The sequence below is a fragment of the Castor canadensis genome, chromosome X, assembly GCF_047511655.1.
Source record: "Castor canadensis chromosome X, mCasCan1.hap1v2, whole genome shotgun sequence".
Taxonomy (NCBI): Eukaryota; Metazoa; Chordata; class Mammalia; order Rodentia; family Castoridae; genus Castor; species Castor canadensis.
Genome location: NC_133405.1, coordinates 65,781,810 through 65,925,988, shown reverse-complemented (window position 1 = coordinate 65,925,988; position 144,179 = coordinate 65,781,810). Strand labels below are relative to the sequence as shown.

The window sequence follows — 144,179 nt, the reverse complement described above, 5'->3', positions numbered from 1 at the left end:
TAATATTTTTATTATGTATTCATTGTGTTCCCTAAGTTATTTTGTGATTATGATATCTGTTCTGAAGACTGGAGCAATATACTTCTATTGGAATATGTGGAATATGTCTGTGAATTTCCTTAAGAAAATGATAGACGGGAATGTTTTGAATCATGTCAATAGCAGAAAATATTCATAAAAATCAATTATATGTTAATGACAGGTTTGAGTAATAAAAATAAAATTCTCAAAATACTTCCATTATTAAGTGGAATGATGATTACATAACTGAAACAATTTTAATGAGGTGACCTAGAATGTTTCTGAGGTTATATTTTGCATTATTTTTAGGTTGTCTCATAATTATAAAACATGATGCAACTATAAGGATCATATTCTTTACAACTGACTGTCGTGTACATGTGGGGATTTAAGATGATATGCAAATGGAAGCAGTGCCACCATTTAATGTAAACTGGTCCAAAGACCAATCAATGATATATTAAGTATCTATTATGTGTATGGGGCTTGACTTTGTGTTGTGGAGTCTGAAAAAAAAGGAATATAGATAAGTAATGTATGTTCAGTTAAAATGATGAGAATTTTATACTTGAAGAGAAAATTAGCAGTGAAAGATCACAACTGTACTAAAGAGAACCTTTTAGATAGTGATTCTTGACCATTTTAGCTGGTTTACAACTTTGAAAATGACAAAAAAGTTATGGAATTTCTCCTCATAATAATTAAGGAAACATTTTAGATAACCCAAGAACATCATAAAAATCATTCATGAATCTTATAATGATTAAGGAATTCTGATATAACAAGAACTAGATGTGTCACTGAAAATGGAGCAGGTAGTATTTGTGGTAGAATTTGAAAGATAAAAAAGACAGCACAAAGCCAAGGCAATACTGAGCAAAAGGAGCAACACTGGAGGCAGCACAATACTCAACTTCAGATGGCACTACAGAACCTTAGCAATAGAAACAACTATGGTACTGGCACAAAAATGTATATGAAGACCAGTGGAACAGTATAGAGGACCCAGATATGAATCCACACAACTATGCCAACCTTATTTTTGACAAAGATGCCAAAAGCATACAATGGAAAAAAGACAGCCTCTTTAACAAATGGTGCTTGGAAAAGTGCTTATCTGCCTGCAGAAAACTGAACCTAGATCCATCCCTGCCACCCTGTACTAGTATCAACTCAAAGTGGATTAAGGACCTTAATATCAGACCCAAAACTTTGATGTTACTACAGGAAAGAGCAGGGAATACACTGGAAACAATAGGTATAGGCAGTTACTTCCTCAGTAGAACTGAATTGGCTCAGCAACTAAGACGATTGACAAATGGGAGCACATGAAATTAAAAATTTTCTGCACAACAAAAGAAATGGTCTCTAAATTGAAGAGACCACCCACCCACAGAATGGGTGATAATCTTTGCTGGTTATACAGCAGACAAGGGACTGATAACCAGAATACACAGGGAGCTCAAAAGACTAAACTCCCCACAAATCAATGAACCAATAAAGAAGTGGGCAACTGAACAGAACTTTTTCAAAGGAAGAAGTCCATTATAGCCAAAAAATACATCTAAAAATGCTCACCATCTCTGGCCATAAAGGAAATGCAAATCAAAACCACACTGAGATTTCACTTCACTCCTGTTAGAATTGTTACCTTCAAGAACACCACCACCAAGAAATGTTGGCGAGGATGCAGGAAAAAGGAACCCTCATACACTGTTGGAGGAAATGTAAGCTTGTACAACCACTTTGGAAAACATTATGGAAGAGTTTTAAAAAACTAAACATGGATCTGCCATATGATCTAGCAATTCCTCGAGATATACCCGAAGGAATGTGACTCAGGTTATTACAAAGGCACCTGCACACTCATGTTTATTGCAGCATTGTTCAAAATAGCCAAGCTATGAAACAGCTAAGATGCCCCATTACCAACAAATGAAGAAAATGTGGTATTTATACATAATGGAATTTTACTCAGCCACAAAGAAGAATGAAATTTTGCCATTTGCAAACAAATGGATGGAACTGGAGAACATCATCTTAAGCAAAGTTAGTCAGGCACAGAAGGCCAGATATTGCATATTCTTTTTCATATGCAGATTACAGACCTAAAACAAATGCAGTAATATTATTGGGCATGGGTCTCACACACTAAGGGGAGACTGCACATGGGAGGAATATGGAAAGGGAAGGAAACCTAAAACTTGAATGTGATTATTATGGTCACTGTATAGAAGCAAAAATTGTAATCTTAAACTGGCAGAGGCCACTATGGGAAGGGGACTAGGAAGTAGTGAAGAGGTCTGGTAGAGATGAACCAATATGGGTTGTAATACACATATGCATTGTAACAACACTAGGACTCTCTCTGTATAACTATCTTTATCTCAAACTAGCAAAAACGCTATGTTTTTCTTATTATCTCTTAAGTTTTCTGTTCAACAAATTTGGAGACCAAGAGGTCAGAACACATTCTGCCTGGAAGTGGTGGAGGGTGGTCCAAATAATGTATACACATGTAGGTAAATGTAAAAATGACAAAACTAAAAATAAAAAAGTAAAATTAGAAAAAAAAGATTTAAAGGGAAGTTGTAGTTTTTCAAATCAGAATAGTGTATGAACAATGAATTGTTCAACAATTTTGCTGGGAAAGAGTCTTATTTGGGAAATCACAAAGAATATAGGTGAATAGCTAAGTTTAGAATATAGGTAGCCAGTACATCAAGAAGTGAGAGGACCAAAATAATTTTCAACTCTATCCATACAGTTTGTTCACATACTTTCTCCATCAATTTTATTGTTGATCAGTGTCATTTTAAAAGTACAGCTAGTGCCATAAACATTAGGAAGTGAGGTAGAACAATCTCTTCAAGGTGCTGTTTCCAGTTCTAATACAAAAGAAGTTTCTTGTTCCACATTTTCAACTTAGTTCAGGTCTAGTCTTTTAAAAGCAGGACTTTTGACATTATACTTCTTCTCATACTGTGCTGCAAAAGATACGTGTAATAATAGACCTCACATTTACAGGAATGACTCAGAAGCACAGCTTATTGCTCAGGGATTTTATTCATGTTGGACTTTAATTTCCTGTTTTGAATTGATACTCAAAGTCACATTTTAGTGTGTGTACAAATGGACAAATTTTTTCTCTGGGAGAAATGACAACTGTACATAGGCTGAGTAACTAATACACAAATTATATTGATATTCATTACACTGCATCAAATAATTTTGTACTGATGTAATTATGTAATTTAGTACAACTAAATGACAATTTCTTACATTAATGGAGCAGAGAGGAAGGGAGCCTCTAAATTTGATAATCTTAGAAGAAATCACTTTGATTTTATTTTGGGCTACAGTCAGACATGTATACAGGTTGATTGAGAGTCTTTATAGATTTCCTCTCTTCCTCAGTCTCAAACGCACAAGGTATAAGTGAGGGGATTTGAGGACTTAGATGAATTAGTCTTATGAATTATTTTTACTCCACTTGCAGCAATATCTGTCCTACTTTGATTTCCTTCCCCCAATTCCAGCCTTGGCTTTTCAGATCACTCCTGTAGTATCAAGATTATGTTGCAGGACTTCTTTTCAAACCTAGATACCTATCTCTAGTATGGCATTTGGTGAACATTTTATATGTAGCATCCTGCTCTCATGCTGTTCTAGGGTCACCCAGATGGGTACTCTTTAGACTAAATCTTCTCACTCTTCCTATGCACTGTACTTGAAGCCTGCATTAACCTGAGCACAGCTAGTTTTGTTATTCCAAAGAGTATTTGCATCTGTATAGAGGATAAAGATGAAACATGACATATTCTCAATGTTTTGACATTTTAACGATTCTATTCTTTTAGTACATTAGTTGAGGTATGCTTAAGGCAGAGTTTGTTCGTGATGATAGACTATATAAATTTGTAATTAAAACAGCCTTCATAATTTAGAATTGTGGCTGATTTCTTGTCATATACAATTAGATAACCATGTTTTTGTGCTTTGAACTTTAACTTTCTAATCTGGTTGACCAACAGTATTTTCAGTTCTAGTTTCATGTCATTCATTTGCTTTCCTTTGCATTAATAGTATCATTTTCAATCGGACATTTTTTTGCAGGATGTGCACACACAATTGATTTTCCTTATTTGAAGTGGTATAATTTACAAAGTCACTGTGAAGTCTAAATTAGCAAATGCTAAAGCATGGCTTCTAGGTGAAATTCAGGTGGAGGGACCAGTGAGCCTTTGTCATAACATTGTCATCAACTGATAGATAAATTTCTTAAATGTACATGTCTTTTTAGAGACACTTGACTTAATATCTATTTTTGATTTATTAACATTGAACTCATAACTGATAACACTGTACCTCATGCCCAAAGTAAGTTTATCTAACACTTATTTTACTGTAATGCAAATCACAACTTCCTTGTAAGTAGCAAAGCTACACAGTGCTTCAGCACAATGCTTGGGAGACATTTTAAATAGTAAAATACCAATCAAAAGCACAAAGTGCAATAAATATGATGCTAAATAGATGAAAAAAGATATTCATTTATGGTATGAAAATCAAAACAAAGCACAGCTAAAACTTGTTTGACTTCAGCTGAAATATGCATATGGATCAATCAACTCAATTTATTTTTCCATTCTGTGCATAAGTATAAACAACCTATATGCAGTAGTATACTATGTTATTAAGTTCAATAAGTTAGTTGTAGTAACTACTTTCTCAACTCATGATAATTTCAACCTTTAATGGGTTAATTGGGACATAACCTAAATATAACTCAGGGAGTGTCTATACTTTGAGTGATTGAAAAATTAGTTTAGTACATTTGTTTCTGAAAACTCTTGATTTTCTACTAAATCAGTGATTGCAACATTGTTGGAGTTATACCTTAGCTTTAATCACTTAGTGCTCTCTGTCTCTTCCTAAGAAGAGCTATACAATGCATGCGATATTTTTAGATGAAAGGAAATGCAACTTTACTTTATTTTGAGAACTTCAATATATTCCTTTAGAAAAATCAGAAACAAGATTGCTTCAAATGAAATCGTGTGTGTCTATGTTTAGGATGAGGGGAGCAGGTATACTTAAATAAACTAGTACCTCAGGAAATGATAGGTACACAATAATTATTTGCAAAAATAAAATGTTTGATAGAATATTGGTTTCAGATGTTTTCTTTAACTTCACGTAAAAGTAAAAATTAGGTTATGTGATTATTTCTACACAAAATGACAAAATTAAATTGTTTTCCTTCATAAAACAGTTCATCTTTGAACAATACTTCATCATATTTGAATGATGCTTGTTCAGGGTTTGATAATGTCTCAAAAATACTCATATACAATGTATATTTTATTTTGCAATGTCATAAAAATATTTTAAATTAAAATTCCTTATCAAAGGAAGATTGACACAAACTTTCCAATGAAAAAACAATGCCACAAAAGAGTAAAGAATAAACGGAAGATAGAACTAAACGATAAACATATACACTAAAAGAAGCATGATCATATACAAACTCAGATGTAGAACATATTTGTAATAGTGGAACTACTTTATGAAACTTGGAGAAAGAGGGAAAGGAATGGAAAATGATAGAGCATCAGTAATATCACATAACATAATATGTGAAGGTAGAGGGTATAAGAATGTGTATTGAAAGCTGTTGAAAAATGGGAGATAGGAGGTAAAGGGGTAAGGGAGAGTGATGGCAGGGATTGAAAGGATGAAAGTAAAATATACCCACGGTGGACATACATTGAGACAACCCTTTGAACCCTTTGAACTTAAATATTAATAATGAAAACAGGACTGTAAAATAGGTACAGTGTGTTGGGGGGAGTACTAGTGGGAAGGGGGAGGTTGAATGAAGGAGATTAAGGTGACAGTATGTGGTAGGTGGACTTCATATGAAATAGAACAAAGAAATCTCTTGCAATTGCTTTAAGTGTGGAGGGGAGGGGATGGAGGGGAAGAGACAATGGGGGCAATGTAACTGTTGTACAATATAAGTCTAATCAGAATTGTCACTATGAATCTCCCCAGTATAATAAATATATATTAGTAAAAAATTATTTTAAAAATAGTAAAAAGAATGCCTAATTTTAACCCATTCCCTTGTGCAAGAATAGCAAACAAAGTAAGGATCACTTTAAGGCTATTTGTGGGCCATATAATAGACAAGCAAGTATAAACAAGTAATGGTCTGTACTGAGCACTATGTACAGTAGATACTACTTCTGGAAAGTTATTACAAAAATGTTTATTACATGCTGGTATCCAAAAAGTAATATTATAGTTCTTCTCATGTACACTTTAAGTATTCCCATGAGAGTTTTAGCTTTAAACTCAGGGCTTTCACCTTGAGCCACTCCACCACCCCTATTTTCGTTATGGATTTTTTCGAGATAGGGTTTCCCATACTGTTTGCCCAGGCTGGCTTTGAACCACGATCCTCCTGATCTCTGCCTCCTGAGTAGCTAGGATTATAGGCGTGACCACTGGCACCCAGCTATTTTGTACTTTTGAGAATGTCTTTATAGAGAGTTTTAAAGAAATGTTGGTGATGGAAATGGTTCAGATTACCAAATACATTGACGAATAATAAACGTTTCTTTAAAACTATGGAAGGGAATGCCTCCAAATAAGTCAGAATACAGGAAATTGTGGAATATAGTTTGAATGATGGCGTTTGGCTAAGTGTAGAACTGTGACATATATTGTGGAAAAGAGCTCCCAACACTAGAATAAATGCTACTACTTAGTGAAAAATGTACTTGGTAACATGCACTTAATTCCACTCCCCACTTATGACAAATAGAATTTGCTCAGTTCAATATTTTTCAATTAATTACTATGCCAGGAGAATTGCTTAGTATGGGGAGAGATTATTTTGAAATAATAAGAATACCTGAATCTTTTAAATTAAAACTATATGTGTATATATCTATGTCTGTGTATCTCTTTGTTCAACTATATCAGGAAGTATGTCAGAAAGACACACTTCTTCATGCCATATTTTTTTCTCTTGCCTCGGAAAGATAAATTTAATTACTGATATGATCTTGACACTTAGGTCATATTATATGAGGAAATATTATGAGTGTACTGGATATACCAGTTGTGTCTTTTGTTATTCAAAATCAATATTGAAAACTTAGGCAGGTTGAAAATTTTATATTGATGAGAATAAGAGATTGAGAAATAGAGAAATAGAAAATTTATAAATAAATTCATTCATTGTCATTTTTAATGAAAATTGTGGTTGACTGTACTTAAAAATGCTTGTAATCCATAAGGAAAAAAATATGAAATATTCCTAGTTGGATTTTTTTTTTTGGTGGCCCTGGGGTTTGAAATCAGGACCTCACACTTGCTAGGCAGGAGCTTTACCTCTTGAGGCTCTATGCCACTACCTAGTTGCATGTTTTAAAATATTGTTTGAATTCTCTCACCCAGCAGCTACAACCAGAAGTGCTTCAGGATTTCTACAAAAGAAAGGCGTGAAGGAGACCTCTGTAGGAGTAAAGCAAAGAAAGTATTTGACTAACTATGGTTATATGGTTGCTTTATACATTTGTAAAGTCCCTAGTTATATAGCATAAGTTTATTGGCTTCTTCTGATTGTTTGAGCAGAAGTTATGTTTTTCTTTAATATAGGCATTCACAAGAAATACTTCAAGTTAAGTTTTATTTAAATTTGCAAATAAAGAAATGTTTAGATCACTTACAAGGACTAAATGACTTTGTGTAAGGATTCTTCAGAGCTGGCTTGTACTGTAATTTACTTTTAAGTACAAAATTATATTACTATTTTTGAACTTCAATTGCTCCTATCTTCTTTTGTTTTAAATGGATTTATTTTTTGAAAATCATTTATATATCTTTTAGCTTTTTAACTAATTATTAATTAGCTTTTGCATCATTTTCAGTTGTTTCCTTAGGCATTAAAGTCCAGAATTAATATTTTACCACCTATCTGATGTTACTATTGTTACCTCAAGTCAAATGTAAGAACCTTACAGATGTATACATCAATTTACCAGCTCTGTAGTATACGCACTGATTGACATGTTTTACAACTACATACATTATAAATCCTACAGTAATTTTTGCTTTAACCATTCATATGTAATATATAGTATAATAGAATGTATACATGTACATATGTAATATATACAGATATAATAACATGTAGACATATAAAACTTATATAATACTTGATATATAAGATATATGTGTGTATATATATATATATATATATATATGTATATATATATATATATATATATATACATATATGTATATATATATATATATATATATATATATATATATAAAGTACACACACAGCTGGCTCAATTGCTTTGGGCCTGAGATAATGCAGAATATCATGGTGAAAGACAGCATGTGGCAGATTTACTCACCTCATGGTGGCCAGGTATCAGAGAGACATAATGAGAAAGGAAGGGTCTAGGACCAAATATATCTTTTTAGCGATTCCCTGAGTGAGCTACTTCTTCCATCTTGGCCCCACATCCCTGTAATGCTGTCATATTAAGAATCCCTTGATTAGTTCAGAGCATTGAGGATTGAATCACCTCTCAGCGACTGCACACACCACATAGAGACTATGCATTCAACACACGAATGTTTTTGTGGGATAATTCATATCCAGACAATAACATATATTAAATTTGTATTGGTCCTTTTATTTACCATTTCTAGAGTAATTCCTACTTTCTAGTGTAATTCCTAATATTTCAGATCCTACCTTTTATCATTTCCCTTTATCCTGAAAGTATTTTTTTTAATATTTTGTTTTTGGCAACTCATTTCTACTGCTGGTGAATCATTTGTTTTTATTATTATTAAAATTTATTAGTTGCATTCGTTTTAGTGAGACATTTTCTTTGGATATCTATCTATTGACCCATCTATCAATCTATCTGTCTTTCTATCTATCATCTGTCTCTCTATTTTGATTTTTCTTTTTCCATTAAGGATTTTTATTCTACTTTCCAACTGTGCATTATTTTTTCATAATGAGAATTTAGTGTTCAGGATTTTTTCTCTGTTTCTGTCTCTGACTATGTGTCTTTCTTTCCCCCATCTCTCATCTATTTTTGACAATTAAATTATGATATGCCTTAGCATGCTTTTCTTTGTATTTACTGTGCTTGAAGTTCACTAAGCTTTTTTAATTTATAACTGTCTTTCATGAAATTTAAGAAATATTTGACTATCATTTCTTTAAATATTTTTGTTGGTCCAACCATTTTATTCTATCCTCTGGTATTCAAATTACACATCTGTTAGACATTTTCAAAATTTAAAAATTTTTCAAATTGTAGTTCCTTTAAAATTCTTATTTCTGTCTGTTCTTCACATTTAATTTCCTAGGTTTTTTTCTTGAAAATCTGTCTCTGTTATCCCTTAATAAGCCCATTTCAAGGTATTGTTTTAATTTCAGGTAGTGTAGTTTTTGACTCCAGATTATTTACTTGGTTCTATACTATTGCTCCTATTTTTTCTGAGTTTCCCTTATTTACTAATACCCTCAAAATTAGTTGTAATTCTTGCTTTAAAATCTTGATCTGCTAATTCAAACGTGTTTCATGTCTCAATTTGTATTCATAAGTTGTCTTTTCTCATAAATATGGGTCACTTCTTTTTTTAATTTTTTTATTTGTAAATCATTTATCTGGTAAGGAATTAATATCAACAATACTAAAATCAAGCTAACTGAATTCAGAAATAGACAAAGGACTTAAAGTAGATATTTCCCCAAAGCAGGTATATGAATGGCCAATAAACAGAGGAGGGTAAATATCATTAGTCAGTAGAGAAATGCAGAACAATATCATAGTGGAATGCCACTTCATGTATAGTAGGATGGCTATAAACTTTATGTATACACTCCATATATATACCCAAATATGAAAATGTACTCAATAGACATTTGAGCACCAATATTGACAATAATGTTTTTTGCAATAGCTAAAAGATGAAAACAACTCAAGTACCCATCAACAGATGAATGGATAAATAAAATATAGCCTGTGCATTTAATTGAATACATATTTAACTATGAAAGAAATCAAAATTTGTTTACATGTTGCAGCATGGGTGGACTTCGAAAATATTGTGCCAGCTGGAATAAGCCAGGCTCAGAAAAACAAATATTGTATGACTCTGCTTATACGAAATACTTAGAATACATGAAGTCATAAGAACAGAAAGAAGAATAGAGTTTGCTAAGGACAGGGGGTAGGGAATGGGGAGTTCTCATTTAATGGCTACAGACTTTATATTGAAAATGATGAAAATGTTTTCTATGTAAATGGTGATGATGGTTACACAAAATGTGCATGTGTTTAATGCCATTGACTTGTACATTTATGTGTTGATAAATACATATTTTTACTACAATGAAAAAGAAAAATAGATTAAAAGAACAGAATACAGAGTCCAGAGGTAGAAGTGAACATATATGGATAACTGATATTTTACAAAGTTGCAAAGGCAGTCAGTGGGAAAAATGATCTTTTCAACTAAAAGTGCTAGAGCAATATAAGTTGACATGCATATGCAAATAAACTCCAATCTATATCTCATTTTCTATACAAAATTGAATATGAATCACAGGCCCAAATGTAAAACCTATATAAAACTCGTAGTATAAAGTATATGGAAAAATCTTTGTAATTTTGGGTTAGGCAAATACTTCTTTTTTATTTTTTAAAAATTTTTATTATTATTGTACTGGGGGTACATTGTGATGTTTGCAGAAATTCTTACAATACATCATACTTGAATTCACCCCCTCCATCAGTCTCCTTTATCTTTCCTTCTCCCCATTCCTGTAATAGTTTCAACATGTCTCATTTTTCCATTTCCATACATGAGTACATAATATTATCACTACCTTCAGCCTCCTTCACACTTTCCTTATATCTTTCCCCCAATACACACACACTGGTACCAATCCTCAGACAGGACCTGTTTTATCTTCCTGTTCACTGTTTTTGAAAAAAAGAAATAAGGCATTTTTGTTTGTTTAAGATAGCTCTATAGGGAGTTTCTTTGTGACATTTCTGTGTGCGTATGTATATATATGTTTATATATATATGTTTACATATATATATAAAATAACTAAAATTGGTTCATGCCCTCTATATTTCTCCTTTCTACCTTAGTCCCCTTCACAGGTTGATTTCAACAGTTTTAAAAATTCATGCTTTTTTAGACATGTTTTGTTTTTCATATTTCTAGTAAATTGCAGTTTATCTTGGGCTCTTACTATACATTGGGTTACATTCTGAATTCTGTTATATTCTTTCAAACTGGTGATTTATCCATGTGTTTTTGAAGTCAGTTACTTGACTGAAATCAACCTTTAAAATTGTCTAACATGTACTAATGAACAGCTTAAATCTTTATGCCTTAGCTGGGGTGCTAGAATCAATACCACATATACATAGTTGCACACAAAGTTGGGGTGAGTAATTTATATGAAGTATTAGTGACACCATCTTTAATGCCTCTCTTTGGAAGGTTCTCTCTTTTCCTAGTCATCTCACATAATTAACCACTGACCTAGTCCATGTTGTTGAGGACAAAACTATAGGTTTATATCCAAGTTGTAGCTGGCTCACAGATGTGTAAAATTGCCTGCCCTCAGAATCAAAACCGTAAAATGAGAAACTTAGTCAGTGTTATTGCTATTCTAATTTTACAAGTGTAGGCTTCTCTCTAGATTCTGCCCAATTTTTGTTATTCAAAATATTCTAAATTTTTTGTCTAGAGTTCAAAGTTATTATTTATGGGAGTGTTGATCCAGTATGGGCTGTTACACCATTATTAGGAGTGAGACTACTGCCACACATTAGATGATGTACTTCCTGTATAGTGTTTACAAAAGTGAAGCTTTCAAAATTAAATTTCAATAAATGATCTCATTTTGTTCAATGTGAAATAAATCTAAGTATTGTCCACTTGGAATAATTATTCTGACTTCCAAGCCGTTGAGTTCAGGTCATCTCTCACATTACAAGTAGTTGTCTAGCAACAAAACACACAATATATACTTGGTCCAAAATGAAACTTTTCAAGTAGAAAGTGAGGAATATGCACAGAATATTTTATTTTATTGCAGTGAAGCCAAACTAGTAAAATAATTCAGAAAATTACTTAATTTGGTTTCTCATATACTTTTATTTTTTAATTTTTTTCTGTTCTTTATATTATTTATTTTATCTTTGTACTTTTGCACACGTTTTCATAAAATGTATGAAAATTTATGCATATGAGTACCATTGCAATTGAATTTTTTTTTTCACAACTGAGAATTTATTTTTTTTATTTATTTTTTATTCATTTATTCATATTTGTGTACATTGTTTGAACCATTTCTCCCCCCTAACCCCTACTCTCTCCCTCTCCCTCCACCCCCACCTTGCTTCCAGGCAGAATCTGTTCTGCCCTTATCTCTAATTTTGTTGAAAAGAAAGTATAAGCAATAATAAGAAAGACAAAGCGTGCTTGCTAGTTGAGATAAGGATAGCTATACAGAGAGATTCCTAGCATTGCTTCCATGTACAAATGTGTTACATCCCAAGTTGATTCATCTCAAACTGACCTTTTCACTAGTTCCTAATCCCCTTCTCATATTGACCTTTGTTGATTAAAAGTTTCTGTATTAGTTCCTCTGCAGTGAGAACATCAAATACTGTCATGTTTTGGGTTTCTTACCTATCCCCATACATCTCCTCTGTGCTCTTCCCTTACCATGTGACCCACGTCCAACCACATTGCTGCATTTGCCCTAGATCTAAAGTCTGCATATGAAGGAGAACATACTATCTTTGGTCTTCTAAGCCTGGCTAACCTTGCTCAGGATGATGTTCTCCAGTTCCATCCATTTAATGGTGAATGATAAGATTTTATTGTTCCTGGCTGAATAAAATTCCATTGTGTATAAATACCAGATTTTCTTAATCCATTCATCAGTAGTGGGGCATCTTGGCTGCTTCCATAATTTGGCTGTTGTGAATAGTGCTGCAATAAACATGGGTGTGCAGGTGGCTCTGGAGTAACCTGTGTCGCATTCCTTTGAGTGTATCCCCAGGAGTGGGATTGCTGGATCATATGACAGATCTATGTTTAGATTTTTAAGAAGCCTCCAAATTTTTTTTCCAGAGTGGTTGCACTAGTTTGCATTCCAACCAGCAGTGTACGAGGGTTCCTTTTTCCCCACATCTTTGCCAACACCTGCTGTTAGTGGTGTTTCTAATGTTGGGTGTTCTAACAGGGGTGAGGTGGAATCTTAGTGTGGTTTTGATTTGCATTTCCTTTATGGCTAGAGATGATGAGCATTTTTTCATGTGTTTTTTGGTCATTTGAACTCTTCTTTTGAGAAAGTTCTGTTTAGTTCAGTTGCCCAATTTTTTATTGGTTCATTGATTTTGGGAGAATTTAGTTTTTTTAGTTCTCTGTATATTCTGGTTATCATTCCTTTGATGTATAACTGGCAAATATTTTCTCCCACTCTGTGGGTGGTCTCTTCAGTTTAGAGACCATTTCTTTTGTTGTGCAGAAGCTTTTTAGTTTTATAAAGTCCCATTTGTCGATACTTTCTCTTAGTTGCTGAGCTGTTGGGTTCTATTGAGGAAGTCCTTGCCTATACCTACTACTTCCAGAGTGTTTCCTGCACTTTCCTTAACCAACTTCAGAGTTTGGGTTCTGATATTAAGGTCTCTGATCTGTTTTGAGTTGATACTTGTACAGGTTGATAAACATAGATCTAGTTTCAATTTTTGAAAATGGATAACCACTTTTCCAAGCAACATTTGTTGACGAGGCTATCTTTTCTCCATCAAAAATTTTCAGGGCCTTTGTCAAAAATAAGATGGGCATAGTTGTGTGGATTCATATCCGGGTCCTCAATTTTGTTCGTCTGGTCTTCATGTCTGTTTTTGTGCCAGTACCATGCTGTTTTTTTGCTATTGCTTGGTAATATAGTTTGAAGTTGGGTATTGGGATACCTCCAGCATTGCTCTTTTTGCTGAGTTATTCATGGTCTCTTGTGTTTGCAAACGAATTTTAAGGTAGATTTTTCAATCTCTGTGATGAATGTCATTAGGATTTTGATGGGAATTTCATTAAACCTGTAGATTGCTTTTGGTAGTATAGCCATTTTTACTATGTTGATTCTACCAATCCATGAGCACAGAGGATCTCTCCAACCTTCTGTAGTCTTCCTCAATATCTTTCTTCAGGGGTTTGTAGTTCTCCTTGTAGAGGCCATTCACATCCTTTGTGAAGTTTACTCCTAGGTATTTGATTTTTTTGAGGCTCTTGTAAATGGAATTGTTTTCATATATTCTTTTTCAGTTTGTTCATTATTGGTTTATAGAGAAGCTAATGATTTTTATAAGTTGATTTTTTTATCCCGCCACCTTTTTGTAGCTGTTTATATTGTCTACTAGGGATATTTTGACAGTTTCTTTACCTATTTGTATTCTTTTTATTTATTCTTCTTGCCTAATTGCTCTGTCTAAGAATTCCAGTACTATGTTGAATAGGAATGGGGATAGTGGGCACACTTGTCTCATTCTTGATTTTAGGGGAAATGGTTTCAGTTTTTCACCATTAAGTATGATTTGGCTGTAGGTTTGTCATATATGGCCTTTATGATGTTGAGGTATTTTCCTTCTATTCCTAGTTTTCTTAGAGCTTTTATCATGAAGTGGTGTGGGATATTGTCGAAGGCTTTTTCTGCATCTACTGTGATGATCAAGTGGTTTTTGTTTTTGCTTCTATTAATGTGGTGTATTATATGTATAGATTTACATATGTTGAATCACCCCTGGATTCCTGGGATGAAGCTGACTTGGTCGTGGTGCATGATATTTCTGATGTGTTGTTGGATTTGGTTTGCCATCATTTTATTGAGGATTTTTGCATAAAATGTTCATTAAGGAGATTGGCCTATAGTTCTCTTTCTTGGAGGTGTCTTTGTCTGGTTTTGGGATGAATGTAATACTGGCTTCATAAATTGAGTTAGGCAGCTTTCCTTCCCTTTCTTTTTCTTGGAACAGTTTGGTATTAGTTCTTCTTTAAAGGTCTGATAGAATTAAGCAGAAAATCCATTAGGTCCTGGACTTTTCTTTTTTGGGAGACTCTTAATTGCTGCTTCAATTTCATTTTGTATTATATATCTATTCAGGTGGTTAATATCCTCTTTGTTCAGTTTTGGATGATCATAAGTATCTAGAAATCTGTTCATATCTTCAAAATTTTCAATTTCATTAGAATATAGAATATAGGTTCTCAAAGTAATCTCTGACAATTTCCTGGATTTCCATGGTGTTTGTTGTTTTCTCCCCTTTTGCATTTCTGATTTTACCGATTTGGGTTTTTCTCTCCTCATTTTAGTCAGGTTTGACAGGGGTCTGTAAATCTTTTTTACTTTTTCAAAGAACCATCTTTTTGCTTCATTTATTCTTTGTATCTTTTCTTTGTTTCTATTTCAATGATTTCAGCTCTTATTTTTATTATTTCTCTCCTTCTGGTTGTTTTGGGTTTTGCTTGTTCTTGTTTTTCTAGGAGTTTGAGATGTAGCATTATGTCATTGATTTGAGATCTTTCTGTCCTTTTAATATATGCACTCATGGCTATAAACTTTCCTCTCAGGACTGCCTTTGCTGTGTCCCATAGGTTCCAGTAGGTCATGTTTTCATTTTCTTTAACTTCCAAGAATCTCTTAATTTCCTCTTTTATTTCATTAGTGACCCTTTAATCATTGAGCAATGTGTTCTTCCACTTCCAACTGTCTTTTACTATTTTTATTGTTGAGTTCTAGTTTTAATACATTGTGATCAGATAGAACACATGATATTATTTCTGTTTTCTTATATTTGTTGAGGCTTTCTTTGTGCCCTAAGATATGATCAATTTTGGAGAAGGTTCCATGGGCTGCTGAGAAGAATGTGTATTGTGCAGAAGTTGGATGAAATATTCTGTAGACATCGGATAGGTCCATTTGATCTATAGTGTGATTTAGATCTAGGATTTCTTTATTGATTTTTTTGTTTGGATGGTCTACCTGTTGGTGATAGGGGGGTATTAAAGTCCCCCAGTCCCACTGTGTTCAAGTTTATATATGTTTTTAGGTCCTTCACAGTATGTTTGATGAAATTAGTTGCATTGATGTTGCATGCATATAGGTTGATAATTGCTATTTCCTTTTGGTGTATTTCCCCTTTTATTAGTATGGAATGTCCTTTATCTCATTTGATCAATGTAGGTTTGAAGTCTACTTTGTCCAAGATAAGTATTGCTACTCCTGGCTGTTTTAGGGACCCTTTGGCTTGGTAAATCTTCTTTCAGCTTTTCACCCTAAGCCAGTGCTTATTTCTGCCGATGAGATGGGTCTCCTGTAAACAACAGATTGTTGAAGCTTCCTTTTTAATCCAGTTTGTCAAAAGGTGTCTTTTGATGGGAGAATTAAGCCTGTTAACATTCAGTGTTAATATTGATAGGTATGTTGTGATTCCTGTCATTTAGTTGTTTTTGTTGTTTCAGAATTTGATTGTGTGCAGCTAAATCAATGTTACTCTACTTTTTTTCCTTTTCTTCTCCTGTGGTTTGGTACTGCCTTTCATTTCATGGCTTTGTATGCTTTCATTTTCTGTGTGCATGATTCTTTGAGGAATCTTTTGTAGTGGTGGATGGTCATATATTGTTTTAGCTTCTGCTTATTATGGACAACTTTTATTGCTCCATCTATTTTGAATGATAGTTTTGCTGGGTATTGTATCCTAGGGTTGAAGTTATTTTTATTCAGTGCCCAGAATACCTCACTCCATGCTCTTCTTGCTTTTAATGTTTCTGTTGAGAAATCTGCTGTGTTTGATGGATTTACCTTTGTATGTTATTTGTTCTTTCTCTCTGACAGCCTTTGATATTGTTTCTCTCTTCTCTGTGCTTGTTTTTTTTAATGAGAATATGTTGTGGGGTAGTTCTACTTTGGTCAGGTGTGTTTGGTGTTCTGGAGGCTTCCTGTACCTGAATGGGCATAGTTCTCTCGAGATTTTTGAAATTTTCTGTTATTATTTTGTCTAATATATTACAATTCCTTTTGCTTGAATCTCTTCTCCTTCTTCAATACCCATCATTCTCTGATTTGGTCTTTTGATAGAGTTGGTGAGTTCTTGCATGTTCCTTTCACAGGTTTTGAGTTGTTTGAATAATAGTTCTTTGGTTTTTCCTTTAATTTTCATTTCATCTCAAGTTTTGAGATTATGTCTCTTGCTTGTTCTAGTGTGCTAGAGTGGCCTTCCATTGTGTTTTGTATTTCTGTTTTTTTTTTATTTGAGGTTTTCCATATCATGGGTCCCTTCCTCTTTAATATTGTCAGTTTTCATCCTTAATTCACTTATTCTCTATTTATTGTGTTCTTTGTTTAACTTTGGTATTTATTTAGAGTTCCTATGAGTTCACTTATTTTTTTTTGTCTTCTTATATTCTTTAATTTTATTGTCTTGGAATTTCTTGAGTGCTTCCTATACATTTGGTTGACCTTGTCTAGTAACATCTCCATGATATTCTCAGTGATTTCTTGCATGATTTCTTCTTTCAGGTAGTTCTTGTGGGCTTCGTGGGTTCCTTAGGATAGTCTGTCTTTGTTTTGTTATGGTCTGGAACTGGGTATCCATTTTCTTCATTTCCTTTTGAATACTATACTAATTTGTTTTTTGGGGGAAAATGGTTTGCTTCCCTTTTTCAACTTCCCATCATTCCACTTGGTGTTGTTTCTGTCCCTGTTCTGTGTGTAATTTAGTATTAGCTAACTCACAATGGTAAAAGTAATGAGACCAAGAAAGAAAGGATATGATGGTAAAGAAAGGAAAGAAAGAAAATAGAATAAAATAGAGAACCAAAGAAATCAACAGGGAGAGATGGTGTACTAACCAACAGTGAACAAAACAAGCACTTAGAGAGAAAGAGAAAAAGAAAAAAGAAAAAAAAATTCCATTTTCAGGAACATTGAAGTTTTGGTCTTGGTAGTTCTGGTGTTACTCCTTTAGCATCCAGTCCTGGTGTTGGTATTTAAGTAGTAGTTCTGCTGCTGTCTTCCCAAGTGGTTAGGTCAGAAGACAGCTTTGTGAACTGCTATCTGCCCTATTTCAGGCAGTGACTCATCTGCCACCTACTGTCAGCTGTCTACTTTTGCAGACTTTGTTTACTGAAAGTTCACATGGAGAGCTGGCCTTCTCCCTTTCTTTGGTGGAGGGGGTTGCCTGCTGGCTACTTTTGCAGGGTTTGTTTACTGAAAGTTCACATGGAGAGCAGCTCCTTGCCTCTTTCCCCCTTCTCTGATGTGCTCAGAGCACCCCAACCCCTCTGCTGTGTGTCTTTTTCAGTTCTTTGTTTATTATTCAGGTTTTTTTTTTGCAGGGTGGGGGTCAGTCCAAGGGACTATGCTGGTTTATCCCAGAGGTGGCTCTGGGAGTACTGCATTCTGCGTATTTGCTCACCTGTTGGTCTGCATCTCCCAAGCAGATTTGGAGCCAGCATCTGGCAGCGTGGGAGCCCTCCTGATTTTTCAATGTAACATGGTATGGAAAAGCTTTGTGTGGGCTGGGGTTTCGGGGTGTTGGAGTTTTGCTTATTCTTGGTGGTTTTTTTTTCTGCCAAGTGTAGCTCCAGTGTCTCAGCAAGATTTTCTATTTACAGATCTCATGCTGTCTGCTTCCTTCCTCTAGTCACCATCTTGGATCTCCTATCATATACTTTTAAAAAGAAACAATAAAATGCCTAGTGTAGTTATACTTTCTAAGTACTTTCTCCATGCAGAAAAGACTTCATTAGTATTCTACACAATGACCATATTATTCCATAAATTTTGAAAATTAGACCTTTTACTTTGTAGATTCACATGCAGTTGTAATAAATAATGTAGAGTAATCCTTTATATTCTTACCCAGTTTCCCAGTGATAACATTTTGGGAAACTACAGTAGGTATGGTATCACAATACCTACTGGTATATATTCATACCTACTGGTCTGAATATAGACAGGATGCAGAACAGTTTTCTAACCACGTGGATCCATTGTGACAGCCTTTTGTAGAGAAATCTATATCCATATTTGTCCCTAACCCCTGTCAATCACCAATTGTTCTCTACCTCTATAACTTCATATTTTCAATAATATTATAGAAGTCAAATCATACAATATATACCCATTTGGGACAGCACAGTTCCTTGGAGATTCAGTCAAATTGTTATTGTGTATAAATAGTTCATTATTTGTAATACTGTATAATATCCCATGGGATAGACATGACTGTTTGTTTAGGTAAACACTTCTTGAAAAACATCTTGACTCTTTCCACCTTTCAGGTATTATAAATCTGCTATGAATACTCATGTATCAGTTTTTGTATGGTAGTTTAAATTGTTCTGAGAAATGTCCAACAGTGGAATTTCTGGGTGGTATGATATTTAATTTTATAAGAAACTATTGAGTTTGGTATGGTGGTATATGTCTGTAATCCCAGCTACTCAGGAGGCAGAGTTTAGAGGATCAGAGGCCAGCCCAGGCACAAGCATGAGATCCTATGCAAAAAAACAAACTAAATTATCTGAAAGGACTGTGGCATGACACAAGTGGTAGCACATTTGCCTAGCATGTTTGAGGCCCTGAATTCAAACTCTACTAAAAAAAAAAATTTATCAAACTCTTTTCCAGAATGGCAGAATCATTTTACATTACTACTTTGCAATATATGAGTGATCTACTTTTTCCATATTCATACTAATGTACGTTATATTTCTTCAGCCATTTTCATAGGCATGTAAATGTCTTAAGTATACTCTAAATATTTTTCTAAAATAAAATATTTAAGAGAAGATTATTTAATAAGAAAAGAGGCTTATTGTGGCTCACAATTTAGAAGGCAGGAAAGTCAAAGAGCATTGTGTTTGCCTGTGTGACTGCTTACCTTCCACTATTTACTCACATGTCTGCATGTTGTTTGGGCCACCACCCCTCACCCACCCCTGGCTGCCAGGCAAAACCTGTTCTGCCCTCTTCTATCCCATTTGTTGAAGAGAAAACATAAAAGATAATAAGAGAAACATAACATTTTTACTAGTCTGAGAGACTATATACTCTTACATCTTTTTAACTTTATCCCTACATATTTGATTTTTTTTGAGGCTATTGTAAATGGAATTGTTTTCCTATACTCTTTCTCAATTTGTTCTCTGTTGGTATATAGAAAGGCTACTGATTTTTGTAAGTTGATTTTGTATCCTGCTACATTGTTGAAGCTGTTTATGGTGTCTAGGAGTTTTTGGGTGGAGTTTCTTTGGACTTTGAGGTACAGGATCATGTCTTCTGCAAATAGTGATACTTTGATTATTTTTTTACATATTTGTATTCCTTTTATTTCTTCTTCCTGCCCGGTTAGGAATTCTAGGACTATTTTGAATGGGAGTGGGGAGACTGGGCACCCTTGTCTCATTGCTGACTTTTGGGGAAATGGTTTGAGATTTTTCCCATTAAGTATGTTGTTGGCTATAGGTTTGTCATATATAGCCTTTATAATGTTGAGGTACATTCCTTCTATTCCTAGTTAAGGAGATTGGCCTGTAGTTTGCCTTTTTGGATGTGTCCTTGTCCAGTTTTGGGATGAGGTAATGCTAGCTTCATAGAATGAGTTAGGCAGTGTCCTTCCCTTTCTATTTCATGGAAAAGTTTAAGGATTGTTGGTGTTCGTTCTTATTTAAAGGTTTGTGAATTCAGCAGGGAATCCATAGGTCCTGGGCTTTTCTTTTCTGGGAGACTCTTTATTGCTGCTTCAATTCTTTATTTGTTATGGATCTGCTTAGGTGATTAATATCCTCTTGGTTCAGTTTTGGATGGTCATATGTATCTAGAAATTTGTCTGTTTCTTCAAGATTTTCCAATTTATGCTTTCAAAGTAGTCTCATAATTTCCTGGATTTCCTTTGTGTTTGTTGTTACCTCCTTTTTTTTTTTTAATTTTACTAATTTGGGTCTTTTCCCTTCTCCATTTAGTCACATTTGCTAGGGGCTTGTCAATCTTATTTATTTTTTCAAATAACCAGCTTTTTGTTATGTTGATTTTTTGTATGGATTTCTTGGTCTCTATTTCATTAATTTTGGCCCTTATTTTTATTATTTCTTTCCTGCTTCCTTTGAGTTTTTCTTGTTCTTTTTTTTCTAAGAGTTTGAGATGTACCATTAGGTCATTGATTTGAGATCTTTCTATCTTTTTAACATATGCTGTCATGGTTATAAACTTTCCTCTTAAGACTACTTTTATGGTGTCCCATAGGTTCTGGTTGGTGGGGTTTTCATTATCATTAACTTCCAGGTACCTTTTGATTTCCTCTCTTATTTTTTCTATGACCCGCAGATCATGGAACAATGTGTTATTCAGCCTTCAATTATTTGTGTATTTTCTGCTGTTGTTTTTGTTGTTGAGTTCTAGTTTTATTGCTTTGTTATCAGATAGGATGCAGGGGGTTATTTCTATTTTCTTGTATTTACTGAGACTTGCTTTGTGCCCTAACATGTGGTGTATTTTAAAGAAAGTTCCATGGGCGGCTGAGAAGAATGTATATTGTGCTGTTGTTGGATGAACTACTCTGTAGACATCAGTTAGATCTATTTGATCTATGGTGTCATTTAGTTCTAGGATTTGTTTGTTGATTTTTTGTTTGGATGACCTATTTAGTGGTGATAGAGGCATATTAAAGTCTCCCACTACCACTGTTTTGGTGTCTATATGTGCTTTTAAGTCCTTTAGTGTATGCTTGATGAAAATGGGTACACTGTCATTGGGTCCATATAGGTTGATAATTGTTATTTCCTTTGGCTGTATTGACCCTTTTATTAGTACGAAGTGTCATTCTTTGTTCCTTTTGACCAGTGTAAGTTTGAAGTCTACCTTGTTTGATAGAAGTATTGCTACTCCTGCCTGTTTTCAGGGGCCGTTGGCCAGATAAATCTTCTTCCCATCCTTTCAACCTAAGCCAGTGTTTATTTCTGTCAATAAGATAGGTCTCTTGTAAACAACAGACTGTTGGATCTTCCTTTTTAATCTAGTTTGCCAAACGGTTTCTTTTAAGGGGGAATTGAGTTCATTGACTTTCAGTGTTAATATTGATCAGTATGTGGTGATTCCTGACATTTTGTTGTTTTTGTTTTTTGAAGATTTGATTGTGTGTACCCGAATCAATGCTACTCTCTCTTAACTTGTCTTTTCTTCTCCTGTGGTTTGAAACTTTCTGTTCTCTTGTGTTTTTGTTTGCTTTCATCTTCTGTGTGCAGAATTCCTTGTAGAATCTTCTATAGTTGTGGCTTTTTGGTCATAATTCATAAAGGTGGCTCTAAAACAAGGGGCAGGAATAGGGGGTGCATGGGTGGGGGAAGAGTTATGGGGGCTTCTGGGTTTTGTGTCCCTTATGTGTGTTTGGGTGTATTTCTGTTGTTGTAGTGGAGGATGTTTTTGTCAGGGATTTCAGGGGCCTGTGGTTAGTACAGTAGGCTAGTCAGTCAGCAGGTGGTAAGTTTGTAAGACGGAGGAGTAGTTTGGTGACACATTGGTGTAGGATACAAGGGAGAGGTGAAGACAAGGGTAGAGAGTGGATGAGAAGGGGCAGAAAGAGTAGTTGGGATGGAGAACAATGGATTTTAGCATAGGAAAAGGGGGACAATGAAAAGGTAAATATATGGATAAGAAAATAGTGATGGTGAAGTTCATAACACAGAAAAAAACACAAAAGAAAACACCATGTACATGAACCACAAAAAGTTCAGTCTTTTGGTAAATTTTTAGAGTTATTCTTTATGCATTCAATTCTGGTTTTGGTCTACAAGCAGGAGCTCTGATGTAGTCCCATCAGGCTTGTGAGTAAAATTGGGTTTCTTCTTTCTACAAGGTTAGTTGCAAATGGTAGGTGAGGTAAGCATGCCAGTTCATGCAGGATGGTCAGAGCTGTTGTTTTCCCGGGTGGCAGCTGCATTGTCCTTCAGCTGCAACTCTGGTCAGCTCTTCCAACGGCATGGTGGGACAGTTCAGTTTTGAAGAGTGTGGTTTCTATCCCTTCTTCTTTTTCCCATCGCTCCACTTGGTGCTGTGCAACTATGTTCTTGATAGGCTAGTTGGTGGTTTTAATTGCCTGTTTTCTTTCCCTTGGTTTAAATTTTGTATTGTGACTAACTTGGGAATTAACTAGGTTAACGTGTTCTTTCTGTCCCTGGCCAGGTGGTGTAATTTAGCAATAACAAATTCCTAAGTTCAGTGCCAGATCAGTTGTTTATGTATTATATAGAAAACCCTTTGGTGATAATATGTATAAACAGTGGGAGTTGGGGGGATGGTAATGGTTATTAGGCTAGATACAGAAATGTGAATACTGCTTTTTGTCCCATGAGATCAGCTCAGGGATTTACCACCTGCCCTGCTTTGGGAGGTTGGCTTGTCACCCCATCCCCGCTCTCAGCCTTTGTGCTTCTGTAGACCTCTGCTGGGTGCTAGTGGCTCCTCTGGAAGGTTTGCTTGTCACCACACCCCTGATCTCAGCCTTTGATGCTTTATTTGCATTTGTTCATTGAGAATTTGATACTGAGAGTATAGCTCTTGCCATACCCCCATTCTCTGGGGCAGGTTCAGTGTTCTACCCCCACCTCCACTGTTACTGTTAGAGTACAGTTCCCTGTTTATCCTGTTCAGTTTTTTGGGGGGAGTTCAGTCTTCCCAGGGGCTGTGCTGGATTATGTTCCTGGGGGGTGGGTAGGGGAGTCACATGTGGTGCATGCTTCTCACCTGTTTGTTCTGCATATTCACACAAGCAGCTTTGAAACCAGTTGGCAGGGAGAAATGGCATGGTGTAGGGGGCTTTCCATGGGTTAGGGGTCCAGTATGTCTCCGAATTTGATTCTGATTAATGCTCTGCTTTCTGCTTGTTGGGAGAAAAAGAGAGGAAAAAAAAGAGAGAGAAACAGCCAGGGGGCTTTTTTTCCCAGGGCCAGATATGCCTTTCTGGCTGTGCTGCATGGGATTTTCACAGCTGTTAGTTACAATTAAAGGCTGATTTAAAAGGTCAGCCTTTGAATTTTATGTGCACCTAATATGATGGTGGCTATTATTTTGGCTGGAAGAAATCAGAATTATTCAACTGTAGCTCTGATGTTTCAAGGTGGTTTCTGGACTCACAGAACTTAGGATTTCTGATTTCCTGCCCTAACCACCTTCTTGGATACTCCTCAAGATTTATTTACAGCCACCTGATCCTGTAAGAACCAATTTATTCCAATAAAAATTAACTCAGTCCTTCCAGAAAATAAATTATCTATTTTTGAAAGCAGATACCTCCACAACCTATTTCCCTAAAGTTTCTAATACCTCTTCACACTGTTAGATTAGGAAGCAAAGTTCACCATGAGTTTTGGTTAGAATAAAACCTACTCAATTTATGGTCTTCTGCACCCATTATCCCAACTCCCATCATCTCTCCTACAAAATACAATCATTTCATCTCCAAAGTCTCAGTTTGTTTCAGCATCAGTTCAAAAGCCAATGTTACAAAGTCATATCTGAGATTCTAGGCAAACTTCTTCCAGCTATGAGCTTATAAACTAAAAAACAAATTGTCTTTGTCCAAGACACAATGGTGAAACAGGCACAGGGTAAACATTCTTGTTCCAAAAAGGTAGAAATAAGCCAAAGGAAAGGAGGAACTGGCACAACACAAGCCCATCTAGCAAAGAAAATATTATATCAGAAAGCTGGAGGAGAATCTTTCTGTGTCCTATCTCTTATACATCTTGGACAGGGAATGGGTCCCCAAGGCCTTGAGGAGAACTGCCCCTCACAACTTTGCCAGATTCAGTTTTTATTTGGTTGATTTCTGTGGAGTTGCATTCTGGTGCTTGTGGCTTTTTAAGGCTGGGGTCTCATGCTGCTGGTGGTTCAACAGTTCTCAGATCTTGGAAACTTCATTTCTTCTCTCAAAATTCTGCAAATATTTCCCCAGTAGGGAATCTATGTTGTAGCTCAGTTACTGATTTTACAGGCATTTGGTTATATGCTGTGCAGTTTAGTTGGAGGCTATTACAACTTCACAGCTTTGTAAGCTCTTCATGTCTGCAGAATTTCTGCTATGCATTGGCAGACACTGCCAAGGCTCACTGATTGTGTCACTTGGATCAGTGGATTAAGTTGCACCTGAGCCACTTGAGGAATGACTCATGTGGTTAAGGAGCACTCTACTAGGATTTGTGGAACAGAGGCCTTAAACAAATGTTTGCATCACTCCTATTCTGCCATTAAGGCTCTAATATCCCTAGTCTGTTGGAAGAGGCAAACTGAAGGATTCTGAAATGTATTCAAGAATTTTTTGTCCCACTGACTTGTTAGCACCTTCTACTCCTGCTAATATCTTTAGTAATCAGTCAATTGTCCATATCCTTGCTTTGTCCTTCCAAATAAGCATTTTCACTCTTTAAATGGCTTAGCTATGGTTATTCCAAATTTTCATGTTCTATTGTCTTTTAAATTATAAATTCTACCTATAAAGCATTCCTGTGTTCTTGAATCTCAGCTTAATTGGTGAGAAGTAACCATACACATCCTTCTAAGTTTTGCTTAAAGGTTTCTTTTGCCAGAAATTGTAGCTAATCCTTCTATTTTTTAAATCTTGCATGGTATTTGTTTCATGGACACATAAATTTAATTATCTCTTGATACATGCATTTGGTATAATGTTCACATCATAACAAAAATAGCTGTCTCTTCAAATAGTTTTTTGTTTGAGGAGAAAAACCTTCAAAATCTTTACTTCTAGCTGTTTTTTGAGATATGCAGCAATTATCATTATTTGCATTCACCCCATGTGCAATGTAATACCAGAGCTTATTTCTTTTATCTTAGTGAAACTTGGGGTTGGGAAAAGTTTGGTCAACTGTACTGTTAGCTGATTACTCTTAATTTTAGCTTTCCAAATAGCCTTTGAGCATGGACACAGTATGGCCAAGTTCTTAGGCTTATAGCAATATGCAATCCACTTCACTGTCCAAGAGGCTGTTCATTTCCTTTGGAGACATCATTAGAATGGTTTTCACTGTTTACATTTCTGTAAGCTGGTAATGACCACTTAAATAATCTCTAAGAAGTTGCGGACTTTCCCTATTCATTTTACCTTCTTTGTCCTAAGTAAAACTACCCTTAATCCTCTATTTTTGATATTCTAGGCTCTTTGTAGCCTATTCCTTCAAACTCTTTCTCTATCCATTACTCAGTTCTGTAAATGCTTCCATATCACTTCCAGTTCTTGATACCAATTTTAGTCTTAGTTCATTTTTGTTGCTATAATACAATGCATGAGAATGGGTAAATTCATAAGAAAAGAAGTTTATTTTAGCTTAGCTTTCTGAAAGCGATGAAGTCCAAGAAGTTGACACCAGCAGTTGCTTGAATTTTGATGAGAGCCTCAATCTTCCTCATGCATGGTGGAAAAGTGGAAGGCATATGAGTGCATGCATAAGAGAGGAGCATGTGAGAGAAGTAGAGAAGAGATACCCAATCTGCTTTATAAAAACTTGCTCTTGCAAGCACTAATCTTTTCCCTTGAGAACTAATCTAGGCACTTGAATTATGAGTTTTTGAGGAAAGTACCCCCACAACCTAATTATCTCTTGAAAGTCAAACTACTCCTGTATACCATTTCATTGGGAACCATATTTTGACATCAGTTTTTGTGGGACATAATCCATATTCACACCATATTCCTGGGTTGAGTTTTCATTTCCCCAGTAGGTAATGATGATAAACATCTTTTTACATGCTCAGATGACATCTTTATATTCATTTCATTGTAAAGTCTGTTTGGGTCTTTTGACCCTTTCCATGTTAGATTATTTCTTTTATTATTGAGTTCTTATGTACTCTGTATCCTAGTCTTTTTTTTTTTTACATATGTGGGTTCTAAATACTTTCTCTAGCCAGGTTCTTCCCCATGTTTTTATTTTTTAACCAAGTCAAATTAATTAGGTTTTCATTTTTTGCAGTGTGCTTTTGTTGTAAAGTCTGTGAACTGTTTATAGTAGATACTAAATATTTTCTATTGTTTTCTGAAACTTCTGCATTTCTGTATTTTATATGTTAGTCTATGACCCTTTTTGAGATACTTTGGTTATAATGCATAAAACTTAATTCAAGGCTCACTTTTTACTATGGATAACTGGTTGCTCTGGTATTATTAGGTAAAAAGACTGTACTTTCTTCATTATAATGCTTTTGTGGCTTTGTCAAAAATCATTTGAAGTTGGGATCAGAGTGATTGCAAACACATGTAGTCCCAGCTACTCAGGAGGCTGAGATGGGAGTATCACTAGAGTACAGAAGTTTGATAAACTGCCTGGGTAACATAATGAGGCACCATCTCAAAATCATCAGTTGAGCATGCTTGTAAAGGTCAATTTCTGAGTTCTACATTTTTCCACTGCCTAATCTATGTGTATCTCTGTTAGTATTACCATGCCCTGATTACTGTAGCTATATAAAGCCTTATTATAAGATATAAATATAGATATAACATTATATTCTTGCTTTGCAACATTATTTTACCTATTCTAGGACCTGTGTGTTTCTCATAAATTTTAGAAGAATCTTGGCTATGTCTACAAAAATCTTACTGGTGTTGACAATACTTTAATTTAAACTATGTATCTTTTATATATGCGTGTATATTCCAAACATATTCGTATCTCAAATATATACACCCTAAATGTGCATATGTCTCAGAATATGTATGTATATGCATATATACTAAATACATCCTTATATGTGCACACAGAGGTATTTATATAAATTTGTCTTGCTCAATGCAGCTACATAGTAAATCTTAATATATTACTCTCCTGTCTCACTGTGCAATATTGTTCTCTCCCATACTCTTAGCTGTCTTTCTCTACTATAGACACTGGGCTATTACGAAGGACAAAATGCCTTTCATAGTATTCTTTTGTGTATACATTCTCTTGAGACAAAACAAATATTTTAGTATTAAGGTTTTTGATTGAGCCTCATGTTGATTAACTCATTTATTAAATTTAATTTTTGATTTATTTTAGTGCTATTATTTTATAGTTATCTAAAATATTTTTCTATTTTGATATATAAAATAATTTTCTTTTTATTGCTGTTCATTCTATTTTAAACAGTCCCACAATAAACATTTTTGTATATGTATATTTATGAAAATTTGTAATGGTCATATATGTTTGTCAGTTGAATACCTAATCATTGGGTATGTGCAATTTCAATTTTCTCAAGTGATGAAAAATTTGTTTTACTAATGTATAACTCAACTATCAGCAGGATAAACTTCCTTTTGCTTACATGATTTTATATTCTCTCTAGTCATGCTTAATAGTTTAAAGCATTTCATTTTGTACCAACTCGAAATGGAGATGAAATTAAATTTATTTGTTATTTTTATTTACTTTTTTATTACTCATTTCTAATCTTTTCACATATTTGTTGAGTATTCACTTTTTCTCTTTTGTGAATTGTCTGTTCACATATCTTACTCCCCTTTGGTTCTTTGGCTAAATTCATATATTTTTTGCAAAGCAGATACAAGTAGTACAATTTCCAAATAGAGGAAACAGTGTTTGTGTGCAGAGAAAGGGAAGTGGGAAAAGAGAGAGGGAGAGACAGACAGACAGACATAAAGAAATAGCAGTTTTATTAATATAGTTATTAAAGTCTAATAAAATGTTTTGACAAATAAAAGAAATGCAAATCAAAATCACACTAAGGTTCCACCTCACCCCTGTTAGAATAGCCATCATCAGAAGCACCACCAACAACATGTGTTGGCAAGGATGTGGGGAAAAAGGAACCCTCGTACACTGCTAGTGGGAATGCAAGCTGGTGCAACCACTCTGGAAAAAAATTTGGTGACTTCTTAAAAATCTAAACATAGACCTGCCGTATGATCCAGCAATCCCACTCCTGGGTATCTACCCAAAGGAATGCAACACAGGTAACTCCAGAGGCACTTGCATGCCCATGTTTATTGCAGCGCCATTCACAATAGCCAAGTTATGGAAACAGCCAAGATGCCCCACTATTGATGAATGGATCAAGAAAATGTGGTACTTGTACACAGTGGAATACTACTTAGCCACGAAGAAAAATGAAGTCTTATCATTTGCAGGTAAATGGATGGAACTAAGAACATCATTCTGAGTGAGGTCAACCAGGCTCAGAAAACCAAAAATCATATGTTCTCCCTCATATGCAGACTTTATATCTAGGGCAAATACAGCAATGTGGCTGGACTTGGATCACATGATAAGGGGAGAGCACATATGGGAGATACAGGAATAGGTAGAAAACCCAAAACATGAAAGCATTTGATGTCCCCACTCCAGAGGAACTAATACAGAAACCTTAAAGTGACAAAGGTTAACATGAGAAGAGGATCAGGAACTAGTGTAAAGATCAGTTAGAGATGAATCAACATGGGTTGTAAAACATGTACACAAAAGCAATGCTAGGAATATTTCTGTATAGCTATCCTTAACTCAACTAGCAAAAACGCTTTGTTTTCCTTATTATGCTTATGTCTTTTCTTCAACAAAATAGTGATAAGGGCAGAACAGGACCTGCCTGGAACTAAGGGGGTAGGGGGGAGAAGGTGGGGGAGGGGGCAAGGGAGAGAAATGACCCAAACAATGTATGCACATATGAATAAAAGAATAATTAAAAAAAAGAATAACAGCAGCAGTACACTTGGCCCTGTGGTGAACTGATTAGATTTTGTGTATTTTTTACTTTTATTGAATTGGTAACCTGTACTGTTTGTGCAAAAAAAATGTTTTGGCAAAATAAAACGTTTTCTATTCTAAAAATTATAAGCCCTGATGAATGTCTCCAAAATCTGGAGCATATCTCATATTTCTGACTGTAAACAACAAATTTTTTTTCTTGTCAGCATGAAATAATGGTTCACTTTTCTCCATTTTCTTGTTACTTTGATCATTCTAAACTGACACCCATGCCTATGAGCTTACTTAGAAGAGATAAATGGCACTGTTTAGGTGAACTGTCACCTCTAGGAAGAATTATTGTTCAACTTTTTAAAATAAAAGAACTGTAACCTCTTTTAATTATTACAGTTTTAACCACCTTTCCAATCCCCTGCATATCTGCCCATTCTATTACATAGCAGTGTACTAAGCATTGAGGACTATGAATTTTCTTGATTTTTATAGCTATCTAAGATACATCCAAACATATCTTTCTAACAATAAAAATATTTGGAAATAATAATTTTGAAGTGAGAAATTGCATTTTTTACATTGCCTATTTCTAGACAGCTGCAAAAGCTGTAAATTAATATGCCTTTCTTCACAACATCTCATAATCTGGAGAAAGGGCATCTTGCTGTTTACTTTCTTTTATAAAAAGAAAACCTGAGGCACAAGATAACTTTTATGATTTTCTTCACACAAGAAGTCAGTAAGGAAACTGAGAATCAGATCAATTTAAATATTTCCCTTTGTGTGTCATTGTTTATTCCAGAAATGCCTCTGAAGCCCGGTGTTCTCATAAACCCATGCTGTCTTCTGTGGTATAATTTTGCTCAGAATATCTCAACTACAAACTATAAGTCTTTCACGGAGATCATCATTTCTTCATGATCAAGTGGTTTGTAATCAGATTTGAAAGAAATAAAATTATAAATTTGGTTTTAAAATTATTAATAACTTCATTAAACTTGTTCACTAAGCCTTTTTTTTCAATTTTTATTTTATTCATATGTGCATGCAATGTTTGAGTCATTTCTCCCCCCTTTCCCTTGCCCCCTCCTTTACCCGCCCCCCTGCTCCCTCCCTTACCCCACCTTACCCCTCGCTACCCGCTACCCGGCAGAAACTATTCTGACCTTATATCTAATTTTGTTGAAGAGATAGTATAAGCAATAATAGGAAGGACCAAGGGATTTTGCTAGTTGAGGTAAGGATAGCTATACAGGGAGTTGACTCACATTGATTTCCTGTACATGTGTGTTATCTTCTATGTTAATTCTCCTCGAACTAACCTTTTCTCTTGTTCCTGGTCCCCTTCTCCTATTGGCCTTGATATTACTTGGGGTTTCCAGTTAACTGTAGAAAGTTTCAGGTAGACGTTGACAGTTGAGGCCACAGTTTTACCTGTTGTCACAATTCATATTTTCAAGACAGCTTAAAAATAGTAATTATGTAATGTTCATCTTGTAGATATCTTCAGCTTGCACCTGACTATTTTAATAGGTATTTAGTATAAAAATGACTCATAAAATACTCTCTTCTTGTTACAGTTTAGGTGAAGCAATGAGGTAACTAAGCAGATAGTAAACAGAATTATTCTTGAGGCCACTGCTGTTAGTAACGATGAGTTCAGTGTTCTGTTTCATATAGCAGTATAATTATAAATAGTGTTGAAATTGTATTGCATAAGTTATATAAATTATTATTTTTATTATGCCCTATTTGTCTAGATTTTGGTAAAAAATTTTAATATGCTGTTTTCTTAATTCTGTTTTCCTTTAACTTTATTTTCAGTGAGGTCGAAAATCATAGTTTCTCATTAATAGCATCCTTTTTTCTTTCCCTATATCTCAGGGTTTTTTCTCCTCCTCCTCCGATAAGCCATCTCTGGAATATCTCATCCACTCATAACCATTTTTTGTTCTTTATTCATTTATTCATATGTGCATACATTGTTTGGGCCATTTCTCCCCTGTGCTTCCCCACCCCCTCCCTTTCCTTCCTATCCCCCTTGCTTGTAGGCAGAACCTGTTCTGCCCTTTTCTCCAATTTTGTTGAAGAGAAGACATAAGCCATAATAAGAAAGACATAGCGTTTTTGCTAATTGAGATAAGGATAGCTATACAGAGAGATTCCTAGCATTGCTTCCATGTACAAATGTGTTACAACCCAAGTTGATTGATCTCTACCTGACCTTTTCACTAGCTCCTGATCCCCTTCCGATATTGACCTCTGTTGCTTTAAGGTTTCTGTATTAGATCCTCTGCAGTGGGGACATCAAACACTTTCATGTTTTGGGCTTTCTACCTATCACCGTACCTCCAGTATGTGCTCTCACCTTATCATGTGACCCAAGTCCTACAATATTGCTGTATTTGCCATAATCTCAAGTCCTCATATAAGGGAGAACATATGATTTTTGATCTTCTGAGCCTGGCTAACGTGGCTCAGATTGATGTTCTTCAGTTCCATCCATTTATTTGAGAATAATAAGATTTCATTCTTCTTCATGGCTGAGTAAAACTCCATTGTGTACAAGTACATTTTCTTAATCCATTCGTCAGTAGTGGGGCATCTTGGCTGTTTCCATAACTTGGCTATTGTGAATAGTGCTGCAATAAACATGAGTGTGCAGGTGCTTCTGGAGTAACCTGTGTCACATTCCTTTGGGTATATCCCCAGGAGTGGGATTACTGGATCATATGGCAGATCTATGCTTAGATTTTTAAGAAGTGGTTGCACCAGTTTGCATTCCCAATAGCAGTGTACAAGGGTTCCTTTTTCTCCACATACTCACCAACACCTGTTGTTGGTTGTGATTTTTTTATTTATTTTATTCATATGGCCATACAATGTTTGGGTCATTTCTCCATTCTTCCCCATGCCCCCTCCCTCCACCCCCTCACCTACCCCCTCACTACCAGGCAGAAACTATTTTGCCCTTATCTCTAATTTTGTTGAAAAGAGAGTATAAGCAATAATAGGAAGGACCAAGGGTTTTTGCTAGTTGAGGTAAGGATAGCTATACAGGGAGTTTACTCACATTGCTTTCCTATACATATGTGTTACATTCTAAATTAATTCTTCTCCATCTAACCTTTTCTCTAGTTCCTGGTCCCATTCTCCTATTTGCCTCTGTCACTTTAAAGTTTCTGCATTAGTTCATTTGCATTGAGGACATCAAATGCTATCTTGTTTTTTGGGGGTTTCTTGCCTATGCTCATACTTCCCTTGTGTGCTCTCACCTCACCATGTGATCAAAGTCCAATCCCCTTGTTGTGTTCGCCCTTGATCTAAAGTCCACATATGAGGGAGAACATATGATTTTTGGTCCTTTGGGCCTGGCTAACCTCACTCAGGATGATGTTCTCCAATTCCATCCATTTACCAGCAAATGATAAGATTTCGTTCTTCTTCATGGCTGCATAAAATTCCATTGTGTATAGATACCACATTTTCTTAATCCATTCATCAATATGGGACATCTTGGCTGTTTCCGTAACTTGGCTATTGTGAATAGGGCTGCAATAAACGTGGGTGTGCAAGTGCCTTTGGAGTAACCTGTGACGCTTTCTTTTGGTTATATCCCTAAGAGTGGTATTGCTGGATTATAAGGCAGATCTATGTTTAGATTTTTAAGAAGCCTCCAAATATTTTTCCAGAGTGGTTGTACTAGTTTGCATTCCCACCAGCAGTGTATAAGTGTTCATTTTTCCCCACATCATCGCCAATGCCTGTTGGTGGTGGTGTTTCTAATGATGGCTATTCTAATAGGGGTGAGGTGGAATCTTAGCGTGGTTTTGATTTGCATTTCCTTAATGGTTGGAGATGGTGAGCAGTTTTTCATGTATTTTTTGGTCATTCGAATTTCTTCTTTTGACAAAGTTCTGTTTAGTTCACTTCCTCATTTCTTCATTGGTTCATTGATTTGAAGAGACTTTAGCTTCTATAAAGAAAAACATTTATTTTATTTTTAATTGAAAGTCATTTATATTTAAAAGGGTACAATGTGATATTTCAATATATGTATCATCAAATAAGGCTACTTAACATATCATGACCTGAAATATTTATCATTTCTTTGTGGGGAGAAATATGTAAGGCATTATTATTAACTACAGATACCATAGTGTGCCATACAGACTTTATGCCTCTTAGCTAACTAAAATTTTGTATCCCTTGACCAGTATTGCCTCTTTCCTGATATGAGTTCTACTTTTTAAAATTCCACATGTAAGTGAGCTCATACTGTTTTTTTCTCTCTGTACCTGGTTTATTCCACTTAAGAAAATGTTTTCTGGGTTCATTCATGTTTACACAAATGATGGAATTTCCATTTTTAAGACCAGATAGTATTCCACTTTGTATATATATCACATTTTAAATCCATTCATCCACTGATGGACACAGGTTGTTTCCATTTGTGGCTATTACAGATAATTTTGCAATGAACAGGGGAGTTCAGATGTCTCTTCAACATACTGATTTCAGTACCTTTGTGTATATAGCCAGTAGTGGGAGTGCTGGTTCACATGATAGTTCTATTTTTAGTTTGTCAAGAAACTTTCATACTGTTTTCTGAGGTGACTGCACTTATTTACACTCCCACCAACAGTATATAGAGGTTCATTTATCTTAACTTGCTCACTCACATGGGTCATTTTTTTTCTTTTTGATAGTAGCTAACAGATGTGAAGTAATATCTAATTGTGGATTTAATTTTCATTTCTCTTATGATTAAAGATGTTTAGCATTTTATCGCATATCCTCTTGCAACTCTGGTTGTAAATTTACAAATGTTTATCTCCACGTTTTATCTCTTTATTCAGTTCCAGTCCAGACTTCCTAAAAATTGGGAAAACTTGTTCATGCCAATATCTCACTAACATACTGAAGTTACTTTAAATTGCACTCATCACTTCACAATCTATACTCTATCATTCCACATGACAATATGCTCCTACTTTTGTATTTCCCACTTCCTCATGAACATCTACTATCAAGGTAAAATATCAGTTAATAATTTGTGATTCACGTCCTCATATGAGAATTCATGTTTAACCAATTATCAGATGCTGATGATACCTCATGATTTTGTCCTGTCTTTATAGTAAACATATATTAAGAACTTAATTTTGACAAATAGGTTATTAAAATGCAATGGCACATTAATATAAATTTCTATATGTAATGACTGATAATTTACATGCATGTACTAAAAAGGTACACATATGTACATATATATGTAAGCATTGTTTAAATAGATTTCTTAATTAGGATCATAGTGTGATGGTAAACATATAACTGTGATTTTATAGACCTGACCTATATGCTCATGCAAATGAAATAGACTTTAGTAGAGATGGTAGTATTTTTCTTTCTTAAATTTCTGACTATTTGAAATCAGTGTGCACATTATCATATGTGTATACATGTGTGCTCATCAGCATACAGATATGCTAAAGTGTTCAGGATTTGTGTGATTATTAGTGAATTTTTGTAGGACTGAGAAATGAATAAATTAACTTACTATTTTATACAGAATTTAATACTTAGTGTCTTTTTATTTATTTATTTCATCTATGAAGCATTATTTGGTTCATGTTAATACCCATGCATGTCAGGCTCTCAGCATTTATACAAACAGATGCATACTATCTGCAGTACAAAATTCATATTTATGAAACATTATAGTATATCTATACTCAGAAATTTGGGTTGAATTTTTTGTTATATTGAAATTTCTAAAGTCTCATATTTCTCCAAAAATACTTAAAAATTAAATTTAATTAAATCCTCGTGGAACTTAGACTTGGGTTTATCTGTAACTCAGATATTTTAATCCAAATATTATAGGTAATTCAAACCAAATCTCTTTGCTTGCTTCTGTTAGATCATATGTTGTTCCTTCAACACATAAGAAGTGTCAGATAATCAAAAGTAAGCTTCTCAACAGGGCGAGACCAGTCTCTAAAGCAAAGTATTCTGTTGAAAACACCACATACCCCCATAAACTGTTCCGTAATTGTATACTATATCCTTTTTTCAAGTTGCCATTGTAAAATAAGGAAATAGACATGTTTAAAAGAATAAAAATTATCCTACTCTTGTTACTTAAGATAAAACATAATAGGTATAAGTAGATTTTTTTTTAATTCAGTCACTCATTTTGCATAATTTGGGCATTCATTTCTCCAGTGTACATTTGCGAAGTCTAATACTTGTATATAACATCCTTAATTTCAGTGCCCTTTAATCTTGGATCTTAAGTAATTTAAAGTGAATTTTTGTATAAAAAATAAAAGTTTTTATATTTTACTTCTTTGTTACTCAAGATAAAAGTTGGGGCTAGAAGTATGGCTCAAGCAGTAGAGCATGTGTCTAGCAAGCACAAAGTCTTGAGTTCAAATCAATGTACATGTAGTTTATATTTTCACAAAAAACTTAACTAAATTTTTACTGTAAATTAATTAAATTAAGTAAAATTCATTGGTAATGCATCAATTGTGAGATAAATGGGAATTGCTTTTGTACTCTGTTCAAAAACCAACAATTTGTATACTTACTACTAGAATTTGTAACATACTGCCTAATAAAGACCATACCACATGTGGAAAAGAAAAATTTATTGCAAATCCAGACCACAGGGCTGCCCCCCTCGAGGTCAGGGAGCAGTGGCTTGGCTGAAATGAGTGGTGTGTTTTATAGGAGGGAGGGACCAAGCCATGGGGGAGGGAGAGAGTCTCTGGTCTCTGATTATCTGTGATCACCATATGGAACAGGTCAACATGCCTGTCTAGTTGAGTAACTGGAAGTTCCTGAGTTGTTTTGCTAGCAGAGAAACATGCAGGAAAACAGGCAGGGGAGAAAGAAGCAGTCATAAATCACAGGGTCTGGTTTTGGTGTTAGCCTCGGGACCTTCCACCTGCCCCAAGAATGCCAGGGAACTAACATTCCAGCCTTTTGTAGGCATTGTGGGCACCAATTGATCTAGCTGCTTTGTGCTTAGTTGGGGGCACTGTTAAGAGGGAGTTCAGGTGGAATTTGGAAATTTGTGAGGTTCCCAGGAGTGGAGACTGTTTTTCCCAGGCTTCATTTGCAGACAAGGCCAATTGTTGGTAAGTTTACCTACGGCAGAAAATTGAGAGCCAGATGAGGACTAAGAACTTTTGTAGGAGAGGAAGAGGGAAAGAGTTTGCAGGAGAGGTGTAGCTGCGTGGAGCCCAGCAGCACGCAAGAGTACTCATCCTTTGCTGTAGTGGAAGAATCTGAGGATGGTGGGCAATGTTTTATCCTTGAAAGGTGCTGCCACTGTGGCATTCCATTGTGCTTGACAGTGGTGGGTGTTGTGAGGACGAGCAGATGAGGGCCGGTGCACCGAGGTTCCAGCAGAGAATGTCAAAGATCCTTGAGGAGAACAAGATACCCTGGTTTAACAGAAATTGTTATAGGGTGGGGCAGGATCTGGTCTGCATGCTCTCTGATGAGTTTCCTGAGAAGATTAAGGTAAGGCAGATAGTCAGAGAAGCAGAGTCTGTTGGAGGCAAGTTTTTTAAGAGAAATAGGTGACCACACATTATTTAAGACCCAAATAGGAATATTTGGAGGAGCATAAAATGTGTCTACTAAGGGTTGCATATCTAGGGATCCAGATTTTGTGAAATGCTATAACTCCCAAGAAAGCTCTAAGCTGCTTTATGGTATGGGGGAGTGGGAAACGGAGGATTGGGTTGATTCCCTAATGACTCAGGGAGTGAGTCTGTCTCTTTAAGACCACACCTAGGTAGGTGACCTGAGGGAGACATAATTGAGCCTTCTCCTTAGAGGCTTTGTATCCCTGGAGGCCAGAAAGTTTTAAAAAGGACTCAGTCGCCCTGCAGATGAGGGGCTCTGTGGCTCTGCACTGAAGTAAGTCATATTGAAGAAGGGTGGCCTCTGGGTAGTGCCAATCTAATAAGTCTCTGGTTAGGGTCTGTTCAAAAAGATGAAGGCTGTCTTTAAACTCTTGTGGCAAAACTATCTGTGTTAGTTGTTATGAAGTGTTTGTGGGACCTTTAAAGGCAAACAGAGGCTGACTATCAGAATGCAGGTTAAATGTAGCACTTTTGGATAAAAGAAAGCTTTAGCTTATTATTTTATATAAATTTACATTTTTAACTTTGTAAATGTTTGTACCATATTTAGAGAAAGTATAGACACAAGGTGGTCATTTAAGACATGAGTAAATATGTAAATGAACTCTGATTTAGTATACTTAAATCTTGACAAGATCATCAGAAAACAGAAATAATTTCTATGATAAAATCTTTCCCTACATCAGTCTTTTTATAGATGTTACTCAGAGTAGAACAGTATTAAGATAACCTTATTATTTTATAGACATAGAGAATTTGATTTTAGTTTAATGTGATCTTAAAAATCTTTTAGTCAGCTCTTAGCTTATAGTCAACTTTAACTTTGTTACACAATGAAGATTACCTATCTAGATCCTTTTCAGTAGTTTACTTTGTAGCTTGTATTTTAAAATTAACTTTTATAAGAATTTTAATTTAAATAAAACAGTCTTTCTTTTTTAGCTGGTGGAAGAGACCGTCCACCCCCACCATGGAGACCTTGAATGGGGCTGAGGTCCCAGGGCCACTTCAGTCTTCTGCTGCCAGGTCCAAGAGGTCCATGAGGCCTTCAGTCTGTTGAGAGTGAGAATGGGAGACTGACCTACTTTGCAGAGACAAAGAGGGCCAGTTGTCCTTCCAGTGTCCATTCTAGCCACATTGTGGATAGGGTCCTGGCAGCAGGCGAGGTGAAGAGCAGGATTTTTTTTTTCCCAATGTCTTGTCTGGTTGCACTTGAAGCAGGCCCCTGGAGGTGTGCATTGTTGTCCAGCCATCTCAAAGTTGAAGGATGTGACCTCAAGGCAGCCATCAGGAGCTGTGTCTTTTATTGGTCTCAAGCATCATCTCGGTTATTAAATACCTTAAATGCCATTTTCACTAGATCTCACTGGGGGGTTTGAGGGCCACCCTCTGCCTGTTTAAGTTTTTTTTTCTTTTTTTTTTTTAGAATATCATGAAAGGATTGGGAAATAAAATGAGAGTTGAGAATAATTGGGTTAGGTATTTAAATTCTTTAATATAGAAGGCTGAGTCATTAAAGAGGGAGCCAAGTCTCTTTTCAGTTTGAGAGAGAGATCAATCATGGAAAAGGGCACATGAACTCTGATAAGGCCATTAGCTCCTGTCACCTCCCAGAGTTAAGATAAATGAGAGTTAAGATAAAGTATAGCGGGTTAGGGTTTCTGTCAGGCATCCCAAAAAGTCGGCAGGGTTTTCATTTGGATGATGGATAATTTCTCTAAGTTTGTCAAAATTGACTGCCCTATGGGAAGCAGTCTGTAGCCCTCCAAAGAGGCAGGTGAGCATATGGATGGGCTGGGCATGCTTGTGAGGAAGTATGGGAGGAGGTATGGGAGTGCGTATGGGGCGCAGGTGGGGAAGAGAAGGGTGAGGGTATAACAGGGGCTGAGGGCAAGGCTGGCAGTGTTGGTTCCTGAGGAGCCGATCACTCATGGTCAATTGTAACTATTTGAGAAGGGGAATAGGGTGGTGGATGTTTGGGAGAGCCAGCAGAGGTAGAAGAAGGGGAATCTGAATCATGGAAGGATGAGGTGGGAGAAGAGATTGATGTAGCAGACTGGCAGGAGGAGTTGGGAGGTGGGCAGACAGAGCCTGTGAGGTCACAAGTAAGAGAGTTCAGTGGGAGTGAGAGACACAGACTTTGAGGGGGGGAGTTGTTGCTGGCAAGGAGGATTTGAACAGTGTTACAAGATTGGAGCAGGGAGGGTCAAGAGCAGAGAGAAAGGAAAGCTTGGATGAATGGAATTTCGGATCACTTGCCATCGTGACGGCAGAAATTGTCAAGACCTAGAAATGTGTGAAAATTAGTCGCTTAGGTTATATATCGTTTTAGAGACCAAGGGGGAGGGTGCGGAGAAGGCATCACAGTGGATGCATCTAATGTAGAGTAGGAGGTCTCCATAATGTAGAAGGAGAGAGAGACAGAGAGGGAGAGCGAGAGAGAGCGAGGCAGGTGCCTTGGTGAATTTACTCTTCAGGCCAATATAGACCTAGGTCAAGATCTAGCCTCCCTTACGTGACTCAGGCAAGGAGAGCAGAATCATCTGGTTGCCGTTTGGTCACAGTAAGCTGGAGGGGCTGTCAAGCTCTCACCCTAGGTGGAGGAAAGGAAAACAGAGAGGGAGAGCAAGAGAGAGAGAGAGAGAGAGGCAAGTGTCACTCAAATGGGTTCCCAAGGGCGGGTGTCCCCAGCCTGGGTTGCTGTCCAACAGAAAATGCTCAACCGGTTAGCCAGGCATCCCCTTGCTAAGTGGTGGGTGCCCCAAGCAGGGGTAGGAGATGTGCCTGGCATGGCTCCTGTGACTTCCAAGACCAGAGAGAGAGAGAGAGCAGGCAGCCCTGAGGAGAGTGACATTTACCGAGTCTGAGGAGAGAAGTAGGTCAGGTGGAAGAGAAAGGCTAACAATGGATGGGAAAGCCAGCAAGGCAGTAAGGTCCGAAATCTACAGTCTGGAGGCATGTGGGTCAATTCAGCAGTCTGGGTTCAGGAGAGGGCAGGACACGAAGGCCAGATTGTCCTGTTAACCTCTCCAGGATTTCAGCACCAGATGTAAGGTACTGCTGAATAAAGACCACGTGTGGAAAAGAAAGATTTATTGGGAATCCAGGGAGGTCAGGGAGCAGTGGCTTGGCTGAACTGTATGGTGTGTTTTATAGGAGGGTCCAAGCCATGGAGGAGGGAGAGCATTTCTGGTCTGATTTTCTGTGACCACTAGATGGAACAGGTCAACATGCCTGGCTAGTTGAGTAACAGGAAGTTCCTGAGTTGTTTTGCAAGCAGAGAAACATGCAGAAGAACAGGCAGGAGAGAAACAAGCAGTCATAAATCAGGGGGTCTGGATTTGGTGTTAGCCTTGGGACCTCCTGCCTGCCCCAAGAATGTCAGGGACCTAACAGAATGAAACAGAGTCAGCATCAATTAATTCATTTCTGTCTGGTTGTTTATATAGTCAGAAGCACTGAAAAAATGTTTAAATGCATGGGAATGAAAAGAGTTCTATTATAACAGTCAGTCAATTTCTTAATCTCTTTTATCAGGTATTAGGACAGTGACTGTGGCCATTTTTTCAAAAACATTTCTTAAGTCTTTCAACATTTTGTAGTGATTTTGGGGGCATTAATTTAGGACAAGGTTGTTTTATACTTGTGCAGTTACCATACATGCTTTTGAAATCAGACATTGCTTTTTCTTTGCTTTAATTGTTTTAGTGCAGTCTAATTATGGCTCCTAATAATGAATAGTTCCATCTCAGGACCATGATAAGCTGTTGATGTAAAGCATTAAATATATGGAAGTTTGTGACTATGTTATTTTTTCATTACATTATGTAATGAGAAATTATGGAAAAGAGATAAAGTATTTCCAAATATGTTTGAATAATGTAAAGTGCTGTAATGTCCTAAGAGCTGGCTAATTTAATTTGTTTGCCAGGTTAGTGTTCAGAGTATGATGAGAGAGAGAGAGAGAGAGAGAGAGAGAGAGAGATAGCTGATGACTTAAATTACCCAGCATATTTAACTGATTTAAGTCTTTATTCTCTCATCTTCATCATCAGTTATTATTTAAACTGGCATTTTAGCTCTATAGCTATTTTGCATTTTTCTTTCATTGAAAATGTAGCATTCATTGAGAAAGCAAATTCATGTGATAATAAATTCAATTAAAATCTGTCATTAATTTTACATGGATTAAGTATTGTTAAGTGCAAAGTGAATAGTAAAGTAAGGGAAAAAGTAAATGATGAATACCTCCATCAGATCCAGAAACTTGCTCCAGTATGCAAATAAAGAGACAAGTAATGGTGAAAAGCAAAGAAAGGAAGCTTGTTATGGAGCATGGGCATGCCACAGAAAGAAGAAAATTATGTATTCAACTCACCTTCCCAGTGCAGACATTTGCTTTTTGTTTAGAAGAGGAAGAATTGGGGGTAGGGGAAAAGTATGCATAAATTATTAAGCAATCTCAATCAGAGATGTGTTCTGGTGGTCATAGTTGGTTGCCACAGGTGGTCTAGTAGCTTATTGTCTCAGTATTGGTAAGGCTAAGCCTTGTTACCAGGAAGAGTCCTTGCTGCCTGGCAGGTGGTCTTTGTCTCCTGTCTTGTTCTTTCTGGATGGCCGTAAAGACACTTCAGGAGAAAATGGCTTAGTGAAAGGACAGAGACACAAAATGGAGGGTAGGATGCCTAGCTTTTATCTTACTTTCAGGTAATTTGTGGGCCCAAGTAAAAAGTGAGTGCTTTTCAGCAAAAGCAGCTTTTAAGTACCTGTTACATCTCTATATTACGAGATCTAAAGAAGTAAAGTGAGGCCAGACATGGTGGCTCTTGTCTGTAATCCCAGCTACTCACAAAGTGGAGATCAGGAGGATCACATTTGAGGCCAGCCTAAGCAAAAAAGTTATACCCCTATCTCAACCAAGAAGCCTGGCTTGTTGTATCCCAGATATGAGGGAAGTATAGGTAGGAGGACTCATCTAAGGCTAGCCCCAGGCAAAAAGCACAGCACCCTTTCTTAGAAATAACTGAACCAAAAATGGGGTGGGGCATAGCTAAGTGGTAGAGCATCTGCCTGACGTAAAGCACTGAGTTCAAACCCAAGTACTGCAAAAAAATAAAATAAAATGAAAAACCACAAAAAAGTAAAGTGATCTGTATAGGTTAACACAACTTTTAAGCCAGAACTAAACCTAAAACCTTACAAATTCAATACTCTTTGCAAGGAAAGGCTACTACATGTTTTCTCTTGTCAACTCATATACATGGCATGAGTTGGATATAATTCAAACTAAATTTCAAAATGCCATTTTTAAATATACTCCTTGAAACATGAAGGTATATTATAGAAACATTTACCTCTGCACAAGGTAGTGATTTTGATTCGGAGATCAAAGTACTTTGGGTATACTGTTGAGCAGAGTGGTGATTTTGAGATAATTGAAAGCATGCGCTGCTGCATCCTTCTATAAGTACTTTTGAACAACAACAAAAAATAGCCATTATCATTGCCTATGAAAGTAAAGGGCACAATAAAGAGGTGTTTATACAGGCACTGAACCAGAATGCAGTACTCAAGCTTTGGTCCGAGAGAAGACATCCTTCATCCTTCTTAACCAAGTTAGAAAAGCACTGCTGTATACTTTTTTTTTTTAAATATATACAAGCTAAAGTTAATGTTTCTACATCCCCTAGTGTTGTGTGTGTGTACAGTCTTGGGTTACCAACACTTTCTTAATGTTTCTGCCTTCAATCTTTCATATAAGTGTTTATTTAAAAACATTCACATTTTCAGATTAACTTTTGATATAACTGTAATTCTACATGAGAGGATGGGACTGAGGAAAAGATGCTTATCATTAATGAACTACTTTCAGAATTTCCCTAAGAAGAATTCCAAAATAGATCATAATGAATTCCCATGTCACAAATTCTCCTGGGACAAAATGGCACATTTTCAGAAGTAGGCTATGAGAAGTGAATCTAGCAGAGGTAGGGGTGAGGAAATCTTGAAGAAAGTGAGCTTAAACATTTTGCTTTTACTTACTTGTCTGGGTTTAAGCTATAGATACTGCACTTGGGTATCTATTGAAAAAGCTGGGATAGATATTTACAAGTCCAGGCAGGAGGGCTGTGAGAGTGCAAATATAGCAGCTGGAGTGTGTTGTGCTTGCTGCTTTCCTGTGCTAAGTTGATTTACTTGTTTCAGGTCTGACCTCATCATCCTGTCAGTATGGGTTCCCACCTACACTGTTAGCAGCAGCTTTCTGCTTCAGATAGAAGGCTGGAAGTATTCACAGTGTACCATAGGCAGAGGGGGAGGGGAGAGAAAGCAAGAAAGACTGCTCTCTCTCTCTGCATTTGTGCTTTTGTTAGTTCTACAGAAGAGGCAGAGAAACAAGAGATAACAAAGGCTCCGTTTCCTTTCTGTTAGAGAAGGCTTTTGTCTTTCCTCTTGTAAGGATGTCAGTGTCCTGCAAGAAAGAGTTTGATGTGAAACAGATCCTTAGACTACGCTGGAGGTGGTTTAGTCATCCATCTCAAGGTTCACCTAACACTGGAAGCTGCCTTCAGCCGGAAGGATATGAGCATAGAGGGACCCCGGTTCAGGAAAGGTTGAAGAACCACTCTTGGGACAGAAACAGACTGAAGAAAGGCAATAGTCCTGTCCACCACAGTATACTGACACCAGTGCCAGAACCAGCGCCTGACCATCAAAGAGCCCTTCAGAATTGGCACCAAAACATATTCAAGCAAATGAAGATACTCCTAAAGCAGTTCCAGAGGAGAATTTGTTCAAAGAAACTTTTCAGAAACGCTCACAAGATTTGGAGATGATGGCTGATGGCAATTTAGAAGATTGTAGAGCACGGTAGGAGTTTTTGGTTATATAAGTGAAAGATATAGCCTAGCTTAATTTATTTGCTAAAACTCTCATTTACTTTTAAATAGAAAGTGTTCAAATATAGTCTGAATCTATGTGCAGCCAATCAAAGTCTCCAAAAAACGCCTCTTCAGTATAAAAAGGAAAACTATACTCATACATATGTTTTGATAATTAATGGGAACTTTTTTAGGTCAGTGAGTTTACTTCTCCATTCACAATTCTGTTTTGTTTCTAAGAGATTTTTTTTAGAATTATTAATTTTCTGTAAATACTTTTAGTGGCTTAGATCTTCAAATAGTGGTGATCCTTTGTGGAAGTGCAATAAATCAGGCAGAACAGTTTCTGACTTTGTGAAGCTGGTCCAACTTTGACAAAATAAATAAAAGCCTTGAATGCACAGTATATCCTTATCTGTTTAGGACATAGTTATAAAATAGACTTCAAAAGCATGCTATTTTTATGTGAGATTATGGAACATTTTCTGGCACTTTGAAATTCATTTGAGGTTTTGTTACTTTCACAGCTAGTTTTTGATTATGAAAATATTCTGCTTAAAGAAAGCAACAAGATGTATCTTACAAAAATGTGATCTTAAAGTAGGAAATGGAACATTGTTCATCTCTTTTAGGGCACTAAAATAAATAAGAAGTAATATCTTATATTTGGGGTATAGCTCATAAAACATCTCGTTTTATCTTTACTTTTGTGTCCCTAAGATGTTTGACTAAAAGAAAAGTACATTCTGTCCTCTAAAAATGTTGAAAATAACTTAACTTGGTGGATCTTTGCTTGCTTGTTGTTTCCTTCATAATAAATTCCATATTTTCAACATGTTGCAGACACAATGATATTACAATGTAATTGAATTTTGGAAGTGCTACAGAGAAAAAGACATTTCTGATGTGTTTAAAATCATATAACAGTTCACTATGAAGCTATATCAATTTATTTGGAAATCTGGATAATTGGTGTAATGTGTTTTTCTGTGGCATACTGGCAGTTTTGCTTATTGATGTACATTTTCCCGATATATCTGCCAAACATTGCCTTGTTTCCATAAATTCAAAACAGAATATAAAAACAGAACAGCACAACAACATAATGGTAAAAGACAAATTGGTTATGGAAAATGACCCTTTTGTAGGAGCTCAATCTTTTTGGAATTCAAATTTACAGAAGAGTTTGTGAAATTACCTTAAGTATAATATTAGATTGTCTGTGATATGCATCTCTTAAGAGCTGAAGTATGCATGTGTGAATTTTCTTACCTATTTTACGTTTGACCAAGGAAAATCTACATGACTGTTAGAACTGCAAGTTGCATTTGATACAACTAATGGGACTTTCAAAGTAATATAAAGTCCATACTTTTAGATTCAGTAGATTTTCAAATTATCGTTCCTCATTATATTTTTTAAAACTGCTGAATTTGGACATTTTTAAATGCATTTAACCCTGCTGTAGACAAATTTAAATTACTCATTGTATTCTTCTAACAAAATTCTTTGAGAATCTGTAAGTTGATTTTGCAGCATGTATATTATTACAATAAACTGAATGCAAGTAAATGATTATAGATGTGCCAAGAATATCTTAAGCAGAAGGGTAGGACTAAATGACCTTATTAATTGAAATATGATAGTTTATCACCCTCTCATTACAACTTCTAGATTTCTCTGTCTTGGTCCAGAAGAGTTTGAGAAGGGACTTTCTGATTTCTTTTTTCTTTCTTTCTTTCTTTATTGTTGTTGTGCTGGGTGGGGGCACATTGTGGCATTTATAAATGTTCTTAAAATGTATCAAATACATCATCCTTGATTTCACCCCCTCTATCATTCTCTTTTATCCTCCTCTTCTACCTTCCTGGAATAGTTTCAACAGGCAATATTTTTCAATTTACATATATGTGTACTCTTATTTGTATTATATTTACGGTCCCATGCCCTTTCCCCACCTCCTCCCCCCTTATACTGGTACCAACTCTCCCAGGCAGGACCTCTTTTGCCCTCCTGTTCTCTGATTTTATAAATGAAAAAAAAATGACATTTTTGTTTGTTTAAGATAGCTACACAGGGAGTTTCCTTGTGACATTTCCATGAATATATGTATTAGAACTTGAATTGGTTTATCTCCTTTATTTTTCTTCTTTCTACCTTAGTCCCTTTATTATGGTGGTTTCAACAGATTTAAAAATTCTGTAATCATTCTTGTATAGAGAGTACATCAACCATATTCACTTTCTTAGCTTCCTTCTTTTCCACTCCCCCTCTCATATGTGACCTTTCTTTAGCATGACCTGTCTTTCATGATACTGCTGTGTTTGTATTAGGTCTGTATTCTTTCTTCTCTAATCTCTTCTTCAGCAAGATTGGAGAGAAGGAGGAAAGGATTATGATAAGTTGGTAACAACATGCCATCCCCTAAACATAACTCTTTTAGTTTAATTAGAAAAAAAGTAAACTGTTATCAGTGTGGAGAATTATCACACTAGTACTTGATGAGTTCTGACACTCCAGCAACGTAAGGCTCTTTAAGCCACTCTGCTCTCTGTAAATATTACAAGAATTGAATACAGAATGGATTACGGTCAAAAACATGTAATATAGCAGAATAACTCAAAATTAGTGCCCAAAAGATAATAAAGCCAAGATTAAATCTATATTCAGATGTTAGCTTGAGGATTTTAAAATCCAAATATATTACTCTATAGTTGAATATAAATATGTACTGTATTTAGGAACAGGTCTGTATAATGATTAAACACTGTGAGTATACGCATACCAATATGTCTGTCATTTGATACCTGGGTTCAATTATCATTTTGTTTTTATCCTAGCTGACTACTAACTCAGCATCTTTGCTTCTCTATAGCTAGTTTGCTCAAAGTGTCTTTTTTTTCTTTATTTCAACCGTAGCATATCAAAAAAGGAAAATATTTTAATACTGTATTATCAACATGATTCTTATGTGACACAATGTTTAGTTATGGAATTGTGTATATGTTTGTAGTTGTTCATAAATAAATGATTTGTGTGAGTGTACAGGTAGATGTCATAATGTTAACATTAAACACATTATAGTAAATTTCATTTTCAATTATCTCTTCATTGTGCTTCACAATATTGAATAAAATGCACATGATGTGGTTTTGGTCCCAGGACATGACTCACTATAAAATTAGAGGTTCACAGAGCTACTTAATTTAAAAGAATTAGCAAGAATGGAGATCATATTCTCATTCTACCTGTTTGGGCTTTAAGTTTTTTCATAAATTGACAACTGCACTGATACATTACTTTGCATCTTTTTGGCCTTGTTTCACTATTAGATAAGACTCTAAAATTTTGTTTTAGCCCTTTCAAATTTTCAAGTGAAATTTGCTTAAAAAAAGAGCAGCTATCCTTGTGCATGTTGATATCCCAAAAAAAGGAGTTTTGGATTAATAAGACTTAAAAGTCATTAATAATTTCTCCCACAAGTATTGATCACCCTATTTTGTTCTGGGCACTCTTCTAAGTGTTACGAGTAAAATAAGATCAATGTAATTTATACTTTTAATGAAGAGGCAATACAAATAAACAAATGTAGAATTTAAATGACTATAAATAGTATGAAGAAAAATTAATTTGTGAAGAAAGAGTGAAGGAGGGGTGCTCCTTAACATAGGAGGCCTTTTCAATGATGTGGTAACATTTGAGCAGAGATTCAAATGAAGTGAAGGAAGAAGTCAACATGCTTGGTTTAAGAATTGGAAACAAATGAGATGTTACCACTTCTGTTCCACTAGCATATATCTTTTCCTATACAAATTAGGGGAAAATGTCTCCACACAGTCCATTGATTAATGTCCAGAGTATCCTTTAACTTAACTGGTAAACTCAAAAATATGCCTGCCCTGTTGCTCAGTATAGTAATTTTAGAGTCACATGCATGCCCATGGCTACTGAGTTGACTTTCCAGCCATTCTGTAAGTATGGTGTCATTTTGTCTGCTCAGTATCAGGCTACTCAGCCAGCAGACCATATGCCTTATGTACAGAGGACTATGTCCTTTGTAAAAAACAAGCAGAAGCATGATAATGTACTTGCTTTTTTGATGAAAATATTCAGATAGGGTCGAATGCATAGTAGGTTTCCATCTTCCATACAAGCTCATCTGTGATACGGAATCTGCTTGAGAAACATTTACGTATAAGAGAAATCCTTCATTGAAAACAGGGAAACTTACTATAATATCCTTTCTAATAAATGAAAGTTGAGCTATGTAGATATCTGTAGGGAGAACTTTCTAAGAAGAGCAATTTTAATGACCCTGAGAAGGGAGTGTGTTCAATATATTCAAACAAAAGGAGGGCAGTGCATATGGAGTAGAGTGCTCAACAGAAAGAGTGTAGAAGATAACTTTGGAAAGGTAAAAATAATAAAATGATACCAATGCAACATCAAAAATAAGATACACCTTTTGTCAACATTTTCTGTATCCCAGGCACAAAGTACTTTACATGTGTTTTCTCATGTTCTTCCAGAAAAATTTTAAATGTGAAAATAGTATTCTATAATGGATACTTATCTCTAAATTATTTTGTTGAGTATATGTTGTTGCTTGTCTTCTTACAAGGTAAATACTGTAGATTTCTAAATTTCAGAACTAGGTCTACTTTACTTAACTTTATATTCTATTATTCAGTAGAAATTTAGGTCAAAGGAAAGAATAAGGAGCAAACTATAATTTTACTGTTGTTTTTAGAAAGGTTTAGGTTGGGGAGGTCCAATGAGGAGGGTAAAGGGGGGTGAATGTAGTCGATAGATTTCTTATACATGTATGAATATGGAACATTGAAACCTGTTGAAGTCGTTTTTATAAGGGGGAGGGGGAAGAGGGAGAATAGCAGAGGGAGTGAACCAAACCAGCGTATATTGCATGCATATAAGGAAATGTCACAATGAAAGCCCCTGTGTAAGTATTACATACTAATAAAAATGTTAAAAATAAATATTTCCCTAATAAACAGCAAAAAGAAAGGTTTAGGTTAAATCTTATTATCTGTAGATTAAAACATACCATGCAAAGTTGCATAATTTACTAAGTGCTCTACAAAATTGTAACATTTCAACAAATAATTCAATTTAACCGTTCCTAAATATTTTAGAGATGGAACTTCTTTTGGTTGATTTTAAATTCATGTTACTCACAGCCTCTTTATTTTTTTTTATTCATTTATTCATATGTGCATACATTGTTTGGGCCATTTCTCCCTCCTCCCCCTTGCCCCCTCCTTCTCTCCCCCACCCTCCCTCGTTTCCAGGCAGAATCTGTTCTGCCCTTATCTCTAATTTTGTAGAAGAGAAAGTGTAAGAAATAATAAGAAAGACAAAGGGTTTTTGCTAGTTGAGGTAAGGATGGCTATACAGAGAGATTCTTAGCATTGCTTCTATGTACAAATGTGTTACATCCCAAGTTGATTAATCTCTAACTGACTTTTTCACTAGTTCTTCATCCCCTTCTCATATTGACCTCTGTTGTTTTAAGGTTTCTGTATTAGTTCCTCTGCAGTGGGGACATCAAATACTATCATGTTTTGGATTTCTTTTTTTTTTTTGAATTCTCTGATCAGCCTTTATTTGATTCACAAATAAATGATTGGGCATTTAAGAAACACCATCATTTGGAAATTAATCTTAGGCTTAGATGAAAGTGACCTTATACTGTTTTACTCATTGGTTATACTTCTGTGAAATGTCAGGGTATTCCCCTGAATCCATGTCTCTCAATTAAAGAAATGCAAGACCTATTATACTGGAAGAGCATTCTAACCAGAGGCCTCAAACTAAGACCCTAGCAAGGGCCTCCAAAAGCAAACAATAGCCAGATGCAGTCATCATGCCAAGAACTACAAAACAAGTGGATGATGTGATATCCTCATACCTTCTGTATGTGCTCTCCCCTTAGCATGTGACCCAAGTCCAACCACATTGCTTTATTTGTCCTAGATCTAAAGTCTGCATATAAGGGAGAACATACGATTTTTGGTCTTTTGAGCCTGGCTAACCTCGCTCAGAATGATGTTCTCCAGTTCCATCCATTTACTTGTGAATGATAAGATTTCATTATTCTTCATGGCTGAGTAAAATTCTACTCACAGCCTCTTTAGTGAGAGTAAACTAGTATGGTCCTCATGTATCATTCTTAGAAGTATGAAATTGCATATATATATGTATGTATGTTAGTATTCATTAAATATAATATTTAAAAATTCAATACTCTACTCCATCTAAGAGTTTGTTAATATTTGTAGGTCATGCTTCTTTAAATATTAAAATTAATTAAACATCTTTAGTAATTACTTCTGATATTTGAAAGACAAGCATTTCATTTGTGCACATGAAAATTAATATAAATGACACAAAAATGTACTGTACTATTTAATATGCAATTTCAAGAGAAATATGTTAATTATACACATGTGTTGCAAATTGCACAAGTGTTCAGTCACTGAAGTGCTTTAATTTGAGGTTCATTTCTTAACCTTGTGTGTGTTCTTTCTGACCCTTCTAAAATATTTGTCCTTAATGTTAATTTTATTGGTGTTTTTCTTATAAATTTATAAGTGCAATAATTGTTTTATATATATATTTATACTATATATATGTACACATGTATTTGTATTCATATGGATTTATATATACATGTCAGCTTGGTATTCTTGTATGTAAAGGAGAAGGAAAACTGAAACCAAGGGAGAGGACTGGAGAACACTGATCTTTAATAAAAAAAATTAAGCTGACTATTCTGCAAGATAACCCTGGAACACCATGTAGTTTCAGAAAATATGAAGTGTTAAAAATAATGATAGAGATGTGTCAAAGGGATGCAGGAGTTGACTGAAAGAGCTCTTAATAACCCACATTGGAAAAATTTGAAAAACAAAACAAAGACATACCGTACTTTATATATCACTATCATTTGCATTGCAAGAGAACAATACCAATGATCAAGTTTATTGCATCTATCAGAACTTTATCTATAATCTTCTGTTAATTCTGGTTTATTTCTTGGACTGTAGAGTATTATTCAAAGAGGCTTATTCCTTGTAGACTTTCAAATGTTATTTTACAAATTGTACCATTTATCATTTTTACCCTCTGTCTATTATTATTCCTTCCCCAGTAACCATAGTAATTTTTCCCAACAGGTCTTTATATAAATCATTGATTCTTAGTCATCCCAATGCTACGTTATGAAATGGAAATTATCTGCTAAATTTGTTGTCTACTTTTTCTGTGGGAAACTAAACTGCTTTCAGCAAGCTAGTTGCTTAACTGAGATGTTGGTGTTCATTTATTTTGCTGTCCATTCAACAAGTATTTATTGAGTCTTTGCTCACATGTGTTATGCTTTCCTAAGTACTCTAAGGAATGAAAAGATGAGCAATATAATTCTGATTCTCAATAAAGGTTATAATATGGTCAAAGTAATAAAGTTTACTGATTTGAAAGATTTTACAGTGGTAAAAAAAGAAGTGCATTAGTCATTGATCCTTATAGACATTCAAAGACAAGAAAGAATACTGAAAGATTCCAGAGCAACCTTGGAATGCTTCAAGGAGGAGACATGATTTAAGATGAAATTTGAAGAACAAATAGCATTATGATATAGATATGGGGCAAAGTTATTTCTAGGTAGGTGAAAAAGGATTCCTTTCTCTACAAAAGGACAATGTGCCAAGGAAGTTTAAGGTTTGCTCAAATGACAGGTTATCAGATTGCTTGAAGTGAATGATATATATTGGAGAACAGTATAAAATTAGGCTGAAAAGGAAGATTAAGTCTAGATTATGGGGGGGTGGGGATTTTGAAAGACAGGATAGGGACTCCATTTGGATTTTGTCTTAAAAGTCAAGGTTTATCAATACTCAAGAAATCTCTAAAATATTTTGTGTTTGTGAATATTTTTAAGGGGAGGTTCTAGTCATTTTTCTCAGCTTCTTAAAAGTTCCATTTGATAAGAAAAAAAGTTCTATTGTAAAAATGAAGAATCAGTAAAAGTCATCAAAACGTGGAGTAGAATAATTAAACCTGAAAAGTTTGTCATTGAACTTCCTGCGAAATTGGCAAAAATGCTGTAATATTTTGTGGATCTTATATTAACTAACAGTTTTACTATATACATACCAGATAAAACTAATAATGCATTGAAGAATATAGTACCTTAAGATAAACAGAAAAATATTTCTTTTGAATGAAAAGTTAGCCATGAGAACAATGGGGAAACTTTGCTATAGTTTCTTAGAATACTTCATTGATGTTGAGCATCTTTTATTAAATTCTTCGTGCATGAATGCTTCAATGCCACATATGCTTTAGAAAGAAAATTAGTGCTTGTTTTCTTCCACAACAGTCATAATACTACATTATTATAAATGTTGATATAGCACATAATTGCAGAGATCATTTAGAGATATGAAACTATGTACAATTATTTTTCTCCCATGAATAAAGAACAAGTCCAAAGTATAAAACAAAATATACCTTGTTAAAACAATAAAGATGACAAGGTAATATAATAGAAATACCTCAATACTGAGACATTTCATATTCCTGGTTAATTAGGAAACTAAGATACAACAAATAGTTAGCGAACAATTATTAAACTAAACTCACCTCCTTAAAATAAAGATGCAACTTAGAATTTAAAACCTACTCAATTTCCCCATCATTAGTATTGAGACTTTTATTATTTTCATCTCCAAATTATATTGGTAAAAATATTCTATGAGGTACAGGACTTCAAGATCTTCAAGAGTTGATCTCCAATAAATTAATTAACTAATTGAGAGTATTTTCCAAGGGCTAGGAACATGAAAATCAGTTCATTAATTAAAGGGAATTTGATTAAAACTGGAGATCTGAATCTGAGATAAAAGTGACACACACAAGAAAACAAGAATGTAAAGCTAAGTTTAGAAACTCAATGGGAATAGAAGAATGCACCCTTATCAGATTTCTAAGGTTATAGAGGTTGTAATGGAGTAGAGTGAGAGAGGCAGATCATTTCCAGAGACCCTAGTAGAAAGAATTACTCCTGGAGAAATTCTTATTCCTGATTGTTCTAAACAAAACCTTGGACTTCACTGTGCCTAAGAATCTACATTGTTAAAAATGTAGGTACTTAGTATTCATAATAAGAGAATTTGTTTTATAGGTTTTGGGCTAAAGCATAGAAATTTTATATTTTTGATGAATGTGTTAGGGGATATGGATTCAGGAACCGAACTTTAAAAAGCAATTGGTCAGCTCCTAAAAGCCTAGTTTATTAAGATTTCTCACAGAATTCGAACACTTGATACATTGATAAAGGTAAACAGAAGATTTAAAACACTAAGACTTGAATCTGTGATTTACATTCATAACTTTTCTCATGTTGACTAGGTTAATGCTTAAAGAATAGAGTCAACAGTATTGAGCCATGTGCTACTTCCACATGTGACAGGCTTTATTAGTTTCTGCAGGAGATGTTTAAAAGATCCTGTTCTTAAGGTGTTAATAAACCTATTGGAATTGGAAAATATACTTCCCAATTAAGAGGTTTTACCAAAGCAGCAACTTGGTTTAGCTCCCTTGGTACTTAATATAAGAGGAATCCAGGATAATTAAAGTGGAAGTATGGTTAATGATCAAAACATCTTGAAATATAAACATGGAAATGTTAACTCAAGAATGGAAGCAATATTCAAACAACATGGATAATATTTGTTTGGTTTTCATTGTCCAAATGCAGAGACAAAAATAACCAATAATTGTGCCATCACTGGTGCCCACTGACTCTCAGATAAGCCATTTTGAAGGTTGGACAAGGATTCCTAATGCAATGAAGTATAAGCTTCAGCTACTTAAGATAATGATTATACTCTGATGCGCTGCTGACAGACCTGCCTATCCCTCAGTTCCCATAACTAATAGGCTGTTCATTTTCTCTTATTTTTTTTTCTTTTTCTTGTTGTTGCTAGACCTAGGTTTTCTTGCTTTTTACCTGCACTGACACATTAAAAATTTCTGGAAAAAATGTAACCTCAAACTTTAAAACAACACAAAGGAGAAATGGCATACTCTCATTTCTTTCAAGGAAGCCAGAAAGTGAGATGAAAAATTAAGAGTATATTTATAAATTATGAATCTGATTAAGGGGCTGTTAAATAATCACCTTACTTATCTTCATAAGACAGTGCATACATCTTGCAACTGACCAAAGTGATTTTATTTCTATGTAAAGTATTTTAAATACATTTACCTTTCCATAGTTGATGAGAATAAGTACATATGCTGTATTTTTTCATAAGTAGTGCATATTTGAGAATAGAAATTTTCTGCTTAGAATTTTTTACATTGAGAGTTAGAAGGAACTTTTAAATAACTATACAAGTATGGAAAGTGACGCCTAAATAGAGAATGACCATAGCTAATTAACAGCCAAATTTCCAAACTCCTGGACAGATGCTCACCACACTACCATCTCAATATCATATTTGACTCCTTTTGTTCTGACAAAATTATGGGTATATAATCATCATTACAGCTGAAGTTAGAAATTACATAGATTAGGTAGATGATAGAATTTCTTGAAATCAAGTATTTGAAATAACTGGCATTTTAAATCTGCCACATTAAAATACACAGTACATTTCACAAACTTTAGTGTCATAGAAATAGTTACATCATCGTATTCATTTCACTATTTGTAAACAATATCTCAACTGTAAACCCAATTTGCAAGTAGATTCTATGCTCTGTAGATTGTTTATCAATACATAGGCCTTCTCCAGACTCTCAGGAGTTTAGCAGCAAGACAGGAAAGGTCTCCAGTTGCAGATTCATCTGCTTTTTTGGTTGACCTCTGCCTGTTAGTATTATGGGTAACCAAGAATGGAATGAATTCTTATTTGTGACATTATACTTAAATAAATAAATTTTACAACTTTATTCAAGAAACTAGTTTAAATAGTGACAGTTTCTCTGAAAATTAACCAATAATTACATGGAAACAATTTAGGCCTCGTTCTTTTATTCTCCCTTCAGCACTATAAAGTTGATGATAAATAAGTCTATGTAAAATTTGTAGGAAAACTTTAAAAATTATCCTGAAATTTTCTGTCCTTTAAACTGAATTGCCTTAATTGCCATTTCTTAAAATTCCTTTTCTCATCCCCTACATAATTTAGAATTTTTTCACAGCTACATGCTCTTAAGAGCTCTGAGTTAATTCCTAAGTACTAGAAAAAAAAAGTCTATCTCAGAAGCACATGTAGTGACTTTACACTGCAAACTAAAGTTCTGAATACACAAAATTGCTTATTAGTAGATTTGAGCATCGCATTCATTGTGACATCAGATATACTTTATGAATCTAAGCTTGTATTCAGTTCATTTGCTTCATAAAACATCTTTATGTTAAACCGTCTTAAACACTCATCCTTGATACTGCTATATTATAACATTAATTCCCAGAAGCCATATTTTCATGCTTTGTTCATGACTGAAAGAAATTTTAAAAAATAGAGTTCATATTTTCTGGTAGAGTAATATCTATCTTCCTGCTTAATGTCACCCTGAAAAGAACATGGCTCTGAGATTTATGAGAACAGTGCTTATATCACTAATAGCCTTGGTATGCTGAAGGTTGCATATACATTCCTGGAAAATATTAGAGGACATGTATTAGTATAACAGTAAATTAAATATGTTTCAGAATTTTTTCCAACCTTTTTGCTTTAGTTGATATGTGGGAAACAAGAGATCCTTGACTTGGAGCAACTTGTACTTAAAAACCTATCTGTTTAGCTGGGCACCAGTGGCTCATGCCTATTATCCTAACTATTTGGGAGGCTGAGGTTGGGAGCATTCTGGTTTGAGGCCAGCCCAGGCAAATAGTTCATGATACTCCATATTCAAAATAACCAGAATAAAATGGAATGGATGCGTGGCTCAAGTGGTAGAGCACCTGCTTTACAAGTGTGGAGACCTGAGTTCAAATCCCAGTCAAACCAAAAAGAAAATGAAAAAAAACAACAAAAATATCCATCCTTTTGACTTTATAAAGATGATGTAATAAAATACAACATGATTTTTATTTATAATATTAACTTGAATTCTAAATGTTTTTTTCAAATTATTTTTATCTTTAATAGTTTGATTGTATAGGATTGTCTCATTTTTCAATTATAAAAATAACTTTCTGAACTTTAGCTCAGGCTCCATAATACTACATGGCCAATTTTTGTATATATATATATGTGTGTGTGTGTGTATTTATATATACACATATATATGTGTGTATTTATACATACACATATGTGTTTTTATATACACATATATATGTACAATACTTCCTGGAAAATATCAAACTTCCAAAAACTATGTCCTGTTCTCAAAGTATAGGTAACTAAATATGCTTTGTTGAGGAAATTTAATAGCTTAAAGGTCAATTCATGCTCCTTAAATTTTACTTCAGTTTTGGACTAGAGAAATAGTAGAATGTCTGCTTATGAAGTGTGAAGTCCTGAGTTTAAACTGCACTACCAAAAACAAATTTAAATTTTACCAAAGTTTTTCAAATTTTCCCTCATATTTACTTAGTTATTTACTCTAATAGTTATAATCTGATTGTCTTCTTTTGATGAAAACTAAGAATAAATGCCCAGCAAAAGGGAGGCATGGGGAATTTTTTGATTTTGTCTTGTAATTAGTGACAGGTATTTCAAAAATTGAAAACCACCACAAAGCATTAATTTGGTATTTCATTAAAAATATTTAATAAGTCATACATTTGACTGTAGGTAATTTTGATGTTTTAGAAAGTCACAGTTTTGTACCGACACCAAATAATAATGTAGGGATCAAAAAGATGAGACTGTCACTTCACATGCCCACTCTGCGCTAGGTATTAGACACTGTCTAAACTAACTGCTTTTTTTCAAAGGCTGAGTTTTTCCTCTTTCTTCCTTTCTTAGTTTTTTGTTTATTATTTTAATTTATTTCCTAATAGTGTATAAACAGAAATAAGACTTGAGTTATAGAGGGGCATCTCGGTTACAATTTTTCTTCAAAGACATGACTCAGATGTGCAATGGAAGTTAACCTGAACTAAAGGGGGGATGGTAATCTGAGCTCTATGTTAGGATTGACTATGCCATAAATTCAAGGTTGCATCAGGAACTATGTCTGAAAGATCACTTCTACATACCTGGGTAAGAACTACAAGGATTACTGTGTTACAAATATTTGTTTTTTGAAGCCTCTGCATGTATGTCATTAATTTTAGCTAGGTGTGTTAATTATATTAACATAGGAAAATATAAATTATAGTGTCAGAATTGGCATCATAACATAGTAACTGATAAACATACCAACAAATTTTTAGAGGAATATTATTATAGTTAGTACATCTGCTTATGTGAGAAAATATTCTTTATAATTTCCATTTAGTAAATTCAACTCATACTGATTACTTAGAAATCACAATTTGAAGTATTTTATGTTATTGTTAAGGAAAAGTTTTATTTTGCAGTACTTTCTTGGAATGTCAGGGTGAAAAATAAGGTAAGGTCCAATTCCTCCACAGAATTCAGGAAATTTGGAGAATGAGCTTGCCCTAGTTCTGTATCATTCACTCCCCTTCTAGTGTTTTCTTCCAGTTAAACATCAAAGATTTACTGTGAAAAAAACTTGGAATAGAGAGGAAAAACTAACAAGGAAAGAGACAATACCATGGACTCCAAGCTCCATCAAAATGTTGTATTTGAGCTGCTTCTCTTGCTGGACATTGTTGCCAAACCCGTTAGATTTACTAATATTTCATTCTACAGCATAAACCTTTTCAGTACTAAAAAAGCAAATACTTGGAGATTTGTTTCAGTTTATTTTCCTATTTTCTAAAGTTTCATGAATAAACAGATATTGGCATTTGAACAAAAGAGTACTGCACAGTGGACATGATAATTTGTAATATTTATGAGATTAGCAAATATTAAAAAGTCAAAAATAAAGATACAAATTATATTCTCATATTATATATACAGTATAATATACAGTGTTTTATATACTATATATGTATGTATTTTTATATGGAAATGCTAGTAACACTTTTGAGACATTTTTGGTTAAGATTGTTTCCATGCCAGTATAATTGGAATGGTCTGAGGTTTCACATCATTATGCATTTATCTGATGCATTTCATGGAGGGTAATAAGGAAGACATAATACTATTCTGTCTTAATTAGATCTTGTCATCATGTGCTTTCAAATATGACGTACATTCCAATTCCCCTCCCCAAAGAATCCAGTTCTTTTCATGTCTCCTCCCTATTTAGAAAGTAAGTTTATCTCTTCTGCTAAAACATCAGATTTATGGTAATTTCTTCATCATTTTATGTACTCAATATATTTGATATGTATATTCAATTTATTCTTTGCTTAATACATAATAAACACTTGTTTTAATGTTTTTGCTGATAAATTTTCATTTCTCTGAGATTATTATTATATACAATATACTATGTTGTATATTATATGAAATAAACAGTGCGATTTTGTTCACATTGAAAACTCCCATTGTGGTGGTATGTTCATCAGATTTTGGTAATGGTAATAATCTTTTTCATATCAAGCATTGCACATTTATCTAAATTATTCACTAATAAATTTTTCATTTATCTTTATATTTCCAATAATTTAGATAAATTTCCTTATTAATTACTATTCAGTTTGGTTTCATGGAGTGGCAAGTAGTACAGGCTGTATTTGACAAGTGTTTCCAAACACTTGAAACAAAATGAATACATTCATATTCTTGAATTTTGCCTGTGCAAACCAGACAATAATTCTAATAATTTGACTCAGTGTAACAAAAATACTATAAATTAATGATTATTTAATGAAACATTCTAGGCATGCTGTTGCAGGTTAGCCTATACTTAAGCAATTTGTCAGATTGAAGTTGTAGTGAACTTTGAAATTTATACATGGTCTAATTCATCCTGATTAAAACTTTATCCAAGTACCATTTTTTTTGTATTCTGTGTATTAGAATGTCTTCATATATAGCTAATTCCCAAGATGAGACATCTTAATCTTTATATCACCTGGTGTTTAACAGTGGTCACTGCAGCAGTGAAAAATTATTTCTATTCCTGGAATTTGTTTTCTTAATCTTTAAATGGATACACACCTACACACACACACATACACACACACACACACACACACACGAACACACACATGAACTAGTAGTTTATTTTTCCAAAGACATAATCCTTTATATAACTTTTATTAGGTTTATTTAAAAATAATTTTAACTTCACTAGAATAATAAAAAGGTATGAAATGGCAACCTGCATTATTTAAACACAGATAAGTTCATATTAGAATTTCCTTGAGATCCGTGGAAAATGCTGTTTATTAACTCACATGGCACAAGAAGTTCTTATCCAAGTCACTCTTTATAAATATGTTGTTTGGCTATGAAGGAAATTTTTGTTAACAAAGGTACACTAAAATAGAAACCAGATGGATGGGAGTGAAAAACCCGAAGGATTCCGTGTCCATCTTTTTAATTCATTTATTTAAAAATAATAAATGATATTGCATGTTTTTATTGCATATAACATAATGTTTTGAAATACAGATAAATTGTGGAATAGGTACACCTAGATAATTAACCAACATTTATTACAACTGACCACTGGTTTCTATAAATATTTCCCAGACTCTCTTTTAACACTTTGAACTAGGAAGTAGAGGTTCTTGAGAATTTATAGTGATAAGGTGGAAAGAACAATGGTGAAGTAAAATGGGCCTATCAAACACCTAAAATAATACACCAGTATAAAAAATATAAGTGGCTAATTTTCAGGGGAAACTGTTACTGAAAAAGAGCAATAGAAATTTGCCAACATTAGTTTCTTGAATCAATATCTATGAATTTGTTGGGCAAATGCTAGCCAACTTTCCCCCCTTTTTTTTTTTTTTAATTTTGCAGTACTGGGGCTTGAACTCAGGGCCTACACCTTGAGCCACTCCACTAGCCCTTTTTTGTGATGGGGTTTTTCAAGATAGGATCTCCTGAACTATTTGCCCAGGCTAGCTTCGAACCGTGATCCTCCTGATCTCTGCCTCCTGAGTAGCTAGGATTAGGCGCCTGGCTCCTGTCAATTGTTGATCTTTCCTGTGTTGCTGGCTCCAAATGTAGGGATTAATTGGCAGTTTGTTTCTTGTCTCTTCAAAATATCAGCCATTATTTCTGCCCTAAAACGAATAGCAATGAAAAAGTACTCTGATGAAATTTCTAATAAGATGAAGGAACAAATTAATTGATATGATCAATGGAATTTATCTTCAAATCACTATAACAAACCTAAAAATGTCCACTGTTTTTAACCTAAAAACTATTATGGACATACAAATACTGCCATATAAATTATGTTCCTGTCTTAGAACATCTTCCTATTATACCTGCATTAAAAGGTATGATAGGATGCCATTTGCAGTCAAAGTTCCCAAATTCAAATGCCATTTCTCCCACTTATTTACTGATATGCTGCCAAGCGAATTATTAACCTCTGTTATCCTTAGTTTCTTTCATTTATAAAATGATTAGAATAGATGCACTTAGCTCATATGATTATGTGGAAGACTAACTGATGTAACAATGGAATGTTTTGGGAACATTGGTCACACATAAGTGCTCAGTAAATGTTAACATCATTTTATATTTTTGAACAACTTTATCATACCTTATTCATCTTATGTTGTAATGTATGTTATTGAGCACACTGTGGTTGCTTACAGGTGATAAAAACTGCCTCTTAAATATTTAGTCATTGCTGATTCATTCAATTAATTATTTTTATAGAGTGATACATAATTATTTTACTAATCCCTTCATTTAGCTTCTCATTTAAAAAGATTTCCACTTACTTCCATAATCCAGTCAGTTATAAACATCTTTCCTTCATTTACCAGAGACAATTTCATGAACAGCAATATTTAGAAGCAAACATTTTCTAATAATCCAAGCAGTGGATGGAATGTAAAACAATCAAGAACCTGTTGAATATGTCATTCACTTATTTGGATTGTAGTAAATCCAAGTAATGACATATAGAATATAGGATATAAAAACTTAAAATCTTCACTGGATGTTCCAGAAATATATTCTGAGGCATGAATACAGGTAAAGTTCTTCTGTAAAGAGATAAATAACAAATATTAAGATTTTGCAGGCCATCTTCTTTATCTTGCAACTACTCAACTCCAATTTTAGCTTAAAAGTAGCCATAGATAACTTACACATGGATGTGTGTGATAGTGTTCCACTTAAACCAATATTTATAAACATTGAAATTTATAACTTTAAATTTTTCTCTTTATTTTAACCATTAAAAATGTAAAATGCATTGGTAGGTCATGAAACATACAAGATGGCTACCTGGCTGGATTTGCCAACCTTTGTTGTAGAAGCACACTGTGAGACATGACATAAATATTTTCTAGAAGAAAAACCATGAAAATTCTATCACGTTGACAGCTTTAGTTGAGGTACATAGAGCTTTGAACACTCCCACTGAGTCTTGCTTACTTTCAGAAGTGTTTTGATTTCACACTATTTAGTTTCAATTTGATATGTCAGGATTCTCTCACTATTAAAGAAACTAAAATAAATTGAACTGCAAATTTTCATACTGGTATAAAAGAATAAATAAGAATCAAGAAGGTGCATTTCTGCAAACTTTTTCCATAGATAGAAAATAAAAATTCAGTGTAAGTAAAAATTTTGTTCCAAAGTATATTTAAATCATAAATTCAATAGACATTTACAATCATAATGAATGTAAGACATCTCAAAACACATATAAAATGTATAAAAATAATTACTTTCAAGTTGATTAAATTCTAGGAAAGATATAAAATATGTATGCCAATAGCTATAATGGAAGTTTGAATGTAGTAAGTGCTCTAATTATAGTGTATGCAATAAGCCATAGATAATGTAATTTAAATAAATTAGAAAAAATTGTGTATATAAACTGTACCATTAATCCCAATATGTTAACTACTGGTTCATATTGTGTGTATGTGTGGAAGACATGCTTAATCCTTTAGACAATAATTAGATGCCTAGCACTTTCTTAAATAGTTAGTGCTTCATATGTATGTACAAGGCATATGTTTATATTAAGGTAAGGTCCAGATACTTAAAAGGGAGTCATGCCAGCCAGCCATCATTTGCTTTTAAATAAAGCCTTTTGACAGTAGTGCTTCATTGCCAGGATTCTGCATAGTGTGTTCCTTAGGTAAGCATAGCGTAATTTAAGGATTACTAGAAAAACATCTCATCATCCAAACATTCTGTCCTTATTTTCACATTTATTTTTGGAGAATACGTCTTCCTTTTTAAGGTTGTCATTGTCCTTTGTTTACCTATAAATAGCCATGGACTTTCTAGTACTGCTTTCAATAGGGACATGTTCATTTGCAGGTGTCCAATACAATTCTCCATATGTTGTACATTTATTATTTTTGTTGTGCAAAATATTTGAATTGGGATCTACCCCCTTAATGAATTTTTATTTGTACAATATAGTATTTTGTTAACTATAAATACATTGTTGTATAGCAGGTCTCTAGCATTTATCTTCTTATATAACCAAAATTTTATACTTTTTGAACAGATATTGATCACTGCCCTCTCTCACAAGCCCCTGGCAACCAGTTTGATTATTGAGGATACCTCATATAAGTATAATAATGCAGTATATATTCTGCTGTGATTAGACAGTTTCACTTAGTGTAATGTCTTTCAAGTTCATCTATTTTTTCATGTGAGAGGATTCCTTTTTCTAAGACTGAATAATATTTCATTGTATGTATGTACACCGATTTCTCTTTAGCCATTCCAATATCTATGGTCACTTAGGTGTTCCCCTATTTTTGAATATTTTGCAATTAACATGAAATCTTTATCTCAGTTCTTTTGGTGATATACATAGAAGTAGGATTTTGGTGTTTTATGGTGGTTTTATTGTTAATTCTTTGAGTAACCCCAACACTGTTTTCCATAGTGAATGAACCATTTTACATTCTCACCAACTGTCTATGAAAGTTGTAATCCTTCCACATATTCAGAAATGCTTGTTATCTTTTATTATTTTTATAATTATTTTGATGGTTCTTAGGGCTTCATGCTTGCTAAGCAGGTACTCTACTGTTTGAGCAACACTTCTAGTTCATTTTGCTCTGGATATTTTTGGAGATGGAGTTTCATGAACTCTTTGCCTAGACTGACTTCTAACCATGATCTTCCCAATTTCAACCACCCAAGTAGCTACAATTACAGGTGTGAGCCCCCAGCATCCAGTTATCTCTTACTATTCCAATAGTAGCCATCTTAACAAATGTGAGGTAATTTCTCATTGTGCTTTGGATTTGTATTACTCTAATATTTAGTGCCGCTGAGCATCATTTCGTATACCTGTTGGACACATTTACTTTCTTTGAAGAAATGTACATTCAAGTCATTTATCCATTAGTTGTTTTTATGCATATTTTCAAAAATTACTATGAGATATAAAACTTGGAAATGTTTTCTTCTATTCTATAGATTGCTCTTGCACCCTGTTGATTGTTTCCTTCTCTGTGTAGATTTTTAGGTTGATACAGTCCCACATGTCTAATTTCACTTTGCCATTGTGCTTTTGGTATCATATTCAAAAAGCCAATGGCTGGATCAATGTCATGAAGATTTTCCCTTATATTATCTCTTAGAAAGTTCATAGATTCAGCTTTTACATTTATATTTTTAATAATTTTTAGTTGAATTTTGTGTATGGTGTAAGATAGGGGTCTAATAAATAGGCATTTAAATTTTATTCTTTTGCATATGAATATCCAGTTTTCCCCAACAGCATTTTTGAAGGGACTATATATATTTACATCGATGATTCTTGGCAACTTGTCAAAGATTATTTAATGTTATGTGTATGAGTTTATTTCTGAGCTCTATATTCTGTCCCATGGTCTACATACCTAACTTTAAGTTAACAAAATACAGTTTGAATTATTGCCACTTTGTAATATATTTTGAAATCAAGAGTGGCAATTCCAGCTTTTTTGAAATTTCTCAAGTTTGCTGTGGATATTTGTGGTCTTTTATAAGTCCATATTAATTTCAGTGTTGTATTTTTCTATGATTGTGACTGCTATTGAGATTTTCATAGAATTGGAATTGAATCTTGAATGAGCTTGGATATTATTTCAAACTAGCAAAAATGTCATGTTTTTCGTATTATCTTTTATGTTTCTTCTTTTACAAAATTGGAGAAAAATTTCCTCCCTGGGGGCAGGGAGGAAAGGGGATAGGCAGTTAAGGGGCTGGCCCAAATAGTTTATACACGTGTAAGTAAATGCAAATATGATAAAATAAATTGAAATAATAGAAAAAAAATCAAGTGATTTTTATCCTTCATTCTGTTAAGTTGGTATATCATATTAATTAACTTTTATATGGTAAAACATCTTGGCAACTCAGTAATAATTCTTTCTTGGTATTTAATGTTTCTAATGTGGCATTAGCTTTGATTTATCTGGTACTTTATTGAAGCTTTTGAACCTATTAATAGGAATGGTGGCTTGTAACTTTTCTTGTGGTATGTAAGTTTGTCATTGGTATTGCTGTAATATTGACCTCAAAAAGGGAGTCTTATTAATCAGTTTTAGAAAGTGTTTAATAAGAATTGTTGCTAATTATTCTTTAAATATTGATAGAATTAACCAGTAAAATTATGTGGCCTTGAGATTTAATTGTCCAGAAGTTTTCAATTACTGATTTTTTTTCTCTATGAATTATTAGTCTGTTCAGATTTTCAATTTCTATTTCTTCATTATTGAGTCTTGATATGGTATATCTTTTCAGGATTTTTACTATTTTTTCCAAGCTATCCAGTTTATTGGCATATAATTTTTGTAGTAGTTTTTTGTGACCCTTGGTATATCTGTGGTACCAATTCAAATGTCTCATCTTTCATTTCTGATTGTATTTAATTGCATCCTTTTTAGTTTACTTAAGATTTTCTCATTCTCTTCTATAAAAAGATAGCTCTTGACTGGGAATGATTTTGGATGCCTGTAATCCCAGCATTCAGGAGGCTGAGGCAGGAAGATCATAAGTTCAAGGCCTGGGATACAGAGCAAGACCCTATCTCCACAAAAAATATTTTAAAATTCTTATTTTTGTTTATTGTCTACTCTCTTTTTAAAAAAAATTCCCACTCCAAACTGTATTATCTCCTTTATTTTGTTATCTCCTTTGCTATCTCCTTTATTTGCTATGGGTTTAGTTTTTTTTTTTTTTTTTGCAATGGTGGGACTCGAACCCCAGCCATGGTAGGCAAGCGCTCTACCACTCAGTTATACCACTAGCCTAGTTGGTTTGTTTTTTCTCTAGTTCCTTAAATTATTAAGTTTCATTGTTTATTTAAGATCTTTCTTCTTTAATTAGGTGGTCATAGCTATGAATTTCTCTCTTGGTACTCCTTTAACTGCATCCCATAAATTTTGGAATGTTGGATTTTCATTTTTACTTGTCTTGAGATATTTTCTAATTTTCTTTATGATTTTTAATTTAACCATTTTGTCAGTCATTTTAAAGGGTGTGGTTTGTTTTCTACATATTTGCAAGTTTTCCAGTTGTCCTTCTATTGATTTAAAGTTTAATTTCATTGTAGATGGAAAAGATTCTTGGTATAGTTTCAATCTTTTAATTGCTAAGACTTATTTTGTGGGCTGGGGATAAGGCCCTGGCTGTAGTCCCCAGTGCCAGACCAAAAAACAAAACAAAAAACCCTTTCAGGGATGCAATACATACTCTACTCTGAATAATATTGTTTTTGCCTTTGAAAATGATGGTGTTCTGCTGTTTAGGGATAGAATATTCTGTAGATGTCTGGTAGGTTCATTTGGTCTGTAGTGATACTCAAGTCTGCTCTTTTCTGATTGATTTTTTGTCCAAATATTCTACCTGTTATTGAAAATGCTACATTGAAGTTTTCTTCAGGTTTTGCCTTTATTCCTTCAGATATTTCAATCTTTGCTTTATATATGTAAGTACTCTGATGTGTACATACACATTTATTATAGCTTCTTGATGAACAGATCCTTTTATCATTACTCATTGATGTTCTTCATCTTTTGTGGTAGTTTTTGACTTATATTCTCTTGTGTGATGTAAGTACTGTTGACCCTCATTATCCCTAGTTCAGCATCTGAAGATTCAACCAACTATGGATTGAAAATATTTAAAAACTGTACATATATTTTTTTCTTGTCCTTAGTCTCTAAACAGTGTACTATAACTACTATTTACAAAACATTTAAATTGTATTAAGCATTTTAAGCCATCTAGAAATGGTTTAAAGTATACAAGAAGATGTGTTTAGGTTATATGCAAATGGTATAAGGGTCTTGAGCATTCATAAAGTTTAGCATCCACTGGGGATCCTGGAACCAATACCTAGCAAACAGCAAAGGATAATTGTATAAAGTCTCTTATCTTTTTTGGGTACAATTTGTATGTAATATTATAAAACTGTAAAAGGCATAAATAATGGATTACAACAGTATTCATAAGCTACAGATTAACCCTTGAAGTTCACAGAATTTCCAAGAGTCAGATTCTTAAAATATGAAACAGGTACCCTGAGAGATGATCTAGGTTAAAAGTAAATATTGATAAACATTCACTTAAATTTCTAGAAAACTTATCTCTAAGAGTTATATTATCGAACTCTGAACTGGCACTTCCCTCTTTCAAATCTATTAATGAAATCCAACTTTCATTTAACTTTTGCACAAAATTGGAATGCGAGCAGTTTGCCACATCTTATTTTTCCTTTTTGCCAAATTCCATTTGATTTGATCTCAATATTTTCGAATCCTTGTACTTTTGTACTTATTTCACCAGTCAATACTCTTAATCCTCTTTCTCACACTACCAGTACAAGAATGTTTAAAAGCATAAATGCAGTCATGCCATTCACCTGTATAAAAAGCTTCCCTTTGACTGTAAGAAAACATAGGAAATAAGTAACATTTCTTACAAAGCCCTTATTGATCTGGCCCAACATTGATTTGTGAGCTAATGCTCCCTGTTTTGCTTTCTTCAACTGTACTTGGAAAGCTCCAGTTTATTTAAATTGTTCTGTCTTATTGATAGCAAATCACTATATGTTGAGGTTTGGACGATCAATGCCAAAGTTACCTAGTCTTCCTGTTTCTCAGTTCCGTGAGCCCACTATCTCTATTAGAGCCTTGTGGCTCCCTCTCTCTACAATGCTTGCTCCCACCATCCCCACTGAGCTTCAGGAGCAGGTGAAATCCCTCCACTACAGAGTGCATGCTATACTTTTTTCATAATCCATATAATATTTACAATTGATTAATGTTATTAGATTTCCATGACAGAATGTAGGCTACAGAAGTGTCAATTACACTCAATGATGTATTATTAGAATCTAGCAGACTGTCTTACTCATAGCCAGAAACAGTCTAGATATATTTCTTGATTAACTGACACCAGTTATACCTGATATGTTTGAATTCCAACATATAGTTTGAAGACAGGGTAAACTATTCCCTCCTTTTTGAAGACTTTCCAAGTACTTCTAAACTAGCTATAATATCTTACTCTTCTCATATTCATGTATTTTATCTGTACCTCTGTTGCATTCTTTTTATGCTTATCTTCCTTTAATATTATAAGTTCCTTTAGGAAAGAGACAATGTCTTAGCTTGTTCTCTAAAATATACCTTAGACCTAATATATAAGCTCAACAAATAATCTTACCTGTAGTAGATGGCATCAATAAAATTTTTAACACAAAATTCACCATCTTCAGGATTAAAAAATATAAAATTCAATAGCATTTATGACAGTCACAGTGCTGTGCATCCATCTTCACTAATCCTAAATCATTTTCATCACAGCATAAAACAACATAACCATGAAGGAGCCATTTCTCCTCTTTCTCTCCCTCATCCTCTGACTACCATTAATCTGATTCCTGTCCATTTCAGATATTCTCTGTTTGTCTATTTCAGATATCTCATATGAATGCAGTAGTATGATATGTCAACTTTTGTATCTGGCTTTTTTCACTAGCATTATGTTTTCAAGGTTCATCCATTTTACCATTCATCAGTATTCCATTTCTTTGTATTGATGAATATTAATCCCAGATATGTACCATATTTTTTGTATCCAGTCCACAGTTGGTAAATTCTGCTTTGTGACCCTTGTGAACTCTGCTGCTGAGAATATTTCTGTACAAGCTTTTAATTATATGTCCACTAGTGGAATAGTTGGGTAACATGGCAATTCTGTATTTCGCTTTTTGAGGAGCTCTTAACTCTTTTCCAAAATTGCTAACCCATTTCACATTGCCCCCAGAAGTGCATGAGGGTTCCAATTTCTCTACATCATTGTCAACACATGTAATTTTCCTTTTTAAAAATTTTATTGCCTTCTTATTTGATAAGAATTTGTATGTCATTGTGGTTTTGATTTGCATTACTCTAATCATGAGTTATGTTGGACATGTTCTCATTGGTCATTTGCATAGCTTCATTAGATTAATAGCTGTTTAAATCATTTGCCTATTATGTTGTTTAGTTGTTTAGTTTTCGTGTTCTTTATATAAATACAGGTCCAATTTCAAAGACACTTTGCAAATATTTTCTCCCATTCAGTGGTTTCTCTTTTTTACTTTCTTCATAGATCTTCCAAAGTACATTTGTTTAAATTTTAATGAAAGTATAATTTATTAATTTTTTATTGTTTCTCCTTTTTCTGTCATTCCTATAACACTATTAAATCCAAGTAATGATGATATTTTTTTCAAATAGTTTCATGGTTTTAAGGTCTTTGATACATTTTGACCTCTTATTTTTTGTATATGGTCTGATGTAATGGTCAAATTTCATCCTTATTGATGTGGATACCCACTTTTCTCATAACAATTGTTGATTCTTCCCCTAGTGAATGGTCATGGTGTCCTTATCAAAAATCAGCTAAACTAGGCATCACTGACTCATCTCTGTAATCCTCGGTACTTGGGAGATTGAGATCTGGAGAATTGCAATTCCAGACCAGCCTGAGCAAAAAGTTTAAGTTTATGAGACTCTATCTTAATGGCATGCACCTGTCATCCAGAGCTATGTGGGAGGCTGAGATTGGGAGTATCGCAGTTCCAGACAAGCCTGGGCACAAAAGTCTGCGAGACCCCTCACAACAGATAAAATGTAGGCATGGTGGTGAAAAACTCCTGTACCAGATAATAGGAGATGGCTGAAATCAAGGTAACCATCTGTTGTTTCTGAGCTACCAATGTCACCAACCACTTTTTACAGATTGTCATAGCCAAACTGCTCGCTACCAGCTCCAGGAACTATAAACAACTGCCTGAGGTTAAAGCAGGTGCAGTTCAATGAGGTAGTAGGATTGAATTAGGAGCAGAGGGTCCCATATAGTGTAGCCCTACAAAACAGCCAGGCCTGAACTGACTAATCACAGGCTTGTATATTCAAAATTTGTCTCTTTGTCCCATGAAATGACCCAAGCTTGAGCAAAATGTCTTCCACCAAATTTTTGTCCAGATCTGAAAGCATAGAGCTCAAGGTCTGTGAGCTACAGTGTTTACTGCTCAATCATCTATGCTATCCCTCATTTAAAAATTTTTGTATAATTCTCTAGCATTTAGTACACTAATATCATCAATATTATTCATTTCTTGAACTTTTTCATGGCCCTGAAATGAAAGTCTACATCCACTAAACAATAAAGCCCCGTTCCTTCCCCTCTCAGTTCCAGATACCCACCTTCCTGTATACTTTCTGTTGCTGTGATTTTGACTCATATAGATACATCATATAAATGGAATCACTGGATATTTGTCCTCTTTTGTCTGGCTCATTTTGCTAAAGCATAATGACTTCAAGGTTCATCTATGACAGAGCATGTACCAGAATTCAATTATTTTTAAGGCTGAATAGTATTTCATTATTTTTATATATTACTTTCTGTTTATTCATTCATTAGTGGATAGATATCGTGCCATTTCCACCTTTTGGATATTGTGGATAATACTTCTGTGATGAACATCATTGTATGAATAACTGCTTGAGTCCCTGCTTTCACTTCTTTGCTTATATACACAAAATAATAATTTCTGTGTTAGTACATTTTTTGTGATATCGTTTTCCCAAAGGCATCATTTTAAACATCTCCAATCACAATGTACAAGAGTTCTAACTTTCCCACATGCCCATCAATGCTTAATATTTTTTCTTTGTGTGTTTAGTTTAGCCTAATTTATAAGTTAAATTTTATCACATGTCTATACTGGAAAAAGAATATTATATCTAGGATTCTGAAATGTCTGTTTATGTCATTCACAAAGCATATTATAATATATAACCCATAGATAAAGGTGGGGACTCTCACACCAAATCTCTTTTAATTGCTATTTGCACTGAATATTTTAAAATTTATTTTCAAACTATGTTCATCTTAGTATCTAAACTGAGTTTTCATGTTGGTTTTCTTCGTGATATAAAGCAGTTCTTTTAAATTCTGTTCACTTTTCTTCAATATTTTTACTTTCTGCCCTCAGACTAGATCATCTCAATACAGCGTGGTTGTTCTTCTATTTCCTTATATCCACAGCTAAACACATTTAGTAGATTTTCCTTTTGTTATTGTACTTTAGCACTAAAATTTCATCAGAATTTATTTAGGTAACTTTTAAAAGTTCTATCTCTGTTACATTTTATATTGATAAACCACCATTCTTCTCATTTTCCTTTTAAGTTTTTATCCATCATGTTTTTTAGCTCTTTGAAAAGCAGCTGATTTAAACTCTTTCCCAATATTTGTGCTTCCTTAAAGACAGTTTCTATTGATATCCAGTGTGAGTTGGCCATACTTCCTTGATTTTTTCATTAAAAGGCTACATAACGGAGTTGAATGTGCATGGAGGTTATTATGTATTCTCAAGGCATTTGAAAATTATTCAGCCAAGCAATTGCCAAGTTTTTGGCATTGATTCACTATTTTTTCTCTATGTATTAGACTATATTGTATGGACTCTTGTGTTTCATTCCTACTCACTCATTTCTTCCTTCAGGGAATATTCCAGTCAGACTAGAGATAGTCTATAGACTATTCCACAGAGCCAACTAGAACTTGGCCTTCTGTTTGTTTTACCACTTTCACTATGAGTTGTCACACTGAAGTATTTGTGATCTATAATCCCACCTCCGTGTCCCAGAAATTATATATTGCTGTTGTGATAGAAATCCATTAGAATCAGTTAGTGTTGGTGTCATCAAAAGACAGTTCTTAGCCAGTGGCTATCATCCTAGCTACTTAGGAGGCAGAAATCAGGAGAAGCATGGTTCAAGGCTAGCCTGGGCAAATAGTTCACAAGACCCTACCTAGAAAAAACCCAACACAAAAAAGGGCTGGTGGAATGGCTCAAGTGGAAGAGTGCCTGCTTAGCAAGCATGAGGCCTTGAGTTCAAACCACAGTACCCCCCACAAAAACTAGCTCCTGAAGAATTTTGTAATCTTGAACTTTAACTAAAATCACAAGACTTTTCCATTTTAAAATTTTTCTCACTGGATTTCAAATCCACTATGAAAATTTCTTATGTCCTATCAAAAGAGATTTTCTTGCTGCGTGTTTAATAAATTACCAAAGATTTTCTAGCAATCTGTAGAATTTCAAGTATTTTCTTCAAAAACAAGATGTGAGAATGCCACCATATCCCATAATGTCATGGTATTAGAGTAAGCTGTGTTCCAAAGGCCAGTAAAATGCTGCATAGCCATGCACTCCCCCACACCATCCTCTTCTTTTGGGGGGCTCTTCTTTGGTGGTGCTTAATGCCAAACTCACAATTTTCTTTATACATAAAGAAAATCCCTAAAATTCTTCACAAGTGTTGATTTGGAGAGGTTCACTCAAACAAGTCTGTTTACTCATCTGACACACTCTACACCTGTGTAGTATGTGGGCACTATCTACATGACCTGAGAAGCTGAGTTCCCATTACCCCATATCAACTAAGTTCAGACTATATCTTTATTGAAAATGTTACTTATTGAAGGATAAATTCTAAATTGTAATTTACTCTGAATTCCTGGGTATCCTAATTTATTATCTTAGATTAACATGAGCATAATACCCCTAAATACAGCCATGCTTTGTCCACTTCCTTTTTCTGGAGGGCAAACATGAATAACTTTTCACCATATCCTCTCAGGGATACTCATCAGCTCTTATGTTAATTGGCCATATGAGTCATAAGTTTGCAAAGAAAAATAATGGTACACTTTCAGTTTATAGCTGTTTCCATGTTTACTGTATTAAAAAAATACATACAAAATAGTAACCAGTTAGATTTCTGTGGAATAATACTTAATTATAATATAATGATACAAAATAATACTAAATATAAATATAAACTGCAATGCACATATTTTATACTTATATTTTATACTCATAATATTTTCTCCTAAACTAAATTGTGAAAATTTTTACTAATTATTCATAAAAAGTATTAATTTTATTTTATTCAGTTTAAGCATAAGGAACTCAAAATTTCTTCACATACAGCCATGGATGGTGGAAGATGTTTTGTGTATTTCATTCTCTCTGAATAGGCATTCAATAAGTATACAATGGAATTTTATTCAGCTACAAGAAGAATGGAATTTTGTCATTTGCAGGTATATGGATGGAACTGGAGAACATCATCTTAAGTGAAGTTAGCAAGGGTCTAAAGGCCATCGGCTGTATGTTTTCTCTCATATGTGAAATATATGTATGCAAGCAATGCTATGAAAAAGAGGTCACACTAATGGGAGGTCACACTAACGGAAGGTCACATATGAGAGAGGGAAATAAAATAAGGAAGTTAAGAGGGAATATGGTTGATATACTTTCTGTACAAGAATAAGTATAGAAGTTTTAAACCTGCTGAAATCACCATAAGAAGGGCACTAAAGTATAAAGAAAAAAATAGAGGAGATGAACCAATTTGGGTTATAATACATATATACATGGAATGATCACAAGGAAACTCCTTGTATAGGAGTTTCTTTATATAGGAGTTTGTTTATATCTTAAACAAATAAAAGTATCATTTTTTTATTTACAAAATCAAAGAACAGGAGGAAAGAAAAGGTCCTGTTTGGGGAGTTGTTTTGAGTAGGAGATGGGGGGAGGATGTGGGGAAAGGGTATAAGAAGGTTTATCTGGTGCAAATACTGCATACACATATATGTAAATGGAAAAATGAGACCTGTTGAAATTATTTCAGGAATGGAGGAAAGAGGATAAAGGAGAAGGATGGAGGGGGTGAATTCAAGTATGGTATATTTGATATATTGTAAGAACTTTTGTAAATGCCACAGTGTACCACCAGCACAATAATTAAAAAAAGTATTTGTTAAATGGATGAATACATTTCTACATTCTGTTTAATAAATCACTTATTTAGTAAAATCTGGGAAAACACTTCAATAAAAAAATGACCTAAATGTATCTTGAGAGAATTTAAAAAATATATTTTCCAAGAGTTGAGGGGCTAATTTACTTTCAAATACAGTACGGCTATATAACCACTTCCTTTGCAGCTGTAAGAAGGCAAAGTGGTACCCAACAGGACTTGGTAAGTTTTGTGCTTCTGTGTAGATTTCTGCAAGTATCACTTGTACTGTATATGTAAGAAAATTGTGATTACAAATAGTCTTTTGGGCAACCTTAAAAATTCTAAGATACTTAAAAGATCTAGCATATGCTTGCTGTTAAAATTATTCAGATCCTGACAAAATTTAATCTATGGTTAGCTATTATTTCATTTAATCTCTAAATTAACAAAGAAAAAGAAAAATTAGACAAGACTTTCTCTTCTGGAAAGAGAAGTAGTTTTTCTTTAGCTATTAATTAAGACTCTGGCCATCTTGAAAGACTGCCCTGATTCAAATCCTGATTATGTCATTTGGCAGCTTTTTTGACCTTTTGGGCATTTATATTAACATGCTCCTTCATCAGTGGATTTAGTACAATAATTATGTATTTGTTGAGATGATTGAATTAGTTACTCTCTATACACTACTTAGAAAAGTACCTCTCATTTAGTAAGTGACCACAGTGTTAACTATGGTTACTGTTAATACTGAGACTTCATCCAAGAACAGGAAAATTGTCTCCTGTGGTTCAAGCGTCTGTCCCAGACATCAATGTGTTGGTAGTTTAGTCCTCAGTGTGGTGATGTTAAGATGAGATTGGACCATTTAAGAGGTGGATCTTAATGTTAGGTCATGAGGTAATTATGGTATGCCCTTGGAAGAGATTAATGTAGTTCTCATAGGATCCCAGTCTTACTCTGCTTTTCTATATAGCTATGTGGTCTCTTCTCACAGTGATGTCTTTTGCAATTAAGGGTCCTCACCAGAGCTGGTAAAATGTTGTTTAGAATTTCGGTCTACAAAACTGTGAATTATATAAACTTTCCTTCCTAAAGTGCCCAGCCTCTTGTTTTTCCATGTAGTATTAGAAAGTAGGCTAACACATTGCATTAACATAAAGAAACTAAATTCTCACAGCTGCTCTTCACTTTCCTTTGACTAAGAACAGTAATAAAACTGTGGTTTTCAAAGTCTCCACTACTATTTTCAGTTGGTACAGGTATTTGCATACATTTTTCTGGCAAAAAACCCTCTGCAAATGTGCCAGGATAATTCCATGTTTAACTTTATCTTGCTTTGCTTCTCTGGGTTTTGTACCTAATATTCAAAGTTATTTTTAAAAAATGATTGAGAAAAAGAAGTTGGGGCAAGTTATAGTTATATAAAATACATACAGAAGTGTTTGATTCAAAATGACACAATACTTTCTGTCTTAGTTCACATTTGTTTTAGAATATGTATAAAATGAAGACAATACTAGCCTGTAATGTTACTTTTTGGCAATCTGACTATAGAAGGTGGTTGGGTATTCACATGATTGTGAAGCATTACATATATTTTCAGTGCTTTGTGAATAGTGAGCTCTGAAAAATTTGCTGAATTTAATAAATTAGCATCTGTGAAATTAGTTTCTAGTAGTATTTAGAAAGTGCTACCTTCTCATTAATTGATGCTTAATGCAGATATCATTCCTATAAGGAACATTAATTTTATGATGTTTTTCCAGCACTGCAAAAGTCAGTTTCTTCATTTTTTTAACTATAATTTTTTTCCTATTTCAATTATTTTTATTTAAGAAAATAAAATATTGATCAGCACTAACAGATATTGGGTATAAATTTCCTCCAATATGTTTTAATTTTTTACTTGCTTTTATTTTTTTATTTTTACATTTACTTGCATGAGTATACATTTTTTGGGCCACCTTCCTCCCCCTTCTCCCTCCCCTTCTCCCCTCTCCCCACCCTTGCTTCTGGATAGAACCTGTTCCACTTTTTTCTTCTCCTATTTTGTTGAGAAAACATAGGAGATAATAAGAACGACAAAGCGTTTTTGCTAGTTTGAGATAAATATACCTATACAGAAAGATTCCTAGCATTGCTTCCATGCACTTGTGTATTGAAACCCACATTGGTTCATCTCTGCTAGATCTATTCACTACTTTTTAGTCCCTTTCCTATGGTGGTCTCTGTCAATTTAAGATTACATTATTCACTCCTCTATAGTGAGCACATCAACCACATTCAACTTTCAGGTTTCCTTGCCTTTACCTATTCCTCCCGTGTACATTCTCCCCTTAGTGTGTGACCCATGTCCAACAATATTACTGCATTTGTTTTAGGTCTATAATCTGCATCTAGCAATACAACTCCCAGGGATATACCCAAAGGAATGCGACTAAGGTTATTACCAAGGCACCTGCACACCCATGTTTCTTGCAGCACTATTGACAATAGCCAAGCTATGGAAACAGCTAAGATGCTCCACTATCAAATAATGAATTAAGAAAATGTGGTATTTACACAAAATGGAATTTTATTCAAACACAAAGAAGAATGAAAATTTGTCATTCACAGGTAAATGGATGGAACTGGAGAGCGTCATCTTGAGAGAAATCATCCAGGCTTGGAAGGCCAAAAATCACATTTCCCTTCATAAGCAGATTATAGACCTAATTTTTAATGTAATTTATTTTTTTAGAGAAATTTAAAGTTCAGACCTAAAAAGAACATCAAATAGTTTCAAAATACTTTGTTCCCAAACACATAGCCTTATCCAACACTAAGATTTTTCACCAGAGTGGTACAGATGTTACAATTAATGAACCTGCATTGGCATTACACTGTTACCCAAATGTCACACTTTTCATGTTTGTATTCACTGTTGGTGGTGTGCTTTTTATTGGTTTGGACAAATATGTAATAATACATTCCACAATTATGTATACATATTCATATATACAATACTTTATACTAGGTATTACATACAGGATAGTTTATATATACAGGATGGTTTTACTGCCATAAAAATCTCTGTGATATGCTTTCCCCCATAACTCCTGGCAACCCCTGATCTTTCACCATTTTAGGTAATGTCATAGAATTGGAATTGTATAGAATACAGCCTTTTCGGGTTGGCTCTTTTTACTTACTGATATTTATTTAAAATTCTTCCAAGACTTTTCTTTGCTGGATATATCATTTCTTTTGTGGTGAATAATATTCCACTGTCTGAATATACTATAGTTTATTTACAAATTAACATGCCAAAGGACATCTTGGTTCTTTCAATTTTTTGTAATTATTAATCTGTTATAAATATCTATGTGCAGTTTTTGTGTGGACACAAGTTTTCAACTTAATTGGGTAAATACCAAGTAGCACAATTGTTACATAATATGGCAAGAATATGAAGTGGTGTTGAATCTTATCGAAGGCTTTTTCTGCATGTATGGAGATGCTCAAGTGATTTTTGTAGTTGGTTTGATTAATGTGCTGTATTACATTTATTGATTTGCTTATATTGTACCATCCCTGCATCCCTTGGATGAAGCCAACTTGACCATGGTGAATGACATTTCTGATATGCTGTTGGATTCAGTTTGCCATTATTTTACTGAGGATTTTTGCATTGATGTTCATTAAGGAGATTGGCCTCTAGTTCTCCTTTTTTGGATGTGTATTGTCCAGTTTGGGGATGAGTGTAATGCTGCTTCATAGAATGAGCTAGGCAGTGTTCCTTCCCTTTTATGTTATAGAGAAGTTTAAGGAGTGTTGGTATTGGTTCTTTGAAGGTTTGGTAGAATTTAGTGGAGAATCTGTCAAGTCCTGGACTTTTCTTTTTGGGGAAACTTTATTTTTGCTTCAATTTCATTATGTTTTATAGATCTGTTTAGGTTGATAAGGATTGCTATACAGAGAGATCCCTAGCATTGCTTCCATGCATATGTGTATTACAACCCGAATTGATTCATCTCTACCAGACTTCTTCATTGATTCTTTTTGGTTTTTGTTGTTGGTGGTGGTGGTGGTCTCTATTTCATTAGTTTTGGTCCTTACTTTTATTATTTCTCTCCTTCTGCTTGTTTTGAATTTACTTGGTCTTGTTTTACTAGGAGTTTGAGATATACCATTAGGTCATTTATTTGAGATCTTTATATCCTGTTAATATATGCTTTCATGGGTGTAAATTTTCCTCTTAGGACTGCCTTTTCTGTGTCTCATAGGTTCTTGTAGGTGGTGTTTTCATTTTTGTTAGCTTCCAGGAACCTTCTGATTTCCTCTGTTATTTCTTCTATGACCCACTGATCATTGAGCAATGTGTTATGCAGCCTAAAATTATTTGTGTGTTTTCTGCTGTTCCTTTTGTTGTTGAGTTCTAGTTTTAATGCATTGCAATCAGGGTGTTATTTCTATTTTCTTATATTTGCTGAGGCTTGCTTTGTGCCCTAAAATATTTTTGAGAAAGTTCCATAGGTTGCCAAGAAGAATGTATATTGTTTCATTGTTGAATGAAATATTCTGTAGACATCAGTTAGGTCCATTTGGTTTATGGTGTCATTTATTTCTATGATTTCTTTGTTGATTCTTTGTTTGGATGACCTATGTATTGGAGATAAAGGGGTATTGAAGTCTCCAACTATCTCTGTGTTGGGGTGTATATGTGCCTTTAACTCCTTTAGTATATGTTTGATGAAATTGGATGCATTGACATTGGGTCCATATAGGTTGATAATTCTTATTTCCTTTTGATGTATTGCCCCTTTTATTTGTATGAAGTATCATTCTTTGTCCCATTTGACCAATGTAAGTTTGAAGTCTACTTTATCTGATAGAAGTATTGCTACTCCTGCCTGTTTTCAGGGGCTGTTGGCTAGGTAAATCTTCCCATCCTTTCACCCTAAGCCAGTGTTTATTTCTGTCAATAAGATAGGTCTCTTGTTAACAACAGATTGTTGGATTTTCCTTTTTAAACGTTTGTCTTTCAATAGGGGAGTTGGGTCAACTCAACTCATATTAACACATTCACATTCAGTGTTAATACTGATAGGTATGTGGTGATCCCTGACATTTACTTGTTTTTGTTGTTTAAAGATTTGATTGTGTGCATTCAAATCAATGGTACTCTCTGATTACTTGTCTTTTCTTCTTGTGTGGTTTGATTCTTCATCTCCTCTTGTCATTTTGCTTGCCATCATCTTCTGTGTGCAGAATTCCTTGTAAAATCTTCTGTACTGGTGGCTTGGTTGTCATGTATTGTTTTAGTTTATGCTTATTGTGAAAGATTTTTATTGCTCCGTCAATTTTGAATGATAGTTTTGCTCGGTAGAATATCCTAGGGCTGAAGTTATTTTCATTCAGTCCCCCAAATACTTCACTCTATGCCATTCTTGCTTTTAAGGTTTCCATTTAGAAATGTTCTGCTACTTTGATGGGTTTACCTTTGTAAGTTATTTATTTTTTCCTCTCTTACAGCCTTTAAAATTCTCTGTTCTCTGTGCTTTTTGTTTTAATTATAGTATGTTGTGAGGAGATTCTATTTTGGTTTAGTCTGTTTGGTGTCCTGGAGGCTTCCTGTATCTGAATGGCCAAAACTTTCTCGAGATTTGGGATGTTTTCTGTTACTATTTTATTGAATATATTACATAACCCTTTGGCTTTCACCTCCTCTCCTTCTTGAATGCCCATGATTCTCAGGTTTGGTCTTTTGATGGAGTCACTGAGTTCTTCCATATTCCTTTCACAGCTCTTGATCCATTTGACTAATATGTCTCTTGTTTTTTCTTTAATTTCTGTTTTATCTTCAAGCTCTGAGATTCTGTCTTCCACTTGTAGTCTGGTGGACTGGCCATCTACTGTGTTTTTTGTTTGACTAAAGGAACCTTTTGTTTCCAAGATTTCTGTATGATTCTTTATCCTGAGATTTTCCATATCTTTGTTCAGTTCCTCTTTTGTGTTTTGTGTTGTCTTTTTTAATGCATATATCTCCCTTTTGATAGTGTCCTTTGTTTCACTTTGGTGTTTGTTGAAGTCCTCTCTGAGTTCTTTTATTTGCTTCTATGTCTTCTCATGTTATTTTTAGTCTCTTGAAATTTCTTGAGTTCATCTTGTACATTCTGGTTGATCATGTCTAGTATCTTCTCCATAAATTCTAGGTGACACCTTCATGTATTTCTTCTTTAAGGGTGTTTATGTGTGTGTCACTGGGCTCCTTAGTGATAATTTTCATTGTTTCTTTGAGGCCAGGATCTTTATATCCATTTTCTTCATTTCCCACTGAATCTTGTACTCTATTGTTTTTTTGAGGAGAGTGGTTTCCAACCCTTCTTCTTCCCATTGCTCCACTTGGTACCGTGCAAATATGTTTTTGATAGGCTAGTTGGTCGTTTTGATTGCCTGATTTCATCCCCTGATTTAATTTTAGCGTTGTGACTGACTTGGTTGTTAACTATGTTGATGTGCTTTTCTGTCCCTGGCCTGGAGGTATAATATAGCAATAACAAATTCACAGTTAAATGCCAGACCAGTTGTTTTCATATTAGAAAACCCCTTGATTTTAATATCTACCAACAGTGGGAGTTGGGGTGGGTGATGTTTATTAGGTTAGTTACAGATTTTGGGGAATTGGTGAAAGTCGTACTAAAAAGTTGTGGAGGCTCAAGTGAAAGCTCAGATATGATCTCACCAGGTTACTGGCTTATGAATAATATTTGGATTCTTCTGTCCACAAGATTAGTTGGAATTGTGAGCTGAGGTAGGACTGCCAGCTCATGCAAAGTGGTCAGAGCTGTTTTAACCAGGCAGCAGCTGGGTTGCCCTTCATCTGCAGCTTTGTTTGGTCAGCTCCTCCCCTAACAAGGTGAGGCAATTTAGTTTTGGATGCTGCCTTCTGTTCCAGAGATCAGGTCTGGATTCACCACCTGTCCTGTTTTGGGAGGTTAGCCTGTCACCGCACCCCACTCTCAGCCTTTATGACTCTGCTGATCTCTTTTGGGTGCTAGTAACTGCTCTGGTATGTTGGCTTGTTACCCTGCTCCCCGCTCTCAGCCTTTGATGCTTTAATCATGCGTTAGACCACTGAGAGTTCAGTGCTGAGAGATTGGCTCCTTGCCCCATCCCTGTTCTCTGGGGCAGGTTCAGAATTTCAACCCACGCCTCTGCTATCTATGTTAGATTAATGTTCACTGTTATGTTTTTCACTTTTGCTGGAGTAGAAGGGTTCAGTCTGCCCAGGGACTGTGTTGGATTATTTTCCTCTGGGGTGGGTAGGGGAGTTGAGCATGGTGCTTGATGCTCACCTGTTCTTCTGCTGTTTCATGCAAGCAACTTTGGAGCTGACTGGCAGGGAGAAATGGACCACTTTTTTCAGTGTGGCACAGTGTAGGAAGTCTTTCCATGGGCTAGGGGACCAGGATATCACAGAGTTTGATTCTTATTGATGCTCTGTCTTCTGCTTCTTGGGAAAAGAAAAAAAAATGAAAAGAGAAATGGTTGGGAGCTTTTTTCCTAGAGGTAGAGGCCAGACACGCCTTGCTGGCTGTGCTCTGCGGGATTTTTGCTGCTGTAAGGTGCAATTAAAGACAAAGTTAAGGGTCAATCTTTGAATTTTATCTGCACCTAATGTGATGGCGATTATGATTTTGGCTAGGAGAAATCCAAATTGCCCAAGTGTAGTTCCAGTGTCTCAAGGAGGTTTCTGAGGTCATGGAGCTTAGCAACCATTTTGGATCTCCATTTTCTTCATTTAAGTTTGATTCGTTTTCACTTATTGCTCTTCAGTGATAGGATAATATAGTAATAGAATTCTTATTTCATCACTAAAATTAAGAAATAATATATAAATAAAAGAAAATTATATTAAATATATATATATGTCTTTAGTAGGAATTTTAATTTAATATATTCTTAAAGTTTATTTGTGATGAGTATATCAAATCCTAAACTGTTCTTCTCTGTTTGTACTAGGACTATATTTTTGGAATGCAAATTAATTTTTCTAATATGCATTAAAATCTTGTCTTCTCTTCATTTTATATTTCCCCTCACTCTTTTCTTTGGTAAAAATGTTTGACATTTTCAACCTAACACTTGTCTCGAATATTACAAATTCTGAAACAATAAAAGCCAAATTAATCTGTTTTAACAACTCTTATAATAGGTAATGTGAATATAGAATATTGAATGTGGAATCTGAATATGATGCTGTTTTGTCAATCAATTTTAGTAAAAACAAATTCTGATGCATTAGTTTTAGAGCAACCAAAAACAGATTAAGTAGAGAAATACAATAATTTAGTGGAAAGAAGATAATACCTCTTTGTTTCCATAAACATTAGCTTATTTAATTTTGCACAATAAGTAGAAAGAGGATAATATATCAGCATGGAGAAGAGATAGAAGTAAATAAAATTACTAAAAATATACTTAAGACACATACATTTTCTGGGAATTACTGAAACTAATCTTTTTTTGGTTGTTATTTTTATTTCCTGTGATGACTATCATTTCCTAAATAAAACAAAAAATAAAAATAGAAAGTTAAAACAGTGTAAAATCTGAATGTAACATTTTAAAATCAAACATAATACACTATTGCAAAATCACCATGACAACCAATGTTTAATTTATGCTTACATTGGTGTATCTGTAAACACATACACAAAAATTGCAAGTATATTTATATAAATGTATTGTTATGATTAATTTTTGCTAATATCAGTAATTTTTCTGTATTTTTAAAATACATTATTTTAAGAATTTTTTTATTATTGATGTATGTGGTGGGGTATACTGGCATATTTACAAAGGTTCTTACATTGTATAGTTTTGATCAAATCAAATGATGAAGGAGTAAGTTAAAATCTCCTCTATTATGAAAAAGATGTTAAATGTATGGCTATAGCATAACAGATTTTCATAGTTTAATTTTACATTTTTTATCACGAAAATAGCAAAATGTTATCTGGATCAACTTCCTTCTTAGTTGATAGTGGGCCTTGACATGTTTTGTGCATGAGAATATTAATATTTCCTCTAAAATACATGCATGCACAATAGATTATAACCTTATGCCAGATCTAGAATTAATATATATTTAATGACTAAACCATAGGAAATAAGACTCACTCATATTTAGTCATTGTATTAGGTAGCATAATTTGTTATATGTATTATGAAAAGTAATATACTATTTTATAATGTGATATATTATACAATGGTGTCTAGTGCCACATTTTTTTCCATTGGTTTTTCCTGTGTATATGCTCAGACTTTGGACTCTGCCTGGCCTCTCCATAAATCTGTGTCAGTTTTATTCTTATTTATTTGCCTGGATTACTGACTCTGATTTTTGCAGTTCTCATTTCATTTGTCCTCCAGCAGTCCTTACTAGATTGTGACATAATGTCTTTGGTAGATGGGGTCTTGGGAACTATTTGCCTGGGCTGGCCTCAAACTATGATCTTCCTAATCTCAGTCTCTTAAGTAGGTAGGACTATAGATGTAAGCCACCAGCACCCAGCTGAAAGAGAGTATTTTAAATGTGCTCACCAGAATGAAATGATAAATATTTGAAGTAATGTATATGCTACTTAATTTAGTTTGACCATTCCACAATATATGCGTGCAACAAAACACTACATTGTACCCCTAAAGATGTGCAAATATTATTTGTCCACCAGAGATAAATAAAATAGATAAGCAGCAGCAATATTAATAACATGTTTTAGATAACAGTAAAAGGCAGTCTTCAAGAGCCTTCCCTTCCTGAAACATGTTTTACAAGTGAAGAATGTAAAATGCTCAAATTAGTAGGTCAACTATGGAAGCAAGTGCACCTCTCAAATTACTTTTAAGCCAAAATATCTTCAAATCCCTTGTCTTCTAAACTTAAAGTATCTTGAGCTAACATGTAATTTCTAGGACAGTAGCTTTTAATCCTTATAAGTTATCAGTATAATAAGTAATTTAAAAAGCTTTCAGAAATTAATATAATTTATTGGAATTGCATTACTTAAATTGAATTTCTCTTCTTAAGAATACATATATACTTTATATGTACCAGCATATAAAGTATATATAAGACTGTAAAAAGATTCTATCACCCTATAAATGAATTAAATGGGCAAAGTAACGTTTGTACCTCAATTACATTGTGGAATATTGGAAAGACCACAGCCTTAGGATCAGACAGACCTTGGTTTGAAAACCAACATTCTACCTTCTAGTGATGTAACATTGAGTAATGTTTAAATCTTTCTGAGGCTTGAGTACCCACATGTGAGAAGTGGAGATAAAATTTAACTCAAAGACTGTGAAGAGTAAATGGATTAATAAGAAAAGAAAATGTTTATCATATTTCCTGAGTTACAACTGACTTTCAGTAGTTTACTACTGCTATCAGTACTACTAGTAGTATTATTGCTACTACCATTACTACTACTGAATTATTATTTCTAATGTAGAAGGATGTATAAGTCTTTTCTGTCAAATGTAGACAAAAATAAAAGATTCTTTTATATTGCCATGGTAACTCATACCATAGTTGAAATAAATTGTAAAATATACCCATGCCAATTTGAAGATTTACTTTGATTAGATGAGTTAAGTTTTTGCATTTCTTTGAGAAGAATTGTAAAAATACATCATTTTGCCCTTACTTGATGGTTTTTGAAGCTTATTATTTACCACAAATATGTCTTGTTTATAGTCTCCATTTAGTCTTCATATAGGACATAAATGAGAATAATACATTTTATTTTTTATCTTTAGATCTACATCTGGAGCTATGACTTAATCAAGATTTAGAGTACAAATACATGGTACTGTGTTTTCACCTAACATCAGCAGAAATACAGCATGAGTCTGTATACATATCAATACTAAGTTCAGAAAATGTTCAGAAATGTTAAAACATTAACATTGTAATCAGAAAACCTGGGAAAGGAGGGTGCTGATGAGTCTTTTTGTGCACAGAATGTAATAATAGCCTTCTGTGATGATACTCACAAGGTAAAAATTTCATAGGCTCCTGTCAGATTCACTAGTGTATTGGAAACAAGCATAGCTCTCAAAATTTGAAACACTGCAGTACATTCTATTTTCAACTCTAAGAGCTTTTGTAGTTATGTTAAATTATATATTTGATAGAGACATCATAAATTCAATATACTACAGGAAATGTGGAAATCATGTTTAATTATAAGAATCTTTCCAAAATGAATCATATAGCAATATTTAGTGACTTGTCATCATAATTTCCAAATCATTACAGTCTATTTTGTAAATTAGTAGTCAGAATTGATTATTGTCAAGTTTTTCTTAGTAACTTACAATTATTTTTGGATAGAAATATATTCAGTCATAATATGATGATCATGGGTAAGTTTATAGATGTATTTTCTACAAGCAAAATTGACATATTAAGATATGATCAATCAGATCAATATTATCTTTTTTAAAAAAGCATTACTAAAGGAATCTTGTGCGTGTGTGAGTGTGTATATTGCTGGGGAGTAAAACCAAAGCTTTGTTAATAATTAATTCTTACCTGCATTATCAGCAAGAATGCTATCTTTACTATGCAAATTTAGCTTCTCTATTTAGGAACTATCAGTCATGAACTTATTGAATCATAGACAACATAGAAAAATAATAGTATAAATCACCTCAGATGCATTTCATTTTAAATGTCACTTCAAATAAATAAGAAAACATTTTATTATCATTAGCAAACTTGTTGGAGGACTGCCTGCCTCCAGTTACCTTAATCACTGTTCCCAATATAAGACCAAACCTTTAGCAATTGCAAACCATCTTAATATATCAAACTTTGCATTTAAGGACCTGTCATATATGTTTCCATTGTATGAAATCTTATAACCTTGGACTGTTTAAGCTGTTTTTTAGTCACTTTCGGCCTGGCATGTTGTAATCAAAAGTAAACATGATGCTCACTGTGATTAAATAACTCATCCATACTAAACACAAGAAACAAATAAGAAAAGATCACCCTACTTCTCTTGGCCTTTCAGCAGCTTAAATAACAATCTTATTATTCTCTTTGTTGTCCTTGCTATATTTCATTTAATCTAATTCTTGATTTTTATTTGTTGCTTCCATTGTTTCCCAAATAATCTACATAAACTGTATGCACAGGTGAAATTGATCATATGTTTTTACGGAACATGCTATCCACTTTTCTTATGCTAAGGATGTGATTTATAATTGTCAGTTTTGCTGAGAGGAGAGACCTTTGGCCTCACTGCAGCCAAGTTCTAACTATTGTCACTCTCCTTACTTCTTGGCCAAGTCACTGTCAGCTACTGTCTAGAATGACACCTCAGACTAACTCATTCTGAGCTACAATATCCTTTTCCTCAGTGTTTACTTGCTCACCCCTGATGTGAGCAATCAGGGGAATGGAATATGATTTTGCATGTATTTAGCCTCTATTGATTGTCTTTAAAAGTCTGTTAATGAATGTTGTATGTTCTCATCACAAAGGAATGAAATATTTCAGTTGATATGTATGAGAATTATCCTGATTTGATCATTCCAGAATTTATTCATGTATCAAGATATTTTGTATACCATAAATATATACAGCAATTATTTTTCCACTAAATATTAATTGAAAATAAAATCTCCTTTGGGGTTGGCATTAACACAGATAGAAGGAGTTGAGCATTAGGGAAGTTAACTAAATTTTTTAAAGTAATTTAATTAAGTGTTAGGACTGAAATTGAGTATCTCAGTTCAGAACCTAAGCTCATAACTAACTATACTCTGTGGCTATTCTTAAATTTTATTTATTGCTAAATAATTATCATTTATGATATAATTAATAACAAATTTTTACATCTGTTTCTAACGTATATTTTAAGTTATACATGGGGTTTATTGTGATATTTTCACATGTACATGTAATATAAATTGATCATATTCACTCCCACATTACTCATTTTTATTCACTTCCCATTTTTACAGTTTTCAATGTATTTCATTATTCCATTTTCATACATGCATATAATGTAACTCAATCACACTTGTGCTCCCATCACCTTCTCCTTTCACCATCCCTTTTCTCCTGCTTTCCCCAACCAAACAGTCAATATGTTACAAAAGTCCATGTCCTTATTTTTGTTTTGCTTAATTTTTCTATATGTAGAGAAAAATACATTATTTTTCTTTCTGAGTCTGGCGTATTTCACTTCACTTGATGATCTCCACTTGCGTCCATCTTCCTGCGAGGACATAATGATGTTCTTCTTTATGCCTGAATAATACTCAGTTGTGGATATATACCACATTTACATTACCCATTCCTCAGTTGATAGTCACCTGTATGATTCCATAGCTTCACTGTTGTGAATAGTGCTGCTATAAACATATGTGTACAGGTGTCTCTATTGTATGCTGATTTACAGTCCTTTGTATAAATACGCAGCAGTGGTACTGCAGGATCATATGAAAGTTCTCTTTTAGTTTCACGAGGAACCTTCATACTGATTTCCACAGTTGCTGGACTAATTTACACTCCACCCATAGCACATAAGGGTTCCTTTCTCCCTCATCCTCAGCAGCGTTTGTTGTTGCATATTTTCTTGATGATTGTCAATCTAAGTGGGGTGAGATGGAATCTTAGTGTAGTTTTGATTTGCATTTCCTTTATGGCTAAAGATGTTGAACATTTCTTCATGTGTTTATTAGCTATTTGTATTTCTTCTGAGAACTGTCTGTTTAGTTCATTTACCCATTTATTGATAGGATTGTTTGATCTTTTGTTTAAGTTTTTTAAGTTATTTATATATACTAGATATTAATCCCTTTTCTTAGGAATAACTCCCAAAGATTTTTCTCCCATTCCACAGGCTTTCTCTTCATTCTGATAATTGTTTCTTTGGATGTGCAGTAACATTTCATTTTGATGCACTCCCATTTGTCAATTCTTGCTCTCATTTTCTGAACTATTACAGTCCTATAGAAAATCATTGACTATGACTAAATCTTCAAAGGTTTTCCCTATATGTTTTCCTTTATTAGTTTCAAAATTTCAAGTTGTATATTAAATTCTGTGATCCATTTTGCAGGGATTTTTGTGCAGGGTGAGGCATGAGGATCTAGTTTCAGTCCCCTACATATGGATATACAGTTTTTCCCAAACACCATTTGTTGAAGAGGCTGTCTTTTCTCTAACATATGTTCTTGGCACCTGTAGCTATAGCTATATAGGCTTATTATATGGTCTACTATTCCAGTGATCTATGCATCTGTTTTTATGCCGGTATCCTGCTGCTTTTTGTTACTATGGCTCTGTCATATATATAATTTGAGTTCAAATACTGTGATACCTTCTGCATTGCTGTTTTTGTTCAGTTTTGCTTTCATTATTAGGAGTCTTTTAAGCTTCCATATGAATTTAGGATTGATTTTTTTTTATTTGTCATTTAAGTACAAAAGTTTTCTTTCAGTAAGCATATTTTAACAATATCAGAACGAAGAGTAGCTGGCCTTATCACATTTAACTTTATGTATGGCATGTATTAGTTTACTAAGACCACCGTAACAAAATATCACAGACTTGTGACTTAAACAACATATATTTGCATTGTCATAGTTCTAAATGTCCTATGTCTAAGATAAAATAAATTTTAGAATTACAGAAGAAACTGAATTAACTTTGTTATCATCATTGTTTTTAATAACTGAGAATAACCATAGGAATTCAAAGATATTATCCTATTGCAAACAGATATGGATCCATAGCTAGCCATATAGTTCTTTTCAAGTAACAATTTCAGTCATTTGCAGTATCACAATATCTTAATATGTGCCACAAGAGATATTTTAAGATATTTATTTCTCACATAGGGGTGCATCACTTATTTAGAGAAACTACTATACATACTATAGGTTTATAATTTTGTATTACTTTCTTTCAATCAAATTATATTATTACCCACATGACTACAGGTTTCTCAGTAGTATCACTATTATACAAACTATTTTGTTGCAAAACCACTTTGCAACAGCAAAGTTTAAATTGGTGATTTGGTTTTTAGATTAACTTTATCCATTTAAAAGGAATCTAATATACTGAATTTCCAACTTCATTAGCATTAAAATATGCACATAAGTTAATACACTCATTAGATATTTACTTGATGTTTTCCATGTACTTTTGCCAGTACATGGATCAGGCTATAGTAACACTACAAAAGAATATCAGTACAACAATTTTATTTGAGAAATAAGATGGTCTTATAGATTTTCAGCAATTTTTCATGTCATCAAGCTGTAGGATGTAAAAAGTAGCTATAATTTTTCTAAGAAGCTTTATGATTTCTCAATAACAAAATAACATTTGGGAACATGGGGACTCAGGCAGCTTCAATAGAAGACAATTGTCATCTAACCCCCATAACTCCCTTGCAATATGCAAATATCTGACAAAATAAACTAGAAAAAATAATATAAAGCAATTTGAACAGAGGAGTTTTGTAAATATTGTCGTGTATTCTAAAATAGCACTACCTGCTTCTGAACATTTATAATATTTGAAATATAATAAAAGATAGACTCCATAATATATTTAGACACAGAAATTTCCAGTTCAAGACTAGAAAGAAGGAGCCAGGCATGGAGATGCACGTCTGTAATTCCAGCACATAAGAGGCTGAGGCTGGTGTGACAAGAGTTCAAGGTCATCCTGGGCTAAATAGTGAGTTCTAGGCCAGCCTGGGCTACACAGCAACACCATGCTACCAAAAAAATAATAAAATTAAGTAATCAGGCCTCTCTGAGAAAGTCTTTGGAGCTAGTGAATATTTCTGAACGTTTTAGTTTTCTGCTTAAATAAGAATCCGTCCAAAATTAACACTTACTACAATTTTGTAAGATAATGCCTTCAGTTCTTTCTCAATATTATTGCAAAATAGGTTTTTTGGAAAAGCGATTTTAAGGCTTAATGTTTCTGCTGACTGTTTTACTGCTATGCAAAAAAACAGAGAAAGCTATAATTTTCTTCTTAAAATAAAATCAAACAACAGTAGCACCTGTGACTGTAGCTAGGTACATCAAAATGCTCCAATCACCTTGTTCCTCCATAGAAACATCAAATAAACAGAATGATTAAAGTAGCTCTGTAGTAGCTCTGGAATCAAGGATATGCAGGAACCAAGAAAATGCCGTATCATGAAAAACTCACACTCAAAACAGTATAAAATTTTTAACACTTATTTATTACCAGGGTGGCAAACTGTAGTCAGAAAAAGGACACTTGATTCTCAGTTCCTTCTCCTAGGATGCACAGAAAAGAATGGAACTTGTTTGCAAATTTCTGGCCTGTCTGTGGGCTACCTAAAGAACTTTTTTCAGTATTACCTGACTCAGAGCTTAGAAGAGGCCAGCAGCGTAATTTGGATCTCAGGTTGAAAGCCAAAGAAGAAAGTGAATGGAGGTGTCACAATGATTGAAAACAGCAAAGGGACTATATATCATAGACAATTGAGGGCAAAGGAATATTAGAATATCTAAGATACCCAAAAGGAGCAGGAATGAGACATATGAAAATGAATACATTTAAAAGTTGTGAAGTGCTTATAAAGCACACACAGACACAATGAAGATGCACGTGCAGAAAAACTCTGAAGCCATTTACAGCCTTTAGGTTAGGAAGGTAAGTGAAAGACTTCTCCCATACATATCAAGTATGAAAAGATTGGAAGAGGAGGCCTTTTGCTCCAAATCTCTAATTTTCAACGAAAGATCACAAAGCAGAAAATAACAACAACACAGGGAAACATGATATATACAGAGGGCAAAATTAATATCCAGAAACAACCTAAAGTATCAGAAGTGCAGGGCATGGGAGCTAATTCCACCTATGCTGGAGGCACAGATGAGAGGACCTTGGTTCAAGGCCAGCCAGGGGAAAAAATGTAGTTAACAAGATCCTATTTCAAAAAAGAGCTGGGTGTTGTGGCACATACCTGTAATTCTAGCTGCACTAGAGGTGGAAGTAGGAATACTGTGGTCCAAGGCTGGCCTCAGGCAAAAGTGAAACACTATCTGAAAAATAAAAATACACTAAAGCAAAAAGTGGTGGGGTGTGGCTCAAGTGTTAGAGTGCTTGCTGAACATGGGCAAGGCCTTGAGTTCAAACCCCAGTAGTACCAAAAAAAAAAAAGAAAAACAAAAGAGAAGTTTCAGACCTTCTAGACAAAGCACTTCAGCTTTCTTAAGTATGCTAAAAGAGGAGTGTGGGGAGGAGGGGGACACCCTTAGGGCAGAGGGAGAAGAGGGAGGGTAGGGAAGAGGTGACCCAGGAGTCCCTGTGGGCCACAGGCCAGACTGGGTCCAGGAGCCCAGGCTGAGCAGAAGAGTTTGGAGGGCCCTTACAGGGCCACAGTCGCTGTCAGGTCCCCTCTCTTGCAGGGACTTGTGCGCTCTGGCGTCAGGCCTCAGGCACCGTGCCCACCCAGCTACAGCTTGCTTCTCAGGACTCCAGTTAGAGCAACCTGACAGCCATGGAGGCTGAAGAAATGATGGAATGCTTTCAGGAGTTCCCTGAACATCATAAAATGATCCTAGACTGATTGAATAAACAGTGAGAGCAGGACCAATTTACTGACATCATCCTGATTGTTGATAGACACCATTTTAAGGCCCACAAGGCTGTTTTGGCTACTTGAGTAAATTCTATTTTTTTTCTCCTTTTATTTTATTATTTTTACATTTACTTACATGTGTATGCATTGTTTGTGTTCCCCTTCCCACCGCTGCCAGGCAGAACCTGTTCTACAAATTCTTTCAGTTTACTCAACAACCTTTAGTAGAAATAGAAGGTGTTAGCAAAATGGCCTTTTGTCATTTAATTGAATTCACATATATAGCAAAATTAAGGAGAAGAAGCAGCCAATGGTATATGGAATGCAGCAGAGTTTCTACAAATGCTAGAAGCTATCAAAGCCCTTGAAGTCAGAAACAAAGAAGACTCTACTCCACTAAAAGAATTTTCCACAGGAAAAAGTGAGGCAAAAATAAAAAAAAAAGATTGCAAAAGTGGCATCTGCCAAGCAGTCCATAAAGTACATACAAAACACGATTTCCTGATGATTCTGTTCTAGCACTGTTGGAGCATATTACCAGCAAGTACCTTCAAGGCGACAGAAAAGGACAAATTAAAGAAGATGGCTATGCATCTGATGCCATAAGCAAACAGGTAGAAGGAATGTGTGAAATCATACACCAGAGAAAGTTTCAAGTGAGAAATATGCAACAAAAGGTGTCTTCGTGAGAGTGCATGGAAACAGCAATCTGTAAGAAGCAAAGAACAGGGAAAAATATTCAGATATGTCAGTACTGTGAGAAACAGTTTGACCACTTTGGACATTTTAAAGCGCATCTTCGAAAACATACAGGTGAAAGGACTTTAAGATGTCCAAATTGTCTGGAATGATTTGCTATAATTAGCACCCTCAAATGTCACCTCACGGCATGCCAAACTGGATCGGGACAAAAAGGGAGGGAAGAAGCTTTATGAATGCCAGGTCTGTAACAGTGGGACCAGTTCAAAGATCATTTGATAATATACACTGGAGAAAAACCTAACCATTGTACTCTATGTGACTTGGAGTTTATGCAAGAAAATGAATTAATGAGGCATCTCAGTGATGCTTACAATATTTCAGAGCATCTAGTAAATGAAGAAGTCCTTTCAGTAGAAACACATGTGCAAACTGAACCAGTGACATCAATGAATATTATAGAACAAGTTGGGAAGGTACATGTGTTACTATTGCTTCAAGTCCAGGTGGATTCAGCACCAGTGACTGTAGAACAAATCCATCCAGACTTACTTCAGGACAGCCAAGTGCATGATTCACATATAAGTGACCTTCCAGATCAGGTCCAAATGAATTATCTGGAAGTGGGTCAAATTGACGCTGAAATACATGTGGAGAAGCTACATGTTGAACGGGTAAATCAGATGCCAGTGGAAGTATAAACTGAGTTTCTAGAAGCAGAGCTGGATCACCTGACTCCTGAAATGAGCAAAGAGGAAGGACAGTCCAACCAGGAAGATGCTGCTGAGGCTCCCAGGGAGGATCACAAAGGTGCTGAGGGTTTAGAGACCAAACTGACAGAGAATTCCCAAGATAAAAAGGCAGAGAATAACAGAACAGCTATGCCAGTTTTAGAATGAAGTAACAAATGAGTATGTTTTTAAGTTTACATGTTGGGTTTTGAAGTGATTATGGAAAATGTGACTGTCCTTAAGCTAAAAGATAAGTGGACCAAAGTTAAAATACTTCCTGTTGTGCTAAACTGTTTCTATGGAAACAAACTGAGGCCCCTTCCCCCAGTAAATGCTACAGAGTTGGGATTCTTATAAATGAAGGGGAGCTTTGAAAAATATATTTCTGGAAACTAAAATGGATTATATTCTTATTATATAGTTGGGTACGAATGATTCTATTTTCATTGTGGTAAGGATCCCTTTTCTCTTCCGAAGCTCATGCCCTTCCTCAAATTCTTTCCATATTGTAAAATCATTAGAATGCAAATTTTACGTATTCTAATGCATTGACTGAAAATTGAGTATGTAAGAAACACAAGTCTGCATGAAGAAAAGTGCATTGTTCTGTGCAATTAAGTTTTTGGTTTGGGTTTCTTTTGAACAATATTCTTGTCTACGCCTGGTCACAGATGCCATCTTTGGAACACAGAGTGGCGGCAGCAAAATTTCTAGAATGTAAAAAACACCTGTATGACTTTTCAAAATCAACTAAACTTCTATAAAGTATCTCTGGTTCCTTCAAAGTTTGTGTTGTAAGAAGCAATGTCGACAGTGCTATAGTACTTCATGTTTTTGCTTATAATAACAACTGCCAATTCTTTTTCATTTAACTTAGGTTGAGAAATTTCATTTAATGGCAGCTGAACGGCCATTTTCAATTGGGAATCTTCATTTATATATGCAGTAAACTTCATTTTGATGAGAAGTTGCACTAGTATTTTACCACTAGATGATAAAAAAAGATGAGCATCATTTAAAAATTAATGTATTTAAAATAAAGTACAGAGGAAAACATGTATATCATATATCAGGTTTCATTTTTAATAGAATCTTTTTCCCCAACCTTTAATGTAAAGATTCTGGGCTATAACTTTTAAAGCCATACAAATAAGAGTGCTAAACTGTGGAGTTAAAAAGTAGATATGTTAAAAGAAAGTAAAATTTGTTTCATTTTTAATCCATTTGCTGATCTTAGAATAAGTCCTTAAGCTAACCCTTCCAGCCATAAAAAAGATAATAATTCTTGCTTACAAAAAATGTAGATGTGTAAATATTTTTAATTTGTATTACTTGGGAAATAAACTGTAACAACCACCTTAAAAAAAGTATGCCAAAAGAGTTAAAGGAAGATATTGAAAATAACTCAAGGAAATCAGAACAATAATGTATGAACAAAATTAAAATATCACCAAGGAGATTCACACATTATTAAACAGGACTCATTATAAGTTCTATAACTTTATTTATTGATTAGTTTATTTTTGGCAATAATAGGGTTGCAGGAGTGCCTCCTGCTTGTTAGACAGGTGCTCTACCACTTGAACCACACCTCTGAGCCCGTTTCTGCTTTAGATATTTTTCAGGTAGGGTCTCACCTAGTTTTTTGATTTCTCGGTTTGTTTTGTTTTGTTTTTTGGTCCAGGGCGGGCCTTTGGATGGCAATTCTTCTACCAAGGCCTTTGTCCTAGATGGAATTATAGCTTATTTAGTGTGATGGGGTCTTGATAACTTTTTGTCAAGGCTGGCCTCAAATCAGCCTGAGTTGCTGGTACTACAGGCATGAGCCACCATTCTTAACTGTTGGGGCTTAAAAATGCAATTACTAAGTGGAAAAATTCACTAGGTGTTCTAAATAACAGACTTTTGTAAGTAGGAGAAAGAATATAGGAATTTAAGGACAGGTCATATAAAATTATTGAGCCTGAGGAAGAAAAAGATAATAAATGAAAGTGAACAGAGTCTAAGAGATTTTGGTACATCAAGTAGAACAATATTCACATAACTGAAATCTCCAAAGGAGAAAACAAAGAGAAAAGTGAAAAGAGCTTCTTTGAAAACGATGACTAGATTGAAAAATACAAAAAGATCAAAGAAGTCGAAGTAAGATAAACCCAGACATCAGTAGCAGAAACATTGTAATCAAATTGTTGAAAGTTAAAGACAGCACAGAATCTTGAATACAGGAAAAAAAAAGTGACTCATAATCTATAGGAATCCTCAACAAAATTTCCATGTATTTCTCAACAGAATCCTAGCAGAGCAGTAGGCAATGGGGTGATACATTTAAAATGCTAAAAAGAAATTAAAAAGTCAACTTTGAATTCTCTATGTGAGAAAAACTGTCCTTTGAAAGTGAAGGAGAAATTAAGACATCCCATTAAAGAAAAGCTGAGAGAATTTATTACCACTAGATCTTCCTTACTAGAAATGTTAAAAAGAGGTAGGCATGGTGGCTCACACCTGTAGCTACTTGGGAAGTCAAAATCTGGAGGATATTCGTTCAAAACCAGCCAGGGAAAAAGCTTCACGATACTCCAGCTCAACAGACAAAGCTGGCCATCGTGGCTCATACCCGTCATGCCGGGTACTTGGGGAAACATTAATAGAGTGAATTGTCTTCCAGGATGGCCAGGGCAAAAAAGCAAAACCCTGTTACAAAATAACCACAGCAAAAATCTCTGGAGGCATGATTCAAGCTGTAGAGTAACCACCTAGTAAGCATGAAGCCCTAGGTTCACACCTTAGAGCTGCCAAAATGAGAAGGAGAAAGAGAAGGAAGAGGAAGAAGGGGGAGAGGAGGAGGAGGAAGGGGGGGGGAGGAGGAGGAGGAAGAGAAGGGGGAGGAGGAAAAGGAGAAAGAAGGAGAAGGAATGCTAAAAGAAACTGAAGAGGACACAGACACAAACACACACACACAAAACTGGCAATTTCATGTTCATGGACTCAAGGCAATGTACAGATTCACTGCAATCTATTTCAACATATCTACATTCTTCATAGAATTTTTAAATATCCTACAACTCATATAAAACAAAATAAAATCATAAATGGTCAAAGTAACCTTAAGTAAAAAAGAAGAAAACCTGGAGGAATTATATAACTTGACTAAAAAATGTACTACAAGGTTATCGTAATCAAAATAGCATGAAATTAGCATAAAAGAGACACATAGCTTAATGGAAAAGAACTGATGAGTCTGAAGCCAGATAATCTTCTAAAAGGGTGCAAAAAGCAGGCATTGGAGAAAGGACACTCTCTTCAATAAAATGATGCTGGAAAACTTGGATAGTCACGTGCAAAAGATGAACAGGTTCCCTAACTCTTATCAGTTCCAAAAATCAACCCCAAATTGATTATTTAAATATGAAAGACTTGGAGACTGTGAAACTACTAGAGAAATGTAGGGGAATGAGAAAAGATTTTTGTTTTGTTTTGTTTTGTTTTAATACCACAAAAGTAGAATAATAAAAGCAAAAATAGATAAATGAAATTACATAAAATTAAAACACTTCTGCACAACAAAAAAAAAATCAACAGTGCAGAGATAGCCTAAAATATTTGCAAACTGTATCCTTATTTATCTGGATATAAATAAGGATTTATATCCAGAATATATAATAATATATAAGGAACTCCAATGCCATGTAAAGAAATTATCCAATAAAAAATAAGCAACAGAGCCAGGTACAGTGGCTCACACCTGTAATCTTACCTACTCAAGAGACAGAGATCTGAAGGATCAGAGTTGGACAATAGCCCAGGTAAACCGTTCATGAGCCCCCATCTCAACCAATGAAAGATGGGCAGGGTGTCAGTTGCCTGCCATTCCAGCTAAGCAGAAATTGTATATACAGTTCAGGCTGCTCTGGGCATAAATGCAAGGTCTGATTAAAAAAAAAAAAAACTCCTACTTTCCCTGGCCCTCAGCAAATAAAATTCTACTTTCTGCATCTTCGAATCTGACTACTCTAAGTACCTCATTCAAGTGGTAAAATACCTGCCTAGCAAGTGCAAGGCCATGAGTCCAAACCCCAGTACTACAAAAAAAAGGGCAATAGACAAAAAAGACATTTCTCAAAAGAAGATATACACAACACATGGCCACCAGGTATATGGAAAATTGCTCAATGTCACAAATTATCAGGGCAATGCAAATTGAAACAACGAGATATCACTTCACCCGAATAAAAATGGCTGTTTCCCAAAATCAAAAAATAATAATTGTTTGCAAGGAGGCAGCCAGAAGGAAACCCATACACACAGTTGGTAGAAATATGAATTATTAAAGCCTTTATGGAAACTATTGCAGAACTTTCTCAAAAAATGAAACTTATAACTACCATATGATTCAACAATGCCACTGCTGGCTTTTTGCCAAAGGAAAAACAAACAGAATTTGGAAGAGACATATGCACTTCCATAGTTAGTTTCATACTATTCAAAACACATACAATAAACCTAAGTGTGCATCACTGAATGAACGTGGTGTAAGTTCATGATGAAATACTATTTAGCTGTAAACATGAAATCCTGTTATATGGAGCAGCTTGGATGGAACTGGAGATAATTATGTTAATTGAAATATGACATGCACACAAAGACAAATACTGCACATTCTACTCATGGAATCTAAAAGACTTGATAGCATAGATGTTGAGAGTATAATAGTGGTTGCCACAAGCTGGGGAAAAGAATGAGTGATGGCGAAAGTTTGGTTAATGGATCCTAAGTTGCAGTTAGTTTGACATGGTGCAGATGTTTTACTGCAGAAAAAGATGATGATATATAATGATATTGTATTGCATAGCACATAAAAGGTAAAAGAAATTATTTTGAATATTTTCATCACAAAGAAATGATGAATATTTGATACAAATGATTAATCTGATTTGAACACTACACATTTATACCTGTATCAAAACATCACATGATAACTGATAAATATGTATGATTTTATGTCACTTAAAAATAAAATGTCAAAAGAGGCTAGATAATAATTTAAAATCCAACAAAAATAGAAAAAGTCTTTGAAAAGGAAATATATAAACCAGTATTATTATGAATTTGGTTCATAAATTCTCTAAGATGTTTATATCAAAACTGTAAAAATGATTATAAATATGTGAAATTTGTACACATTATATAAAAATATAATTTTATGGCCATAACATAAAGAGAAGGAAATGATTATAAAGGAATAGAACTTTTGTGTGTAATTGAAGATAAATTGGTATTAGACTACAATTGGTTTTTATAACTTTAGGATGGCAATGACAGTGAAATTACCTATAGATTATTCACAAATGAAAGTGAGAAGGGAATTAAAACATTGTGCTACAAAAACTCAGCTATGTCAAAAGGAATGCAGTAGTGGAGAAATAATGGGAAAAATCTATAAGGCATACTGAAAGCAAATAACACAGTGAAAACATTAACTCTTATCCTATAATCATTACTTTAAATGTAAATGCATTAAACTTCAATTAAGAAACATGGATTGGCTAAAGATATCTAGAAAAAATTCCAAACTGTATGCTTGCTAAAGGAAACTCCCTTTAATTTAAGTGTACATATAAATTGGATTTAAAAAGATTGTTAGTATTTTTTACAAATAGCAACCAAAAGATCAGCAATGCTTTTCTTTAATAAAAAAATAGATTTTAACTAAAAACCAATGGCAAATGAAAAGAAAGATAAACTATGAATAAATATCTACCAAGCACCAGAGCTCTTAAATATGTGAATCAAGTATTGGCAGATTAAAAAAAAATGAAATAGCTTTACACTAATATCAGGAGACTTTAATACACCAATATAAGCTCAGTACAGAAATACAAGACTTAACACTGTAGATGAAGTGGACCTAACAGGCAAGTATAGAACAACAGCTATGTCAGTGTGATGAAGAATATTGTGAAAATTTCACAATTAACAACACAGTCAATGGTTCAAAATTAAAAGTTTTTATTAAGAGATCAGGAGCAAGACAAGGATGCCTGATTTCTCCACTTCCTATCAATACAATCTTGGAAGTCCTTCCCTGAGAAATTAGACTGAGAAATAAATTAATTAATTAACTTTAATAAGTCATCCAACTGGACAGGAAGAGGAAAAACTATATTTGCAGAAAGCATGACCTTTTACAGATAAAAGTAAAGGTTCCATAGCGAAACTATTAATGAACTAATAAAACTGCAAGATGTAGAATCAGCACACTATATAAGTTGCATCTTTATATGCTAAAACATGAACAATCCATAAGGAAATTTTAAAGAATTTTATTTGCAGTGTCATCAAACCTGCTTAGAAATAAACCTAACAAGGAGACTAGTCACAAATCATTGAGAAAATTTGAATCAGAAAAATAATACATCATTTCACATGCATTGGGGTGGGTATTACCAATTTAAGAAATAAATAGAAAATAAGAAGTGATGAGGAGAATGTGAAAAAATTTAATCCTTTTTTCTTAGTGGGAAGAAAGAATTGTGGAACCACTATGGAAAATGATATGGAAATTCCTCCAAATATGAGAGCAGAATTACTATATGATCCAACAATTCTAATTCTGGATTATTGTCAAAAGAATTGAAAGCAAGGACTATAACAGATATTTGTAAAGCCATGTCCACAGCACCATTATGCACAATAGCCAAAGGTGGAAACATTCCAAATGCCCAACAATGGATAACTGGATAAACAGAATGTTCTACATTCAATGGAATGTTATTCAGTCTTACAAAGGAAGGGGGTTATGACACATACTACAGTGGGGATGAACTCTGAGACCATCATACTGTTTGAAGTAAGCCAATCATGAAAAACAAATATACTATGTTATTTCACTTGAATGAGGTACTTTGAGTAGTCAGATTCGAAGATGCAGAAAGTAGAATTTTATTTGCTGAGGGCCAGGGAAAGTAGGAATTTTTTTTTTATTATTTTTATTTTTTTATTCAGTTATTCACATGTGCATACATTGTTTGGGTCATTTCTCCCCCCCGCCCCCCTCCCCCACCCTCTCCCCCTTTCCCCCCTCAATTCCAGGCAGGCAGGTCTAGTTCTGCCTTTGTCATTAGTTTTGTTGAAGAAAAGACAAGCATAATAAGGAAGACAAAGTGTTTTTGCTAGTTGAGTTAAGGATATCTATACAGAAATATTCCTAGCATTGCTGTCGTGTACACGTGTTATGACCCATGTTGATTCATCTCTAACTGATCTTTACCCTGGTTACTGATCCCCTTTTGAATGATTATAGTTTCTGTTTTGCAAATTGAAAAGAGTTCTGGAGATTTGTTGCATAGTAATACGAAGATAACTCTACTAAACTGTACACTTAAAATCATTAAAACGTTTTATGACAGGTTTTACCATTCTTTAAAGTGGAAAAGAGGTGAAAGAAGACTCAGTGTAAAAGTGATGTGATATGAGAAAGAGTCTCAGAACATTGCTAACTTTGAGTACAGGAGGCCATGAGCCTCTAGAAGCTGGAAAAGATGTGGATGCAGATTCCTCTCTAGATCCTTCTGAAAGAAATGCAGCTCTGGCAACAATTTCATTTTAGCTCAGTGAGACTTACTTTACACTTTTGTCTTTCAGAACTGTACGAGAACAAATTCAAGTTATCTTAAGTCAGAAAAACAAGTAAAAAAGTGTTAAAGATAGAACTAAGATTCTGCAGTTCAAGTCCTAGGTATTACTCAGTTGTGGAGAAGAATGAAATTTTGACCCAGATTCTACTGTGCATAATCTTTGAAGTCCTTATACTAAGTTACATAAACCAGTCACAAATTGGAAAATAATGTATGATTCTACTTCTGTGAGATACCATGGTGGTCAAATTCATAGAGAAAGTCGAATGATGGTTGCTACAGGCTGGGGAGGAGGGAATGGGGAATTATTTTTAAATAAGCTCAGAGTTTTGGTTTTGAAGGATGAAAAATTTTATTGAGATGTATATTTGGATTAGTTGCCAAACAATATGAATGAACTTAATATCACTGAATCATACACTTAAAATAGTTAAAATGAGCCAGATACCAGTTAATCCTTGCTACTTAGGAGGCAGACATCAGGAAGATCAAGGTTAGAGGCCAGGTTAGGCAAATTCTTTGTAAGACCCTATCTTGAAAATATTTGACACAAAAAAGGGTTGGAGGAGTAATCCAAGTGGTAGAGCACCTGTGAGTCCTAGAATTCAAACTCCAGTACCAAAACAAAAATATTGTTGAAATGCTAAAGTTTAAGTTGTGTATATTTCACTATAAATTTTAAAAAATGAGAATCTACATTGCAAATCCATTCTCAAATAAAAATGATATATAATCTGTACCAGGAAACTAAGCTTATCGTGTATTTTAAATTGCTTTGGATTTTGAAGATTCTTAACTGTATTCTAAGGGTATTTTTTAAAAAGTCTCTTATTCCATGTAAGAACAAACCAAATTACTGGCTTTGTAATGCCAAAGTACTGGGTTCTGACCATCTCTGAAGCACCAGTGCTTCTGCATTAATTTATAGTTTCTGACCCATAATTTTCAAGTGCTAAGTAAATGCACAGATAAATCTGATTTAATACTTAAAATTAATATTTCACCTGTGTGTTTCATTAATTCCCTCTACTGAAGTATCATCTTATTGAGACTAGATATTGTGTTGCACTATATTGGTGATTTCTATAGAAGGTAATATGAAAAGCGCAATGCAAAAAAATCAGTAGAAATATTTAAGTGAAGGAGAATATCATTTATTTAAGATACTTGAAGTAGAATGAGGTGATAAATATGAGCTTGGTAGGCAAATATGGAGTGGGAAAAACAGAGAGCCAAAATTGAATCAGCAATAATCATAATATAGAATAGTGCAAAGGATATTCAAAGAATTAGTAGTAAACACACACTGCTTATGTAAAGAAAGATGAGGTGGAAAATGTAAATTTAAGTCAGATTATTAAATTAAGGTCTGATGTTTGCATCTATCCTGTTAGAAAATTCAGAAGTATCATTTTCACAAAATGAAAGGTATTGATAGATCTGCATTTTACTGACAGAAACTTAGTAGTTTTCAAAGTTGTATGCATTAATATTAATTGGAAATATATGAAAAGGAACCAAAGCCAACAGCAACTCATGCAAAAAATATATTAAAGAAAGTAAACTAATATTTTTTATTTTTACTTACTGTTATATATAGTCTCATTTAACACTTAGAACAATTCTACAAAGTAAGTGCTATCACTGCTAGTTTTATAAAGAATCAAAAGTTCAATGGGATTAATTAACTTGCTTAAAGTCAGAGACCTAGTGGTAGAAGAGCTAGGGCATAAACCTAATGTTTTATTTTACAACTCATACTCTTTTTACCATACTACACTGTATGAGTCACTGAATAGGAAAAAAGCTAAAGGACTTGCAAAATGTTAGGGACATAATGGAGAAGGAAAATTACCACATTAACTCTTAACTTTGGAAGAAAAAGAATGCGCTAATATTTGACATGATGAGTTAAAAGTGACATAAATCATTCTATAGAAGTATCTTCATTTGCAGTTAAATTCTAATGTCATTCTAAATTCAGACTAAGAAAATAGTTTTTAATTGTGTTGGTGATAGCATCCAAAGTGTTCCCTAAGCACAAAAGATTATAAATACCTTATGCACAAAACTGATCCTTGTTGTTTAGTATTAAACATAATTTATTGGTTTATTGTGTACACACACACACACACACACACACACGCATACGTCTTACTCTGTCTGATGAGAGACCCTAGAAGCATTTACAGTGAGCATTACCTAACCTCCAAATTTTGATTTCTAATATAATTCTCCAACGAAATAGATATGAAGGCACCTTAAAGAAATGACTGATTATATAGTATATGATCCTAAGGGCAACCTTCTGTTGCCAGAAAGTAAGGAAATGTTAAAAAATATTCCACAATAATTGAATATGTCAAAGGGACACAGGAGCCAATTGTAAGAACTCCTAATAATCAATGCTATAATAATTTAAGCAAAAAAAATGAGTAAGGTAAGAAAAGAAAGTTCATGAGCTGATAATGATATAAATAAATAGTACAGATGTAAATTTCCTGTGATTCTATTACTGTTCCCCAAAATAAAGTGTAGTAATTAAAAATAACAATTCAAGAAAAAAAATTCCAAATATATTTATGGAAATAAGTATCTTGGTAGTTATAACAAACTTCAGACTTATTTGTAGCTGGTGGAATGGCTCAGGTGGTAGATTACCCACCTAGCGAGCATGAGGTCCTGAGTTCAAATCCTAGTACTGCCAGAAAAAATATTTCTATATAGAACTTCCATGTATATTTTTTTATTTAATCTTCTGAATAGCTTTATGCGTTATAGGCATTATTATTACTAGTATTAATATTATATCCCATCCCATTTTGTAGGAGAAAATAAATGATTAGAAATAAAAATTAATTCTCCAAGATTACTTTAACAGTATATAGCAAGGGCTGGATTTAACTTAAGCATCTTTAATCCAAATCATAGGCTGTTTTGATTCCATATTATGCTGCCTCACATGTCTCATACTGTAGTCAGTGGTTGTCATTATAACATCTCACTTATCATTGCAGTATTTTAAATGGGACAAGAGAAATGTAATTTATGAGCGCTAGAAAATTGCTATGATCAGGTTAGATATCAGTAAACTATTCTTTTTGGTGGTGATGGTGGTTTGCCTGTTCCATTTCATTGTTTCACTGGGTAGTTTATAATATTTGTGCCTGATCCTATAGGTTTTTGAGATTTTCTTTATAGAATTTTATATAAAATACATTTCAAATATTCATACATTCACTTTATCCTGATAAAATCATTCCACATTACACTGCATCTGAACACATTAATTCTTTCCTTAACCAAAGTAGGCTGAAGAAAAAATAGAAGAATAAAATTATTTCTTGAACAGAATTTCCCAAATATATTCCTCCTTTAGAATATGCTCCACACCATTACTGTACACATGGTGATATATTAAGAAAATCAGACAATGAATGTTTGACACAATTAATGTGAACTAACCCATTGGTAAAAGAGAGGAAATATTAGAATAAGGTGAGATAAGTGCAACCTGAATGTTTGGACATCATGGTGCTAAGGGATTGTTCAAGTAAACAATGCATTTGAAAGGAAACATCAGGCATTTGTTAGTCTATTCATGCTAGGAAAAAAAGGAACTGACTTAAATTTTGAGTAAGAAAAAAGTTCTAGAGCCAGACAATATTCTGGATCAAAGATGGCTCACAATGTCCCTACGTGCAATGTGATGAACTGTATTTATAAACCTACAAACAGGAAATGAAATGTGGAGATTACCTGATTGGTGCACCACAGCAGTTGCCTTACTTAGGCATAATTTGGGATTGCCTGAAGGACCAGCTGCTATGACTGTCTGAAACTCAGCTGCTTGTTCACAAGAGTACATCTGGTTAAATTACAGCTTGTTTCAGTATCAAACTATTGTGCGTTGTGCTATGTATGGAGGCCACTTTAAGCCAAATTTTCTCCCAAGCATGGACAGAGATTTAGGGCAGTCTTAAATTAGTTTAACACATAGTATCATAATTATCAAAATATATGGTGACTGAATCTACCAAATATTCTTTAAAGGTTAAGAATCCTTACAGAGGAATCATTTATTTGAGTCACACAGAAAGAGTAATACCATCTGGACAAATTATCTTCAAAACATCAATTAACTGAGCTGGGGTGGGGAAGCCTAAAACTAACCCTAGCTGGTGGTTAGCAAATGGTGTCTGGAAGTAAGAAAGGTAACAAGTAACATATTTAAGTGTGTTTATCAACTATTTAAGCTTCTTCCAAGTATAAGCCTATTTGAGTCTGTGTAGTGATTTAAATTCCACCATGTGTCATATTGAAAAACCATGTGGAAAGCTTTCATTATTGTAAATTCAATAGGCATCACATTTTCCTACATATTAATGTTTAAGAAATTGAAGTATGTATAGTTTTTTCATGAGATTGATATGTTACAAAGAAAGTTTTCAGTCTGGAAATTATTCAAGAAAATTTTCTGATGTGTTATGGGTAGCTGATGAAGAAAATTGAGACATAATTTTTTAAAAATGATCTTGAATCATGACTAGTGGTTCTGTGCATAATGACATAATTCTGATACCTGTAAACATCAAAGAAAGAGTATGGTAGCTTGACAATTATTTTGTGCATGTTGAAATTATTACTAGTGCAAAGTATACACGTTATGTTTTGGTTCTGAATATAAATAATAACCATGCCTCTTCACCTTATTAGAAGGTTACGCAGCAATCATAGTGAAATATTTAAGATTAGAGTAGAAATTTTAATTTTACTTTATTCCAACATATTTAGTTTAGAAATTAATGTGTCTCAATTTCATATGTGTTGTACTCACTAGGAGAAAATTGGAAAATTTTAGAAAATGATATGTTAAATCATATTCTCATTCTTGCTTTACTATCAGATCATGTAAAGAATGTCCTGAAGAAACAAATACCACCACATCTGATGGACACTTTCATGCTGTAAACCACGCAGAGCAAACTCTCCGTAAAATGGAGACCTATTTGAAAGGTAAACAGCTGTGTGATGTGCTGCTCATTGCTGGACATCTCCGAATCCCTGCTCATCGGTAAGTATTTTATGCAGGCAGAACGTTAGAATGTTAACAAGAGAAAATCAGTACATCAGTTACAAATGAAGCATGGGGAATAGATTTTTATTTTCTTACATTGGAATAGCATTTGTATGTATGATCTGTTTCTCTGTACAGTTGTTAGAAAACCAAACTGGAGATACAAATGAATAAAAACAGCACAAACGCTCTAAAAGATCAGTTTACTATTTGACTCTCCTAATTTCACTATGCTTTATTAAATTGTGAACTTTTTATGCAGAGAACAAAGTGAGAAGTTTAATAAGCTTGCTGAACACATTTCATGTTTCTCAATAAGATTATCAACTGATGTAAGTGCCTATGAAACATTTCTATTTCTAGACTGGTTCTCAGTGCAGTGTCTGATTATTTTGCTGCAATGTTTACTAATGATGTGCTTGAAGCCAAACAGGAAGAGGTCAGGATGGAAGGAGTAGATCCAAATGCACTCAATTCCTTGGTGCAATATGCTTACACAGGTGAGTTCTTTGACATACATTAACTCATAATAACCCTATTTACACTACACATATTATTATTTCCACTCTACAGGTGAGAAAACTAAAGCCCAGTTAAAATAACTTTCCAAAGGCAGTAAGGAGGCAGAGTAACATTTTAGTACTCAGTAACATAAAACAAGAAAAAAAATACTGTAAAATATTTTGAACATGAGAGCAGCGAGCTATTTTAACACAAAATTGCAAGAACACATCTCTCTTGAATAGGGTGGGAACATTCTTCGTTGTACAAAACAAAGTGGAAGTGATATTTTCTAATTTGACAGTAAAAATTTAGTCAGTCCTCCTTTGGCATAATAAAATCCTCTTTATTAAAGCTGTAAAACAAAGACAGCAAGATTACCTTAGGAACCAAAAGAGTACTTTGATTTTTCTCGATGAAAATCATGTTATTTTTAAGATCTCCTAGTATTTAAATAAATGTATTTGATTATATATCTGTAGGTCCTTCTGAAGACTAAAAGCTTATTTCCTATCTTTCTTCAGGAAGATTGTTTTCAAACATTTTTGCCGGGATTGTCCCTAAAAGGATTTTGAAAAAAGTGTGGGCTTCCTTTATATTTTCCATTGATGACTAATGTTTTTGTAAATTTAAGTAGTTACAAGGCACAAAAATTTTAATACATTGTACATATCAATATCCTTTAAAGGAACTATTGAATTTTTATGGTTTTATTGCCATATAATAGATGTATAAGGGATACATTGTGATATTTAAACGTATTTAAAGTATATCTTAGTTGGATTTACCCCCTCCATTGTTCTCTGTCTCCCTCTATCCCTCCCTTCTTAGAACAATTTCAATGGATTTCATTCTTTTATTTTCATATATGTATACAAAACACATCCACCACATATACCCTCATTCCCCCTTTCTTTGTGCCCATCCCCCCACATTGGTACCCACTCCAGGAAAAGAATTATTTTTCCCTCCTGGCCTTCATTCTTAGGGGGAATGAAAGAGAGCAGTCGAGGGAGTGAATTCAAGTATAATATATGATCCATCCTAAGAAGCTTTATAAATGCTACAATGTACTCCCACTCAGCACAACAGTAATACTTCTAAAAAATGTATATATTGATAGTCCAAGATGGTTTCACATTGGTATTTCAGATCTGTATATATTATACTGTAATCAAATTAACATCCTCTCCCATCTTTATTTACTCATTCACTATCACCATGTTTCCCTAATATTCAACAGCTTACTTTAAGTGCATTATATTATATTCATATGTAGATGAGTTGTTTCAATATTCATTTTCTAACATTTTCTTATCTCTCCAACCTCCCCTAGCTACCTTAGATGGACTCACTAATACAATTTTGTTCTCTGTCTCACTTTATATGTATGTATGTATATATATATGTATATATATATATATATATATACACACATATACGTATGTGTGTGTGTGTATCTTCTATCTCTCTATATACAGGATTATGTATTTTTCTATATATACATTTAACTTACAGTTCTAGCTTCTGCATATGAGAGAAAACATGCCATCTTTGATTTTTTTATCCTCGCTTACTTTGCTTAATATGAGGTTCTCCAGTTCCACCCATTTACATGCAAACAACATAATTTCATTCTTCTTTATGGCTGAATAAAACTCCATTGTGTATATACATCACATTTTCTTATTCCGTTCATCAGTAGTGGGGCATCTGGGCTGTTTCCAAATCTTGGCTATTATAAATAGTGCTGCAGTAAACACAGGTGTACAAGTGGCTCTATCATATATTGAAGCACATTCTTTCGGATATATGCCAGGAGTGGTATTGCTGGAATGTATGGTAGTTCTATTTTTAGTTATTGAGGGACTTTCATATTGCTTTTCATATCGGATGCTCTAAGTTACATTCCCTCCAACAGTGTAGAAATGTTTCTTTTTCCTCATATTCTGTCCAGCATTTGTTGTTGTTTGTGTTATTGATAATACCCCATTTTGACTAGGGTCAGGTGTACTCTCAATGTAGTTTTCATTTGTGTTTCCTTTGTAGCCAAAGATGTTGAGCATTTGTTCATAAGTTCACTGGCCATTTGTACTTCTTTTGAGAATTGTCTGTTCAGTTCCTTTTCCCATTTATTCAGTGGGATGTTGATTCTTTGTGAGGCTAGTTTTTTTAACTCCTTGTGTATTCTGGTTGTTAATCACTTGTCAGATGTATAGCTGGCAGATATTTTCTCTCGTTCTATAGGCTGTCTGTCTTCATTCTGGTGACGATTTTCTTTGCTTTGCAGAAGCTTTTTAGTTTCATGCAGTCCATTTATCAATATTTTTTCTTAATTGCTGAGCTATTGGAGTAAAAGGAACTATTGCACTTTTTAAAATGCATCTAATGAAACCTCAACATTATAATAGTTTGATACCACCCATTATACATACATGGAGGCTCCTCAAAAGTTAAACATATTCAGCTTATTATTCAGCAATTCCACTCTTAAGTATATACCAAAGACAAGTGAAAACACGTCCACCCAAAAATGTGTGCATGAATTTTACATAAGTTTTGTTCATAATAATAAAAAGCTAGAAACACCCCAAATGTTTATAAACTTGAGGAATTGACAAACTAAATTTGTGTGTGCATACTGTGGAATATAGATGCTACAACATGGGTGAACTTTGAGAACACCATGCTGGATGAAAGAATCTTATTACAGAAGACCGTTTAGTGTGTGATCCCATTCATACTAAATTTCTGAAAATGGAAAAGTCATAGAGACAAGAAGCAGATCTGTATTTGCATGTGTATAAGGGATATTGGGAATGACTATTAACAGGATATAGTTTATACTTCTCTAGATCTCACAAAATATTATCAAGGCTTTCCTTTCAATCAATTCTGGTTAATAATACATATATACATGGAGATTTCACAGTGAAACTTTCTGTATAGCTATGTTAAAAATGCTTTTTTTAAAACATGGAGAACAAGAGGGTAAAACAAGTCCTTTGTGAGGGTTGGTACTAGTTGGAGGAGGAAGAATGAGGAGGGTGAATATGATAAAAACTTTATGTACTCATGTAGGAAAATAGAAAAATGAGACATGTTGATACTATTCCAGAAATGGAGGTTGGATGGATGAAAAAGGAGAATGGTGGAGGTGTTGAATTCAACTATGATATATTTTATGAACTTTTGTAAATGTCACAATGTGCCCCCAATACAACAATAATGTAATAAAAAAGGTTAAAGTAAAATCACCTAAATAAAATTTTAAAAATCCAAAATGTATGACAAGAAGATACACAAGAAAATGTGTGGATGGACTAGACCTCTTTACAACATTTTACAAATTAAATTAGGTATAGAGCACATCACAATATGTATTATTCTTTTTCTTATATTTGTGTAACCAGATGGGATCCAAATTAAGGTATTTTAGAAAGAAAAACTAAATCTTTAAAGAATAGCTTATAGTTTATAAACATTTAAAACATATTTATAACTTATCTACTGCTTGACTAAAACAATTAAACAATAAGTATATATCTCATGAAATAATTATAATTTTGTAATAAATCATCAATAATGCCTGTTCTAAAAAGAATACATATATATTATTATGTAGTAAATGTTTGAAATTGCTTTTGATCACATTTCTAAAAATTTATAACGGATATTTTTATTTATTTTTGGCTATTATTTTCTTTTATTGTTGTGTTGGATGTGGGTACATTGTGGCATTTACAAAGGTTCTTACAATGTATCACATATATCATACTTGAATTCACCCTCTCCAGCTGCTCTCCTTTGTTCCACTTCCTCTGATTCTTAGGACAGTTTCAACGGGTATCATTTTTGCACTTACATACATGCATACACACATTTTACACCTTATTCATCTTCCTACCCCTTTTCCCCACCACCTCACCCCTCCCTCTGGTGCAGACCCCCTGACACCCAGCAAAATCTATTCTGCCCTCCCGTTCTGTGATTTTGTAGAAGAAAAAAGATAAAAGACAAAAAGAAAAGTATGAAAATTTTGCTAGCCTGAGATAATGATACCTACATAGGGAGCTTCCTTGTGATATTTCAATGAATACGTATATTACAACCCCATTTGGATCATCTCCTCTAATCCGCTTCACTGCTCCCTAGTGTCCTTCCCATGGTGGCCCCAGCCAGTTTAAGGTTTCTATATTCATTCTTGTACAGACAGCACATCTACCACATTCATGTTCTTAGTTTCCTTCCTCCCATATGTGACCTCCCATTAATGTGGCCAGCATGCCATAATATTGCTGCATTTGTTTTAGGTCTTTATTCCACATATGAGAGAGAATGTGCATTTTTGGCCTTCTGAACCTGGCTAACTTCCCTTAAGGTGATGTTCTCTAGTTCTATTCATTTACGTATAAATGACAAAATTTCATTATTCTTTGTGGCTAAGTAAAATCCCGTTGTATATGAAAACATTTTCTTGATCCATCTGTCAGTAGTGTGGCATCTTGGATGTTTCCATAGTTTAACTATTGTGAATGGTGCCGCAATAAACATGGGTGTGCAAGGCTTTTGTTGCAAGCTGACTCACATTCCTTCAAGTATATCCCTAGGAGTGGTATTGCTGGATCATATGGCAGATCTATTTTTAGTTTTTTAAGGAGCCTCCATATTGTTTTCCATAGTGGTTGTACTACCTTACACTCCCACTAGCAGTGTATGAGGGTTCCTTTTTCCCTGCATCCTCACCAACATTTGTTGTTGTGTGTGTTCTTTTTTTATTTTATCATTTTTACATTTACTCACATGTGTATACATTGTTTGGGCCACCCCGATCCCCACTTCTGAGCAGAACCTGTTCCACCCTCTCGTTCTCCAATTTTGTTGAAGAGAAAACATAAGAAATAAGAATGACATATCGTTTTTGCTAGTTTGAGATAAAGATAACTATATAGAGAGATTCCTGGCGTTGCTTCCATGCACAAGTGTGTGACAACCCAAACTGATACCTGACCTTTTCACTAGCTCCTGAACCCCTTCCCATATTGACCTCTGTCACTTTAAGATTTCTGTATTAGCTCCTCTGCAGTGGGGACAGCAAACATTTTCAAGTTTTGGATTTCCTACCTATCCCCATACCTCCCTTATGTGCTGTTCTTGATGGTAGCTATACTAACAAGAGGGAGGTAGAATCTTAACATGGTTTTGATTTAATTTGCATTTCCTTTATGGCCAAGATTGGTAGCATGTTTTCATTTTTTTTTTAAGTTGGACTTCTTCCTTTAAAAAGGCTCTGTTCAGTTCTTTTGCCCATTTCTTCTTCATTGCGTCATTGATGTTTTGGGAGTTTAGAGTTTTGAGCTCCCTCTATATTCTGGTTATCAGTCCCTTGTCTGATGTATAGCTGGCAAAGATTTTCTCCCAATCTGTGGTTAGCCTCTTCAGTTTACAAACCATTTGTTTGGTTGTGCAGAAGCTTTTTAATGTCATGTTGTCCCATTTGTTGATCCTTTCTCTTAGTTGCTGAGCCAATTGAGTTCTACTAAGCAAGTCCTTGCCTATGCCTATTGCTTACTGTGTATTCTCTGCTTTTTCCTGTACTGTCATTAAGGTTTCAGATGTGGCATTAAGGTCCTTAATCCACTTTGAATTGACACTTGTACAGGGTGACAAACATGGATCTAGCTTCAGGTTTGTGTAGGCATATATCCAGTTTTCCCAGCAACATTTGTTGTTAAGCTATATTTTTTCTATCATATGTTTTTGGAGCCTTTGTCAAAAATTAGTTGAGCCTAACTGCGTGGATTCATCTCTGGGTCTTCTATTCTATTCCACAAGTCTTCGTAACTGTTTTCGTGCCAGTGCTGTTTTTATTGCTATGGCTCTGTAGTGTATTTTGAAGACTGGTATTGTGATACTACCAGCATTGCTCTTTTTTGCTCAATATTGCCTTGGCTATCCACTGTCTTTTGTGTTTCCAAATGAAATTGAGGGTAGATTTTTCAATCTCTGTGCTGTATGCCATTGGAATTTTGATGGGGATTGCATTGAATATGTAGATTGCTTTTGGCACCAGACCTTTAAAGAAGAACTAATATCAACAATCCGCAAACTTTTCCATGAGAAAGAGCACTGCCAAACTCATTCTATGAAGCCTGTATTACACTCATCCCCAAACCAAACAAGGACACAACAAAAACAGAGAATTACAGGCCAATCTCTTTAATGAATATAGTTGCAAAAATCCTCAAAAAAATAATGGAAAATCTAATTCAACAGCATATCAGAAAGATCATACACCATGACCAAGTCAGCTTCATCCCAGGGATGCAGGGATGGTTCAACATACACAAATTATTAAATGTAATACAGCACATTAACAGAAGCAAAGACAAAACCCACTTGATAATAATAGATGCAGAAAAAGCCTTCAATAAATTCAATATCTTTTCATCATAAAAGCTCTAGTAAAACTAGGAATAGAAGAAATTTACCTGAACACAATAAAGGCTAAATATAACAAACTGATAGACAACATCATACTTAAAGGGAAAAAACTGAAACCATTTCCCCTAAGATCAGGCACAAGAGAATGGTGCCCAGTCTCCCAACTTCTACTCAACATAGTCTTGGAATTCCCAGCCAGAGTAATAAGACAGGAAGAAGAATTAAAAGGAATACAAATTGGTAAGAAAGAAGTAAAACTGTCCCTATTTGCAGATGACTTGATCTTATACATAAAGAAACAAACTCCTAGACACTATAAACACCTTCAGCAATGTAACAGAATGGAAAATCAGTTTACAAAAATCAGTAGCCTTTCTATACACCAACAATGAACAGATTGAGAAAGAATATAGGAAAGCAATTCGATTTACAAAAGTCTCAAAAAAAAATCAAATACCTAGGAAAAAACTTAACAAAAGATGTGAATGACCTCTACAAGGAAAACTATAAATCATTGAAGAAAGAAATTGAAGAAAACTACAAAAGCTGGAAAGATCTCCCACGCTCTTGTGTTGGCAGAACCAACACAGTAAAAATAGGTATACTACCAAAAGCAATCTATATATTCAGATTTTGTTTAAATACAGACTGTTTTTATACTAAAGCAAATAATTATATAAGCAACTCTTAATTTGTAGTCTTTTGTAAGAATCTTTTCTTTTTGAGACAGTGCCACAACACATCCTTACCAGATAATAAATGCATATACAAAGATGGACATAAAGAGCTCATTACTCTTCTTATTTCCTGGGATCTTTACATTCACATTAGTGACAGTAAAATTTATGGCCACTTGTAATGATGCTAATATAATATAGTATAATATAATATAATATTACCTGAGTTGTGATGTAGACAATTCTTTCCAGGTATAGTTGACAGTTAGAACTGTATATGTTTAAGGTGATATTCTTATGTATATATACATGTGAAATAATCAATATAAAGTTTAAATGGGGACTTAAGATGATAAATAACAAGGTCTGTTCTTTGTAGTGGTAGTATTCAGTGTTCATTTGCTACAGTCATTTTTGGTAATGTAGTCTGGCTTTCTTCAGCCTTCTTATTAGTATGTATACACAGACTCCTTTCTATATTATCAGCCTCAAAACATATACTTAGAGTAGCTGCTATACACTAAAAAGCAGATCTGTACCAAAGAGGGAAATAGAAAAATTCTACCAACTACCCTACTTGTGGCTTACTTTATGGAATGTACAATCATGCTTTACTTTCTCAATCTAGGTGTCCTGCAATTGAAAGAAGATACTATTGAAAGTTTGCTGTCTGCAGCTTGTCTCCTGCAGCTGACTCAGGTCATTGAAGTTTGCTCCAATTTCCTCATAAAGCAGCTCCATCCTTCAAACTGCTTAGGGATTCGATCATTTGGAGATGCCCAGGGATGCACAGAGCTCCTGGATGTGGCACATAAGTACACCATGGTAAAATCAATTGCTGCAAATTAACATACTGATAATATGCAAATATTGCGATACAATTAAAAGGCAATGTAAACTTATATGATTCTCAGGTGACACATATTACATGAAAATATGTCTTTTTGACTTGTACTCAAGCAAGTTTTCTTTGTTTCTTTCTTTGGCTAGGCAGGCACAATAGCATTTGAACCACATCCCCAGCCCTATTTCATTTTAATTTTTTTTCATATATGGTATTCCAGTTTTTCCCAGAAGACTTGGACCACAGTCCTCAAGTTTATCCCTTCAGCATAGCTAGGATGATAGTTGTGCACCATCACACCCAGATTGTTGGTTGAGATGGGGTCTCATGAAATTTTTGCCTGGGCCAACCTTAAACTGAAGTCCTGCAACCTCTGATTCCCAAGTAAGCTGGGATTACAGGCATGAGCCACCACATCCAGCAAGTTTTTCATTTTTTGAACTCAAAAGGTATAACTAAATCTCAAAGATGGAGAAATGAAAATAGTGCCCAAAACTAAACTGGTAAAGTCTGTATTTCAAGTGGAATCTACAGTATTAAGAAAATGGTACTTCTGTGATAGTTTTGCCTAATTAAAAATTTAGTTTTTAAAATTGTACAAATAATGATTTCTAATGAAATTTAAATAGCACTGAATAAGAAAAATGCTGTTAATGGATCAGTATTAACTGGAGGAGCTTAAGAAATACCAAAATTAGTAACTCAGTTTTGTTGAACAGACTTTATTTCTTATTTAGCAATTGTGGTTTGATTAAAAACAATTTGCAGTTCAGGTTTAACTAATCTATTAGCAATTATAATGAATTAAATAAATGTCTCGGTATGTGGTAATCATTTAAAATTTGGATAGGATAAAACAATGTTAAAACTATTCCAGGAATGGGGACAAGGCAGATAAAGGAGAATGATGGAGGGGGTGAATTCAACTATGACATAGTGTAAGAACTTTTGTAAATGTCACAATGTATCCCCAGCACAATAATAATTAAAACATAAATTAAACAATTTTTATTTAGTCAGGTAGTAATCACATAATATACAGACTGTATGGTAGCAAAGAAACTTGGACAGAGGATATAAAGACTTACTAATGCTAGTACTTCTCTGATACATAAAGTAAAAAAATAAATGAACTTTTTTAACCTCTGAAGCAGTGAATGACAAAAGAGATGGATCCTTATATGAAACTTAGTAAGAAGATAAATATTTTTAAATAAAACCTAAATTACTCCAGTTATTTAAGATTAAAAAATAAGAGATGATTTCATACAAGTGAACAAAGGAGAATTGTATGCAAAATTGATAAGTAAAAAGTAGCTTTATATTAGAATAGTCTTTTTTTAGGGTTTTATATAGGATTTATAAATTTCAAAATTTTAAACTTTGATTTCTGTAAACATTTTCTAGAAATCTTTTTACTTCCTTCTTCCCATCCCAGTTCAATGCTCAGAATTTGAAGTTTCAAACATTTCTGAAACATACCATTATGTGTAGAATCACCTTATAATCGGTTGCTGTTTTAAAACATGTCATTTGATCATGCTATTTATATTACTCGTCCTAAATACAGATGCCATATAATCTAAAGGAACAGCAGTTATGTAGTTCAAAGGTTAATCCTATCACAAAAGCCAAATATAAAAACTTCCTGTTAAATGACTTAAATTCTTGAACTAGGTATTAACAGTTTCCTGTCTGGTATCTTACTCTTACAGACAAAGTACATTCTGATAAACAGCTTGAATTATTTTTGTTGCTCAAAATGAACTTGTCTTCCTTTTCCTATTATGTGTCTCAAATTTTGTGATAAAGCAGGATGTGCATAAAAATGCAATGGTGCTGTCTCCCTTTGTAGTTAGGTTACTATCTATTGTGAACACAGTAAAATAGGTTTCAAAAGGTCGTGTTATAATAGTGCTTTTACAATACTGAATAGACAGGACAACAATGCAAATACTTAGTATCTAGGAATAATGTAAAAATATTTAGAGGTTCAGTTATTATCAGGTGAATTCACAGACTGAGTGAAGCAGATTGGCCTTACTGATGTGAGTGGGTTTCATCCAGAAATGCCATCACAGCACACTCTGAATAATGTTTGGCCAAATGTCTGGGTACTCCATGACTTAATCGGGTTGACACAGAAAATTAACCATCTTAATCATGTTAAATAATTCTTTTCATCAATGAAGAATTCAGCAAATAGGTTCTACTCATCTAATTTTATAAAAATTTAAACATAGATGCCAAAATGAATAGTGAACTCAATGCATGAATGAAGATTCTTGAGAAGGTACATAAGAGTGTTTACCTTAAAATTAGGAGCTAAATAATTCCAAAATCAAACAATTTGAAATTGGTCTTAAAACATAACTATTTCTCTATAGTACTGGATATTGCTGTGTCATATATAGGTAATTTGAAACATTAATTTATTTTTTACTTAGACTAATACATAATGTTCAGCAATTTTAAATAGTCTCATAAGGCAGCAACTCTGATGTCATAAGAAATTCTGTCAGAAAATCTCATTTCTGGCTATGTGTAATATGACAATCTTATAAACCGTGTATAATCATTTTTTTACTTTCTCACATACATAATCATACTTAATAGGTCACTGTATGATCTATCAAATAGGTCTTACACTCTGACATATTCTCTCTCTCTCTCACTCTATCTCTCTCCTCCCTCTCTTTTATGTTTTTTTTTTCTTTCTGTCATGGTAGCATAAACGGTTGAGTGACATATGATGTTTCAATCATATTAACATATTTCTAGAATTTAAATATAATGCCAGTAATAGATAACCATATGTTTTATGTTTTTCTTTTAAACTCTTCATAAAATGTTAACAATTAGGAAGTGAGTTGAAGTATTGAACAAAATGCAATAGACATGATATTACAAGCTTCTGTTTGCATCCAGACCTTGAAACATATTATATATGAGGTCAGATAATGTATATTGCATGTTTTTTCATCAGAGTACTTCCACCTCCTTATAAGATTACATTGGCAATGAGTTAATTCTTGTGAAACAATTTATTCATGTGTTAAGTGCTGTACAAGTGAAATGTATTAGTAGTAGGCACACCATTACTATTATTTGATTTAAATGAGAGATTTTAGCTAGAGATATATGCTACAGTAAGAACGTCAATGGCTTGCCTTAATCACAGAAGGTCTTTTTTCTAAATAGGCATGCTTGGAACTTTATGGTATCAGAATAAATTGATAATTGCTATATTCATAACTGATAATTGCTATATGGATAATTTTTCTATTAGGCTAATCTCTATAATAACTAAACTAAGAGTAGAAGTGAATGGAATGAGTTGATTTATCCAGGGCTCCCAAATATTCAGACTGCCTTAACCCAAATTCCAGAATATCATGCAACATAAATTGCCAAGTAGACATGTTTATGTACATTTTAGAAGTATATTTTAGTGCTTTTGAAACTTGAGCTTTTCAGTATGAAAACTTTTAGAAATGACCATGTTTTTTCAAACAAAAATATGTATTTATAAAGGAAAAAATGTACTGTTTTGAGAAAAAACGGAAACACAGCTGTTTGATACTTGACAAAATATGTAACCCTCTTATAGAATGGAGATTTGGGATATAATACATAAACATGTATGTAGAAGGGAACCCCACTCCCTCCTAAAGAAACATTATGTAGGGAGATCCTTTTGGATTGTCTTTTCTTCTTTTTTTTTTTGCAATATTGAGACTTGCTCATGCTTGCTAGTACATGCTCTACCACTTGAGTCACCCCCCTGGCCTTTTTTTTTTGTTTTGTATTCATTAGTTTTCAGATATGGTCTCAAGTTTTTGTTTTGTCTTTTTTTTAATCTGGGGGTGACCTTGAAATATGATCTCCTCCCTACACCTTCTTCCTGGAGTTACAAGAACACACCACCACACCCAGCTTATTGGTTGAGTTGGAGTCTCATTAACTTTTTGTGCAGGCTGGCCTCAAACTCTAATCCTCCTAATCTGTCTCCCAAGTAGCTGAAATTATAGGTGTTCAACACCACACTGAGCCCTAGATTATCTTGAATCTATAGATTGAGATGAATTGTAGTAGGATACATATCCCATGTTTAAAAAGATCTTTCTTTTTGACAAGAGGAGCTTTTCACTAATTTTTTAGTCTCAAAACAGTTCAGCGCTAGGCCTTCAAAATATCCTCTACTCTGATAACTTTAAGCCTTTCTTCTAGGGCTTTTGACTAAAAACCATTGAACTATCAGTTCCAGAGTTACGATCTGTTGTTCTCATGTGTAACAGATGGGAGTAAAAGCACTCTTATCATTTCTCACACTCTGACCTTCAGTATGCTATACTATGCTGAGTATAGTACATAATTCATAATATATAAAAAAATGCATTACTCATTTGCTGTTCATATTTACTGAGTCTGTGGCTAAAGTCTTAAGGGCTTTCTTTGTATTTAATAAATATCTCCCAGTACAAGCATTATGGCTCTTCAGTTCAAAAGGCTCCCATACTCTTGCCGTGGGCAGCAGTAGCACCTACAGGTTTAAATGGATATCAGTCTCACTGACCTTTCTGAAATGTAACAAAGTGAAATGACTTTTTTTTTTAGGAACACTTCATTGAGGTAATAAAGAACCAAGAATTTCTCCTGCTTCCAGCTAATGAAATTTCAAAACTTCTGTGCAGTGATGACATTAATGTGCCTGATGAAGAAACCATCTTCAATGCTCTGATGCAGTGGGTGGGTCATGATGCTCAGACCAGGCAGCGAGATCTGGCAATGCTCCTTTCCTATATCAGATTGCCACTACTTCCACCACAGGTATGCACCTTTACCCAGGTAGTGCAAATTAGCACTCTAAACTAACACTAGTTACTAATCCATTCCTTACTTGCTTATTTATTCAGACCATATCTGATAATTGGTATATGCAGGATTTATTTCAGAAGACATATTCAATTCCTGATTGGAGATATTAATAATTGTAATAGAAGAAACATGGATAAAAACTACAGTCCATCCATAAACATCAGAATATACAGTTACAGTTTCCTGTCTTCCCAAATAGCACTTGTAACAAATAGGGAAAATAACTAGGCTCTTTTTCTTTTTCTGCTAGCTTTCTAGTTAATAATCAGCATAATAACCTCCCACAGGCTTCTTTAGGAAGGAGACAGATCCTGGATAATACCTACTAACATGGGTAATTATCTGCTGTCACTGAAAGCATGCTATCATCAATACAGATGCACTTGAGCATCATTTCTATGGTATCCTCATCATGCATGCCAAAGTGAAGAACTATTGCAATGATGAAACACCTTAGATAAGATGAAGTTGACCTACATTGTACAAAATTTTACTATGTGAAGTTTTTGTGATGCTGCAATGAAGTTCCACTACACAATTCCACCACTGGTGATAAAGAATTTTTCTCTGTAGTATATTGATCAGTAATGTATATAATTGATATTATATAGAAAAATATATTTCCTATATGCAGTTCATATTTACTGAGTTTGTGGCTAAAGTCTTCTTCAAACATTATCCACATTGAAAAGAAGAGCCTTGACTAAACTTAGTGTATCAATAATTTCAAAAATAATAAACTTAACAATTTTCACAAAATTAATAAATGTAAATATTAAAAAGAAGATTGTTAATCTGCTGATAGTTTCTTCGTATAGACATAATATGTGTGTATATATAAATATTCATACTTACTTTTAGTTATAAGTTAAATTTCATAAAATTATATATTTGCAGTGGCACAACATTGATTGCCCTCCTGATCAGGAGCAAATTTATTCAAAGATCAAGGCAAGAGTTAAAATATTAAAAAGGAATGTTAAAGTGTACTTGTAATCCTAGACTCTAGATTGTAAACTTAGAATACATAGATGAACTCTGTAATATGTAGAAATTTCAGGTTTGTGTGAACTTGTGTATGTGTTTTCTCAAGAGAGAGTCTATGTGACTTATTAAATTCTCTAGGACAGTGCCATTCAAAATGTTCCTGGATAAGCAGCATAGTATTGCCTTGTTGCTTGTTAAAAATCATAATTTCTCAGGCCTCTCTCCAGACCCACTGAAGCAATGTCTGGAAGTCAGGTTGTGGAGTGTGTGTTTTAATAAGTACATTAGATGATTTTTAGGCATGCAAAATTTGAGATGTACTGGTATTAGAAGCTGTTAAACCTATTTGACATTTTTCAAGCATTGTGATTAGTTTGAAGTGCTCTTTATTGAAGGGAAGGGAAATTTCCAGCCCATACACCCAACCACTGGTGTTTTGTTCTTTTACCTCTAAGAATCCCTTTTGTTTAGCATATGGACTGTGTGAACTTTTCCTCATGATGACTGTGATAGACAATAGCGTGCAATTATAGGCTTCACAAAACAAATTTAAAACTTACCTTAAACATTTTAGAAATGAAATATATGACTAGGATGGTGAAGAATCTCTGAATAATACCTTCAGAATTCAATTACTTAAGTTAGTCTTCAAAACTATTTTTACCAAATATGCCATGAAAAAAATGTCAAAAAGATTACAGGTGAAGTGAGAACACAACTGGAGCTAATCAGTGCAGAGCAAGAAACTTCAGAAATGCTTTTTGGGGTCAGATGAGCACTTCTGTTCCAACAAACTTGCTTGCTGTTCCTATGTTCTATGATACTGTGGATCCCAGATCAGGAGGAAGCCAATTTAATATGACCCTTGAACACATTCTCAAATGTACTCTTGACTTTTCTACAATTCAACTCAGGAAAAATACTTTACCCAGCTTTCATCAGTGTCAATTAGGATTCTACTTTATGCCTGCCAAATGGTTTTATTGCCTACTTTTGCTTAGATCTTGACTAGTTGCTAATGCATATACCTGAACTCAGCTAAAATACACTTAATTTCAGAATATTCTACTGAAGTGATTTAATGATAAAAATTCAGTCTCCTGTAGGCCATACCATTTTAAATAGACCACCACACATGATCATTACCACTACTACTATCCCAAACCACCCAAAGTTTACTTCTTGCATTAACTACATGCAATAGACTAGGAGATTCTTACTTTTTACAGACACAACCTATCTCTTTGCCTATCTTGGTAATATTTTTATAAGTGTTTTTCCACACTCACTCCTTCCGATAATATATGTACAATCTAAGACATGCACTATCAATGAAATAAAGCTGCTTGCATAGATCATTAGTTACACTTTGATGCTTTTAGTCTTTTTGCATAAGTAAAAATGAAAATATCTCATCAAGTGACTTAAAATATTAAACAATAAGAAATTTTAATTTGAATTATTTCCAGTTTTTTCCAATGTTATATAAACTAATACATGTTCTTTCTCTCCAATGGCGGACTCTTGATATCTATTCCATGCATGACTATTTTTCAGTTACTTGCTGATCTTGAAAACAGTTCCATGTTTGCTGGTGATCTTGAGTGTCAGAAGCTCCTATTGGAAGCTATGAAATATCATCTCTTGCCTGAAAGAAGATCCATGTTGCAAAGCCCTCGAACAAAACCTAGAAAATCAACTGTGGGAGCACTTTATGCTGTAGGAGGCATGGATGCTATGAAAGGTAGAATGGACAAATTAATTTGAAAAGTGTCTTTGTTCAAAAAAATAAGTGATTCTCAGCACCCACCAAACTATGACTGTGGTATTAAAACCATTTTAAATGTGTGAAATGTGTGTATCTAAATGTAATTTTCATAAATAAGGATACGTTATGTGTTTTTGTGGCTTCATTTTTCTTCTTATGTTATGGGACATAATCCTTTAATTTGTATCAGCTAAACTCTTAATAGGCACTTTTACCTTATGGAATCAACTTTAAGTTTGAATATTCACTTTACATTATGGAATATTTTCAGGGAAAACTTACTTAGTCTTAAAAATAAAGAGTCAAGACAATTCAGATTTAGTTTTTGAACAAAACAGAATGTATTGGTGAATCATAAATGGAAACATTATTTCATACATTGAGGAAAATAATATCAAAACCTGGAAACCTGTTCTTTCCTTCAATTCATGTAACTGGTAATCGGAAGAATATGCAAGAAATATACCAGTAAATGACAGCCTTTTGTGTTAGTCAATTTTATGCTACTAACAGAGAATATGTAAGACTGTGAAATTTCTAATGAATAGAAATGTATTTATTGGAAGGCTGAAAATTCAATGTAGTGGAAAAGTGGGAGGGCAAAGCAGCAGTTACATGTATAAGTAGACAAAAAACAAAGGGGCAACATTATTATTTTTTCTTTTTTTTTATTAGCCTACATTAACCACAAAAGGTAATGGGTTTTGTCATGACATTTACAAGCACAGAGAATAGTTTGAACATATTCATTCCCTCTATTACCCTCTTGGAGCTCCCCTCTCTCCCTGTTTTTGCTTTATAACAATGTGTTCTCATGGCAACTAACCCAGTCTTGTAAGAACGGCACTAATTCATTCATGACCTAATCACTTCTTACAGATCAACCATCTCAGTAATGTCACATTGTGGAAGAATTTTCCAGCAGATGAATTTCAGAGGACATATCCAAATCACAATACTTATAAAAAGATATTGCAAATTCAGTCACTTCCAAAGTTGTAATGTTACTTCACAGAACTAGTGTTCTTCATAAACTTACAAACACAATAGATTCCTATAAATAAATTTCAAGTCTAACAATTTGTTGTGTAATTAAACTTGGTTAAGTATAATTAATATCAATAGTATTTTAGAAGGATTTTAGTTTGATAATTAAATTAAATGTACTAAATACAAAATGCAAGTACGTTTATCTTTGTAGGGTTTTTTTTTCAGTGCCTAGTATCAAATTCAGGCCTTAAAAATGCTAAATAAGTGCTCTACCACTTATCTATGGTAGATAGATCAGTTTGTAATATTTTTAAAAAGATTAATTTGCAGTTTGAGAACAGGAAACTTTTAGGTCATGTGGAGTGGCTGAGGTGCTGGAGAGAGCACTTGTCTGGCAAGTGAAAGGCCTTGGGGTCATATCCCAGTACCACACACAAAAAAAAGGAAGAAAAAAACAAACAAAAGAAAAGATTGGAAACTTTCATGTTTATTATTCTTTTTTGTGTGTTTGTTTCTATTTTTGTCATTTTCCCAGACTTTTCATTTAAGTTATTATTGTATAAACGAATTTTTTACAAAAAGATATGTATATGTAACACATTATCTGCTTTTAAAAACAAATAGAATGTGAATCCTATTACCACAGTTTATTATGGATGATAGTGAAGCCATCATTTTGAGAGCCTTTGACAACATAAAAGGCTTTATGGTTGCAGACTACTAGAAGAATTGTAGATTTTTGTGTACCCAAACTGAGTACACAAATTTTGTGTCCCTGATTGGAATTTTGGAAACATAATTTCTAATCCTTACAATAGTGTTACAAGAGAGATTTTATTACTTCTACTATGAACATCTTAAGATTAGACAGCCAATCCAAGAAAAACATCTAGAAAGACTGGAAGTGGAATTCTTACTCAAATTCTATGTTCCTTTTCTTATTGTGTTCGTTTTCCTACATTCTCACTATTACAGAAGAAATTACAACAAAATTCTCCTCTATAATTCAGGTCTTTAAATCTGTTGAAAAAACCAGAGTGGTTACTTAGGAACAACAACTGAAAAAAGAGAAATAAAAAAATCAAGTGTAATAAAAAAAACCCATGAAAAGAGTAACATTTATTTATTTATGTAAATCAGTATTATATTGAAGAACTGTATCAGTTCACATTATTTCACAAAACTATAAAAAAGAGTTATATGCATATGATTTTTCTTGAAGTTGGTTCTTTCAGTTATTTCTTTAAAGAAATTTTTTGAACTTTCATCTTTTGAGTCTAGAAAAAATAGTACTTCCTCAGTCCTCAGTTTCCTCTCTGACTCATACAATAATCTCAGAATTAGTTGTTAAATATAGATACTGCACAATTGGCTGGAGATAATTATTACTCTTAAAATATCCAAATGAATCAGAAAATTCTAAGTATGATCTGAGTCAAAATTTTAAAATGGTCAAATGGTAATCTTGGATGACTTCGATGACTAAACCGCTGTTCAGTAACCTTTTATTTATTAAATGCAATGGATTCTGAGAGAAAGTGTGGCAAATGAAAAAAGTAAAGGGAAATATGGTCACTTTTATACCATTTTTAAAATGAATGAAGGAAATTACAAGTCTCAATGTCAGAAACTATAGTGTTCCTAGCAGTACTACAAAGTCTGGTAGGTTTTCTTTAGTCCTGCAAAGATTACAAATGAATATTTAGCAAGAATTTAAAAGTGAAGTAAGAAATAATATTTGCAGTACACTAGCAGAAGGTTTGTTTATATAGACAAATTCTAAAAATGAGAGAGATCACTAAAGATGCAATTTATATATTTGCATTAAATGTAGACCTACCAAGCTAATTAGAGAATTTACATTTTTGATTATTTGGAACACTGATGGGGTGGGAATATGGGCTAGAGAAGTTGTCAGAATTCAAGATGCTGAACTACCATCAAAACATTTACAACTGCAATAAAAAGGTATGAGAATGTTATCTTCTATAAACACATGTCTATGTCATTCAGTGTAAATCCCCGCATACCAATAGTTAATGTAGCATTGTGCAATTTCCTAACTAATTATATCACTGTTAATATCTCTATAGCTTTAATAATTAGTACAACCCAGCTTTCATTTATAATCTAAATTGGATCTTTGATAAAGTACACTGACAGAAAAGAAGTAAAAAGTTAAAATCAGAAGAAACAGGAAGAAAGATCTGCGAAATAGAAATAAGGAAATGGAAAGACATGAAAACACTCAGGGAAACTGACTGACAGAAAACATAGTCAAAATAGATTGGAGTTTTTAGATATTCCAGTTTTAATAGCATCATAAAGATATATTTAATGCAGAAAAGATAATCTAATCTAAGTTAAACTTAATCCAGGACAAACTTTTGGAATCAACTATAGATCTAATATATAGTCAACTTAAAATTTTGATTTGATAGGACTTTACATAACTGCCTATATACATAGCCTATACCTACCAATGAATAGGTAGATATTAACTTTATTAGATAAAGTTAATTAACTTTAGATATTAACTTTATTTTCAGATATTAACTTTATTTTCATTATGAAAAATGAATTATGTCTTCTCCACAAATCACTCACTAATGAAGTGAGTAGAATGTGCTTTTGCTTATCCCTCTGGTTGGCTTTGTGAAATTCAAATTCAATTCCCTAACCTTCCACAAACTGTCTTAGCTAAAGTGTAGGTACAGACAATTCTTGTCAATTATCTAACCTTACTTATTTCTCAGAAATGTCCCTGTTGTGCAAAATCTGCAACTACTACAGGTGAATGTTGATAAGCATTACCTACAGAAGTAACAGTTTGTCATGCTATAGTGCTAATTTACTGCAATAATATGGACAGTATACTATGGTAGTGAACTTGATATTTCAATAAATTGAATAGAAAATGAAATTTTATTACTGAATAAAGGAATTAAATTTCCTGTGGCAGTAGTGACAGCATACCACAGCAGTAAACATGGTATGTCAGTAATTAGGTAGTAGACAAAATTGTCATAAAGGAATAAATACCTCTGAATTCTATAAATTCTATGTTTGTAGCTATAATTTTTTGTATTACTAACATGGAACATTGTGGTAAAGGTCCATTGGAAAAGAATTTTCGTTCTTGGTTCTTTACTCTGTCTTCTAAATGAATACACACACACACACACACACATACACACACACACACACACACACACACACACCCCTACCTATACAAACACATACATACATGCCCCCAGCAGAAATTAGCATATTGAATAGTCATAAGTAATTAAAACTTCAAAATAAGTGTAAGTATTCAAAGACAGAATCCAATATATATTTTTGACTCAAAAATGATGTCTGTATGTATACTGTAGAGTGTGCGGCCATTATGATTATATAAGCCATACTTATTATTTTATTGTGAATCTTCTGTTCTGATCCAGAAGTGGTAAAGCTATAACCTTTCACCTTATCTCTCACCTTCTACCATTATCTAAGCTACTTAATTTAGTATGAACTACAATCACTAAAACTGTATGAAAAGTTATGGTTTTAACATATAGTGTGGATTATGTCAATTTAAAATTGTAACATAAACAATTTTTACTATTATTAAATATCCCTTTACTAGGTACCACTACAATTGAAAAATATGACCTCAGGACCAACAATTGGCTACATATTGGCACCATGAGTGGCCGTAGGCTTCAGTTTGGAGTTGCAGTCATTGATAATAAGCTTTATGTTGTGGGAGGAAGAGATGGTTTAAAAACCTTGAATACTGTGGAATGTTTTAATCCAGTTGCCAAAATCTGGATTGTGATGCCTCCAATGTCAACACATAGGCATGGCTTAGGTAAGAGCCATGTGGCACATTATGGGGATATTCTTAAACCCTTAGTCAAAATGTCTCAAAAAATGCTAAAAATCTTAATCAACTGGTAATACCTAAGAAATTCTTTAGTTGTAGCAGATGTCATACTTGTTATCCTTGTCTCCCTTCCACTGGTTTTTAAAGAGATTCCATTTTAGGAAAAGAGAGCAACTTTTAAAAGGGATATGTTATTGAGGAACACGAAAGTACAACAGAGAGAGTTTTCTCCAAGCACAGTTTAGAGAGGGGAGTACTTGATGATGTAGAGGCATTGTGGTTCTGCTTAGATTAATCACATCTCTTCCTACAAAAGCAAATCTACATTTCATCAAAATCTTAGAATGTAGGTCCAAGATAGAGATGTGGGATAGGTTAGCATAGGATAGGATAGGAATGAACATTTATAGGACCATTAAGTGGCAGATAGAGGACTGGTTTCTTTTGCCCCTGTTTATCCTGACAATTGTTTCTGCTAAGTAGTACAATATATAATTATTAGCTCAGTTACATCAGTGTAATAGTTAGACATAGTCATATCCTGGCAAGAAACCATAAGTTTTCTTTAAATCTAATGGATGTTAGTAAAGACATAGGAGAGGTGATGAGGATATACCACTGATAGGTTAATTGGGATGGTAAAGAAGGTAGAGGAAAAGCCACATTTGTGAGTTTCCAGTACAGATGACAATCAGAAAGGAGCCATTCCTAGTATTTAACAAAATGGATTTCTTTTTGTTTTGTTTTGTTTTCCATTTTTATTAGGATATATTCATTGTACAGGGGAGATTCATTGCATCAACTTCAAATAGCTTTACATTGTACATTGGTGAGGTTACCCCCACCATCCCCCCCACAACCTGCTTCTCTTTGAAGTAAGTCTCTCTTTTGTTGAGGTATTGGGGTTTCATTTTTATTATTCCCCTCTTCCCCATTTTCAGAATAGTTTCAACAGGTCTCATTTTTCCATTTTTATACATGAATACATCGTATTTCCATCATATTCACACTCATACACCCTTTCCTTATATCCTCCCCCCTCACACTGGTATCAACCCCCAGATAGGACCTGTTTTACCTTCCTGTCCTCCATTTTTGAAAAACAAAAACATTTTTGTTTGTTTAAGATAGCTAGCTATACAGAGAGTTTCATTATGATATTTCTACATATATATGTGTTATATGCCAAAATGGTTCATCTCCTCTATTTCTTCTTATACTTATACTGAAAACACGAAAACACCTTCCACATTAAGCCTACAATTGTAGATTTGTTTAAGAATGAACTTCGTATCTAAAGTATCCATTGCATTAAAAAATAGCATTAAACTTATGTCAGAAAAATTCAGCTTCTCATTTTTATTGTATATCTAGCAGTGCATTCCACTATTTATGTGTTGTGCAACAATGATACCCTCCCATGATTCATAGCTATGACTAAAAATTTCCTAGGGTTAGAAGACCATAATTACCCATATGTCAGAATCTTCAAAGTATTCATATATATGGAAAACCATTTAAGAAACAAAATATCAAACTTTTGACCATTCAGTTACTTGCAAATTAAATAATAAACATTGTGATTGACATACCTGGGTGAGTTTTCATTCTATTTTTATCCTTTAGGTGTGGCCACACTTGAAGGACCAATGTATGCTGTTGGTGGCCATGATGGGTGGAGTTATCTAAATACTGTAGAAAGATGGGACCCTGAAGGACGCCAGTGGAATTATGTGGCCAGTATGTCAACTCCTAGAAGCACAGTTGGAGTTGTTGCATTAAACAAGAAGTGAGTAAATCCAAATACACATGCTATTTGCCCCAAAGTCATGTGGTAGAGGACTTAAGACACATAATCCATCAATTAATAAGCATTTTAAGGATCAAGATACGCTTGTTATCAATTATGAATGGCCTTTCTTGGAATTTTCCATTATTAATCAATTAAATATTCTATAGTTGTTTGCTATTCAGAGTGTAGTCCTGAGACTATTAGCATCAGTATTCCTTGAGATCTCTTTAGAAATGTCCCATCATGGACCTCTTGAGTTAGAATCAGCATTTTAACAAGATCTATTATGTACATTAAATTTGAGAAGCATTTTTGTATGCAATCTGTCCAATTTTACGTTCAAGGACCTATCAGTTTGACAATATTTACACTTTTTTGTTGTGCAGGGTGGGTATACACTGTGGCATTTACAAAAGTTCTTACAGTATATCAAATGTATCATAGCTGAAATTACCCCCTTCAACATTCTCCTTTATCCTCCCCTCCCCTTATTCCTAGAATAGTTTCAACAGATATCGTTTTTCCATTTACGTACATGTGTATACAGTATTTGCACTATATTCACCATTCCATGCCATTTCCCCACATCTTCCTCCTTCTCAGTGGTACCAACTGCCAGGCAGGACTTATTCCGCCCTCCTGTTCTCCGATTCTGTAAAAGTAAAAAAAAAAAAAAAAGTTATAGTTTTTGTTTGTTTGAAGCAGCTACACATTTATCAAAACATTTATCTGTCCTTGTTTGTCACAAGTTGAGTCCTTTTGTTCAACAATCTCTCTCTTGAGTTTTCACAGTTGAGAATCAAAAATCCCACCTCGTATAGCCCTTCCTGACTGTTTACCTCTTTCTGATAGCTTCCCTGTGGGAGAAAGAAAGCTAATATACTAAACCTGATGGTGTCAGCTATTTCTAAGAGCTTGAATTGTTAGCACGTAATCATATACCTTCTGACAAGGGACCTCTGGAGACAACCAGCATATAAGGTTGCATGATAAGAATTTCAGAAAATAGGATGGGTCAGTGGCAGTAGACAGCTTTGTGAGTGTGTACTGTTTATGTATAAAGCTAATGTTTCATCATATAAATGGGCTCAGCAGAAATTTCAGCTCAGATGGATATTAGAATCTTGCACAAAAAGAAATAGCAAATGTTTATGCATAGCAGGAGATTTGTATTTACAACATTTCAGAGTTTAATGTATTCTTAAATCTGACTATCTCTGGTATGACCTGAATGATGTCAGGTGATTAACATTAATCCTTATATATAACAGAACATGAGGAAAACATCAAGTTTCAACTCATTTAATTTTGTTTTGTTGAGTTGCTATTCTTCACAATTCATCATCAAGGGCAGTTGTAGGCATATATTTTTATAAATAGATATCATCTTTTTGTTGCAGGATTAAATCTAAATTAGATTAAAATTCTGCTCATCAAAAGAGTTGTTTTAAGGTTAAAAGGGAAAATGTTGTAGCCAACATTTCTTCCTTGGAAAAATCCAGCTTCTGCATTCTGTCCTATTCCCTTACTTGGTTATTAAGTTAATATCTTGTGATAAATACTTTATATTAAATAAAATAGCTCATACCATGGATTTATATGCTATGCAATTGGACCTGCCTAAATTTCTAAGGTTGTTTGAGTTTGTCTTGGAGCTCATCTTGACAATCCTTTTAATATTTTCCAACTTTTTCTGTACAAATTTCATAGGATATTTTAATCTATCATGTAAAAATTACTTTGACAAAAATGATGACAAAAGGAGGCTTGGGATAGGCTGAACCTTAATAGGTACCCCAGATACTATCCATTCACAAACTCAGGCTATCTGTTGCAAAAGAGCGGGGGAGTAGTATATAGAAATCAGAAACATCATACTCTTGAAATGCTTTACGTGAGGTTCTTTCATTCTCATCTTTGTGTGTCCATACACATGCATATACACAATTCTCTTTTTGTCTAGGTTATATGCTATCGGTGGACGTGATGGAAGTTCCTGCCTCAAATCAATGGAATACTTTGACCCACACACTAACAAGTGGAGTATGTGTGTGCCAATGTCCAAAAGACGTGGAGGTGTGGGAGTTGCAACACACAATGGATACTTGTATGTTGTAGGGGGTCATGATGCCCCTGCTTCTAACCATTGCTCCAGGCTTTCTGACTGTGTGGAAAGGTAAATTGTTTCTGTTTATTTATGGGTGTGATTATTTGATTATTTATTTCACAGAAAAGAGAAAGATTTTTTTTAAGTATCAGAAAATAAACCTTCCAAGCAAGTATTAATCTTTTCAGTGTAAATCCTTTGTAAAATTATATACTTACTCTTAGATGCAAAGTATTTTGGAAAAATCCTTATATATTTACATACAGCATAAAACTTTATGAAATATGTTGTCTTATTGTTTGATAGTCAAAAGCAATAAAATAATAAAATTAAATGACAAACTATATCAATCAAATCACCAAACTCATCAAATTAAGCTTATTGTTTCTAAAATCAAATCAGTCCTCAAAATGATAAAGGTTTTACTGTCACAGAATATAGACAAAACTCCCAAATAAGCATACTAATAATTTTCTGAAAAATGACATTAACTATTGTAAATTTCCCAAAATAAGTTCTTTGAGTGGGAAACATACATTTGGACAAATAGTATGTTGATTAAAATAAAGATAGGGAAAGGGAAGGAAACCTAAAACTTGAATGTTGTTGATGTGCATACTGTAGAGAAGTGCATATAAGAATGTTAAACTGGCATAGGCCACTGTAGGAAGGGCACCAGGAAATAGTGAAGAGGTCTGGTAAGAGATGAACCAATGTGGGTCACAGTATAGATGTGCATGGAAGCAACACTAGGAATCTCTCTGTATAGCTATCATTATCTCAAATTAGCAAAAACACTGTGTCTTTGTTATTATCTCTTATTTCTCTTCAACAAAATTGAAGAACAAAAGGGAGGAACATGTTCTGCCTGGAAGCAGTGGGGCGGAGAGGATGAGGTGGCCCAAACAATGTATACAGTAAACATAAAAACGATAAAATAAGTCAATAAATTACAAAAAAAGAAAAAGTGAAAGTACGAACCTTGTTTGTTTCATGATCAGAGAAAAAGCTTAAAGGAAAGACTTTTATTTATCTTTTTCACCTAACTGCTCTGGTAATTATTTTAATGTCCTGTCTTAGATTGTTATGTTTTTCAAATGTCAAATTTTCAACAAAAGATCACAGGACACTCAAAGGAATGGAAAAAAGAACAGGTTTATTCAAAAGAACAAAATAAATGCTCAGAAAATTTCCAGTATAAACACAAGAATGTATACATTTTCTGATAGGCAGATTTGTAGCCAAAATTTTGTTCATTCTGTGCTGTCTATAACTTTTTGTGGTATACAGAAGTAATCAGTAAGTTATCTAGGTAGTTTAAAATTTCATTGGAATTTATTCTTGTTAAAATTTTTCACTGTTTTAACAAGCTTTAAGTATATGATATTTTTGAGTATTCCTAGGAGGAAAACATGATTCCTTTAGCTATACATACACACAAAGACGCACACGCATACATGTGCATACACAAAATGCATAAAGTATGGCACAGATGGCAAAATTCTATATGAATAAAAGAGGAAACTATTCTTGAAGTTTAATTCTGTCAATTGCCTGATGTAATATAACAGACTTAATTTTGCGCTGAAAGTAAAATGTGATTGGTTTATAGTTTTACAAAATTCACATAAAAATCCCTTTTACTACTGTTTTTCATTTACAAGATTGGCTCCCAACTTCCACTTCTGTAAAATGACAAAGTTATACTAGATTTCAAAAGTCTTTTCTAATTGTAATTACTTATATTATACAATTCCAATATTGTGTTCCTATCTATAAATAAAGGACACCAAGACTTCAGCTTTCTATTTAATTATATAGACAACTCAACATAATTTTCATGTGGATTTAATCTTATCAATGTAGTACCACTGGAGAGTAATGTTAGATGGCAAACTAGAAAGCTAAGTGACTCATTCTCAAACAAAAACATTAAATGAACAGTGACTGACTAACATACTACAAATGTGCAGACAACTAGGACAAGTTGAATAGGAATGAACACCAGAGCCCAGACTCTGGATAATTTAAACATTCGAAAGTAGACAGTGTTTGGAAAACCAAATGCACATGCACATGTACACATATACACACATACATATACAAAAAATACCAAATCAAAACAACAACAACAAAAACATATACTTTGAGAAAAAGTCTGAAAAGACATGAAGGCTTTATGTTGGGTTTATCCTAGGTATAGAACATGACATACTAAGGACTTTCTAATTACTGATGGTATTTGCATGTGTTTATACAGGAGAGTTTCTGAGCATTTATTTTGTTCTTTTGAATAAATCTGTTTTTTTTCCATTGCCCTGTGATCTTTTGTTGAAAATTTGGCATTTGAAAAATCAGATACCTCTCTTGAACTTCACAGCTCAAAATTAAGTCTGTTACATTACATCAGGTAATTGACAGAATTAAACTTCAAGAATAGTTTTCTCCTTTATTCATATAGAATTTTGCTATGTGTGCCAAACTTTATGCATTTTGTGTGCATGTATGTGTGTGTGTGTATTTGTATGTATAGTTAAAAGAATCATGTTTTCCTCTTAGGAATACTCAAAAATATCATAGACCCAAAGCTTGTTAAAACAGCACAAGAAAAATTTTAACCAGAATAAATTCCACTGACATTTTAAACAACCTAGATAATTTACTGATGATTCTGTATACCACAAAAGTTTATAGACAGCACAGAATGAACAAAATTTTGGCTACAAACCTGCCTATCAGAAAATGTATACATATCATCAAAAGTCCATTGTTTGTTTAAAAGATATGCACAGGTTTTAAGCAAGTGTACCTAGGCACTGAATTCTATACTTTCATATATATTTGCGGCTTTGTCCTTGAGAACTGGGTATCTATAGCCTCTTTATAAAGCTCTTGATATAGTAGACAAACTAAATCACCTCCAATAACATAAACATATAATATCAGGAGTTATTGTACTAAGTGGTTAATAGTGGAAACAAATCTATGTAAAATAATTATGTTATCTTATAATTTCCTTAATACTTAGAATGCACTGATGTGATAAAATCATGGGAAAGAGCAGTCAAAAGGTAAAAATCATATGGGAAATTCCCACTGTTCTTTTATATTGAAAGTTGTATAAGAGGATTTAATACACAGTAACAGAATGCTATAAAAATTATATCTAGTAAGAATCCACAAATATTTGTTACTATGAAATCAGACATGACCTCTCAAATATTCCATCTGAACAAATCATGTAAATAAATAGACAATTGAAACAAATAGTATTTTAGGCCCTTATAAAAACAATTTTCTTGTAAAGAACACAAATAAGAGTTTTTCTTTATGTATCTTAGAGTTTGTGCTCTTCTTCTACTGCAGCTTTTGAGGCCCATTTTTTATTTTTATTTGTTTGCTTTGAGCATCACTTGTTAGGCAGGTGCTGCTCTACCCCTTGAGTCATGTTACCATCCCTCTATTTGTTGAATCATAATCCTAAAACTTGCATTGCACTTACTTGGCTCATTCTTATACCAATGTTTTCCTAGTTTTACTTTGTGAAGCTGTGAAATTGTCCAATTCTACCTTAAAGCCTAAAGAAGAGAGAAGGTGGACCACAGTGAAGTTAATCTTACAATGTCTTAAAAGATGTATATCAACTTAATTAAGCATTTACATACCCCAATAGGAAAATATAAGCTCCAATTTCATTTGCTTATATTGAAAATTTCAAGATATAGAGCACAAAATAAAATCAACTTCTTCATGTAAAATGAGAATAATAATGGTATAACTTCATAGGTTATAAAGATAAAAATTTTAGATGTGCTTAACAATATTGGTTGCTATATAATAAAAACTCAGTAGATATTAATGGGAGGTACTATTTTGTTAGTACTATTTTCATATTAGTATTATCCTAAGGTATAATTTTCAAAAAGTTAAAAATCATGATTTTATGTTAATGTAAAATGAAAATGTATCCAACATTTTATTTGATTTGACTCATTGATTAATAAAGTCACCTTAAGATGATAAAAAGAGTTCAAAAGAGTACTTGAGGAAAATACATTTTGACAATTAAGAATGCTGAAAAAATATTAATTTATGCAAAACTAGTTAACATCATATAATTCAAATACAATACAACCATTTGGAGTTATGATTCCATATGGTAGAAATCAATTTTGTCTCTATCAAGAGAAATTCATTTTTATCACAGAAAAGAATCGCAAAAACCAGTAGTCTGCAACTTCTACAAATTAAATTCTAAAACAGATTTATCTATAATCAAGAATGCACACTAATGAAACCAGATAACTTTATTTCTATATCTTGAATGATTTTCATGACACTATTAATTATTAAAACTTTGTTGGCCTACCCAGTACAATAGGAGTCTCTTTCCCAGTTATTTAAAATAAATATTTAACTTTAAAGATTCTAAACCCATCACATTGGTTGGGTCAGGGATTATTATTTCTATAAGTTTAATGCGAAAATTAAATGTGAGAATTAAAGTAAATTATCCCTAATTAGTCAAGAGAGAATAAGTCCATAGTTAATTTTCTTGTTTTTATGATCAGTTTTATTTCCAGTAAAATATATACAGTTAACTTTTAATTAATGGGAGACAAAAAAGGAAAAGAGAAACAAAAAAGGAGAGAAGTGATGCTGTTTTCATTTGAATTTGATGTAGTTGCAACTTTTTCTTTCATAATTACCAATGTTTGTCTATATAGATAGTAACCATACTGCCAATTTTTTCTTCAAATGATTCAACACTTCTCCAGTCTTCTTGTTAGCCTCACAATATCCTCATAATGTTAACATTAGCCAGATTCTAAGCATTAATTATCATGCACATGCAGACAAGTCTTGGGCCTTTAGATGCAAATCTGTACAGAAATCTTCCTGTGAGTTTTGGTTCTCTATTCATACATATCTGTATACTGTCACTGAGTGCAGACTTGGTTAAAAATAGCTATTGTTTGGTAGATCCAAGTTAGCTAGAGCAAACAACTAGAAATTTCCTGATTCTGTGTCTTATCATAACATCAGAATTTTGAGACCACCCCAAAGTAGGAGCAATCATATCATGGGAACCAAACCCCACCCCCAACTTCTAGGATCACAAGTGTGATAGACAAGTATCATGCAAAGTGAATGTAGATTGCCCCCTGAGCAACAGCAGTTTCCTTAGCACCAAATGTTGTTTGCCCCTCCCAGGAGCAGCAATTTCCTTGACACCAATAAAATGCTGGGTGACCAGAACTAAGATAATTATCAACCAGACTGTAGTTTGACCAAGACCACTCAATAATGCATACCTTTTGCCCTTTGCCCAAGTTCTTCCCCTATTCAGTGTGGTAGTACCACTGAAGACAAGGCTGAGTTGCTTCATCTCCCTTGTGTTCCCAGTATGGCCTTACTAAATATTAAATTCCTTTCTTGCCTTTCATCATTATGATTTGTTGGAACTCCCCAGAGTCTGGCCTTTTGATTCAGAACACTAGTAACAAGTTGACTTAAGATAAAACATGTTATAAGGATAGCTATACAGGGCATTGACTCACATTGATTTCCTGTGCGTGGGTGTTACCTTCTAGGTTAATTCTTTTTTATCTCACCTTTTCTCTCAACCAGCAAAACCTCTTGATCCTTCCTATTATTGCTTATACTCTCTCTACAACAAAATTAGAGATAAGGGCAAAATAGTTTCTGCTGGGTATTGAGGGGGGGAGCGGGAGGGGGTGGAGTGGGTGGTAAGGGAGGGGGTGGGGGCAGGGGGGAGAAATAAACCAAGCCTTGTATGCACATATGAATAATAAAAGAAAAATGAAAAAAAAAAAAGAAAAAGAAAAAAAAAAAAAAAAAAGATAAAACATGTTATTTTTTTTGTGTCTATCCCCCATTTCCTCTTCTCTGTTTTATGTTTTTGCTTGGACAGTAGTGCTAAAGTCCATAATATAGTTTTGTGGCTATAGTGCACAAAATGGAATATTTGTTTAGTTTCCTCTTTTTAATACTAGTGCTGTTATTGCATTTACGTTAGAATCTTAAACATGTAATTTTTTTAAAAAATCAGAGTTTTATGATATACTACATGACAAGAATATAGAATACATGTTGAAATTGTCTTTATTATTTGTTTTATTTACATAGCATTAAAATATTCTTGTCAAGTTCAGATGGAAGCTGAGATGAAATGATGTAGAATATGATTATAGAGCTAAAGAGGAGATAGTAGAACTATAACTAAATGAGTAGAAGGTGATAAATGAAAAGTTCTTATAATGTTTTTCAGTGGACTTTAGTGAATTGGTCAATATAGAATCAGAGAACTTTCCAGGTACAATTATACAAATTCTGGTATTTTTTTTCACCCTGTATAGATTTTATTGTCACATACTTTTATTTTATTTATTTATTTATTTATTTATTTATTTTTGCAATAATGGGGTTTGAACTCAGGGACTACACCCTGAGCCACACCACCAGCCTTTTTTTTGTGGTAGGTTTTTTTCAGGATAGGGTCTCATGAACTATTTGTTCAGGGCTGGCTTGAAACGACAACCCAAATGATCTCTGCCTCCTGAGTAGCTAGGATTATAGGGCATGAGCCACTGGCGCTTGGCAGTGTCATGTATTTTAAAATGGGCTTCAAAGTTCAGGGAAAAAAATCCAGAAAGGATGTTAATTAATATTATTTAGTGAATTCTTTTTTCTTCTGGTTTCTGAATAGGTTTGGGGATAAAGAGTTAATGCTGGATGAAAGGGTATTAAAAAAAAGTCCTAGGTTTGGGGAAAGTTCAATAAGAAAATTCAAAAGGGAAAAAGACATGATAAGACTATGTCCATTCTAAAAGAAAATAATACTAAATTCAGACAACTAAATTCCATTAAACTGAAGAACAAGGCAATTATATTTATTTAGATTTATTTTAAAATGTGAGCTCTAATATAAACGGGATCAGCATCCAAGTTATAATTTTAATGAACAAAAAATAAGAAAAAAAAAGTTCCTCAACCGCTGTACTAGATGATAGAGGAGGCATTTTTCATATAATATTAGGATACTGATAGGTGAAATTTCCTCTAAGTGAATCTGAGTACTGTTTAAAGAAATGCTTGGTATTTAGGAAAGTAACACTTTTTCCATATGCTTTGAGAGACCTCTGGTGGTTGATGCAAATTTTGTCATGTACATATTCTTAACACTAGCCAATCTTGATAGGTATTTGTGTTTTTGATTCTATTTTATAGATAAGTGTGCATTTTATTAATATCTATTATTTTCATTTTAACATTGTTGGATTGTGCTTCTCAACTTTCTTCCTAAATCTGTGAAGATACGATCCAAAAACTGATTCATGGTCAACTGTGGCGCCTCTGAGTGTTCCTCGAGATGCAGTTGCTGTGTGCCCCCTTGGAGACAAACTATATGTGGTTGGAGGATATGATGGACGTAGCTATTTGAACACTGTTGAGTCCTATGATGCTCAGAAAAATGAATGGAAAGAGGTACTTCTGTAAAAATTTCAAATTAGTATATTTCAGGTTGTAATAAAGGAATTTAATATTTATTTTGAGAATTAACTATATGTTCTTCCTCTCTGGGGCTTAACCACATCCTTTAGTGAAATAAAGAGCACATGCTTTTCCTGTGCCTTCGAGAAACACTAGTTGAACTAGTTGATCATGAGCAGTCTCCAGTAGTACTTATATGAAAGAGAACCAATAATTCTCTTGACTTCATGGAAGCATTGCCTTCATGGGAAAAGTGAATCTGCCTAAGTATTTGCAGAGCTTTACTCTGTCCAATGACCTATATGTGTATTATGACTTGAGAAACAATGAACAATCTCCTCTTGCACAAATTTCTGCCTTTATTGGCTAGCGCCTAAGAGAAAAACCTACAATCTTCTCTTTATACAGGCTGTGTAAACAATACTCCTAAGTGCTTCAGTCATTGAAAAATTTAGTGCACAGCAATAGAACAGAATTAAACACTCTCAAAAGATCTGACAAACTAATTGAACAAATTCTAAGGTTGTTACAAAAAAAGATCACGGAAAGGACATCTTGAAGATGCTAAAGGCAAATGTCCCTTTTGACAGTTTTGCTAGTGGTAGCCTTAGACTTGTTTTAAAATGTGCATGGGTGTTTTGTCAAGTAAATGATGCAATAATAAAAATAAAATGAAGTCTGATTAACTCTTCACCATCTACACAAACAGGCAAACATTATGTCTAGGAATCTACTTCACATTCCAGTACAATAACTTCATGATACACTGTATTTCATTGTGTTCTAAATTGCATGCTAAGATGATAACAGCTGATCATGGGGCTTAATCTTAATTTGATTCATTAAGATTCTCAGAAAGTCTTCCATCCTATTGTGTTGATGGGTCCTTTTTTTAGCCTTGCTTAGTACCAACCAGAAATGGAAGAAAAAATTAGCAAACAAGGTTTTAGGTCAAATACTATAATTAAAATATTTCACGAAGCTTGCCAAAATTACTTTTCTGAATCTTGTAGATCAACAGCTAAGAGACGTAGATTCTTTTTCTGACCCTGTCAGTGTTTCATTATGTGATCTTGGAAAAAGTAATAGAGAATTAACAGAGAGGAGTATTATAACTGTACATGCCAAATTATTTATTATTTTATTTAATCCTCATAAGAACCTTGAAGTACGTTAGCTACAATTTTTGAGTGAGAATATTATCAGAGAGATGAAACCAAAAATCATTGGATCCTCAAAGGTAGGTCTATTACATTCTTTCTACCACCCTAAACTGTCATCTAGGCTGCAGTTTCTCTTGTTTTTATGCAAAGTGAAATTTGAACCAAAGTTTATAAGAACGTTTCCACTCCAACATTCTATATTATACTAAGACAGATATCAAACAGTGTTTTTTTTTCTTATTCTTGTTTTAGGAAGTTCCTGTTAACATTGGAAGAGCTGGTGCATGTGTTGTGGTGGTGAAGCTACCTTAAAACTCTTTATCAAATGAAATGAAGCTGGATAATTTCACAAAATAGAGTAGTAATAAGAAAGAAGAAATATGTTCTTTTCTGAAGTTAATAACCAAACTTGAAAATCATTGTTGTGCTGTTTTAATATGTAGTTAGAATTTGTCTCATTTGTGAAGCTGAAACAAATTTTAAACATGTATTATATATGAATGCTAGGTGTATGTGTTCTCACAACTGATAATATAAACAGAAATTCAATAGGCTATGTTAAGCCTTATTACTATAAAATGTTAAAATACTTAAGGAAAATTGATAGTGGCTGAAGTGTGAAGGTGACAGAAGCATTAATATTTTTCCAATTAAAAACATTTTATATTTATGAAAAGGTACTCTGTTATTTGGAATATGACTTAATATAAGAGAGAAGGTCTGAATCTTAAAACATAAAGTAGGATTTTCAGTGAGACTCCATTGCTTCATTCAAACAATATCTCAAATATCTAATTAGTACCTCACATTTACCAAGAGGGAAGTGATCACTGTGTCAAGGGCTAAAAAATGATCCATTGAAATAATTTGCTGTGTTGATCATAATATGTTAAAATTTTCATAAACTTACTCTTTTCAGTAACCATTCTGCCAGAGCAAACATATAAATTTGATACTAAACATATTATACTGTCAGATTAGTTACTACCAGTAAAGTATTGTAATACAAGCTACACAATCTATAAAATAAAACACTAAATATTTATCATATTGATACAAATTGTGACCCTAGCTTCAGAGTGTCAGAGACTCACTTGTAGAGAAAGTAATATTCTCCTCAAACATCTATGTGATCTCTGTAAACACTTCCATTTAAGTTAAACGAGTTTAAAGACTATAGTTATAAGGGCATTAAAATTGAGACTTGATTACACAATATTAACACATGAAAAGACCAAAATGTTTAATATGCATGACCAATTCTATAGTTATGTTTTCTTTACCAACATAAGCTTTTCTCTTAATGTTATACTTATAGAACATTACATAAATTGTTAAGGATATATGTATTACAAAACCAAAGTTTTAAAAAATTAAAACAAGGCAAATAGGTGATTTAAGTAGTACTTTAGCTTTAAATTCTTCCATTTATTCCACTTAACTATAAAACTGAGGTGAAATATTGAAAAGAATGTCTTTATGAAAGTAACTTTCAAGCAAAATGTTTAATTTTAGAATTTCTATAATATGTTCTTTAAAGAAAACTTTGTATTGTAGACTGTCAAGTCAACAAGTAAAATCCAGAGAGATGCTTATACAATATACTGCTTCCTACCTAGTAAGATTTACAAAAGAACATGAATTGTGCAAAGATATTTGTACTTTGACAAATTGAATTTAAATAAAGTTTATTTCCTGTGATTATGTATACTTGTAGAATATGTGAGACATAACCTGAATGATCTCTCTGATGTTATGTTTTTCAGTAGCCAAAATATTTAAAAGCAAAAAATCAAATTCTTCTCCTTTGTTTCTTACAACTGTCTCTATTTCTAGATAAAGGCTATAGATTTTCGAGTTCTACAGGTGAAGGCAGAGACAATAGAAAACCTGGAAAACATACATATGGTCAAATTAGATCTATTAGTTACTTTTGCCACAACCAAAAAGTAGCTATGTCAGTTGATAGATCTGTTAGCCTACTTCACTCTAGTAACCATTTTACTGTCTGTTTGTACTTATTTAACAAAAATCCCTGATGTAAGATAATTGTATTGACTATTCCTCATGCTGTATATCAGAACTCTAGGCTTGTTCATCCTCTGCAGCAGCCACTTTTTATCCTTTGACCTACATTTTCTCATTCCCACTCCCAGCCCCCAGTCACATTATCCATCGTTGAAATTTTTATTTCTGTGTATTTGAGCTTATACAATATGTATATACATACACATGCATATTCCATATATGTTAGTCAGCTTTTCATTACTATAGCAAACACCCAAAATAATCAAAAAGGTGAAAGCTTAAAAAAATTAGATCTATTAAATTACTTTTTTTTATTCAAACCAATGTAGATGTAGAGTTATCGAAATCTTTATCCTGCTCACAGCTTGATCTTTCAAGTTAAATTGGGGCACAATCCAGTCAGTAAGGGACAGATCAAAACATGTATCAAAGACCAGCTCACCAATGCTCCAATAGCAGCCATGTGGTACCAATACAACTATTGTATGTAGTCATGCCTGGTCAAACAAGTAGATACTGAATACCATCTTCTTGATGGTCCAGGTGGGCTTGTATCAGTTTAAGTGCTTATTCACTTCTAGGAGATATACATATATTACCCAAGGCTACCACTGCACAGCTGCATTTGAAAATCATATTTGGCCACTATGGCAAATCTGACATTTAAACAATGGAAATATAGAGCTGCAGAAGCCAGGGTAGTAACACATAACTGTACTGTTTAGTGAAACACAATTGGAATAAGGAAAACTAGGGATAATACCTAACTCCCATGCCTTAGTAGAGGTAATCTATAAGGGCTAATTAAAGCAAACAAAAGTCAGAAAAGGAGTTGTTATCTTACACAGTCCTTCAATATGTGCAAGTCCTCACACATTTGGACACTTTACTCTTATTGGAAAGAACATGTTGCTTCTTGGGTTTTCTGTAATCTCCACGACCATGCACCCCTCAGACTGCATTATGATGATTATATAGACAATACCATCACTAATTTCTCTGTTTTCCTTCAAAGCATACAAAGAAATATAAATACCTTCCACACCAGATGGCAGCTAAAGGAAACTCTTGAGCACTAAATTGTGGTCATCACTATGCTTAACTATGCCATCTATGAACTTAAAACATGTATGATTGGTTCTCCATTTTCATGTGCAGGCAACATGTAAAGAGATTTTCTTTATGGGGTCCCAAATGCAGGTACAATATTATGAAATGGATATTTTGTCTTTGTCCTCATTTCCTGGCATACAGCTCCTTAAATTTTTGGGATCCTCTAAAGGCATAATTGTCTACTTGTATATTAATGAGTTGATAGGTGGCTTTCAGCCCTGAAGTAACTTCAAGATGGCCCCTAGTCCTAGGAAAGAACAAGGTGTGATTAAAAGGTTGGGACTTTTTAGCCCCACACTCTAGCAACTAGGAAGTGAAAACTGGCAGATCACAAATGGTTAGTGATTTAACCAATCATACTTAACAGTAAAGCTTGTATAAAAACCAAAAAGGCCTGGTTTGAGGAGCTTCTGGAGTGTTGAAAACATGGAGTTTTCTGGAACATAACTTGCTCAGAGAAGGCACATAGAAGCTCCACATTCCTTTCTCCATATCTTGCCCTGTCTCTTCATCTGGTTTCTATCAGTACCCATTGTAATAACCTTTATAGTAAGCTAGTAAATGTAAATGTTTCCCTGAGTTCTGTGAGCCACTCTAGAAAATTAACGGAACTTGAGAGGGGTCTCATGAACTCCAGTTTATGGCCAATTGATGAGAAGCACAAGTTAAACACCTGGGGCTTGAAATTGATACCTGAAGAGGGAAACACAGAATTGGAAACTGAGCCCTCCACCTCTGAAATTTGATGTGTTCTCCAGGTAGATACTGTCAGAATTGAATTTAATTAGAGGACACACATCTGATGTCAGCTACAGAATTTGTTGCATGCTTGGTGTTTGGGTGCGGGGGAGAGGGACTACACATTTGGTCACAGAAGCATTTTTTCTTAATTCTCTAATAGGATTTGTACTCTTTGAAATTAGTCCAGGGAAAGAAAGACGGCCATAAAACATGTTTTCTTAGCTATCATCATCTCTCCGCTCTTTCTTCACATTTGTCTCAAGTACAAGGAACTTTGTTTTCATCATACCCCCCTTGCTGGAGACACTAAACTCCAATTTAAACAAAGAAAAAACTATCTCCTCTATCTTCTGTGGAAGATACCAAATATATTACCTAACTTACAAGCATGATTTTTATATGTGAAAAGTAACTTAAAAGGTTTTAAATTTCAAATATCTGAGCTGGTAAAGTGGCTCAAGTGGTAGCATGCCTGCCGAGCAAGCATGCAGCCCTGCGCTCAGCCACCAGCACCAGCAAAAAAAAAAAAAATGAGGAACTAAATTTCAAATGTCTCACCACAAAAAAAAAGGATAATTGGGGTGGTGGATATGTGAATTATCTTGTTTTAATCACTTCATATGGTACACGTTACCAAAGCTTCACATTGTATCACATAAATTATTATAAATCAAAAGTAATATTAATGATTAAAAAGTACACTTTTGTGCTGGGATTTGAACCCAGGACCTTGCACTTGCTAAGCGCATGCTCTGGTGCTGAATTACAGCCCAGGTTCAATAAAAAAAAGTTTTTTAACCTTTTTTTTTGTCTTGACAATGCTTGTTTTTAAAGATGTTTGCCTGCTAAAGACAGATAAGGTAAAAAAATCCAATTTTATTTACTTATAGTTATTATTGACACCTATGTTTTTGTATTCTTGTTAGTTATAATCCTAATTCTCTTCCTTAATATACTTGCACACATGACCAGTGAAGAAAATGGTATACCTATCAAAATGTGGAAAAGGTCATAA

At 34.0% G+C, this 144,179-nt stretch overlaps 1 protein-coding gene and 1 pseudogene across 1 annotated transcript; both read left to right on the top strand.

Annotated features, from left to right (window-relative positions):
- Positions 1 to 43,848: 43,848 nt before the first annotated feature.
- Positions 43,849 to 141,079, top strand: Klhl4 (kelch like family member 4). Its single transcript, XM_074062586.1, is given in 12 exon segments — positions 43,849 to 44,268; positions 44,271 to 44,400; positions 105,572 to 105,739; positions 106,106 to 106,242; positions 113,993 to 114,189; positions 118,826 to 119,038; positions 121,631 to 121,817; positions 126,466 to 126,690; positions 128,332 to 128,494; positions 130,461 to 130,673; positions 137,942 to 138,113; positions 139,535 to 141,079. Coding segments are annotated over 12 exon segments (2,142 nt in total). The 5' UTR covers positions 43,849 to 43,991; the 3' UTR covers positions 139,595 to 141,079.
- On the top strand, positions 91,521 to 93,429 carry LOC109675649 (zinc finger protein 131-like; annotated as a pseudogene).
- Positions 141,080 to 144,179: the final 3,100 nt, after the last annotated feature.